We start from the raw sequence: 140,357 nt of genomic DNA on the forward strand, positions 1-140,357 counted from the left end.
TAATGAGCTTATTGTTCCCAACTCCCAGCCGTTCTCACACAAGCAGTTTCAAAGATCAGCTACCTCCGGAAGAAAAAGCTCTTGTTTCCCAGGGTTGTTTCATTGATCTGAAGGATTTTACACTGCTTACTTTCTGAAATATCAGCAGATTTCCTCTTTCTTTGCCACTCATGGAGTGTCCACTTAGTTCATCAGTCACATAAATCCTTCATGTACGTAGTCCTCAGTGCACAACAAATTAGATCATTGGTTTGCAAACAACAGTCTGGGCCTGCAATGACTGATAGACTGCTCTTAATGCATTTACAGAAGCAAAATAAGCAAAGCATATCTGTTGCCAATGGGCTCACATTCACTGTCCCGGATCCACATGTCCATTAAAAAAATGTTTGTTGTACACAAATTTTTAAAGTTTGTAGACAACTGAGGAAAAGGGCTCTTCTTCAGGGATGAGCAGATCTCAGAAGAGAGGGACTGATTTTTCCAGCCAGATGTTGCTTTCATTTAGGCTATGGGTGGCACAATGATTCTTACCTCATGCATTTCAAGGGAATAACAGAGCATATGTCTGTCTGGCAATGGATTCTCATTTATCAGGGGCTATAGCCTCAGAAACATTTCAAACTTCCATGAATTACCTTCACCATCAAGAAAAATTATTTTATTCTCTATCCCTCTTTTTCACTGCTATACTAACCCACCCCTTGGGCCAGCACAAGGTACTTGACTTGAATACAGTACTGAGATGAGTTTAAATGGTAGCAGGGAAAAAAATGTGTAAGCAAATGCATAAGTATATATTGGTGAGTTTTCAACCCAGATAGGTTTCCCCATACTTGTTCATAATGGACAAATGTGCCTAACATTTATGCCAGTGACTTAGTGGGATAGGGATGAGGAAAGGACAGAGCAAATTCTTTCAACTACAGTGCCACTTTATGGCAACCCATACTGTTTATGTAAGCAGTCCTGGCCTGGGAAAGCTGTGAAGAGTTGGATGTGTTAAGTATGGGAGGCTTTGAGGAAGCCTGTGTCTTGTACATCAGCTTCTTGTCTTGGTTTCTTTGCTGCCTGCACCAACTCTTTGATTTCAGTTTCCCAGTTTATATGGAGAGACCAGAGCACAGTTAGCTGGGAGGACATGTGGGTTGAGGTTACTGTTCACTCATGGCTTGGTTTGAAATTTCCTTGGCTTTAGCGACTGTGAACAGTGCAATTCAAGCTAGTGTTATTGCAGCCATTCTTGCTGAGGAATAGTTGAGATTAGCTTGGTCTCTTTTGTGGGTTTCTTTTTAGTTAAACATCAGACTGTGTGTGCCTTTGCGTAGCTATTTGCACACTGTTTCTAAACGCATGTGAGCATAAGTTAGATCAGTTTATCCACAAATATGCATAAAGGTATAGGGATATATAGCTCTGTGCCACCATATGTATGCACATTCGGCCTACATGGGTTCATCTGCCTAGCATGCAGGGGAAACAGATTTTACTCCTAGATTAGAAATTAGTCATTATTAATCACGGGGACATCATGTAATTGCTCTGTGCTTCATGTTCCTATGGTAAGCAGTGTGAGAAGGAGCTGGAGATGTTGGAATCACACCATGCCAAGCAGATGGGAACTTAGAAACCAGGCATGATCCCTTGGGTCAGAATATCCGACATCCTGCTGGGGAACCAGGTCACTGCTCTGCTGGAAGAAAGGAAAGATTTGAACCATGATGGAGCAGAACATACTGAAAGCAAATCTCTACCACCAAGTATGTAATCTCTGACAAACTGATGCCATGCCATGAAGATCATGTCTTGGCAGACATTGTCCAGCCCCAGCTGATTCTTTTGCCTGGGACAGAGGGAGGCAGGGACAACAGCTAAAGTGTACCTGCTTTATTGCAAAAAACATGGTAACATTTCAAAGGTGTTCTTAGTTGGAAAATAATATTTTTTACTTAAAATATTATGATTAGGTCTTATTTAATTTTACCCCACTGATAACAGTTGGTTGTACAATTAATAGACCACATTAATAGGCATGATCAACTGCTAGTGTCTGAGCTTATTTCAAATAGTTTATGCAAAATTTTGAACACATATCCTTCAACTACACAGCCTGTACTCCCAGCAGTCATATATATCTGTAGCACCTTATTGGAAACAACAAACCTTGACTTTTTTTAAAACTGTAAGATCAAAAATTTAGGTGGTTTTTTTTTCTATTTGAATTTGGATCGTTGCCATTAGGTATCCAGTATTTCTGGATTTGAGTTTGTTACAGTGATAGTACATTGCAGCTTTGTGCTGCTAAATGTCATCTCCATCTTTTCAGAACAGGTTGCTGCACTTGAGGAACAGAACTATTTTATGACCTTTAGAAGTGACTAATCCAGAAAAATTTCACCTGTTAGAATCTCTTCACTTACTTTTAATTTCCAAAACTATCTAATTTGGAGCTGAAATTTCCCAGGCTGGAAGCCCTGAGGGGAAAAATAAAAAGAGATTTCAGTCCAGGAAGGGAATGCATTTTTGTAGTTTTAAGAGGCTCAACAGAGTAATACTTTTTTATGCTGCTCTTGTAAAGTGATTTGTTTTGGAACTACTCAGTACATAGTGTTACTAACTTAGATTTCTCTCTAATGAACGATGGTGCTGAATCCTGTCACTGTCATGAGTTTTGCCTCCTCCTCAAGCTTTTTACAGTCTCCAGGAAGGCTAGAGGTGACATGCTGGGAAGACAACCTCATAGTTCAGCAAATTCACGTCAGCAAGTGCTGCAAGGTAAGCATCAGTTTTGGCCGTGGGTGTCCCCTAGATGGTGTCTCCAGATGGTGTCCATCACTACGTGCAGAGATCCTCTTTCCTGCAGAGATGGGAGGAGGTAATCTGGTCCTGAGGCAGTCACAAGGAGATGGGAGCTGGGGAAGGTGACAGATCAGGGAGATTAGACATGAGACCCGTCCCTGCCATGTCAGGGAGCATTCACTGCACCACGAGGTGCCACCTAACTCTTTGATAATCCCAGCACTGCCTTCTCTGACTCAGTTAAGTGGGATAAACAGGATGATACAGCCAATGAAGCATGAGTTCATCTTGTATGAATAAAACACAGGCACAAGTTGCCCCAGGATTGGCTTTAAAAATCAGCATCCTACGGTGGATCCTGTTGTGCCTAGGAGAAGTGGTGCCTGTTTTCTTCTTACTTGGTGCTACTCACCTGTCCTAAAGTGCTGCAGAGGGGAGGGAAGGGAAGGGAAGGGAAGGGAAGGGAAGGGAAGGGAAGGGAAGGGAAGGGAAGGGAAGGGAAGGGAAGGGAAGGGAAGGGAAGGGAAGGGAAGGGAAGGGAAGGGAAGGGAAGGGAAGGGAAGGGAAGGGAAGGGAAGGGAAGGGAAGGGAAGGGAAGGGAAGGGAAGGGAAGGGAAGGGAAGGGAAGGGAAGGGAAGGGAAGGGAAGGGAAGGGAAGGGAAGGGAAGGGAAGGGAAGGGAAGGGAAGGGAAGGGGGCTAGGTAAAATGCCAGGAAAGGGAGCCAATATTCAGCATGGAGACAGAAGGCACTTTGAGGTGCCAACACAGAGCCCCTGGTGAGGGTTTAACTGGGTTTCCCAACCCCAAATCCCATGGGAATCCCTTCAAACCACCCAGCCACCAGACTTGAGGGCTGTCAGCTGGATGAAGAGCTGATCCCTGAAAACATAACTGTGGGCTCGATTTCTCCAACTCCTCCAGAAGTGATTTCTTTGAAAGATGGAGAGATTGGAGATTTAATACTTGTCTAAGCAGCTTTCAGGCTTGTTAAAGTGCTAATCCCATAACCCCCATCACAAGCCTGAAGGTGTGCAAAGACTTCACATGTCACTTCTGGATGACTCAAATCCCCTGGGGGAGCAAGGAAAACAGGAAGACAGAGGAAGGAAAAGGATTTCTTTGCAGATGAGAGAATAGGGGCAAAACAGAGCCAGTTTCCTCCAGAGGCTAGCCTGAGAAAGGCTGAGGATGGACAGAGCAGCTGTGAAGGAGAGAGAGGGAGAGCTAAGTGGGAGGGAGGAGGGTGAGGGAGAAGACAGGGCTTGGTGAAGGGAAGATGGTCCCTGTCATTGGGAAGCAGGAGTGTCTTCTCTGCATCCCCTGCACTCCAGAGCCTAGCATGCAGGAAAGCAGCTTTTGCTCTCCATCCCTCACTAGGTGCTGTGGCAGAAGTCAATGTTCTGCAGGTGAAGGTGTCCTGGAGAAGTCGCCCACCAGAGCTGGATTTAAAAGAGGACTGATTATTTTAGGACCTCTAAGAAAACAGGTGGTTATGTAAGGTTAAATCTCAGCAAGTGTAATCAAATCCCAGTTCTAAGCTGATCACCAGGCAGGGTGTTGGAGGTATTTATTCAAGCACTCCTCCTTGTGTTGTGACTTTCCTCTGAAACAGCCAGAGCTGAAGCTGGGACTAAATTAGGAGAGCTGTGGAATCCTCTCCTCCTCTGCTGACCTTGGGAAATCTCCCTTGCCAGCTGCACCCTGACATTCCTGTGCTAAACACTACTCTCAACAGGGAACTTGCTTTTATACTGGAATTTATGGCTTCTTGTCAGGTTGTGTCCAGCCTCTGACTAGCTCTTAGGTGCCTTATGTACCTTGGTGCTTTGCCTGTAGCTCAGGGCATGCTGCTTGCATGCCTCTCTCTATATAACCTCCCTCTGACCCCATGAGACAGTAACTAGCAGCCTCTCTGTGCCAACGTTTTTCCTTTATTGCACTTGTGCTGCTCACATGTTCTTGCTCTCACAGCCCTGCCTCCGTAAACCCCCACAGCGTTATTATGGTAGATTCTCGTGGAAGAACTGGTGTGAGAATTGCTGTTCCTCCCACTCCTTCTATTTCTCTTGTATTGTAGACTTCAGTGTATAAAGGAGAAAAACAAATGTGGTGTTCAACAAAAGCACCAATGGCTATTTAAATTCTCGGTAAATATTATCCAATGTCATATATTCACGGAAGCTGAACAAGCAATGAATGTGCAGCATTTGCACATGATGAGTGTTCTCCTCTCAGATCTAATAGAAACACACCCAGAAATAACCCATAGGAGTTTAAGTGGGTCTTGATGAAAAGTATATCATGCTAAGGGAAAGCAAGGCAAGAAATCATCATACTGGTCATTTTCACTGTCATCACCTGCACCACTGGAGAGAGTCCTCAGAGGAGGATGCTCCTATGGGACCCCATCACTGCCCTTGACATCTGGCCAGTGGAAAAAATTCCCCTTTTTCTCTCTCTCCTTTTCCTTTATTTTCTTTTTCTTTCTAGAAATAATTTTCAGCATTACAGTCAAAGTATGCCAACAGCTGTCATTGTGCCACAAATAAATCTTCATGTATACAAAACTGTCAGAACATCCTTTGTGCAACATGTGCATGCCCCACATGCAATGATGATTACTAAACAATTCACTTAGTCTATGGTGTGTTTATGATGCCTGACTGGACCAGAAAGCAAGCTGCAATTCCAGGTTCTTGGCACAGAAATATCCTTAGCAGCCTCCCAGTAAGAAGCTTCAATGCACTTTGTAGAGGTGTGTACCTTCAGTGGGAAACAAGAGTGTAGAGGATCTAGATTAAAAAAAAAAGGTTGGAATCTGACAGTGAAAGGCCATTAAAAACAAAAACAAACAAACAAACATTACAACATTAAGCTCTACACTTGTGCAAGATCCTGAGGGGAAAACAGAGGACTTAGCACTAGCAGTGCACCTAAGCAATAAAAGGAGAAAATAAAATTTAAAAAAAAATTGATTCAGATTTTCATCCCCTGGCTTTTCTGCTTCCACAGTTATTTCCACCAGGGATCTGCTATCACATGGCAGCTAGAGCATTTAGCATCGATGTGTCTGGGAGCTGAGCAGCAACCCAAGAGACAAGATAATGGAGCAGGAAGAGCTGCCTCCTCTGCCCATTAGTCAAATGTTCCCAAGGAGAGTGTGAGATGCTCCCCAGAAGCAATCATTTCTTTCTGAAAGCCTCAACTGTTACATGAAAAAAATCATAATAATGGTGGCAAAGAGCTGATCTGAATGAGATTGCACAGCGGTGCTTTTATGTGGTAGGAGGAGGAAAGAAGAATATGTCTGTTGCATGGTGTGAAAGACATGGGAAGGTATGTGCCCCCTCTAAGAAGAAGAAAGAAACATTTTACCAAAATGTTTAGAAGAGCCTTCCTTTCTTGGGCTGCTGGTTGCCAAGGAGAAAGAATCGATCATTCAAAAAAAAAAAAAAAAAAAGATAAAAGGAGCTGTCAGGAAAGAAGACATCTGGAGCTGACTTGTGTACAGTTTCTTCTTCTTAGCCCAGTGACACTGAATCATTTGCTTCACTGTTTTAAACTGAATAAAACTCTGGGACTATCTGATTTCTATTTAAATAAAAACACACTCTTTTTTTTTTTTAGCAAGGCAGTATTACTTCTCTGTTTAGTTCAGTGCATGATCATTTTAGAGAGCGCTAGTGTGTCATTTAATCACTGTTCACAGGTACATGGCATGTAGTTCATACAGAAGGAATCAATTATGAGAAAAGAAAAATCTGAATAAGACCCTTGAGACAATACTGTGGAAACTGTGTGATTCAGGTACATTTTTAAGAGCAACCACAAGCTCTGATTTATAGCAGTCACCTAGATAACCAGATTAACTACCTGGGTTTGATAAAAAAGGGAAAAATGCTAAGTTTTGGTTCAATATATTAATGTTGAGCTTGTTCTGTAAATGTCATTCAGGAGAGAAATAATCTTATAAATTAAAAAGTGGATATTTTAATTGCGGGCAGAGTGAAAGCAAGAAAGAAAAGATGCTTTTTAAAATGATCTAACAAGCTCAGTGCTACTGTGTCATTACCAACAGCCTGGATGCAGACATCAAGCAAAGTTAGTGCCCAGAAAGAATGCTCATTAATGATACTGCTTTCTCATGGGACAGCTTTGCAATGAGCATGGGGATGCTCTTAAACAGTGAATCACAGAGCAGTTAGAAACAACTGAGCTTTTTGTGCTGCATGGCCAAGAACATCAGTCTCCACAGCAGATGCCTGCATGGCTGAGTCTCATCTGCAAGTCTGTGAACTTTCTCACCAGCATCTCTTCTGTATTTACAAATAAGAACGGTAAAAATTTAGTTCTCTCTTTTGAGATCTGATGGTGAAAAGGGTTATCAAAAAAAAGAGAGAGGGGAGAGGATTCCTTTTGGTTTTGCTTTTATTTATGCCAATCAGGGAAAAGTTTCTGTAAGTTACTAAAATCATGCTAACATAGCAGCCTTGTGAGTGTGAGATGCTAAGACTCAGTTATATGTTCCAAGAAAGGCCAGACTTTCTACTCAGAAGAAAACATAACTCTCTGGTAACTAATGAAGTGTAGGACAGACTACATGGTTTTGTATCACCTGCTATAAAAAGCCCCAGAATGTCCTAAAGCATTTGTGCCTGAATGCCTGGGGCCTGTAATGATGTTCTTACATGCACAAGTAGAGCGCCCTTGACTGAATGAGAAAAGCAGGGACTTCATTTTTCTTGAAGAAGCCTTGGCAGTGGCCATTTGGCTTGAGGACTTAGTCATGTTCCCAATGCCTAGTTTGTAGCACAGACAGGGCCATTGCTGATAGTTCAGCAGAACCTTATGACTTGATTTATATTTCCTCAAAGGACCCTTTTCTTCAGGTCGGTCATGGAAATCTCCCTCTAGAGCCCAGGTAGTGGAAAAACAGGCCTCATCCTCTTTCATCTCTGCCCTGTTGCCAGAGAAGCCTCCAGGGCATAAGTGGAAATGAGTATCAAGATCAGGCTCTTCTGCGAGCTGAGCTTAGAGGCACTGAACACAGCTTTTGTATCCAGCAGCAGGCACAGATTCCCAAAGTCAGCACACCCCGTTTATTGCAGGCTGTTATAGACGCTTAATCCTGACACCAAAATAACTGTGCATGATTTCCTGGATGAAAAATGATAAAACTCTCCATGAGCGTGCTTTCTTCTGTGCATTTTTGATGGACTGATTTTCATGTATTCGAACAACCAAATATCTCTGCCAGGCAAAGCCCAATCCCCTGTATCTGTTTCTCTTTTCTACACTAGGACAAATGACATGAGGCATTGCAGGAGGAGGATTACAGCATGTGAGTCTTCTTTTACAGGCAACTTACTACATTGAGTTTCTCACCAAAATTCTGTTGACATGACAACCTCACTGATCTTCTATGAGACCAATTGACAATCCCATTCTAAATCCAGATCCTACCATGGTTCTCTCACCAGGGATTCAGACTCAGTTAGTAGGCCGCTTATCTTTGGGAGTGAAACCAACATTTTACTGCATGGTTGATTCTCTGCTCACTTCCAGTTAGGTGTATCTTTGTGGCAAGTGATAAATCTCTATCAATAAGGCACAAAATCTCCCAAGGATGTGGCACAAGCTTGTAGAGATAATTTTCAAAAGGTATTGTGGCCCACACCAACCACAGCCCTTATCAGCTGCATCCCTGAGTCTGTGTCTCAGCTGGGATTTCCTCCCACAGTCCCATGAGCTCAGTCAGCCTGTGGAAAAATCACTGTCTTGTAAACTTGTGTTTTCTTTGTCATTCAAGTGATCTGCTATTTCTGGCATAACTACTGTTTCCATGGCTACACCAGCTCATAAATAGGGTCAGAAACCTTGGAGATGCTTTTTAAGTGATTCCTTGGAATAGAGTATAATCTGGCCAGAGGTGATGAAGCTCATGAGTTTTCCTTTGAGGCCATGAGGACTGAACTCCTGCTACCACTTGGACACCATGGTTTCTGGTGCAGCTTTGGTCTGGATCGAATCGCAACTGTTGTGGCCAAAAAAGTTGTCAGTGGCTTTCCTGGGACCAGGGGGGGAAAAGCCTGTGCAGGGAGGGACAGGGACTGGGTACTCAGTCCCTGGGCAGGACTTGTCATCCATGTGGTGTGGCAGCCAGGCATGAGCATAAAGCCTCTTGCTCTGAAAAGAAGCTGTGCGCCTACAACTCTGAAAAGCAAATGCCACCCACTTCATGAGGGGAAGGGAGAGAGAGAGGATGGATGGAGAGGGAGGACTGATAATCCTGGGAGATAAGAAAGAACATGAGAAGTGGGGCCCTTTAGGGAGTTTCTGTCATGTGTTGTCAGTGGTAAAAAAATATCTTTGTGTGACACCATGGAAATTTTTTCCCACAGTCCACTTTTGTTAAAGAGAAACGAGACAAGTTTCATTGGGAAAACAGGAAAACAAAGGGAGTATTTTGAAAACAAACGGCCTGAATATATGTAAATTTTTAAGCTTCAGGAAGGAGTAGAGGGCTGTAGAGCTGATTTCCCCAGCAACTTTACCTACATAAGAGGAGGCAGAAGGGGAGGGGGAGCCCCTGGAAACCTGTCTGCAGCAGATGGAGGCATGGGAATGAGCAGCAGGGATGGGAGTGAGTCTGCTGCCAGCAGGCTGCACCTCTTTATATCCACACAAGCAGGTCCCTGCCCACAGTAATCACTTCTGCTGTCAGAAGAGGATGAGTGCAATCAATCTCCACGCATTTGTATACGTGCTCTAGTTACCACAGGGAAGAGAGGATGCCAACACTATGCTGCCCCCGTCCTCTTTCCTGTGCCCAAAAATTACTGCACAAGCCTCTGAAAGCTGTGTGATTGTCTTAAATGTGTGGGAATGTAAGTGTGCTTGCTCCTTCTCTGCTAGATTAAAAGCCCCTCAGCTACATCTGGTATTTACTTCCTGGCTTCTCAGTGCCCACTCAAGGGCTAGGACCTTACTGATTTTTTTAATGTAAGCTAAGAGTCTCACTGAAGGATTTATCTTGTCTAACTTCAGCCATCTGAAAGGTCAGAGGCCTCAGCTATGGGACTCTTGCTCAGCAACAGCACAGTGCTGGACTCGTGTTCACTGCCAGGGTCTGTCACATCAGTGAGAGACTGTCCCTTCTTGGCCACACATGGCTGGCTGGCATGGCTGCTCCAAAATCCCCTCCTCCAACCTCACCCAAAGACAAATCCCATCCATCATAAACAACCCACACTTTGGTGTCCTTCTGCCCCTCTGCTGCTCTCATGCTCCTGTTGCTCTCATTCTCCAGGATTGTTTTCAGTCCTGCCAGCCCTTATCTCGTGTTGTGAGGTGGGAGCTCAACAAGGGTGAGTGCAAGGTGCTTCACCAGAGCCAAGAGCCCCTGAGGTTTGTTAACCTTGTGGTTGTACCTCAAGCCAGACAGTTACAGGCCATGACTGAGTGTCATGGTTCAGCATAGTCTAGGTTTCTATCAGGGACAAGATCGGAGCAAGTTGTGGATAGGCAAATAGGCCTAGGGATGATTTATAAGTAAGTAATGGATATTTTGAACCAAACCACTACACTGAGGCACTGCTGCAGCCGAGGATGAGGATGATCTTCTAGCCCATTTTAGCAGGACTCTAGACCTTCTCTTTTCATCCTGAGACTCCACCAACTCTTTCCACATCTCTGACACTGATCTTCCAGGCAGTTACAACAGGCTATTACAACATATTGGAGATACCAAGCACTTGGTATAAAATAGTATGCATTACCACGCACGGAGTTTTGTTGGGTTGGAGTATGGGTTGAGCTCTACCTCCAAGGGCTCCTCACAGTAGCAATGCTACTGGTACCCAGATGTGACCTAGCTGTTACCTCAGCCCAACACCTGGGCTCTCAGGAGTGACTGGCTGGCCACCCACATGCAACACAAAGGTTCCCCATTCTCCCCCTGCCTTCCCATCTGCTTCACTAGAGCCCTAGCAGCATCTCAGCAGCATTCCCTGTGACTCCCTTGAGTGGACTCAGCTCTGTTGACACTGGTCTAACTGCGTGCATTGCTCTGTAAGATGTGTCTTTTCCCCTGTGGCACCTCTGAGAAGTTTACTGGGAACCCCTCCAGGCATTTGCCAGTGCAGGAGAGGGATAGGGAATCCTCCCTTCCCTGACATGTGCAGACATGTGTGTTCCCAAGAAGCAGCATCACTTGAAGGGCAGGTTATTTCTTTATTTCTCTTTGCTTCTGCAGAGATGTCCTCCCAGAAGCTCCAGAGAAGCCACACCCTTCTTGCAGAAAGGGCCACATCACCCCTCAGAAGTGTGACGAGGCTCTGCTGCTCCTCCAGACCTTACTGGAGCTGTGCCTGCACAGCTCTGGTCTCACAGTGCTCCCCCCACTTCACCCCTGCCGTGTAGATGCCCGCCCACGATTGATGCCCTGATGTCACCTGGTGGCAGGGTATATCTGGAGGACAAAGGACACCTCGAGACTCTTTCTACGCAGGCTGGAGGACGGGAGTTGAATGATTTGCAAGAGGAGCCCTTGGCACTGTAAGTGTTCCCCAGGAGCTCAAAGTAATAGCAAGGGCGGGAAGTGGGATGCAAAAGGAACTGGGTGCAAAACCCAGGGGAGAGAAACATCCAGATAAAACTCCATGGAGGAAAAATTTGGATGTTTGTGCTTGGAGAGCATGAACAGATCCAGTATCTAGGGGAAGGAGTTGTGATTCTTGTGTGGTTGCTCACTGTTTCCTCTAACATTAGGACAGGTGCTGCAGCAGTGGTTTGTCTCAAAGCTCCCTGGCTGTACGAGCTCGGTTTCTCATGCTGGGCATCCCTCAGCTGGGGCTCCCTGGAACCCCCTTGGCTTGTGTCCTCAGCTGGCTGAGCCTGCATGTGAGCAGCCCCGGGGGACTGCCTAGGAGCAGCTGGGACAGGCAGCTGGTGTTTCCTGCCCCAGTGCCCAGCCGCACATGCAGGGCACTTCAATGAGGAGTTTATAATGTGATGCTGTACCTCTGCTGTCACTGAATCCCTTCTTTCAACTGGGGTCTTTCCAGTGATCCCCATTTGGGAATATAGTTCTACTGGAAATGAGTTTCTGTCTTTTAGAGTGCATCCTCTTTCACCTGTTCTTGGTCTTAAAACTGCTGCTAGAATGAAGGATTTGAAATCCTTTGTAAGACACAGGAGCAGAAAGGGCTGAACCTGCATGGACTTTTTCCCACCACTATGATTAGCCACCTCAAGCAATTGAGACTGGAGCTATGAGACTCCTCAAAGGCACTGGATTCAATACTCCCTGACGAAAGCCTGAAAGGATGATGTTAGTGGCTTTCCTGAGGCCAAGATCTGAGCATGCAAGAAACCCATAAAAAGAATGTGAAAAGGATATTTCCCCCTGGTTTCTCTCTACTCACGGAAGAGTATCTGCATGGAGGGCCACGGCTTATGGAGGTTTTGTGTCTGACACCCTGAGGCAGCACAGGACAAATGCACACAGAAGAATCTGTATTTTTAAAAGTTTTGGATGAGGAAGACAAGTCCCTACACCAAAACTGTCTGAAGAAGATCAAGGGAGGTATCTACATTATCTGCCAGGGACATTTTCCACAGAGAGTCAGAGATTAAGGATGGGGCAGATTAAAGAGTCAGCACTTGTCAGTAGTATTCAAGCCCCTTTGAATTTAAATAAAACTAAAAGAAGGATGATTAACCTGGCCAACAACCCAGAGGTGGGATTTCTGACGAAACAGAGATAAGCCCATTAATGAGTATTAGGTATAATTAGCATTCAGATGCAAGCAAAGCTCTTACCTAGAGGATTAAGCCCTTGACAGCAGAAGTGCTGTCAGGGGCAATTAGGTAACACCTCATCAGAGGAGGGGGCAGAGGAAGTGCATGGCAGAGGATCTTATGCCTCAACAATCTTTACATGCGCAGCCATCAGCTCTTGCCCAGGAGCTGCATGCTGGTGCTGGCAGAAGCAAAAGAGCTCTGGCAGACCAGGAAACACTGGGAAGAGGCAGCATAGCACTTGCAAAGATCTAGAGGAGACTCAAACATTTGTCAAGCCACCTGTTTGATCTGGTACCAAGGACTATCCAAGTAACCAAGTACGGTAAGACAGAAGGCTGTGAAATTCCCACGGGAAGAGCTGCTATTGGCATTTTTTCCATATCTGTGATCCTGAGGTGTTTGTCTGGCTGTGTGTAGGGGCAGTTTGTTCCCGAGGTGTGGGAACTGGGGCAGGTTCCGTCCTGTGGGGCAGGGCCCACGCTGGCATGAATGGAGAATTTTTTGACTCTAATGATGGCAATTGAGTCTCACCAGTTCCGTGGTGGGAGGGCAGCTTGATTCCTGCTGCAAGATGGAAGTTGTTACGTGGCATTAAGGTTACTTTCCATCCTCGGTCATTTTTTTTTTGTGAAGCATGGAGATAATAGAGGGAGGTTAGTAAGGAAAAAGTTAGAATTGTCCCTAATGTTAGAAATGTCCGTAACTAAAAGTTTCATTGAGTGCTCTTTGTTCAATTCATGCAGGTGAGAGAGGATGAAGTGTGATTTGGGCAGATCCTTTTTCCTACCAAATCCTGTGTTATTGAATACCTGGTAGATGGATACAACTACAACTACTTCAGATTGGGGCAAAAAGAAACTTCAAGGGCTCAATCTTTCTGTTAGCTATTCCTCTATTGAGTGAAGGTCAGGGACAAAGTGTGGACTCAAGGATCTAAGAAGTTTTGACCCTCAAAGACGTATTGGTGGTTAAGGTGACATGCCAGTACACAGCAGAGGTTATTGAAGCAGGAATTCAGTTGGAGATGGAGCTCAAATGCAGCTGTCAAGTTTTGGATGTCAGTCCTAAGGGATGGAAATCTGTTAGCCGGTTTGTTTTTTCTGTTGTACTTTTGGGAGTAGCCCTTGAGAGGTGTGCCCAGTAATTTAGGTGTCAGATTAACATGGTGCTTAAAAGTGGATGGGTGTCCCTTTTAGTTCAGGAGCGGGGTCTAGCACTGGGACAGACAACACGGTGATGAGAATTGCACCTGAGACAGAGGCATAATAATAGACTTTGGCGCATTAGCAGACGTTACAGAGCAGCTTTCTGATGCGAAGCATTTTGTTGTAGGGCAGTATCATCTGAATTCCTCCCATCCTGAGTAACAGAGAGGCACCAAATTCTGTCTTTGTTTTGGAGGCAAAATGCCTTCATCTCTCAGTTTGGCCCTAAAAATCTGTGAGTCAAAAGATTTCATCTCTCCTCCCAGCAGTGCAGTCCAGGTCATACCTATCACTGCACTTCCATTCTCATTCTGTAAAAGAAGAAGGTGGCAGTGTTTGCCTGTCCTGCCACCATGCTGTGAGGAAAAAGAAAAAGCTGTAAATACTGGGCAACTGTTCAGGCACTGCAGAGATGGCAGCCAAATAAGTAACTTCCACGGTTTGAGCTGATCCCTGTGTTTGTGGGCACAGTGTGTGCTTAGGAAGCGTTGTGTTACACGCGGGGGAATAGCATCTGTGCATACTTCAGCTTCAGACACAACCATCTGCTGCTCCATTTGGGGCTGCTGGAACCTGTCCAGTCTCCTGCTTGGGATATCACAGCTGAGACAGAAGCCTGACCACAAGCGACAGAAGAGCTAGCCTGCCTCTAGGTACTATCATTTGGAACCATCCTACTGCCACCACAGATGGAAAGGTGTCCTGGGTGAAGTATTTCCAGACTGCCACAGATACAGAAATATGGCTTTTAACCTTGCATTGATGTGCAAGTGACACAGGAAGATTGCTTGGATGATCTTTCTCCTTGTATCTCAGGATTTGCTTTCCAGCACTCTGGCTATTTCAGGACAAAGACATGAACTCTCTTTAGACTTAGGAAAAAAAAATCTTTGATGACATTTATAGTTCTGAGATTAAAAATCCGGAGTGTCACGGTGATGTTGGGGATTAAGCCAGAGTACTATGTGACCTAATGAGATTAGTCTTTAGAACCAAATCCTGAAGTTAATTCCATCAGCGATTACATCAGCCTGGATGCACAGGGATGAACACCTGGAGATAGGAGATGTGTAACAGTCATGGGGAAGAACGTGACTTCAAGGAAGAAGGAAAAAAGTTGCATTTATTTTTATCCATAAATGCACTTGTTCAGACCATTCTAGCGTACTAATTAGCACAAAATTTGACGAAGGACTGGAAGCTTCCCTTTGGGCACTGGTGAGAGTTACTGCTGTCCTCTCTGGGAAAGAAGCAAAAGGCTCAGACTGCAGCAGTTCTGCCCTCTAAGACAGAGGTCTCCCAAACAGAAATTGCTCTCTGATAACTATTTAGCCCCTGTGAAATGGAGTTTGGCTCATGTACAGTGTGATGAAAAGGGGTCAGCACATGTAATACAATGCTCAAAAATACCAAAATGGGCACATCCCAGGGAAAGTTACAGGCTTTACTCTTCTAAATCCTGAGAAATTTGCAGAATTAACTTCTAACTAAAAGACAGTCCCCAGTGCTTTGCCTTAGCCTTCTGTATAATCTTTCAACGATCTTGTACTATTTCCTGGAAGTTTGATATTGACAAATGTGGAGCCCTAATTGCAGCTCCACCCAGACAGAGGGCACATCTAGCTCAGCATCCCATGTCCATCAGTGTTCAAAAGGTAATGCTTAGGCACAAGTATGAGAACAGATGATTCCCAAGGATGGGCTATTTCTCTAAGCGATACATGTGTCTTCGTGGCTCCTGCAGCAATCAGGTCCTGAACCAGGAAGCAAAAACCTCAGCAATGCTATTCCAGGGCTAGCTAGAAAAAAAAACCCCAACATTGTAATTAAAGTTCCTATTTTACCTAAATTGTGGGGCAAGCTTCTGCAGCAACCCGTCTCCAAGAGTGCAACTGTGTTTGAGACAAAAGGTGTTAGTCTCCATGACTCTGCAGTCATTGCACCATGGGGTTAAATGTCTTTTTGGCCTTAGTTCGAGTGTCCTTTGTTTGGCATCTTAATTCTAGCATGCCAGATGAAAGGCAGTGCTACCCTGCTTAATTTCTATGCATTGCAATCTTTCTTTATCTTTAATAGCATTATCTTTAATCCTGCCACAATTGTATTTTCCATAATTCTGTCAACTGACTACTGATACCTAGAAAAGATAAGCAGAGTGTTGTGTCAGTCCGTGCTGTTATCTTGCAGACAGAGGGATCTGAGAGAGGCGCGTGCCGGCCGCTCACAGCCCAGCAATGAGTGAGACCCCAGCCGCCACCCTCAACACCGGAGATGCTCCAACTGGTCCCAGCACACCACGCAAGGGGCCTCCCAAGTTCAAGCAGAGACAGACAAGGCAGTTCAAGAGCAAGCCCCCCAAAAAAGGAGTAAGAGGGTAAGGGAATTTTGGAAAGAAAAGGAACCATGCTAGTTGAGTAGCTCCCCACTGCTCCATTGTGCTTCTGTGATACCATCTTCCCTTGGGCAAGGAGCCAGAAGGCTTTCCCCTGCCCCTGGGTCGCAATCAGCTCTCCAACCTGGAGCTGCTTCTCTTCTGCTCCCTACCCACAATTCTCCTTCCTTGGCTGGGCGTTTAGGACACCTCCCCTTTCCTTGCTGCTGCCCCAAACACACTCCTTACCTGCTCTTTTCTCTCCTAGGTTTGGAGATGACATCCCAGGCATGGAGGGGCTGGGCACAGGTAAACTCTGAAGGATGTTGTTGTCATGCCCTGCTTTAGCACTAGTGCAGACAAACTTCATAATGGGAAAGGATTTTGGGGTGGTCTTTGTTTCCCTGGCCTGTCTGCAGCTCTCAGGGTCACCAGAGAAGACTCGTTCTACCTCCCCAAGCTGCCACGTTCATGCTTATGCTTACATTCACTACAAGAAGGAAAGGCCATTTATGTATGCTTCAGCTTCAGACTACTTACATTGGGCTGCAGAAGTGCTTGTTTGTTTTCTGCTAATACTCTGGCTAAGAATTTCAGCAGCATGAGGTTCTCAAAGAAATGCTAAATGCTAAGCTATTAATACCAAAAAATCACAGAAACTAAATCCCAGATGGTTAAGTATTTGTGTTGTCATCAGAATCCTAATTTTAAGCATTTCATGTACCCATCCGGGAATGAGAAACATGCATTGGATGAGCTGTAGCCAGTCAGAACTTTGAAGTATTGATAATGAGAGAGTCACAGATCCTGAATATTGTAGCCCAAATTATTCAGCATCTGATTTAAAACTCCACATGTCTTCAAGGAGATCACAGTTTGGCTACAGGTAATTTATGAGAACAGGAGAAACCATATACCTGGAATTAATTTTTACACCAGTTTACATAGTCACTGAAGAGACTAGGAAATGCTGGCTTGCTTTTTCTCACTGAGAGAAAGTACACTGATATGGTTTGGTCTGACAGGTAGTACCAGATTTGTATGCTCATCTGCCCATTTAACCTTCAAATGGAGTCTCATTCTTGTTAATGGCTCCTGAGTAAATCAGCCTTTCCATTAATAAAAAATAAATCCAAGGAGTGCATTGGCAAGAACCCATTTGTCATTTTCTCTCTTTTGCAGATATCACCGTGATTTGCCCATGGGAAGCTTTCAGCCATCTGGAGCTGCACGAGCTGGCCCAGTTTGGGATCATCTAAGGTGTCAGCATCTCTTCTGGTGTCACCTGGTGACTCCACAAATCCCAGCATGTCTTCACCACCTTTGACACTTATTTTTGGCCCTTGCATCCACTTGCTTACGGGCAGGGTGGTTTTGTAAGAGCTAGTTATGAGAAACTTAACTTTGCAGATTAATTTGGCAAAGAAGTTATTTGGGACCCTGAGCAGGCCTCATGCTCCATGTGATGAAACTACTGAAAAATGTCTTAATGCCTCCCTGCACAATATTTTTTCTTCTCTCACTGTCATAGGTCTTCAATGTTTATGGTGATACAGGGAGGCTGTATTTGAACTTTTTCCCTGATTAGCTGAGATATTGTGTGCATGTATGTCCCCACCTAATTAAATCAGCCCATTCTGTATTCTTCCTCCCTTCCCTCTCTTTCTTCATCTTTCTATATAGAATTTCCATGGGTAGGTCCCCATGTTATTTGGGCCACTAATTATTTGCTCAGAGTACATCTGTAGAAAACAGCATTAGAGTCACCAGTCCAGACATTAGGCTGCTTGCCATAGGAGATCCTTCCCCAGGGGTTCACCATAAGGAAGGTGCTGCTAAGATTTACCTCATCAGCAAATGGGGAAAAGGGCTTGCAAATGCTGTCTCTGCTGTATTGCCCACAGGCTACGAACCATGAGAGTCTGGCTGTTCTCATAATGTTAAATGAAAACCTGTGCGTCTGAGATCAATAGCTAAGTGAATTGATCCCATTATTCATTCCTTTGTGGTTGCAATTCCAAAGAAGCAGCTCTCCAAATGACGCTGCATTTCCTCTCCTTTGATGGGAAGCCCCGTGTGACACTTGCACTGTCCCCATGCCCATACATATTTACATGAGACATTTGCTCCCCAGGACATGCTTGCTGCTGATTAAGACGGGGAATCCTTATGGTCTGTCACCAGACTGTGCCAGAAGTCCCGCCACATTCAGCAGAAAATGGTATTGCAGTAATTGCTCCCTCTTCCCTGTATTTAGCATAGGACAAGTCTCCCTTCATGCTGCCCCTCCTAAGCAAGAAGGCTTTTCTCTCTTTACTCCCTGGCAATTTCAAGCTGTGGAGCTTGTTTGGACAAGCAGGCAAATGGTGTCCCCAGAGAAAAGTAAAAACAGAGCAAGTGGGGAGGCAGGGGAAGGGTAGGATGTGTACATGCAGGCAAGCACAGAGAGAATCCACTTAACCCCATCGATCTGTGTCTCCTGGTCTCTGGCAGCCTGAGTGCTGCCGAGTGCTGAGGCACCCGTAACCACTTAAATGTTCGGGGAAGGCACCGAGATTCCCTACGGCCCTGGCATTAAGGGAGGGCTTTTGGCTTGTTTGCAGGCAAGGAGCAAGTTTATTGTAGCTACATAATATTCATAAGGGGAGCTGGAATTTTTAATCATTGCCTTTAGCTTGAGAAGCCTCATTGCATAAGAACTGCCTCCCCCTATCTTATCTTTCCTATGCTGAACCTGTTCATGGGCACAGGGAGTGATTGTGGAGAGGAGAGCAAATCCTGTCTAAACGATTGATCCCCACGCATAAAGCATTGCTATAAATCCATGGCGGTGCTATAGTTATCTGCTACTGTTATTCCAGAAATAAAAGCTAGCAGTTTCCAGTTAAAATATAGCTTGAGCACCAAAAGCTAAAGGAAATTAATTCCTGTTGGCAGTCCAGAGTACAGCTTCTATTATTCAGCACTCCTGCCATTAGACACAGCAGTAAACCACGGAGTGGTTCAGAACCACAGCACTATCACGGCGCAGAAGCCATGTACCATTTAGCTAATTGCAGCCCTCAGCTACTTCCTCGGGCAGAGGCAGTCTGTCCTTTCCACTTACTTCCAGTTTCTCCTGCCTTTCTCACCTTTTAATGCTTTTCTTCTTTCCCTAAGTGTTCTTTATGTAAATGACGTTTTATTTAGCTTTTACTATAGGGAACTGATTTCATTTTTTTCAAGCTCGTACTAGCCCTCTCCTTCTCTAGTTAAATGTGAATGTTCCTGTGGCAATACTCTCGTGCTCTTGCTCACATTATGCCATCCTGTTACATATGATCCTCTTCCCACCTTCTCAGTCTGTCCCCTTCTCTCTGGGAAAAGATCCACTGGACCCAGTTTTGAATCTTTCAAGCTGGCTGCCTCTATTATCATTGAGTTTTCCCTTTTTAAAGCTTTTTTAATAGGACAAAAACAAGAGAAGAAAATTTTATTTCATCTTTTTGCTCCCTTTTCATCCCAGACCTTGGGTAAACAGTCCACAGACACTGAGATACTTTGTCAGAAAATATTGGGATAAAAGCAAAACTCTCCTTAGTCCAGGGACTGAAGTTTTAGCAAATTAGAAGGTCCTGGTGTAGTTCCATATCTGATTGCCATATCCCCAGTTCCCATCAGAGAACTACTCCATTCTTCTTCCTAGAGGAGTCCAACAGGAATGCACACATAAGCCAGCTCTCGTGCCTGGCTGATGAGCTGTATCAGAAGAGGGATGCTTTGAGACAACACAATTTGTTAGTTATTTTAAAAATAATTTCTGTGCATTAATAGGGATTACATTAGTTCCTTTACTTGTAAGGAATTTTGAGACTTAGAAGAAGAGTCTTAAAACACACTCACAGTTGTTTTGTCTGAGGTTCTGAGTTTTTTCTTATGAGCCGTAATTCCTGAAACTTCCATTTTTCAGTGAGAGATGGCTACGGTGCAAGAAAGCAAATGTGTTAAAGCAGCTTGTTGAAGGACTTCAGTCTATATGCATTGTAATATGTTACTCTCTGTTCTTTTACTACAAAAACATGTCAAAAGGAATAAAAATTAATAGAAATTGTTTAAAAAATCGTAAGAGTGTAGTCTGACTTGCTTACAAAATACAACCAGGGAAAGGCAGATGACTTAGCTTTTCCTTCTGAAATCCTTTCCTGGGGAAAGACCTGAAAGTCACTCATCACCTCTTGCTAGAGAAAAGCAGCTATTTATCTCCAAACAATAGACAATAAAGACCAACTGTGATATCATCTGAGAAGCAGTTTTTCCTGAGTGATGACTGATATATTCTCCCAAAAGTGGTGCACATGGTTTCCTTCAGGCTGAAATCTTTTGGCCAGTTACATCTTCTGGGGCTCTGTGCAAATGAATGTCAGTGTGTTTTCTACGCTATAGCAAAGAATTGCTGAGATGTGAATGCCACTTAGTTCCTTCTCATTGCCATGACTGCAAGACAGAGCTGCAAACACTCATCTCCTCTTGCTTCTTGCTGTGGCTGAACTTTCTAAATGTTCATAGGGGTTTCAAGATGGTCAAGTGCAATTGCGTTCTGGTGCTATGGTGTCAAATCTCAGCCTTAGAAGTGTTTTCTTTTGTGCCATCCTTGGCATTTTTTCTTGCAACTCATCACTGAGCGTCCACTTGAAAGTCTTTTGTCTTTGAATGTTGTCTATCCTGTGAGATACGAACATGAGTTGCCCAGGGCTCCTTTGTGAGGGCTTTTTCAAACCTTTTCTCAACTGCATTTTGAAAGCCATAAAAATATCTTCTCACATGGTTATGCCAATTTAAAGCAGTAACCAACTTTTGAGTCCCATCCTCACTGACCCCAGTTTCTGACTCTAGTGAGAAAGTTAATTAAACCCAAATCTCTTCAAGAAAAGAAGAACGAACCTTAGGAGAAGTGAGAAGCACTTGTCTTGCTTCTCCCCCTTCTGTCCCCCACAGTATCTAAATCACTTCAGGAATCTCAGTTAAAAATAAATAAAAGAAAAAATAATAATAAAAAAATTAAAGCCCCAAACCCTCAGTGTAAGTTGGATGCTTCAGGATATCTGAAGAGCATTAGTACAAAATTACCATGCTCCAACAGTTTTCAAATCAGCACCTCACTCAGTATCAAGCCACTGTCACATTTTCCTATGGTATGGATCGATAAGGTGTAGGCTAAAAAATGACATTATCACTCTGTGTTTTGTGGGGCATTTTTCTATTTTATAAGTGGGTTTTTAGGAGTTAGGTAAATTAAGAGTACTCACCACCTTTAGGTCTTCAATACCTGATTTTTCAGAGTATTTTACAGTTTATCTTGAAGTTTAAAATGCAGCTGTCATTAGCTGTGGTTGCATCTGTAAGTACTCATTAGTGAATCTCATTCTCTCTGAGCCAGATCTCACTCAGACAGTAAGATCCAGGGCCTCAGATTGGAGATCTGAGCAACAGGAAGTCTGTATTTTTGAGAGCATTTATGTAATGCTCCATAGGGTGGGCAGGTTATTCCAGCCAACAGTCTGTTTCAGCATCACCACACCACTGTGATGCAAACCTAGACAGATCTGGAAAAAAAAGAACAGAAGATTATGCGACTAAAATAAAAGATAGTATCACATGCTTACGAATGTGCTCAACTCTGGAATTTCCTCATACCAGGCTGCTTAACTTTGAAACCTTATTCCCAGTCCCCATAGTGCTGTCAGGGCTGCTGAAGCTGGGACCAGTTTAGTACCCTAATGTCAGGCACCTGCCCCTCCAAAGTTTGTTCTGACAGCCCAAGGTAGGGAGCATCTATGGCTTTGAGCTTTTTCCACACCAACTGTGATCCACCTGGAGGGAGTGGGATGGCTGAAGCCTCTGTGCTGGGGGTATATAACAATTGAATTCTGTCAGTTGCAACTTGCAACTTACCTTTAACACGTTCTCTCACGATTTATGTTGTTCCTCTTCTTGAAGTTTAGCATAATTGTGGTGCGAATTTTGGTCGTTTCTGCTCCTGCTGGGTGAAAAGAATACCTTCTTTATCAAGGCTCATTGCCTTCAGGAATTTGCAAACACTTTCTTGCCTCTAGCATTTTTCTGAGGGCCTCTCACATTCCTGAGGCTGTAAATGAAGTGGCCAAGCATAGCAATGACCAGCACATACTCAACATACAGCAGACTGTCCAGATGGCAGAGCAGACAAGGGATATGATAGAAGTAAGTGAACTACACTACGCTATGAAGAGTAGGACTTTCGACAGGGGGGCACTGGGAGTGCTTTTGGTACCCTGAGAGCTTGGTCAGGACAGTGGTCAGCACAGGAAAAGTGCACAGGAAGGAAAGATTCCTTCAAGAAGATGGAGACCACAGAGAAGGAACGTGGTGAAGCCCCAGGAAGCTGCCTGCCAAAGCTGTACACAGGGCTTTGCCCTGTGGTCTGTGCCAGACTGCAGCTGGCCAAGGAGCACTTGCAGGAATTCTGAGCCTGTTAAGATACTGAACAAGAGCATCTACACAAGGTACAAACTATTTACAAAGCACTGAGCAAGCTGAACTTGGTTCCTTACCAGAGACCTTGCTCTCTCTGGGAGACAGCAGCTGCACAACCATCCAGGAAGAAAGAGAGCTTGCAGAAAAACACATCAAAGTGTGGGAGCTCCAAACTACCACCACAATGACCTTGTAATCATGGGTGATAGAGTAGGTAAGCAGGAATAACATCAATGGGAAAATCTGTATCTTGTGCTATTAGGAGACCTCAATAAACCTGTGTTTTACTTCCCCTCACCTCTGGACAGGACACCAAAAGGAGCAACAGATAGAAATCCCAGGATCATTAAAAACACCACCCTTGCAGGCTGCTGGAACACATCTCTTGGAAGTGTGACCTAGGCAGGGTTACAGGGGCTGCAGAGGGGCACAGCAGCCTAGAGGCAGATGGGAGGCAAGGCCAGTTTCTCAGCCATGCAGAAGTTTCTGCCCCACCAGTGACCCGAGGCACAAACTCCCATTGCTTGATCAAAACACCACATTGGTTTCTCTAGGCACAAGGAGAAGGCAAACTCATTTGCTCATCTCACAAGAGCTATCTGGACTCAAGCCAGCTCAAATTTGTATCATCCAGACAGCTGGCATGCTGGCATGGGCATAACAATCTTGCATCTGTCTGCACCAGGGAACTGGCTGCAAGTCTGAAAGTAAGGGAAGAAAAATAACAGAAGGCCAGTGTCGGCGACTGAGGCACAGACCCAGACAGGCAGGGAATCTGAATCGTTTATTCAAAGGAATGAGCTGGTTTTATACAATTTTCTAAGGCACAGCATCTCCTTACATGGCAATTCTCACTACGTGACCTATCCCGTGTTGCCACATCAGCAACACACTGCCTTCTATGGGGTGATCACTCGCTGTTCACTGTCCATCAGCTCCCGGCAGGCTCCTCTCCGTAGGGGTCTGCCCTGTGACACCTCCTCCCCGCAGGGTCCGGTGGGGACAAGCCTCTGTGTGCCACCATGGGCTCCTTTGTGCTGCCATGTGCCTTTGCAGGCAGCTTTTACAGCTCACAACTCAACTTTATTCCATCTCTTCCCACAGGCCAGCCATGTGGAAAACAGCAAGTTGTATTAGATCTGGCTTTAGCAACTGCAGTTTTACCAGGAACATTCTCTGGGATCAAGGTCTTTCCATGCTAGGCACTTCATAAATACATCACTAACAAATCAGTTATAACCCTGTTCTCCAAGAGTGTTGCTCCAGCCTGTGGATACTGAACTTCACTAATAAGGGGGCACTGCAGAGATGCAGCACAGTCAGTCTTGAAAATGTCAGTACATGGCCAGGTCACATGTAGACAGCTGGGGTGAGGAACATGCAGATGGAGGCATCGGGGAAAGTCCTTTCAAACACAAACCTTAAGCTAGATGATCTGGTAAGCACCAGTCTCAGACAAGAGCGAAGGGAAAGCAAGTCAGCAATTACATTGGAATGAAATATGGTCAGCAAATGAAGCAATTTTGAACCAAAGCTGCCTATACTGAAAGAGTACCACAAGGAGCTATATTATGATAAATTCGAGAGGATCTTAACACCACTGCATCCCCATCCAGAAGGCTCCATTCAGTTCTAGGCATTTTGAGGACAGAAGGTGATGAACTGTTCTGAGGACAGAAGCTGATAAACTGTTCTGTATTTTGAACTCATGTAGAAGGGGGATGAAGAGTAAACAAAAATGAAGAAAGGAGGAGTAAGGACTCCGCAGGCAACAGTTGTTCCAGCATGCACAGCTCCCTGAAATAGTCAAATGGAGTTATGATTCCCACCCAGAGGTAGTCGTAGGGTATAGATAACAACGGAGAACAAATATTAGCAAGGATGAAACAAGTAAAAACTATCTGAAAATAACATCAAAATATTAAGTAGCTGTTGTCAAGAAGTCCTGACAAATACCTTCCTTGGGAAAACTGCACTCTTGGCCCCATGGGAACTGGGAAGGCTCTGATACTTAGTACATTGTTGTAGAAAGTAACCAAGAATCCCCTGCAGAGATCATCTGGCACAGAACAGGCATAGTTCCTGCAGGAGTCAGGGCAGTCACCCTGGGCCGTCTCCACTGCTGTGTCTCTCAAGCTACACACTAGTGATATATAGAAAATAAGTTTGCTTTTCATAGGAAATTCATGCATTACAATATCAAAGCTAAATACATAGGAAGCTCTGCTTAGCAGCCATCTGTAAGCTTCTGATAACAAGACACAAAGTAAGATGTTGTGTTCTTAGCTGCTAAAAAATAAATGTGACAAAACCAGCAAAAATCTCAAGCTCAAAACAAAGAGCGTGGAAGCACACAAGATATTTTCATTTCACTCTTCGGTGAGAACTGCTTCTTTGGAAAATACAGTAACATTTTAGTTCCACATCCCACCGATTTCTCACTTTGGAAGGCACAATGTGCACCTTGTTGTGTGTAATGCTATGATATGTAATTTTTTTTTCTTTGCTTCAGTCTGGAACCATTTCCCTGAAAAGTGGCATAAAGCTTTGAAGCTTTATCCCAGCGATGTAAACTTTTTGCATTCATTCACAGTAATGCCTAATCCCATTTTAATCTTAATAAGCTCTTTAGTGCAATAATATCCTATGGCATTAAGGCATACAACTTAATTCCTTGAATTAAAGCCAGGATTCTCTTTGGAGTTTTTGCACTGACTTCCACAAGCTTTGGATCAGGTCAACCTCCAAAAAAACCCAACCTGCTGCAAACCACTGAACTACCTGACAGAAAAGGCTTTATGGTTTTATATTATCTTACAATAGCTTTTCCATGTATATGGAATCTGCATTCATAAGAATTTCAGAGCTTCAAGCAGCATCTAACTGGAATAATTAGCTACCCTGATCCCAAGATGCCGTTGATAAACTTCAGGAAGAAACATTTCCTTACCCTCAATACTCTGGCCCAGGGCTGATACAGTGATCCAACGTGAGAAGCTTGAAGCCTTTGGGTGCCTACTCACAGAAGAACATTATCTCTTGACCTATCTAAATGAGCCAATTATGAACTGGATTCCCAAGTTCCTTCAGACAAAAATGATAGAGATAAATTTAATATGAACTAAATTGCAAACAGGAGGAAGTTGTTGCTTGTTATAATTATTTAGTTATAGAGGAAATTTTAAATCACCTCTTTCAAAGGTCTGAGAAAAGTCATACTCTGGGGACCACCTGGAATTTCTCTCTGAACATCAAATAAATGTCCCAAGTATTCCCAATAGTACAAATCCTCTGGCTTGTTTTCAAACTGTAATTGTGGCCAGGAGCTATGTAACAGTGCAAAACCCATTCTCTGCCCTTCAAGTGTCTTCACTCTGACCTTACTTAAAAATGAGAAACCTGTCTCATAGCCCCTTCAGTCCCTCGAGCTTTGTGACAAGGCACTGAATGTACACAGAGAAGGCAAATCAGTCCTAAGCTCAGACACAAATCCAAATCAAGGGGGTTGCTTTAAAAGTTGCTGCTCACTGACTGGGTTAGAGAAGGTGACTTCTTTGGCTGCTCCAATTGTCAAATAAAATACAGTTCATGGTGACTTAGGCTTGCACATATCATCCCTGCTTGCAGCAAGCTCAGAGCACAAGCACTACTCATTTTTGCAGCTCAGCTGCTGAACAGTACTCAGTAACCCTAAACAGCTTTGTTATATTTCATCAGAGTCCTTAACCCCTCTTTGGTTTACTAAAGAGATGGCCAAAAGGCCATTTGATCAGACCCAGAAATGTCTTCATGGGAACATATTTCTGATAGGAAATGAGTCTTTCTTACATGCAGCAGAAAAGTAAAATCATATCTGGTGGCTGGTTTGGCAGATTCAGATAAGAACCACATTGCTAATTTCTCACAGAGGCAATAATGAAACTCAGAAACAACTTTCCATGTGATCTGTGCCTTGTAGGTCTTCAAACCAAGAGTGTGTGACAGGAAGGTGGATAGATATGCTGAGGGTAACATCTGTGGCTCAGGTATTTCAGACCTCCTGTGCAGGACCACTGGAGAAGTTTTCAAGTCAGGACTGTACAGGACATCATTAGGATGACACCAGCTATGTTTGACAATCTAATACCCATGCTTACCCACTGGTGCACAGGTGGGATCCCATGAGCAAGAACTCATGTGTTTGGATGTGATAATCTGTATATTCATACAAAAGTATTTGGAAGAATGGAGATTGGCATGTATGTTAAACTAATGCCATTGAGCCTGACACAGGCACTGCAAAATTTCTAGCCTATTGGTATCAAACAGGCAAAACAGGTCTTCACTGCTGCCTGCTGTGTGTCTAATTTAAATGAGAAATGTCCAGAAAAGCACAAGAATTAAAAGTCTCTACCAAATCAGAAAAAAAGTCCCTCAGACCCAGTACTTTGTCTCCAGATGTAGCCAGTAATGGTTGCAAAGGACAAGATACAAATTACGTGCATAACAGCACGTCACTAACATATCTAGTAGCTTCCAGTGATTTGCACTCAAGGACATCCTGAGCCAGAGCTGATGTCTTTGTGTACAATAGCACTTGGTAAATTTTTCCTTCATGATGCTTCGAGACACTTTCTGAACCTATAGAGACCTTCACTATCTGTGGTACCCTTAGTAAAGGAGTTCACACAATAAACCCTCATACCTAAAAGAGCAATAAATAGATCCATGACCTTTCTCTCTCTGAATGCATAAAAACCCCCACCTCATTTCACTTGCTGCTACCTGCAAGTTTCCTCAGTGCTTCCCTTGGAAGAGACAAGAATACTATATTGACAAAAGTAACCTATTCCTATTACTTTTGGTGCTCCAAAGCAGAGGATGTTGTGGTCATTCATTTTTTGGCCAGTGGTAATCAGCTGCAAATGCTGGCTTCCAATTTAGAACATTGTTACTTGAAAACTATTAAAACGCCATATTATTTCTTACCTAGAGAGGTCGAGACACCTTCTATATTTAAATACAGTTACAAAATGCAGAGGGAGGGGGTTTTTCTTTTAAGTCAGTGTTACTTAAGAGCAGCATTTAAAAAATTCAGATAGGATATGGTGAAGATAAGTAGAAGTTACTGGAAGTTGGTTAAATAAATCTCCTGTGAACAGATAAAATAATCTTTACAATTACTCTGTTCCAGCAGTAGTTTCAAGATTAAAAAAATACAATTCACAGCCATTCTCTACACACAGGATCAGAACCATAACTGCTGAAAATTGACCTTGTTCCCATAAGTCACTGCATTTACTGCAGCTGGTCACAAGACCAACTTTCTGGGTCCTTGGGAGAAGCTCGGGTGGCCTTGTGTGCACTGTTTCAAGGAACTGTGTTTTCTTCCAGCAAGTAGTCTCTTTCCACATTTTGTGTTTGAGGCATCACCACCCCAAGTGTCAACCTCCAGCTTCTCTAGAGTGTTGGCAGCTGATCCCACCAGTAAAACCCACCTAGGTTCATTGAAACAATGGGGCTGAGGGCTTTACTGTGGAAAGAGACATAAAGTTCTTAGCCTTCATTACATAATTAGTGAGAAGGAACATTTTAGAGAAGACAAGGTAGCAGCTGGTTAAATGTTTTAGCCATCTGTGGGAAACCAGAGGAGGAGATTGCCTCATGCTCACTAATATCTTAACTGAGCATATTACATTTTGTGGGTTATTCAAAACAAAGTTTAGGTGGGGAATTATTGCCTCAGAAAAGCTGGCAGGACACACCTAGGACAGAAACTGGGTGATTAACCCAACAGGTGCTCTGTCCAGCAGGCAGGGTCCAGACTTGGTATAGCAGAAGCAGAGGGAGAACTGCAGATCCCCAAGGGATTCAAACAGAGAGATGCTACTAATTTATTTGTGGCAAATAAGGTTTCATTAGCAAGAGGGTAGCTAGGACACCCCCATTCCCTCAGAGCAAAGTCCAGCTGTAGAAGCAAGGCCATGTCTCAGATTTGCAGTGAGTAGTAGCCTTGCTCTTGTTCCAGTGCTAGAGGCAGCAAGGCTGCAGGTGTGGGAGGGGGCACCCTCTCCAATTCTCACTCCCCATGCCCTGCACTCAGCTGCCTCCTTTAAGCTCCCTTTGGAGGATGGTGGCAGTGGCTGCCAAGGCTGTTCTGCACTCTTGGGGCTCCCGACGTGCTTGTCCTGGTTCTGCCTGCTGTTCCTCCGAGGGTTACTGTGCCTGGCTTCCCCTCTGCACACAGTGCTGGGCACTCAGCTCCTGGCCATGCCAGACTTCAGAAGATGTCAACACAGAGATGTTCTTATCGAGGATGCAGCCTTGTATGGTTAGACAGAAATGTCAGTGGTGTATTGTGAGAACTGGAGCTATAAATACAGAAAATAAGGGTGACTTTGGTATGTTTTCCCATTAAAATTTTTATTGGACTTTTTAGAGCCAGAAATATCAGAAAGCTGCTTTAATGACAATGGTATTCTTCAAGACTCTCTGCAAAAACTGAGCCCTAAAACTTCTGCACTACTAGCTCATGCTTCTCCAGCCTTGAGGCAAAATCATTCTGAGTCAGGTTGTGAGAAGTAAAAAACCTTTTGAGCTTCCCATTTCTGACTCTGAAACACAGGGAAGATCCCCATCCATAGAAACATTTAGAGGCTTTTCCAAAGCTGATGGAAGAGGAATCATAGGATTAGTAGTACCTGACATCTGAATGCAGAGCATAAGGAGTCCAGCTGCCTCCCACAACCCATCCTGTCACGCAGAAGGGGAGCAATACTATAGTACCTGGTGCCAGGAGCAGTACAGAAGGGTCCATGATGCTCATCCACAATGACATCTTTGTATGTCAGGATAAATTCTCCCTACATGGAAGTATTTCCTAGAGTAGGAAAATGAGTAGTAAGCCCCTCCCCAGCTGTTGGGATGGACTTACTTGGAAAAAAGCAGTGTTATAACAGGAGTTTCATCTTTTGGCAGCTGTTCCATAAATAAGAGCTTCCTCTTCCTGGAAGCAAAGACAAGGGGTTTTGTGAAAATATATTGTACCTTTAACATTATCAAGTATTATTCAAGTATTTTCCAAAACTGCAGAAGAAAACAGCTGCTGGGTCCTGGTTTTGACCAGAGGAAGTCATAGTCAGGACTTGGAATTATACAAGCACAGAGATACAAATAGCTTGTTTTTATTTATTTTGTTTTCTGAAATCTATAAAAATAAACATCTTCAAGACTATGAGGCTTTGCCAAAAGTTAAAAATATAACTGAAGAAGAAAGCAGCAGCCACAGACTGTTTCTAACCCAAATTTAACATTAAAAAAACCCAGCCTAGCCACAGCGGAGGAATCAGTGCTTTCCACTGTACAAACTCACTTAGCTCTCACCTCACCTCACCAAGAAAATGTTTGAATGCAAAAAGAAATTAAGAACATAATTCATTATCATACTCTAAATGTCACATAGACCTTTTGTTGTCTATCAGGTGCTTTTTGTCATGCATGCTCCACTGCCTTGACGTGAAAACCACACTTTCTGTCTCAAATAACCTATTAAAGCATTTGTGAGGCATCACCCTGATTTTTCTGCTGAAGGGCATGCTGTGTCCCAGGAACATGCAAGGCACAAGCAAAGAGAATTATTAAATGATTTTCAGTCTGTGGTCTACAGTCTGCAGGGACTTCATGAACTATTTCTAAAGAATCCAGGGAAAACAATCAAGGCAAGCAAGATGCTTGTCACTATGCTTTGATTTCATGGTCAGCCCACTAGAAAAAAATTTTGAAATGTTTAGGGAAAAGATAGAAGAATTCATCCAAGGTTGGAGGCAGGTTAGAAAAGTCCATGAAGACATGTAAAGAGCAGGAACTTGTTTCATACATACTACTTTCTGGGCTGTAAGTGTTTCAACTAGCTGAAACATGAACCTATGGTAATTTTATATAGCTTCTCAGCAGCATTTTGCAGTCCATGCAGAATTCTTGCTGCTGCACCAATTTTCTCAGCAGCATCCATGCCAGATAGCTTAAAGCTAGTGCAGTGGTTTCATCACCTTTCAGTGATACTTTATTTCAGCTGTTGTCATTTCAGTGAGCCAAGAGGCTTTGCTTTTACCTTAAAAGCAGGAACATTGTTGAACTTTTTGGTTTTTGCATTACAGATCTGCTATGCTGATTTACACAGCCAGCCCCAGATCTTCTTGACTCATTAAGCATCACCAGATCTACTTCATGTTGTCCTAATCTGGGTACAGCTATCTTGCAACAGAGAGACTAAAATAACCTCAGCTGCCTTAGTATTTGCCATGTTGTCTGTTATACCACAGCTCTGTTTGGTGCAGAAACAGGCAACAGAGCCTGGTGCAAAGGCTACAAAGTTAATGCCCAGCAAAATAGCTCTGCATTGAGAAACAGCCCATCACCTCAGCACAGTAGCCTGGTCAGCTAATTTTCCTCCAGAGAAAAGGAGTCACCAGTGAAACTGCTGTGCTGTTCTCTAGGTTCAGACTGCTGTCTCAGCACAGCACTGCTCAGGTATTGCAGCTCTAACTGGAGCCAGCCCAGTACATCTGAGCTATGAACTACAGACATGACAGCCATGTGCCAGTCCAGGAATCACTGAAGGGATGCAGAGTATTTTGCACAGACCACATCACCTCTATACAACAAGCTTCCACAAAGAAGTAAACAAGAAAATAACAAAATATTTTTCCATCTCTTGTGCTGTGGAAATGTAAATCCAAGTTCATGGTCTTTAAGATGCTATGCAATCAGGATAGCTGATCTCTAAAAGCTCCTGCTTATTGATGCAGTGCTGTAGGATCAGAGCTTGCCATCAGTAGGCACGTACTGCCTGCTCACCTTCCCTTTTGTAAAACAAAATGTTTCGCTCCCTAAAGCATCTTCCCCATCAGCTTTTCTCACTTCCTCCTCTATTTCTGTGCCATTCTGGAAAGCTGGTCACTGTTCCTCCAGCACTGGTGTCATATTGTTGCTCACAATCAGCCTGCATTCTACAATTTTGGGGTGTAACAGAGCGAAGGAAGACTTCTAGCTGCACTGTATCTTACAGAGGTCTTTCTAAGACATAAGACCCTTCAGAACCTGGTTATCCCAGGGCTTCCATATCCTGGATGGCTGAGTATTGAATCAGAGGCAATCTTTGCTGCAAGTCACAAACTCAGACACTGTACTAATACTGAAACGCATCAGCCCTGCTACCACTGTTCTTCCACCAGGCCCTAATCACCCCAGATGGCAATGCTTTCATTAACTTCTCTGTTCTCTGAGTACAGCCAATCTCTGTGGAGTTTATAGCTAAGGAAAAATTAATTATTATTTCATTTTAAAAAAATCAGAAAAAGTAATTATTAAGTAAACCCCAAGTTTACAAAACAGCCACACAGCCAGCGATGTCAAGAGTGAGGAGGAAGGAGAAGGGATTAGACACATCAGCCCTAGACAGACTGCCACGTCCCTACCTTGTTCTTGTTCATGTATTTAGACTCCAAGGTAATCTCTCTGATTTAGAAAGGTTTTTAGTCAGACCTCTGAAGGCTGGAAGCACCACTGTGGGCTTGCCCTGCATCCTTCCCTAGGGTTCACTGTCGGAAGATAGCCGAAACACAACAAGAGTGTTGTGAAACCTTGGGGCTGGCCCTTATGTTCTAAGCTCTTTCAGAAGCTGAGGAAGGAATTTCTCTTACTTCTGCTGCCCCTGAAGTTAGAAAAAGACAAGTGAAAAATGTCCTGTGAAAAATCAGTGAAACCAGTAGAAAACTGGTAGTGTGGGTAGAAGACCGTGTGGACACAAGCATGGCACGGGCAACAGCAGCAGGGATTAGCCAAAGGGAAGGGGAGGACAGGGCAGGGAGGGAAAATGTGGCAGAGGGAAAAAGGGAGAGAAATTATTATCTGGAGCTCAAGTTCTGCCCTAGATGTGACCATCTCTGTGGACATGGTTATGACAGATTCACAGAACAGTAAAAATCTAGAGGAGCCACTTTGCTGGGTGGGGGGACAGCCCCTGCAGCCCCCAGCCCTCTGATGGGGGTTGGATTGAGCCCCCTTCACACATCATCTTCCTATGCTTGGTTACACAGGCAGCATGGTACAGGTCTCCAAGGACGGGATTCATCTCTCCTGGCTTTAGGTACCTACAGCATGACTGCCAAGGAGGATCTAGTCAACAAAACCGCTGGAGCTGAAAGACGTAGTCATCTAACCAAACAAAGGCATCTGCTTCAGCATGAGATGAGTTGTGCTCTAGTCTCAGCAACACTGATTAACTCTTCACGAACAAGGGAAAAACCCTAAGGTGTCTAGCTCAGACACGGGCATTTGCATGTGATTAGAGGTCAGTGCCATACTCAGAATCCAAAAATAAAGTAGACTGGAATGCAGTGAGGACCAATCCTGACAAAACAATGACAGTGATAGTCACTGTCACCAACACATAGCTGAGGAATGTGGATAAAAATAAAACCTGTGGGAACAAAACAAAATCTGAAAGCACTACAATAACTGTTGGTTAAATAGCACAATATTTACTGGCATTGCCATAACATCCAAAAACCTTTAGCAGGGTTCAAAGCTTTGCTGTGCTAAGCACTGCCCAACCATATAACAAAAAGACACTCCTGATCCCTGGAGATCATGTGCAGGAGCAGTAAGATCCATGTGTGGTCACTGCCCATTTTCTGTGACTCCTTTTTTCCCCAACTATTTCCAAAAGTTTCTCAGCACTGCCCATTTCTCTCAAGGGATTGTGCTGGACTACAGTAACATGATATGGGCAAGCATTTGTGTTAAAACAGGGTTGCCTCAGAAAAAGGCATTTATTGTTGCTTGCAGACTTTCTGGCATTGCAAGGCCAGGTTCGTACCATGACATTTCAGATTTCCTTTCAGGGGATCTCACGTTGTTTCAACATGTCTCAAGAACTTCAGCCTAGACTTTAAAACAGATCGAAGTTACAAAGAAAAATATTAGAATTATTCCCCAAGTATGTGAGGAAACTTTTTTATATATACAAGAACCAGAACATTTGGAGGAAAATAGAAAAGAAACATATTTACAGACCTCCTTTATAGCTCAGTAAACAGAGAAAGGAATTTATACATTACGACAGGCTCAAAGCAACTTGTTGAAGAAAGCAGAAAAATATTTTAAATTTTTTTTTACTTTTTCTGTACAGCAGGCTTGAGTTCAGGTGTGTGTCAAGTACCCAGCTCCACATATCTTCAAGAACTATTATGTTTAGTCTTTAAAATAAAGTCTTTTAAAATATTTTTAATCCACATAGAAGACTTTTAATACACAAGGGTTTCTTTGCACTTGCAAATGAAATCTTCAAAGAAAGCCCAGGAGGCTTATTAAAGTTGGAGCTGGAAAAAAAAAAGAAGAAACCTAAGCACGGACACAAGATCAGTATTGGCTGCTAGGGATGTGACGCTGTGAGACGGCCCGAGAGAATAAAATGTCTGCAAAGAGCAGAAAAGAACAAAGTAGAAATAACTGGATTTAATGGAGCTTGCTTGACATGGAGCTTCTCAAATACCTGTAAAAATTCATAGAGATTTACTAAATCCCTTAAGTAAGTCAGTCGTGTAAGTATCCAGAGAGTATATTATTTTTATTTAGCTAGAAGTATCTGGAATACATATATTCTTAAACAGTTTGCTTTCTGTAAAATGGAGGATGCACCTCTGAGAATTGTGCAATCAAAGCAAAACATGGAAATTAAGTCAGAAATAGGAAAATGTGTCAATGGTTGCATCAGAGAGGAACAAACTGAAACAAACTTTCAGTGCAGCATTTTATCTTTCTGTAAGCTATATTATAGCCAAAGGAAAACAGCAAAGAAAGGAATCAGGTCAATTCAAGACATGATTTATTTTGAACCTTCTCTGTAGCATGTTTAACATTAGCACGTTTCACTGTGCTGCTAAGAATAGTCCTATAGAAACCCAGAGAAATTTAAAGCATGTGTGCATGTTTGCACTGGGCGAAAGGCACCTCACACAAACCAAGTCTTCATTATTGCAACATAAAGTGACATTTAGACTCCTTCTTTGCCTCCAGGGACAGAGTCTTACTGAGTAATGAATAGGTATTTAAATCATTAGCACTGAGGAGAAAAATTTGCACAAAAGATGGACTTCATGGAAGAAAAGGCAGTTCAGACGGTTTGTTATGGCTCTCAGTAAGCAGATGGCCGTGAAAGTTGGCTCAATACAAATACTGATACTGTTTCGCTGGCTTTGACATATTTAAACTGCATGCTGGAAGGTGTTTGAGCATTCACATCTGAGTGCCATGCCCAAATGAAACTGCTCTTATTTGCAGCACAACCAGCATTTGTACATAGAAATGCAACAAGAAATGCAGGGCTCGTCTTCCCTGCAGAGTTAAATTAACTTTGTAATGTTGTAAATTGAATGTTGCTTTTATATTAAGTCCTGCTGACACACAATAACCTCACTCAAGCACGACGTAGGACAGACACAAGATAGAAATAGATTAGTGTTGCCAGCCCTCACGCACCTTCCCCTAAATTCCATGCATGAAAAAAGGATGAAATTCTGCCAGAATTCACAGTGAAATGGTTTACAGAACAATCTCTTGTATCTTTTCTGGTAATTGCAACCCAAAATGATCCTGAGGCAGTTCTCTGCCTCAGCAATCTGTCAGAAGCTCCCTTTCTCTTTTATCTTACAGCAGAAGCAGCAGAAGAAAAAACTTTGGTTTTTTCCCCCCCAAAACTGTGTGTTTGTGCAATTAATAGGGGTTTGCACACTGACAGATCAGTATGATGCAAAAGTTTAATCTTGATCATGTGTGGGCATATGACAGCATTTCTGTCAAATCAGACAGGGCACAGGATGGAGTTTTCACTGTCTTTTCCTATTAACATGAAGTTTATGTCAGCCAGGGGAGAGTGGATGACACCCGATCTCTCACAAAGCCGAGCGGTATGAATTTAACCCCTTTTATTGCTCTGAACAGATCAAAGAGGGCAGAAGGAGTCTATGGCAGGTCAACACTCTGCAGCCTGGGGCTGTGCCATTCTGGATGCCATGAGGACAGCCCAAAAAGGAGGACTGAACGAGCCAGCCAAGGCCTCACAGCAGCACACAATCCCAGATGTCAGCTTACGCCGGCAATTTTAAAATGGATTTGCACTTGGCATCCTTCTTTGAGTCATGTCGCACCAGCCTGTGGTGCTACTCTTCATTGCTTTACCTCACACGAGATTACCTCAGAGCGAAATAATTCAAAACATAGTTCTGAAATAGCTCTGCTTGTACACCGCAAATGTTCCACCCTAAGGCACACAGGAAGCACTTGCCTCCCTGGATCAAGAAGGGAAGCTCAGAGCCATCTCCTGCCCTTCCCTGACAGACTGCTACCATCTCGTGGCCATTCTTGTTCTCTCTGTTGGCAACAGCCAATTCTGTTTCCCCCTGTTCTCTTAGCTGTTCTACTAGAAATGAATGATTCTTAGGGAAAGAAGTAGCAAACCCAAAGCACTTTATGTGTACTGTGACACTGTAAAATGGATAAAATTAAAGAAAAACGTGCCAAAACCATTTTTCATAAAGTTTACACAAGGATCTGAAAATAGCACCTATCACTTCATTTTGCAAAAGCAAATAAAACTCTTATAAGGAAATATAACACAGATCCTTTAAAAACAAATAAATAGCTCATGAAGAACAATATCTTTAGTATCAAACAAAGCTTTAGTGCATTCACCCTAAACTCCTGCCACCCTTGATTTACTCAGAAACAAATTAAGACTTAGAGAGAGAAGCAGTTTGCAACATAAAGCTTAAAGAAAACATTTTAAATCAAGCTGCTACCAACATAAGCATTTCTTCCCAAGAAATAATACAAAAATTCTCACCAGAGGTATCCAAAGTTTCCTGGAGATCCCAGGCTAAAGTTTAGGCTGTGAAGTTTCCCCTGTCAGCAGCAAACTTTAGAGCTCATGTAAGGAATAATGCTGCCCAGTGGACAGGACAGATTTATGATATAGTTTTCATTGGCAGTTCTTCCACTCCAAACTCTGGGAAAAGTCATTCCTGTTTCCTATCTCTGTCATCTCTGCCTCTCTTTTTCACCTCTCTAGAAGAAGGGTAGACTCTTAGCAAAACACTGCACCTTACACATGATTCCAATTGAGATGATGATTTTTTAGTATCATGATGATAGAAATAAAATTGGATAATTGCAATATGAGCATATGACTGAGTTTATTTGGTTTGTGGTTAGATTACAGAAATTAATGTTTTTACAAGGGAAGTAAACCTGATCATTTGACCGGCATTTTGGGAAAAGAAAAAAGTAATTCTGGAAATCACAGGATATTGATCATTTAATATTAATTTTTATCCTGCAAAACATTTTAAGGCTTTTTCAGGATTTTTCCCCACTATTTGCTCATATTACAATGGTTTTCTTGCAGCACACAGTAGTACTATAAATACAGTTATATTAAACACACAATTTTAGTTCATTTTAAGTAGGGGAGCATTATGGTTTGAATATTTTTTCTCAGAGACATAATTTATCTCGAACATTTTAGTAGCATGGCACAGATGTTCCACACCTGCTTGCCTCTCAGGGCCACCTTCACTATGGAGAGAAACACATCCATTGCTTTCCAGTGCTGAAGGTGCAGAGTCTGACCCTAGAGGGGGTTGTATAACCACATGTGGAGTGTGATAATGACAGGGAGGAAACAACTTTTCCACCTGTATGAAGAACCAATGGTCAGTCCCTCGTGTCATCTACAGACTGATGCAACCATAACAAACATTGCTGGCACAGAGGCCATGGCATTCGTCTTGTGGCAGTGAACAGCAGAACCCCCATGACTGTTCAGCCCTGGAGAGACTATTTGTGGAGCTCGTAGGTGTTCTGTTACACCCATGGTCCAGAGCACACAGGAACACGTTGAGCACTCTAAAGGGCAGGTCTGAGTTACCCCTCTACTGCTCAGTAGAGAACACGCTTACCACCTACAGTCCCTTCTGTAGCCACATATCCCCTTCGTGACTTGCTTTGGCCAAGGTCCAGTGGGCTGGACTGTCATGCCTGCCTGCAGTTCAGAGAAATCCTGGCCATGTATATTCACACATAACCAACTTGGACTCCCGTGTTAGCCAAGGAACTCACCATTGGTGACTCTATAACCAGTGGAGGAAAAGCAGCTCTTCCAGAGAGCAAACCCAAGCAGATACAAAATTCGGTGTTTTGGATGGTTCTTCATGAGTATATATCTTCATGGACAACAGAGGAAGCTGGAAGAGTCCAGCCAGTTTGCTTAGATCGCTGTGACCTCCAACACCACAGGTATTCCTTAACTCCCACACAAATTGACCTTTCTGTTGGGCCTTCATGGTATAACCCACCAGATTTTCCTGCTCATGCCTCCTCAAACAGCTGAAAAGCATCCTGTCTCAGTTATACAGGGGCATGAGCACTATCCAGGCATGGGATAATGATGGAGTACATGATTATGGACATTAGGCTTAATTCTTCTGCAGGCCATAAAATAAACCAAAAGAGGTAGCTCTTCTCTCTGAGAATAAACAAAATCAAGCTATCTTACTATCAACTTTCAATTTTATTTTAGTATTTAAATGTAATTGGTTTAGGCTGAAGACCCCCCCCAGCTAATTTGTGGCACAAGACAGTCGGCACTGTTCTTACATATTAAGACCCTTTCAATTATTCCCTTACATTTTCCCGGTAGAACCTCAGGGTGGAAGAAAAGACAAGGGAAAATACATTAATTATCACATTACTGTGAAGCTCTGAACAAAATCGGAGGTTCGTCTACTCATACTTAATGGTTCTTGACCTAGCTGAGTATTTATCTCAGTCTCACCTTGCAGCTCACCCTTAACCACCAGTTACTGAGCCATCCATCCCTTAGAGTTAGGTATCCACTACAGTTTAAAAATGGGTTCATCAGTTTTGTGTTTACTTCCTTTACTTCTCATATATGATGTCATCTACACTTGAAACCAGATCCTTCAGATGAAGATCTTTTGTTTATTACGGGTTTTTGTCTGTTGTGAAGAGAATTAAATCTAGAAATCAGGCCTAAAGCAATGAGAATTTTTTTTCTAGTAAAAAATAAGTGCTACTGCTGCTGCTATCTGATTCAGACCCAAAGCAAATACAAATTTGCATGAAAACAAACTTCTATCTTTTGGCCTGATATAAACAGATAGTAGGAAGGATGGGGAATGCTTTGAAAGCGGATCCTTTCATATCGATGATCCTATGACAAGTAATTAACTCTGAGCAATGTTGCAGTCAGTGCACAGTACCAGCAGTCCCAATCATCCAATTAATAGATTTTTTCCAAAGCCTTTTCTCTGCCTATCATTCAAGTGGCTTTTCCCAGCTTTGAAGAATTCCTGGCTGACAAGCAAGTAACCCCCCACCAACTTCAGATGTCTCTTTGTTACCCCTAAAACATGGTTTGTCCAGCTGTAGGCCTGCATTCCTACACAGAACACCTCCTTGCTGCTGTCTGTATAAGCCTGTGTTTGTACCACACAAAGGCAAACAAAATAAACTAAGTTAGCCACACATGTCAATTAGAGAAATTGCTATCACAGCTAAACTAAGTGAAACAAAGCTGCAGGCAGATAAAGTTCAGACTTTAGTCCTGAGGTCTTACAGATTCAGTACAAATCTCATGTCCTGTTGTTAGCAATGTCAACACTGTATTTCAGGGATATAGGGTTAAACATAAATGTCAGCTAATAAATAACTGCTTTTATGCAGTCTGTACAGAAGTCCTAGTGCAAGCCTATTCTGAGATAGTGACAACTAAGGCAGTTTGTGTGTTTTATATATACAACAAATTGCAATTCAGAAATAATAAAAAAATTTGAAATGCATAGAGGTGGGACTGAGACATCTGTGCTCTTATTCTGCTACCTTTTCCAGAGTGGATGCCCCCTACCCCTGAATCATTGTACACTACAACAGGTTTGGAGACAATGCTGCCATAGCAAACTCCTGAAAAAGGAGTTTTTATTTAGAACTGATTTATCTAGGAGATGGTGGGAACAGCCTAAGAAATCTTGCTGTCAGATGTAGATACATGAAGTACTTGCTGTGATCTCCTTTACAAATATCATTCAAAGCCTGATGAATCAATATGATTTTCTATGTTATTTTAAAGAGCACTTGGAAATAAATTATTTTCCTGTGGGCGGGGAAGGAAATTAATTACACAGTTACATATCTGCCTCATCATCTTTAAGTTCTGTTTGTACTGTTACTTATCTCAGAAGCCCAGATCAGCTCAAGCCATTGTTCTCAGTGAAAAACAATATGAACCAGCTTAAAATTAGTTTGTTGAGAACATACGAACAAAGAAAGATAAGAGCCAAAAAAGTAAGTGAAAAATGAGAGATGTGTAACTGCAATATCAACACTGAAGTCAGTGTTGGAAGAATATTTTGTTTAATAAACAGAACCTGCTCAGACTGGATCAGTTCTTGAATACAGGCTTCTCTGTCTGGCAAGGATTCATTGGACAGAGCTGAAGGAAGTTAGTTGCCTTATTCTATTGTTGCTGGTTGAGTATCAGAGTTATTCATTCTTTCCTGTGTTTGCTAAGTTGATCCAGTTGCCTTGGATGAACTTGGAACTTCTGGCAGTTGTTGATTTTGGTCCTGGGATACTTTTACATGGATAAGAAAGGATTATAATAGTTTTGCAATCCTAGGATAACTACTTGTGGCCACAAAATGTTCAGAAGAACAAAACTGAAAGGGATCTGGTACCTTTCTTGAGGCCAACACAGTTAGTCAAGGTTTTCAATAGACAGAAAAACACTGGCACTCTTTGAGGTAAGTTTATTCAGAAATTAGCTACTTCTGCAGTATGGGCATATTACCTCTCACAAGTAGGTTGCTACACTTGCTACCCAGGAAAACTGGTAACTGCTGTGCAGGAAGGAACCTCTGTCCTTTGCAACTGGACGCACTAATTTATTGCAAGGGATAAGATGTGGAGGAACACTCTGAATCCCAGCTCCCTGCCTTTTTGTAAACAAGGACAGGGATTTCTCTTACAGTCTTTTAGTTGCTGTTCTTTAAAAATTCAATTTTCCATATTTTTTATTACTGACTTGAACTTCATGCACAGGCAACTGGAAGTGATTCTTATTTCAGCCTGTACAGCTCTTCAGCAAAGGGGGTGTTGTAGTATTCTGGTTCTCAGGCTTCATTAATGAAACTTTCCAACCAAGGAGAAGAAAACTGATGCCTTTAAGTGTGGCCAGTTGACCCTCCTGCTCCTGAGGAATGACAGGCATGAAGTTAGCAATTCCTGAGATAGCAAGCGTCAAGCTGCAGTAGAACATGAGTCCTTGCTTAGCACTAAATGTGTTCTCTAGGTGGTAATCATGTACAAAAACTCAAGACATTTCTTAAGCACCTCCTTTTAAAGCATAGTGTGGAGAATGCTTTTAGAAGCTCTAGTTATTACCAGAAGTTCTAATCAAGATACCAGTTGCATTACTGACATGTTTGGTGAGATTAGGCATCTTTTCCCAGCAGTTGCTTAGACTTTGATTTATAACAGTGTGAATCAGATTTGCACCTGATTCACTGTAGGGTGCTTTTTCATGGCAGTGCACATTATTTGACACTACCCCATACTACAGTGCTAACCAGCACCACACTGCCTGCTCTCTGCCTGCTAATGCTGTGTTTGAGTACTGGCTGACCCCACACCGACCTCCACACAAGCAGACACACAATGGTACTACTTCCAAGCAAGCCATAAGCAGGCAGGGATGCTGTAGTGCTTCATTACTGTCAACTTTGCCAAGTAAACAGCCTGTACAAACGTGGCTTGTGGCCACTATTGTACTCAGAAACCAGTGCTAAGGAACAGCATGAGAAATGGCTGGTAGAGGACTGGAAATTAATCAAGTACTACCAAAACAGTGTGGGGCAAGACAGACATCATTATTTCTCACTCACTTGGGTGTTCCAGTTCCTTGACCAAGACACCTGCTACTTTGTCCACTACTATTATTACACCTGCAAGAACCTGCAGGAGTACATGATGACCACCTCTAAAGGTCCAGTGCTGTCCAAATTCTGCAAGATTCACATCTCATGCTGTTCACTGTGAAACACGATGTATATTTTAACTATCACCATCACTACCCCCCTCCAAAAGTGGCAAGGGCACTGAGCAGAAGGCTGCAATACTGATAGTGAGGGTGCATCCAGGAGAAACTAACAATTCCTGGATAATGAAGGGCTTTATAGATTTTATTCTTGGTGACTCAGGCAAAGCTCAGCTCCTGAGAGACAATATTGTCTTGAAAGTGGTACCAATGTTGAATCCAGATGGTGTGATTGTGGGAAATCACCACTGCTGTTTAACAGGCCAGGAGCTGTACTTCAGATACAGATCTATCATGATGAAATGTTCCCCTTCTATCTGGTATACCCAAAACATGGTGAAAAGGTAATCTCATTTTCTTTCCCTTTAGAATACCCTATTCTCCTTTCCACTATATCTTTGTTAGTTTGATGACTCTATGTCCCTTATTATTTTGGTATTGCTTACATCTTTGCACTGCACCCAAGTCTTTCTGACTGCTTTGTTTAGGTTAAGTTTCTTTTCAGAGTGGTTTATTTTGTTCTTCAGTATTGTGCAGGTTTTCTTTAATATATTTTTTCCTTTCTGGTAATATCTTCAAAATAGAAGAATTTTCTTTAAAACATTTTCAGCACATTTCTCCCCATGTCCTCTGCAAAAATCTACTTATCAAACTCCCTATTTCTTTCATTTTCTTCTTTTCTGGCATACAACCACTTTCCAGAATGAAGTTAGGTTCAGAATAGATCCCAGATGTCCTTTAAACAGCAAAGATTGCCAAGTTTTGCTTGGCAATCTTTGTATGTTTGTATGTTTTGCTACAAATGGCTTTGATTTCTTATGCAGACTTCCACTCACAAAGGCACTGATACACTGGATATAAAATTAAATCTTCTGGTATTAAACTAAACCTTCAACTGGTAAACCAAATCCCCCCAGTTTTACTTCTATAACAAATTAACAACAACAACAAAAAAGACTCTTGTGCAGAAAGTCAGTGTCAGAATTAGTATATTTAATGTTTTTCATCTTGTTACAGCCTGTTTTAAATAATGTTTGTGTTCTTTCAAATGAATGTTTTAGCCTGTAGATCCCTAACTTACAGGAGACTGATGCTTCAGGCTGCAGACAAAACACCCATTTCAACATGAAGGACTTGGAGTCCATAGGACAGTATTTTCCCAATGTATTCTTGGACTACAGTGTAAACAACAAGCAGGTAAAGGAAGTTTCCCCTAGGCCTTTTCTCCTGCCTCATTAGTCCAGCTCTGAAAAACATAACAGTCTATAGGTTTATAGCAATAATAAAGTTGATAATGCCTTTCTTTAAGCAATACACTAAATTTGTGGTGTTTCTTATTATTATCTATGCCTGAAGGAACATAAGAAGGTAGTGAAACAGCAAGCCAGGGTGAATTCCAAGGTCCTGAATTCTGATGTGTTAAACTGGAATTCCAGGTCACTTAGAACTATTCAGATATGCCACAATTTATTTTTTGTTCTCTGTATCTCATAAAGAATGCCACAGTAAATGTTAGAAATGTTACTAAAATTAGACTTTTAAGAGTCACACTACTTAATTTAACAATTTTTAAAAGATTGCACACAAATTTTTTAGTCAAACCTTAACAGGCAGTTCATTGGAAGAAGCAAAGCTCTGTATCTACTCCAAGTGGCCTTCCTGAGGAGAGAAAAACTGTGTTGATACAGAGTTTGGTCTATTGCATCATTTAAATCAATATGCTTTTTTTTTGCAGCCTTATATTTTGCAGATCAATCTAGACACAATATAAGGTGTATTATTTGGTTTTGTGTAAACCTTATTTCATTAACCATGGAAGGCACTATTCTGATTCCTTTTAGCCAAAGTGGTTAAGTTCAGGATCTGCATGCTGACCAAACAATACACCTATTAAACAAGATCAGCTCCTCCTGTACAGACTGTGGATGACTTGGAAATCAGATGTGCAGGTGATTTAAGAGAGGTGGGCATTGTGTGTTATGAAGAGCTGTGCCCCTAATGTGGTCATTTATTAGGGAATAAATCTTTTGTACATTTTTGGGAGGGGAAACATTAATGGGTTGGATCTATCTCATTAAATTTAAGCTGTCCAGAGCACAGAAATCAAGATCTGAGCTTCACAACTGGTACTGAAATGCAAAGAAGCAAAAAGACACATGTATAAATTTAGATTAGATATAAGGAAAAAATTCTTCACTATGAGGGTGAAGACTCACCAGAACAGGCTGGCCAGAGGAGCTGTTGATGCTTTGTCCCTGGAAATGTTCAAGGCAGGTTGGATGGGACTTCGAGCAACCTGGCCTAGTGGAAGATGTCCCTGCCCATGGCAGGGGGGTTGGAACCAGATGATCTTTAATATCTCTTCCAACCCTGACCACTCTATGATTCTGTGACGGTTCTATGACCTTGATGCATCATCAGAGGATTAGGTCAAATGAGAAGTGCAGACCAGTAGTATTCATTTTCCCTGTAGCTTAACCCCGATCATCTGAAGGCAGTTTTTGTTCCAAAGAAGGTGGCTTTCCACCTGTCAGCTTCTGCAGTACAGCTGAGCAAGCAGTCATAGGGTCGGGATGGGGAGGGCACAGTATCATGCCCATGTACTTTGGTGTCAGTCATACTTTGCAACACACAGTTCAGACTGTTCAGGAGTTGTGTTCTCCTCTCACACACGCTGAAAAGTCATCACACTGGCACTAAGGGCCCATTGTCTATATCTAAGCTCATAGACAAATGCAGCCTCAGATTTAAAAGAGTGATTTCACAGGAGGACAGTGGGACATTTTATTTTCCTGTAACCTTTATTTATTTGTTTTGCTGAGGGAAAAAAAAAGGTTGAAGCATGTTTTTCTCCTTGTTTACTTGGTGTTTGTTTTTTTGCCTGTGATTGACATACTGTTACTCAAGAGGTTTCCCATAAATACGGAAAGCAAGCTCTTGTGAGTGAATGACTTTTGGAGAGCTTGGGGATGAAATTTAGACAACAATAATAGTTCCTGTAAAATGTTGCTTCCTGTTTGTGACATAAATACAGTAAATAAACAACAGAAAAAGGGAAAACTTCGTAAAGGAGGAGATGTTCAGGACTGAACACCATTTTGGCCACCAAAGAGCCAGATCCTGTAAGGCTGTGCTTGCCAAGACCTATAAACACCAGTATACATGGCAAAACTATTAGTCAGGTCGAGCTTCACTAGGTCCTGTTCCGTAATTTTTGTGCTAAAATATAGGCAAAGACATCTTTCATGCAATGAAATTGTAGGGATTGCACTCATACATCTTTCATGTACTGAATTAAAGTTCTTTTTCTGGGTGTGTACTAGAAGCAAAACATGTCACGGTGATTCTGTTACTATGTAAAGCAAGTAACAACACTTTATCAAATGGATCACAATTCCTTCAAGAAGCTTCTTAATTCTCTTCCTCTCATGATGATGTGCATTTTCCCATGTGGATCTACTTCAGTGACTAATTCAGTTTATTAGATCAAAAGACTTAACAAAATTTCTGTTGTTGATCTTGATCAAAGTTGTTAAAGGCATTTGAAAAAAGGTGAATAGCAAGGAATATCACAACTGCAGTAGAATTCTTGTCAGAAATTCATGCTGGAGCTGTACGTAGCCCTCACAGGCACTTTGCTGATGTTCGGCCCAGAAAATTATATGGCCCCAAGACATAGAATAGGAGCACTGTTACTGCTGCCTAGAGAAAGCAAACTGGTTTTGGGAAAAATGTTACATTGATGTTTCGATGGGTAATATTATTTTTATGTACATAAACTTTATAATGCTGATTGCTTTATCAATGCTTTCATTGGTTCAATAGGTAGACCAGCATTTCTCAAGCTTTTTGCATTTTATGCCAATTTTTCTTTTCAGAAGCCCAAACATACGAAAAACAGAGCAGTGGCAGTTAATACTGCTGAGAAAGCACAGCTGTCCAGGTTCCCAGACTAAAAATAAACAAGCCATTGTGAGTAGGAAGTAAGGTCCCTTGTCAGTACAATACGTTTGTATCCAGGTTCATAAATACTTACTGAAAAGAACAGCATAAGGAATTCACTCTTGAGCAGCTTTCTTACATGTACTCCTTCTGGCACTGTGATTATTATGTTTATTTGCAATTGTTGGTTTGGTTTGTTGGGGCTTTTTAAACTTGTAACTGCAATATTCCCCTATGAATCAAAATGGTTACAAACTGTTTTCTCTGCAGAAAAAAAAAAACCTAAAATATCAGGAGAATATTTTCACAGCATTGCTAAGAACAGAAGTTATAAAAGCAGAAATACCCATATTTTTCATCCCAGGAGGAATATGCTGTGGCTATTTGGGTTTTTTCTGACCAGACACTGATATATGACAATTCAATTTAACCACTGTAACTTCACATAAACAATTTTGTCACCAAAAGAAAAATACCAGCCTTTACATGATCACTGTTTTCCCATTAGTTATTGAACTCTTACCAAGATTCCCGTGTGCCAGCCTGGTGTACACTCCCTGAACAGCCCCAAAAGTGGCTGACTGATAATGCTTTTTGTCAACCAGTCTTTTGGAACTTGTAGTAACAATTCATTCCCGCTTCTGTTCTTTTTTAGAAACTCAAGGCACTACTCTGTTTCACAGGCTCCGGGTGCTGATAATTACCCTAAGATATTTCAGGTACCTGAGCCAGTGAAAAAAGGCAAACATTACAGGTTTGTTTAATCCTTTAAACACCAATAGGCCATTTTTTTTAATAATCTCAAACCTCAGTAAAGAGTATGTTCCACAAAGATAAGTATGGAGTTCTTTGGCTGGGATTTCACTCAGTCTCAGCATTTGGAAGAGCTCATTTTTCTGTAATTTAAACCGTCTTCATCACATTACTACACTATGATTTACTGATTGACAACAATCTCACTGAAGAAAAAATAAACCCAAGGCAAATTCCAGAGAGGTGAAAAAATATTTTCCCCTATTGGCAGTAGGGTACATGCATTTGTAATAACGTGCTCATTAGGTTAAATATTATTAATGAAATTCAGTATCAACTGTATAAGGCATCTCTTTGCTTAGAATAAAAGGAGCTTCAAAATGTTGTAAATCTTCTTTGTGCCCAAGGGACACACCACCCCATACACTGTCAGACCTGGTTCATCTCACCTGTTGACCACGGACCTCACCCAGTGGTTCTGTGAGGGGAGGTATTTGCAGTGCGGCACTAAAGCCAGCTGCAGCTAAGCTGGCCCGTGTCCAGCTGGTGAGACACATCTGCTGGGTCAGGTCACGCTGAGAGAGAGCCCAGGGGCCTGGCCTGCAGCACTGATTTGGACACTTGAGGAGATGCGGTCAGTGCGGGGGCTGTGCCTGTCACATCAGCCAAGGCACTGGAGATCCAGGTCTTGAGAAAAAGCATGGAAGGGAGATGAAGTTAAAAGGGTGTGTGTCCCCTTCTCCCAGCCTCTGGGCACAGATCATTACAGCTGTAATAGTCTTCTGTGGGATAGGAGGTCCAGTTGAGTTCAAGTACAGTTTAAGTATGGTACAGTTGAGTATATTGCAGTGTTATGATGGGTAAGAGCTTGCCTGCCAGAGCAGATTAATAAAGAATGTCTTTTTAAATGTTTTAAATGTTTTTGCAGTCTTGGCAGCTTCCCAGCTGCAGATATTCATTCCTAGATATCGTGTACTTTTATAAATAAAGTATGTAATTTGTGCTATTATGTAAAAACTGGAATATAATCAGACCCTATAGAGACCGAGTTTCAAAATCGCTTCACCAGCCTGGCTGAGAGAAAAATTTCACAACATTAAAAGTATTTCTTTCACAATAAGTGAGGATTCCACCTAGGTGGGGTTGGATCTTATCACCGGGACACTTGCACCGTGACGACTTGATCACCACACTCTGATATCTACATCGCATCTGATAAGGAATCGGACATTCCGGGAACTAAGAATAACTATTCCAGGAACCAGAGATGGCCCATCCATCAGCAGAAATAGCCCACTCATCACCCAGGATGGACAATTCATCAGACCCAGGAAAGGCTTTGTGCAGCCCAACTCCGGGACAAGAAAACTTCATGAATATGAGAAGAATAGAATTAATTCGGACTCTACCCAAAAACTGTATAAGAAGAGACCAGCCAAAGCAGCAGCCGTGAACTTGGGAGGTCTGGTGCGATAGAGATCAGATCTATGCGTGTTCACCCAGCTCCGACCCCGGGCTCGGAGCTGCTTTTCTCGATTGTGGCTTTCTGTGTGATCGATCTTTCGGCCGCGGAATAAAATATATTTTTTTATTAAATTTAATTTGGCTGAATTTCTTTAACTCATGTACCGTACCCAAGGCTGCTAGTAGGACAAACAGTTCCAGATCTGCCCAGGACGACTAAAGGAAGGAGAGTTTTGCCCCTTACATCACTCAAGGTTTCAGCGATTTCCTGGAGCGGCAGCCACCTTGCACTGTGCCTGCATAAACATGTTGGCTGCGGGCGAGGGAAGCTTGGGCGACGCTGTGTCTGGGAAGCAGAGGGAGGGGATCAGCGTCCCAAGTGCAAGAAGGGTCATGTCGTCAGCAACCTCTGGCAGTGCTGCGGTACCGGTGTCGGTGCTGGGACGGTCAGTCACCTCTAAAGAAGTGTCCAAACAAAACAAAACAAATTCATCTAAGCCCTCATGGACACCCAAGCTACTCGAATAGCACAAAAGTCATGGATGAGCTTAGCCCGGTCACTTACTCGTGCTGCTTTGCACAGCAGGGAGAAGGAACGCAAACTTGACCCCGGCTCAGATTGTGCAGCTGGCTTGTTTTCTTGCTCGTATTCAGCTGACTATCGGGAAAGAGCGCTGCCCTCAGAACCGAAAGAGAAAGCAGATAACGATCCACACGTGACATAACAGGGGCTGTGGTGCCTGCGCAGGAGCGGCAGGAGCCAGAAACCCGCTCGGCACCTAGAACGGCACCACGGCCCTCTCCAGCGTGTTTCAGCTCCACACCCACGCAAATGGGCAGCCTGTAAGTATCCTCCACTGAGATCCCACCCCCCCCCCCCCTTTTTAATGTCACTGGCATTGGGGAGAACTGCCAGAAGAAAGGGTGTTGCAGGGTGCAGATGTCTTGGAGGGTCCTTCTCCCGCTGTAAAACGCTTCGCGGGCAGTTCCCGCACAGTCTGCTCCATTTGCTGCTGGTTGATTTCCGTTTACCGGCAATCCTTCACTTGTCAGTGGTCTTTCTTCACCCATGGTTTCTCTGCAGCTAAGCCTGCCTGAGGGGGAAAGATGATCGGGATAGCTGGGGTGGGGAGATAGGGAGGTGGTGAAGGGACAGGACAGATGTCTTGAAGGAAAAGTGTCACGTGCAAAGCTCGACACTTTCCCATCACTCTTGCACAGCATTTCTCCCCGCAGCAGCCAGTGAGAGGGGATGCGGGAAAGTCAAGCTGTCTGGGGGGCTCTTCGGTGCATTCCCTCGTCCCTTTGCACTCAGCCCCACTGCAGCGGCATCCAATGGCTCCATAGAAATTCTCATCCCTGCACAGAGGCCAGGCACTGTATCAGAGCTGTGTTCCTTCCTGTCTCCTCTGCCCAGGCACTCTGCCAGCAGCTTGCTGGAGGAAGGCATAGCCCCAGCCTGGGAAGGCTGCCCACCTGCCTATGAGCAGTAGAGGAAAGGGCTGTGCAGTCCCAAAAGCACAGAAGGTGCCTGGAGCCTTATTTCCCACACAAAGACCTCAGGGAGCTCCTGAGCCATTCACATGGGGCCTCTCTCTGCCGGGGAGGCTGAGACACAGAGCTCTCCTATGGTGAAACCCAGTGTTTCCAGCAATGCCAGTCCAGGAACAAGGAGGCTGAATCCAGGCTGGGGCTCGCTGTGCTGTGTTCAGGTTCTCACACCTTTGAGGAAGAGCCACAGAGATTCCCATCCAAAGGCATAGACACCTCCTTAGAGGCAGTGAGGCTGCAGCTGTCTGGGAAAAACCCAAGCTGTACACTGGGTGAGAGTTCTTTCCTGTTTGTCCCTTGCTTCTCAGACAGGCTGCTGCCAATCCTGCCTCAGTGATGAGCTGCAGAGCTCACAAATGTCATATCTGTGGCTGCACTGTGCCAGGTGTCAGCCTTCACTGTCTCCAGGCCAGTCATGTGTTCTCTATCCAGCTGGCACGGGACCATCCCAGGCATGTTTCTGGTCCTATCAGTCACACCTAAGGACAGGGATTTACCTACTGGGTTGGGCTGGGCTGGGGAGGCAGCAGGAGGCTGAAGGGCAAAGATGCCAGCAATGTGGCAGTGAACAGAAGGACATCACTGGGAAAATATGTCCTTACACACTTGAGCCACAAAACAGAGGAGAGGGTAGAGATACTATGGGCTTTCTCCAGGTCCTCATATATGCAGAGATCACACAGCAGCACAGGGTCTCTGAGGGGGTTGTCCTCCACCCCTGCCATATATTTCCATATATTGCCATATATTTTATTTAGGAATTTAATTCTCCGTCCCCCCTCTAGTTAACATGTGCAACTAGGGCAATTTTTAATTGCTTTTATATTTCATGGATGCCAAGGGAGTGAGAGTGAGATGACTGAACAAAAAGCCATGTTTCTAGAAGCCTGCCTTCCTTAGGAAACCAGTCCAAAGATACAGCAGCAAGGGTTTGTGGGTGGGCAGGGCCAGGAGTCGGCTGGGCTGTAGTGGTGTTCTAGGTTACAATGTAAGATGTGCCCACAAGCATGTATTCTATCACCATCTTCATGAGCTGTTAAAACCAGGTGGAGCAGTGCTCCCTGCCTCCTCCCTCAACACTGTGTCCTGTTAATGGCCCATCAGCGCCTTAGCTCATGACTCATTCCATTGTGAGATGCTCCGCCCAGAGGGAGGAACCAAGCATCTCATCCTGGATATAAACTGGGATTTTTGAAGACTAGAGGCAGCCTTTCCCACTGGATTTCCAGAGGACAAGAGCTACATACCTACCACTGGACTGTCTGAGGAAGACCAGATCTTTCTACACAGGATCACTGCTTCAATAGAACCACATCTATTCACTTCAGGAGGTCTGCAGCCACCACCTTATCGGACTGCTACCACTACCCTGAGTAACAGGGTCAGGTCGTATCTGACTGTCAGTTTAGATGAGTTTTTTCCCTGCCTTGTTATATATATATATTAGTAAAGAACTGTTATTCCTATTTCCCATATCTTTGCCTGAAAGCCCCTTGATTTCAAAATTATAATAATTTGGAGGGAAAGGGGGCTGCATCTTCCATTCCAAGGGAGGCTCCTGCCTTCCTTAGCAGACACCTGTCTTTCAAACCAAGACAAGTGGTCACACCTCTGAGGTCTAACAGAAATCCCTGGAGACCTGGGATTTCAGCCAGCCAAGAGCTCCCTCCAAGTGCAGCTTGTTCTTCCTCTTGAGGACTGCAAGGCCTGACAGCAGGGAGAACAGTGAGTGGCGTAAGCCCTTGAGGAACAGGGAGAAGGTGAGCAGCAATGCCTGGGTGCACAAGACCATGTGTAAAACAAACTAAGGAGCAGTACCAGCAGCAAGACAAACCATGGTGAAATTGCACGTGCTGGAGGTCTCATTCTGCAGCATTCTCTGTACCCAAGCATAGGTATTTTCCTGGTTGCTTGTGTCTTCATTGCAGATTTAGAACAATGGGCGTCCACCATGTGAACTTCCAGTCTTTCCAGAAGCCTGTTGTGAAGAAGCCCTCCAAGGGAGACTACAAGAAGTGAGGGAAAAGTGGCCAGGGAAGCGCTCAGGTTGGTGTCTGATGCTGTGACACCCCCCCCCCCCCCCTCCACCTTCCATGGTATGCATGTGTGCTGCTCCTGCGAGAAGTTTGGGACTGAGAAGCTTCATCTTTGTGCTCATTAAACGGAGGTACTCCACTTCCAAGTTTCCAGGGAGAGGAGTGGGAGGGGGACGCTGAGAGGTCTCTAGTCACCAGTACTGCCGCCAGATGCTGAGTACAGATTGAGTGGAGTCTCTCCTGGCACTCTAAAAACTCAGAGGCTGTACCAAATTCACAATCAGCTTTGGGTGATGGTCTAGGAGGACATCCAGGGTATCACAGATTCACAGAATATTCTGAGTTGGAAGGGACACAGAGTCTAATTCTTAAGGAAATGGGCCACACAGGATTAAAGGATGATATATCACTGGGCAATAGGCAGTGGAAGGGGACAGCAGGGCCAATGTGAACTTCTTGAAGGAAAGTGATAAATGATTCTCAACAGATAATGCTTGTCAAAGGGAAAAAAAAGTTATTTGCAAAGTCTCAAGCCTGAGGCTGAGCTTGAAGCCAAGGTCTGTGAGTCATGTGTTTATGCCTCTCTGCACACCTGGGTGGACAGTGCTTCAGTGCCATGTGGCTCTGCAGCCAGTGATACCCTTTCCTGATGCCACTTCCCTGTTTTTCAGCGTGAAGCAGAAGCCTGCAAGACAGCACTGAGGACAGTACACATTCCTGGGAGAGCAGCAGAGCTGGGTTTGTCAACCAGTCTGAGACAGGAGCAAGGCGGATGGCAATCACAGGTGTGCCTCAGTAGCACCCATGTCCCTGGGCCTCAGAGGAAGGTGAGTGGCTGCAGGTGGATCCAGGGTACCTCTCTGACCTGGGCACCTGCCTGTAGGGCACTGGTCCCCAAGCAACCAAGACAGAGGAGCACCATGTCTGCCAGCCTCAGTGGGTAGCAGAGGTATTCAGTCCTGCTGTGCTCAGGGACCTACAAGCATGCAAGGACCTCAGGCGCTTGTGGAGTTCAGATGCTGGAAATGGGTGGTATCAATGGCACTGGGTTTCCCAGACCTATAGGACAAGGGCAGGGAGGCAAGGGGAGCCCTGCAGTTCAGATCCTGTCACGTCTGCATTTTACTCAGTAGTCCAAAGATCACAAGGGATGTCTTTAACTGAAAGCAAGCATTTTCCCAGAATAGCTCTTAACCCCCACTTCTTTTACTCAATAGTCCAAAGATCAACAAGGGATGTCCTTGTCTGATAAAAACTGAAAGAAAGGCGTTATCTCTGAATAGCTCTTAACCTACTTGTTACCCAACAGCAGTTCTGCTCTCCTCCCAGCACTGCAGTTTGCTGACAAATGCCTCTTTTCCAGTGAGAACATGGTGCAAAGGGCATGTGTGGGGCTGAGTCATACTCCCCTCTCAGTACTGGTCCAAACATGGGACATCATTAAACCACCTTTGCTGTGACCAAAAATGCACCAAATGTACCCCCCTTGGCCCAGTAACATATGTGCAGCAGAGTCCTAGGTGGGACAGGGACACTCCTGTTCTATTTGCAAGGGGAATCCCTAAACTCCAGCCATAAGGCTCAGAGTCCAACTTGGGAAGAGTGCCATAACAGGCAACAACTGAGGGGTCCCCCCTTCACGTTTTGCAACAGGCATCCCCACAGCAGCTTTTACCTTGGTAGCAAGAAAACTTGTGGGCACCATGATGGCTCTGCTGCAACCAAGGAGTACTGAGAACCTGTTCTACGTGCTGACTTTACTGGAGACTGTTGGGACCTTGGCCTTGATGTCCTACGCACTGCTGTGGGAATTTGGAAACCTGGTAAACCTCCCAGACAAATGCATTGGCTTTTACAACTTCTGCCTGTGGAATGACACAGCTGGGGAGCTGCTGTGCCTGGGGAACGAGCAGCTACAGGAGATGGGCATCAATCTACTACAAATGGCATTAGCCAGGGTTTGTGTGTATAGCTGCCTGGTCTTCATCATCTTCCACCTCCTTTATGTTTTACTTGTGAATTGCACAGGGCAGAGAGAGGGATGGAAGATGATCCTCATCATAGCCTTCATCAAGATTATAATCTTGTCTGGAGGCCTGGCTATGTTTCTTTTACAAACCTCGCAGTGGATTCATCTCTCTGATTTCACTGGTGGCTTCCTGGCACTGTTTGGGACTTTGGCTCTGCTACTGCTCCAGATTCTCACTGCCACTTTGTACCTCAGGTGGGCCAAGCTCAGGTAGCCCTTTAACTAAGGAGGCCCTGCTCACTAAGATTTGACAGTGAAGAAGATACAAGAGCTATCGTTACCATGATTTAATATAGTAATCCTAATACAGCTTTACTCCCTAGCAATAATTTGATCCCTAGTCCAAAGGCTCATGTCAAACCATGCTCTGGCACATTGCTGTGTGCAGCACTCCTGCATCGAGCTAGTTGTTGCTAGACACCAACAGCCACAGTATAAGCACGGAAGCTTCCCAGGTACGACAGCATGTGACACCCCTCAATTTGGGGCACAGCATCGAAGTGACAGCATTTCTGGCCCTGACCCAAAGAGCAGTGAAGGTAGCAGAACCAGCATACAGTGGACACAGCCTTCTGCCCACACCTAGTCTAAGTACAGGTAAGCAGAGAAGCAAACAAGCTTTCTTTCTTGGAGTTGCCCAGAAAATCTACTCCTTCTCCACCTCCTGGACTAACCAGAAATGCCTTCAAGGTAATTGTGACTTGAGGAGCTGTGGCTTCACACTGCCATCACAGCAGTGGCACCCTGTCTTGGGGTGACCTTATGATGTGTATCCCATATTGCTGCCTATGCCCAGAAATTAATTCCTGTGCCTTTCTATGCCTCTAAACTGAGCCTGAGAGGGGGAAGGAAAAAACTGAGCAAAACTTTTTCAAAGCAGTTTGCAGCTTGTTCAAGGTCACACACAGACAGCAATTGGTTTTCCCCACTGCGGCAGGGGAGGGAGGAAGCACCCAGCTTGCTGGGCCCAGAACGGTTTTTTTGGCCAGTGGTTCAGCTGCTTTGTTCTCCGGAGAGAGACTGAGAGTTGAATTTTTCCTTCTCTGGAATTTCGGATTTTCTCCCTTTTCTACTGGACTGCTTGATTGCTTTAACATCAGAACACATCAGGAGGACTTTCCACCGGGCACAGAGGGCCTGGCCCTGGGCCAAGCCCCAGCTCTGAGGATACCAAAGGGAGGACTTGAACGCTTTCCCAGGTTTTTCCTTCACAGCAAAAGATTTTACCATTTAACATTATTTTCCTTTGCCGTGTGTTTGTTAAATAAACAGTTTTATCTTCACTTTCCTTCGAGGAAAATTTATTTTTTCCCGAACCTGGTGGGGGAGGGGTGGTTGTGCCTTCTCTCAGAGGATATATTTCTAAATTTGGCCAAACTGGTACACACCCTCAGAGCTGCACTTGCACTTTACCTGCTGGAATAATATCTAGAGTGACTCTGACTTAGCTTATTAGGGTGATGTGCCCCACATGCACCCCAGCAGCAGCAGAGCACATGGAGGGGGACAGCCTAACAACTTAAGGAACACAGCCCTAATTGAGGGTTTCCTTGAGAAAGCAGAGGATTTTGGTGCAGAGCTCCAGGTTTGTTCCCACTAATATTATGGGGCTGAGCCCAGCACTCCAACAACCTTTGACACTCCAGGAGCAATGATTCTGTGTAAGGACAGCTTGCCACAAAGCCAGCTCAGCACATGCCACGCAAGGGCATGCTCAGGGCCAGGGCTGCTGGGGTGCAGTGCCCCAGCTGGACCATTGTACCCAGAGCACTGCATGGGATCTCCATGACACGACAGCACACAGCAGTGCTCCCTGCATTTCTGTAACCTCGCACAAAGAAATGCCTGCTTTGCCTCCATCCCCTTTAGGGTGAAAGTAAGTTGCTAGTATCTCATAATATGTGGTTAAATCTAATTAACTAACAAAATGTTTTTAAGACCTTTTGCCCCACCACATAAGAGGATCTGTAGATTATGTTTAACTAGTAACTAACAAATGTTCAGGAAAATGTAACCAAGTAGGTAATTTCTTTGTAAGTAGACAGGATATAAATCGCTTAAAATAAATAAGCAGCCAATCAACAACCAACCTTCGAAGCTGTGAAGTAAGCCATCTAGAACGATAAGGAAATAACACCAGAAAGAACCGGTTTTGTAGTTTGAAAACAAGATAACAGACTGCACATGCACCAATTAAGAAAGTGCAATTGAAGGACAAGTGACGAAGACTACCAAACGACCACCAAAAGGATTGTAATAACCCCTAAACGACACTAGATGGCAGAAAAGGCTTAAATAGTTGACTCCGGTTTTTATAATCACTTTTCAAAATAGGCATTTTGTTACTGAGATTTGTTTGTGTAATGAATATGTAACAGCCTTGTAAATATAAACTGCATTAATTCACCCAGTGGTTGGGAGCACTTACGTAAATAAAGAATGCCTGCTTAACAGGGATATCCTTTGCTGTTGAGTGAATTTTTTTCAAGGGACATGAGGGTCTGTTTTCTGTTGGGGAGGATGAAAGTTTGGTAAGAAAGTTTCACAGGTATGTAGGCTTGGCAGAAAGATCTCTGAATGTAGAAACTGGGGATGAGGTAGAAATGGAAGCAAGTTTTGATATAGAGTAAAAGATGTTTTGCTGAAACAGTGATCGATGAGTAACTGAGAAGGCAAAGGTTGGAGATGAGCTGGAAGGAGATTTTTAGGAATAGGACAAAAGTATGTGACTACAAACAAAGACATGTTTTTCACCAAGTAAATAAGTCTCAAGAAGAGCATAAGTAAATAGAAAACATGTCTTTACCAAAAAGAGAGATATCGCAGGCAAACAAGAAATGTTGATGTAGCAAGAAGAAGAAAGGCCTAAGAATTTTCCACTGTAAGCTTAAATTGTAACTTACTTACTCTTGTGATTGGATAATAATGACTATAATATGGTGATGGTAGTAGCTATGATAGGCTATAGGCAAATGTAAAGGTATTGTGTATGGTGCTTATTGGTTGTTACGTGTTAAGATATTCTGCAAAGAAAAGTACATAATGCTTTGTAACTTGAACAGAAAGCGGCTTCAGGTATGCCTACAGCTGGAGCTGGCAGCTGTAGGGCTGGCTCTGGATACCCACTCCCTGAAATGCTGTAACTTCACCTATGCAATAAACAGCTTTCAAGAGAGCTGCCTGAAGTGCAGACAGCCTTCTTGAACCTTTCTCCTATAGTTTTCCCTCTTGCTTCAGCCTTGGTGGGGATGAGGCTGGTGATGCTGGTTTGACTGATTCTTCATTTCAATACAGGCTCTCACACCTGGCCTCATGCAGTTTGTTCATCTCCCTTTTGGACTGGGAAGAGGATACTGAGCCATCTTCATCCCTTCCTAGACCCCCATGCATGCTGCCATGGGACCAGCTCCCTCAGGGCAGTCCTGGCCCCTGCCAGTCTTCCTCAGCCGTGGGAGGACTGCTAGAGTCTGGTGGCAAAGTCAGCACCAGGTCCAATGGAGACAGCCTGCCAGGCCCCACTGCAGCTGTGACAGAGGGACCACAAGGACAAGGGAGCTCCCAAGGCTGAACCATGACGATGTAGCTCTGCCAGCAAAGGTACTCCAGGTCAGCACGTCCCTGCTCCCCTCCAGTCCCAACACTGACTCACCAAAGGGACACTCACAGAAACCCGAATGTCCTCTTTAATCTGTCTATGCTCTGTGAAACAGAAACGAACACATCTGAATCTGGAGCCAAATCCCAGCACAGAGTGGGAGAAGTGAGTACCTCCTTTCTTTCCCCCTCTGGCCTTCATGGGTATCCTACCAGCTAAACAGGGCCAACACAGTAGATGGATGCACAGCCCCCTCCAGGCCTTCCTCCCACCATTTTCCGGGCCGTGGGAAGAGACACCCTCCCCATTGTGCCCTCTGCTCCTGGGGAGTCAGAGAGGAGATGTTAGCTGAAAAATATCTCCCTGACGTATTTCAGGACATCGTCCTCAGAGTCCTCTTCGCCTGTCCTCTCAGTGTCAGCACCAGGACCAGGAGGGGATGGAAGTGCCAGACTGTGGTCACTGCCTCCATCTGTGTTGGCCGTGCTTCCAGGAGCCTCGTCTGGTGTTGCCGGGAGCTCCTGGTCCTTTTCACTCCTGGACCGGGCCTTCTCTTCACCTTCTTTGCTCTGCAGATTCTGACCAGAGGGAAAACAACAAGCCCCAGCCGTGCGTGACTTCACCCCGGGACCACTCCAAGGAGTAGGAGAGCAGCCCAACATTCCCGTGAGCCTCCCCTCCACAGGCCCCAGGTCGCGGTTCGGCCCTGCAGAGCCGCTGGGAAAGAGAGGAGGGGACCGGGAAAGCCATGCGGCACCCAACAGCATCCCCCGAACCCCTCATAGAGAGAGGCCGCCAGGCAAGCGCGAGCAGCAGCGCTCCCCGCCCGTCCTCCGCCCCGCTGCCCGGCCGTGCTCGGGTACGGCCAGGGCCGCGTCCCCAGCCCCGGAGGTCCCGGCTCACCTCGGCCAGGACGGCCAGGGCCACCTCCACCAGCTCCGCCTCGTTCATGCAGTACAGCGCCGCCGGCCTGGGCAGCGCACAGGGGACGCTCAGCGCGGGCAGCGCCCGGGCTCTCCCGCCCGCCCGCCGCCCCAGCCGCTCCCCCGCCCCAGCGGCGCTACCTGCGCCCCGCCGCCGCCAGGCCCCGGGGGACGGCGCCGCCGCCGCCCGCTCGTCCCCTGCCGCCCCCATCCAGGCCGGGAGCTGCCGCCGCCGTGCGCCCGCCGCCATTCCCGAGCGGGGCGGTGCCGCCGGGGCGCCTTCCCCCCGTCACGCCGCGCCTGCTTCCCCGCCCAGCCGGAGAGCAGGGGAGCTGGAAAAGCAGCCCCAAGCCGCCCTCAAACTCACGTCACGACAGAGCCCCGCGTCTGATCAGGCGGGGTGGGAGGCGACGAAAGCAGGCAGGCAGCCAGTGAGGCTGCGCATCCCTCGATGTTCCGTCAAGGAGCATCATAGCTCTGAGCCAGCTGCGGAGCAGACGGCACGTTTGGAACGAGACGTGCCAGTCGCCGGGCCCCGGGCAGTCTGGCGGGCCGGGCCGCCCCCGAGCGCTCCGTTACGGCCCCGCTGTGAGGCCCCGAGCGCGCCCGCAGCCTGAGGCCCCTCCTGCAGGGCAGCCGCGGCGGGCCCGGCGGCACCGCTCTGCCGGAGCGGCGGGGGCTCGTGCCGGGAAGAGCGGAGAGAGGGGAGCCCGGACAAAGCACGGAGTAAAAGCTCCTCTAGGAATACAGCATTGTTGAGCATTGTTCTAGCAAAACATGTTCATTTCTTCCCTCCCGGCTTCTCGCACAGTATCCATGTTGTGCTAATGCATAATTTTGCATAGCAGCCTTGGTCAGGAGCATGTTTTATGTACTTTCTTTCCCTGGTCGGGGGTTTTTGTTTTGCTTTTAGTCCTACTTATGAAGCAAACCTGAAAGTGGTCTCTCTCCAGAATCTCAACTGACCCTCTGTGAGGGCTGGAAGATAACATCTGGAAGAAAGTAACATCCCTGGTACAAGGCTGGATTGAATGGGGCTTTGGGCAACCTGGTCTAGTGGAAGGGTGTCCGTGCCCACAGCACAGAGTTGGAACTAGAAGACCTTTAAGGTCCCTTCCAACCCAGACCATTCTATAATTTTGTAATTCTAAATTCTAAAACACCTGTGCAATGTAGTCAACCCTGCAGGGCTTGGAATACAGCTGCAATCGTTTTTGGCCTTTTGAGAGGCCAGCAAAGGCTGCCACCTGAGAGCTCTCTAAACTCTCAGACTAACCATGGGAATTCCTGAAGCCAGTTCGAAGTCAGCACTGGATTTGAGGAGACATTACCTCAGAGCGGCATGAAGAGCAGCTGCAGCATTAGCATCACATCCCACTGAGGTGGAAACCCTGTACTTAGATGTCAGTCTGCCAGGGGACCTGTTAATCTTGGAGGTCCTTGAACTGGAAGGTGGGGTATCAGATGAGACTGTAGTCAGCAGGAGCAAGATACTGCATGGACAATAGATACCTGCAGCATGAATATGCTTGTAGTGAGGATTTCAGTATCCAGCAGTGTTGCCCTTGAACAGCTGTCTATGAGTATGGCTACCCATATGGCTCATGAATGGCTGTTCAGTTTCAGCAGAGTGTATGCTCTGCCAAGGAACAACAGTACCATAAACTCCCAGAACAGGCCAGGGACATAAGCAGCAGAAAGCTCCATGGCAATGTGCAAGCAGATGAAATGTATCTGCTTACTCCATTCAAAGACTATGCAATACCTGAGCACAGCACTTGCCCTGATGTTGGGGGGCTTAGGGGGAGACAGCTCCAGTGACAGAGCTCTATATAGGGCCAGACTGGTTCTGGCCTCCCTCCTCCTAGCCACCATCAGGTAGCTGCTAGGCATTATGTAGCTTCTGAACTCCAACGCAAACATTTCAAAGTTGGACTCAGGATTTCTGCTCTAGTTAGTAGCAGAGACCTATGGCAAGGTAACACAATACATCCAAACAGAGTTATTTTTGTTCCTGGATGTCTGGTTCACCCTGGTGTGGTGCTGGAAGCACTCATGAAAGCACAAGGGCCTTTTTTGCGTGCAGGAGACTTGGCACATCACTGCCCTAGCCACCCTCCATGTTTTGCAGCAACTGCTCGACAAAGCATAGAGCTCAAGTGCAAGGGAATATTTTTTTATGGAAAAAAAGAAACCAAATAAAAACAAACTAACAAAATCATAACAACAAATGTTATACCCAAAGAATACCCTGGTTTCTCACCAGCCTTTCCAGTTTGAGTCATCTTATTGTCATGCACTGTGCTGCCTCATGCTTGCTTTCTCCAGCCTCACCTGCAAAACCCTGACGTGACCCCAGCCTTCTACCCATGTGCTACTCAAGACTCCCTAACAGAGGGAAGTCCAGCTGCCTCAATGGATTAGTGGAGACTTATTTTTCAGTGCTGCCACTGATCCAGTCCCATACTGGCATTCTGTTGCACAGCAGTTTGGCAAATGTAGTTATCAAGAGGCAAAAGCTACAATGAGAAGAGGGACTTTGCTTTGCCTTCTCTCCCATGCAGTTTGTTCCTGTGAGTTAACACTGGTTTTGTCAAGTCTATTGCTCTTTCCCCTTTCAGTACTGTCCAGGTTAAGACTTTTGAGCCAGTAAGGTTGTTAATTTAATTTTTCCATCCATAGAAGCAGTGAGGCAGGTCCCGCAGTCCATGGCTGTGCTCCAATCCACTGTGACAACAGGAGCTCGGTGTCCTCCCAGGGAAAGGCAGCTCTCCAGAACCTTTTCCTCACCATTTAACTAAAAAGAAGGAAAGCATAAGATTTTAAGGAGGTAAGTTTCTGCAGTGGGAGCAGTGCACCTGACAAGACAAGCCAAAGTCTGATAGAGACTCCAAATCTCTAACAGCATGCATAAGTAAGCAGAAAATCAGAGAGATATTGAGATGTGTGTAGCACACACATGAAAGGAAGTTTCCAGTCTCACTAGAGAAGCAGGCGTTCTCAAGCAGCTCAACTTTCGACATCAGCTGAACTGCAGTAATTGAACAAAGCAGGCTAAGAGCACACACTGATGAGAAGCACATAAGCCTGAGATATAGCTCATGTTAGTTCAGGTGCTCTGAGTGCCCCAGATGCAAAGTACAAATTTCATCTAATCTGCTTTGGAAGAGCATGAGCATGTGATCAGTAACACTTGCTACTGAAGCACCAAAATTTGGGCACCCAGAACCATTCAGCCTTACCCTTCATTTAATTTCAGTACACAATAAGGGAAGAGAATCAGGCTGGGTCTAACATAGAATCAGCAGGCACAGAAGGCAGATTGAAGATGAGCACCAGTTAACAATCACACATTTTGCATTGAATTGGCATACATCCATATATTTAAAAAGTAATTAAAACTTTGTCCTAGGCACTTGGGACACAAAAAACTAAGCTTTAAGAGGGAGCACACATACTCCAGCTACCTACAGAGGACCCAAACACTTGCTGTACACCACACACTGCTAAAGTGCACACTGTGTGAAACTGAGCAGCAACTTTCACAGAGCAAAGATGAGTAGGTGCTGCTTAAGAACTTCCAGTGGCTGATGTTGCACTCTCATAATTAACAAAAGCTTGTATGGATACTTAAGAGTACTCTCCACCACTTCTGAGACTTACCTTGAATATTACTCCCCCAGTAGAAGAGCATGTCAACATGTAATTGCCCTCAGAGTCAAAAGCAAAAAGCCGTCCTCGTGGGAACTGGACTTGCTTGTAGCCACTGTACCCAGACAGAATAAAAGGACCTGTAGCTTCCCTGGGAAGGTCATACTCAGACACCTTCAAGCCAATTTTGTGGATATTCCACTGAATAAACTGGAATGAGAAAAAGAGATGACAGAAGCCCATAATGAAATTAACTGGGATGCAAGTAGAGTCACCTTTTTTTTGCTTTTAAGCCAAGTAGGTATTCCTCACAAACAGAACAGGGTATTCTGACATCTGTATCTAAGTGGCTGTATTAATAAAACACAGACTGCAAAGGCTGTAGGAGTGCCTAGTATCCAGGCAAAGATATGCCCTGCCTTCCACAAGCACTACTGCCTATGTGTCCTTCCACATTGCATGCAGTATTCTGGTGAGAACTTGCTTAACTCCTCAACCAAGGTCCCTCCCTGAGCCACACCTCTACTGCTGAAGGCTATGTAACTGCAGAAACTGAATTGTTTATTATAAACAACAGGGAGCTGCGGACAAGGAGATATATGCAAAGTGGTCAACGATCTGCTTCCCTGTGAATCCCAGATCTTAAATGTGGTGATCTCAGGGGCAGAGAAAGGTCATCCTTACATGGACTATCTAGGAAGGGGATGTCACCAACAGCAGGATTTGCACACAAGGTCCGAGACAGCTCCAACTATTAATACACTTTTCAGCCACTCTCTCTGCAGATAGCATGGAGCAGGGTGGTAATGCACACCTAGGATTACAGTTAGCAGCCCACAGATCATCCAGGATCTGAGCGTATTTTTATGCTTGTCCCCACTATATGGAGAAGATTCCAGAAGTGATCTCCCTGCCAGCTGACCAGTAGGAAGTCACTCATAGCCTACCTTGCCATCCTCGCCTATGCTGTAGACTGTGTTCTCATCATAGCTGAACTCGACGGAGTAGACTTCCCCATCATGTGCCTTCCAGCTCATGGCGCACTCATGCTGCTGCATATCTGAGGGGAGAACAGTACTGAACACTCCTTGTACTCACACAGAGCTGAGGTGAAGAGAGGGAGGCCTTTTATGTTCCCAAGCTCTCTGTGACAGCCCTCCAAACCAGCCTGGGGGAACCCAATCCAGTTCCCAGCCCCCTGTGCCTATACTCCCACACATGGCTCTCACTTTGGCCACAAAAATCATCATATCTACTCAGCTTTACAGGGCTGCTCACACACTCACTGTCAACTGCAAACATTTTGCATCCAAGCACCACTGGCACTCCTCCCTTAGTAATCCTGCCCATCCTCCCAGCTGCTGACAGCTCTGTCGTCCCAAAGACCTGCAACTGCAGCCTCGACCTGTGCCAGAAGCAGATTCCCCATTCAAAGGTAAGAGGCATGAACTGCCTTTATTGCAAGCACAGGCTGAAGAGGACAAAAACCTGAGAAAGAGAAATTGCTCACAGAAGCAGGACTGATGTGAAGCCCTTGCATTTAAATGTGAGGTCTCACATTAATTCCTTTCCACACAACTCAGCCTCTAGTGGTACTGCTACCTGACACAGCCCAAGACCACACAGCTTAAGGGCAAATTAACTCTCCTCTTCAGCAGGAGAGAAACAACAAATCCAGCAGTACTACCAGGGTCTCCAGCCAATATCCTCCAGAAAAAGTCTATGTCAATTCAGTCCTGAGAGCTCCTGTGGAGGAGAGACAATAGCTTCCACCTTGGTCTTCAAGCACATCCCACAGCTGCCTCCCTGCTGGCAGAAGGGTACTAGGGGCAGCCAGCTGAGGACTAGGGGCCACCTCACTACTCAGTTTCACAGAATCATGTAAGTTAGAAAAGACCTCCAAGATAATCAAGCCCAACTGTTACTTTAGCACTGCCAAGTGCACCACTAAACTATACCCCTAAGTGCCACATCTACAACATCTTTTAAATACTTCCAACGTATTTGTGACTCCAGCACTTTCCTGCCTGCTCCAGTGCTTGACAATCCCTTTGGTGATGGAAGTTTTCCTAATATCCAATCTAAACCTCCCCTGATGCAGCTTGAGGCTGTTTCCTCTTGTCTGATCCCTTGTTACTTGGGGGAAGGGACTGACACCCACCTGGCTACAACCTCCTTTCAGGTAGTTGTAGAAAGCAGTAAGGTGTCCCCTCTGTCTCATTTTCTCCAAGCTAAAGAACCCCAGCTCCTGCAGCTGTTCCTCATGTGCTCCAGACCCTTTACCAGCTTTGGTTTTGCTCTTTGGACACGCTCCAGCCCCACAATGTCTTCCTTGTAGTGAGGGGTCCAAAACTGAACATGCTGTTTGAGGTACAACCTCAGCAGTGCCAAGTGCAGGGGGACAATCACTTCCCTTGTCCTGCTGGCCATGCTATTTGTGATACAAGCCCGGATGCCAGTCTTGGCCACCTGGCCTCACAGCTGGCTATCAACCAATACCCCCAGGTCCTTTCCCACCATACCAAAGAGACGAACAATCCCATCTGCAGCCCCGGTGACCAGCAGGTTGCCATTGTGGTTGAAGGCTGTGCAGTTAATAGCAATGGGCTCAGGCTCCAGGGAGAACTGCAGCTGAAAAGGAAAATTTGCATTAATGCTGAGAAATGGAGCTGGGGGGGCTGAAGAGCTGAACTCCAGGGGAAGGAAGAAAGAAAAGACAGTGTTTAGTAACAAGAACTCTGGTTTGGAGCCCTATACCTCTAATAACTACAGACTTCAAGGTCTGGCAGCGGCACTTTAGTGTGACACTAAACCAGCAATTCATCTCAGCCAAGCCATAGCTTTCTTAGCCATGGCCTCAAGGTTGCAAAACCAGCTTCTGGCAGGCATTAGATTGAGTATGTTGCTTTCTCCTACATGTCAGGGACAGCACTTCACTTAAAAACAAGGAAGGCAGGGGAAACAGCAGCAACAAAACCCCTTCAGTATAGCTCAACTGGAGAAAGCCTGAGCAAAGCATCAGTCAATCCACTTAGGATATTTCCAGTCACAAACTGTGCAACCAGGATAGAAACAAGGCCATGGACTATTCTGAAGAATCCCTCATAAAAACCCCAACGCACCAATAAAACAAAAAAACTTCACCCAATCCAGCAGCTACTTACATTATTTATTTTTATCCTGAATGTGACAGAGGGGAAAGGAAGAAGGAGGAAAAAGAAGGGTGTTGAAAAGAAAGTCCGCAAAATTTAGAAAGAGGGCTCCCACACATTGAAACAGAAGACACTCATTCTCAGCAAGCAGACTGAGAAAGGAAAAGAAACCCAGCAAGTACCTGCTGCTTCATCGTCTTAGTGTCCCACAGTAGCAGCTTCCCAGGAACTTGGTTCACACTTTTGCCCCCAGAGTTGATTACTGAGAAGTCAATGTGGGAGACGGGGCTCTGGGCTGCTGCAGAGCAGACAAAGGAGGCACCACTTGGGCTGCAGGCAAGCGAGAGGATCCTGAAACACAGGCACATGGTCTGAATCACCTCTCTCCTGCAGCTGCCTCAAGCAAAACACTCACCTACGAGCTCTCCCATTAAGACCCCGAAAGACAGGGTGCACTGTAAAGGAGGGCAGGATTCATGTGCTTAGACATATTTTGAGTGTCTCCCATTTAACTGAGCAGTTTTACGCTGCTCAGGCAGGGACTGCCCTCTAGATGAAGGCTGGATTGTCCTGCAGTTGCAGAAAAGCAGCAGGAACATTGAGATGTTCACTGTTAAAACCAACACAATTTATTTATATTTATATATAAAATCAGTATTCCAGAGTTACCTGGGCATGTCTTCATCAATGCTGATTTCACAGAGATTCTTCTTTGCTTCTGTGTCATAAAGACGAACTGTCCCAACCCCACTGCCAAGCAATAGCTTGAAACCAGCAAGGAGATGGAAAGAGTGTGAGTGAACAGTACAATGATGCTGTCCAACAACCACCAAGACTTAATAATTTTTTTCTATCTATCCTTTCAGACTAAATATTACTCCATTATGGTACATCCTGTCTTCCTGTGCAATCATACTGAGTAGGACTACCCCAGAGCCACAGAAGTCAGAGCTAAAACCCTCCCTTCCAGTGAGAAAAAGATCTAATAGGCACCAAGGCGGCATAAACGCCACTTCCTAGATCACAGCTCAACATTATAGGATGCAAAACATGGATGGAATCTCAATATCTAGGGGCCAAGGACAGAGAGGCTTAAGATTGTTAACTGTCTGCTAAAGAGAAAATCAAGTGGAAGCCAACTCCTTTCACCCACGGGAGGATGAAATCATCCAGAAGAGCTCACAAATGCTTTATTAGTGGTGTTACAATTTCAATTAAAATTTAAATCATAGAGAGATGCATTATAAAAGAAAAATCGAGCAAGACAGATCTTTGTCACTTCAGTGCCTAGTTTGCTGATCAATCCCACATGTATTTCAGAATGAAGAATCTTTCTATTAGCAAGAAGGAAATAAATTCCACAAAGCAGAAGAAACATCATCACAACAAACAAAGCACAACAACTGCATCAACAGCTTGCTTTCTAAAAGCAAAAGAAGAGATGAGCTGTAGCACCAGCTCTTCACAGGTGGCATTTTGGGGTTAGCAAGCCACACATTGTCAGTGCCAAAATGCGAAAAATGCTGCCTCATTTGCAGGCCAGCCTTCTCATACAGCCCTGTATCTGCCAAGGGAGGGCATGAAACACTAGCAACAGTTCTGGGACTCAGAAGAATGCATATAATTTAAGGGTCCTCTCTAGCAACAGAACTAGAGTAAAAGGGATATAGGAAACATTTAAACTGCCATGTTATTTAAACAAGCTCCAAGCTCCTTATGCACACACAAACCCTCAGCTCTTAAGACACCAGTCTAAAACTGGCCATGGAGCTTTTTTCACACCTGCACAAGTAAAATGCCACCCCCACAACCCTGTTTCCCCCTCTCTGCTGCTGGCTCAGGGTATGAGTAAAGCTCCACAGCTCTCTGCTGCAGGCCTCCCACAGGCTGTTGTACTTAGTTGCCTCTGCCTGTCTTTACAAGTTGCTGCGTGATCTGTGTGAAGTCAGGCACTTCTCTCAAAGGAACAACTTCTATCCTGCAGCTGTACCCACACTGCAGCTTGGGAATTTCTGTTTCAGGGCAAGTGGTGGTGAACTCCTTGCTCAATAAAAAGCATACACTCCCCACTCTAGTTTTTCTTAGACCCTAGAGGCTTTGGTTCCCTGTGTCCCACTAAAAGTGGAAACTAACCGCTGCCCCAATCTTATCCACAGTGCAGCTGTCTAGAAGTGAACATGCAACACGTAGCAACACAGCCCCAAATCATCTGCTGTGCTTCCACATGCAGACTACTCACCAGCCGATCACGCTTGGTGGCCCATTCCAGGGACAGCAATGGAGATTTGGAAATGGATGAAGCTTTAGTTTGCATTATGGGGTTAAAAGACCAGACTTTGATGACCCCATCCACGTCCAAGCTGGCCACCCTCCGTCCAGAACAATCAACCCTGTGTGTAGAATGAAACTGTTGGGATATTTTTCTGCCTCAAATTCTTAGATGCAATCCGCTAATCCTTCCTTTCCTGGCCACACACGAGTTCCTTCTGCAGGAATCAGAACTTCTTTGCACCACTTCCTGTTCACTTCACAGTAACTGGCACAATGAAGGGCACTAAGCTCCAGACATAAAGCATAATGCCCTTAAGCAATACCATCCTGCTTTCCAAGGGAGTTTCTTCCTGGCTAGCATTGCCCAGTCACAAAAATCTCTGTCCATTCTCACTGCACAAGCTACATGCTATTTTCAGTCACACCAGCTTGACTGCCCTACAACTGAGAGCACGTGTCCAACGTGCTGGACAGAACAGAGACTGGAAGAAAGAGGCCAGACACAGCTGATCCTCCTGCAGAGGCTTCTACAAGAGAGCCCTCTTCTGCCAGTGCATTACCTGCAGTACATGATGGATGAATGGTGCTCCCCATACTCCTCCTGGCTCAGGACGATGAAAGGCTGTTCCTGCCGAACCCCCACAGCTTCTGCACTGCTGCCAGGAACTTTGGCTGAAGTCTCTGTTTGCTCAGCATGCAGATCTGAGCATGGTTCTGCCTCAGCTATGCTAGTATCTGTTTTCTTCTCAGCACTCTGGCCCTGAAAGAAGAAATCCTGTGTGAAATACAATGAAGCAGCTCCATATCAAGCTCCTCAGCTATCCCAGCCTGCTGGGAGAAAAAAAAAAAAAAGAAGCTGCAACAAAACAGAAGCATTGTCAGCCCAACACTCCTTCTGCCAGGGACCTTTCTGAGCACAAGGACCATGTGTTGCACAATTGCACTATTTAATATGACCTGCTTAGTTGTTGAGTCCCTTATATCCCCCTCCATGTGCCCAGCTATATACTTTCCTGTAAGAATTAAAGGAACCACAACATTTCTAGCATACTTCAGCCAGAGGTATATCAGAGGTCCATTTAGATGGGCCATTAGAGCACAGATTCACAAGTAAATCAAAATATTTCAAGGAATTCTTGTCTTCGGCAATGTAAGCTAAGTCTGTATACTATGCAGTTCAGCAAACCTGCACAAAAACTTGTTGGATCTCAAACCCCAGTGGATGGATTATCCTCATCTGCCAGAGATTTTAGACTGTGCACACTGGAGCCACCACTGCAGCCAACTGACTGATGACAACAGTAGAGCTGACACATGAGTCCAAAAGCTTAAAACCCAATCTGACAGGGCAGACAGAACAAATGGAGTTTTAGGAGGTGAAAGTATCTGGATGAGACAAGATCTGCATGGCAGAAATATCTGGAAGCAGCTTAGTCTTCTCTTGCCACCAGAAGCTGAACAAGAAGCAGATACAGCACATAAGGAGGTAAATCACCTGCTAGCATTCTTTTGATAAGAAAACTAAGTGTCCCTAAATGGCATTGGTATTGACGGATTTGAATTCCTGTTCTGTAACACATGCTTGCCTAATTTACAGTAGCTTCACATTGTGACCAATGGATCAAGCATTGAATAATCAAATCATCTGAAATCACAGAGCTGGAAAAGATTGGGAAATAAATCCAAGAATTATTCTGCTAGTTAGTGTGGGGAGGTAATAACCAGTGAATGACACTCACGTGAAAGAAACAGTGCCACCTTTCAGTTTCCTTTTTGCTCACATGCTTTGAGTACAAGAGAAAGTTAAAGAGTATCAAGCTTCCCCAACAGCACAAGAACCAATCTTTACACAGCTCAAAAATCACTGCCTTAACCTGGAACATCATAGAAAAAGGAAAGTCAAAGGAAACTTACTGGGAAATTGGGCTTTGCAATTTTCTAGCCAGTGCTGAAAGTGTTTTAAATGAACCATGAAGAAAAAAGTTCTCTCAAGGTCTTGAATGCTGAGTGATGGAGTAACTTCTCTTTAAAACAGCACTCCCACACACAGAACAGCCACACATTGGCCAATGGGCAACAGTCCCTCAGCACTGTCTCTCCACAAGGCAGAATGTCTCATACAGACAAAATAACAATAACAATGGCTGAGATGCTGCCTGTGCTCTGTATTTTTTTTGACAACATGGCTGCTAAAAGCCAGACAACACACAGGTAAACAGAAGTAGTCTGCTGACCTTCAGCAGTTAAAATCCAGGACACAGTTTTATTGTTTCATTAGATTTTAGAGCAGGGCACACCCCCAGGCAAAACTGCAACAATAAAGTGCAAAAAACTCCAATAAGAAAATGTTGCTAAGAAAGCAACTTCCACTCCTATCCAGGAAAAATTTCCATTAGTTTTCATCATCCCACACAGAGCCTGCATAAATCAGCCTAAGAACCTACAGGAACAGAACTCACTTTGGTTGAATGAGTGAGCCAAGTTCATTACCACGGAGGAATGGAGATTTTAACAAGATATTGGAACACAACCATTAGAAGTGAATGAAACCTTAATGAAGCCTCAGGACCAGGTTGTTGAAAAACATGGAGACAAAAGACAACTCTTCTTCCATTTGAAATGCCAGTACTGATTACCTTCCAGGGACACAGAAAAAAACCAAATGTAGAAGGAGTTGATTAACTACAGACATTAACCTTTGATACAGTTACTTCTGCCTAGCAATTCCAAAGCTTAAAGGAAACACTGGCCCTTGTTTCACCACTTAGTTTTACAGAAATACCAGCCTTCTGCTTCCAAGCCTTGCAGTGCTGACCAGTACCTGGAAGGTCCCTTTCGACAACAGTTCCTTCCTTTCTTTCCCATGCTCTTGCAAGCGCTTCTGCCGCTGCTGCAGGGAACTGGACTCGCCTGCCACTAAACCACTGAAGGGGATCTTTCCATCCTTACAGCTCACTGTTCCTTCTTTTCCTTTGGCACTCTGGAAGGCAGAGAAGTGATTGGGCAAAGTTATGCTTGTACCAGGCTGCAGAACAAAGAGCAAAAGCAGCAGCAAAGCAATGAAGCACCTGCAAAGGCTCCACAAGCTCTTAGAAGACAGCCGCTGTTCTTGTGCTGCATTCAGGCCCAGCATACGTTTGCAAGGCAGGAAAGGACATTTAATTTTTCAGGTGCAAGCAAAACCTTGGAGCAGTGCCATGCTGCAAGTTAACTCCTTGGAGACTGAGCAACTTTCAGTTGAGAATTACCTGGTGATTTGTTGGTTCTTTCTTCCCTAGCAGCATATTGCCAGTCTGCGTTGGAGAAGCCCCACTTGAATGGGTTGGTCTGGAAGGGCCCTTTTTACTTTGGGAGAGAAAAGAGGACAGAAAGCCTCCCCGGGACTGAAGAGAATGTGCTGTACTCCTCTGATTGCAGGTCATATCACTAGTGAAAAAAACAAAACACCACCAAAGAGAGTATGAAAGTGTAGCGAGGTAACTTGATCAAAGACCACCCAGTTAAGTAAAGTGGCAGCTGTTTGAACCACTGGACAACAGATGTTCATTTCCAAGCCAATGCACCACTATGCATTTAAAAACTATTTGAAAATATCTTGTTAGTGCCTGGAGCAGGTCATTATAGTTACTGTAACCAAAAGCTCACTTTCTCAGAGATGCCACTGAGACAGTGAGATCAAACTGTTGCTGAATCCACTGTAAACTCTAAAGCCACCTAAAACTCTTTCCACTCCATCTGGTTTGTTTAGAAAGACCCTAAGGGAAAGGCAGGGGAATTCAGATTTCTGTAGAACTTACTCAGATGGGATTCCCAATTCAAAACATAAAACAGACCTACTTTGAGAGACATTCAGCATCCAGTGTTTCACTGGACACTCTTTGATAATCAGCAAGTTATGTTCAACAGTTTTACAGCACAGGCCCTCAATATTTCAAAATCCAGACCCAAAGAAAATAAGAGAGTTACAGCCCATTTCCATGATTATAAACACCTCCCTTCTCAATCCACAATGCCAAAACCAGCAGCTGCTTCCCAGAATATAACCGTCTGACTTCACTCTGCTACAGCTTCCTCTGAGAGCAGAGTGGCAGCAAGAGGAAGAGGAATACAATATGCTTCACTGTCTCTATCCACTCTTCAAGGATGGAACTGTTCTACCAAACCTGGGCTTTGAGTTAAGCACAGACATGAAAATAAGCAAACAGAACTGGCCCTCAGACTAAGAGACAAGTTGCACACAGAAGAAATACCACTTCTTAGGCAAGTTTTTCTAATTCAAATGGACAAAAACAAATACAGGAATAAATTATCCCATCCCTCATGTCACACTCATCCATACATGCAGACAGCATCAGGGCTTTCCACATAGTTTAAAAAAATGTATCACAAACTAAACTCTGTAGCCTGTCCTGTGCAAAGACTGCAGAGCCATTACCAAGATAAGTTCAATAGACACTTAAGTCTATTGAATCAGACAGCTTTAAGGTTAAAACATTTTGTGTGCAGTACCTGCTACAACTTCTATCTGTCACCAGCAACAGGATAATTTAATCAATCCTGCTCCTGTCCCAATACAAGTGAAAGAAGCACATGAGAAACTTGAGCCACAGCATTATTTGTAACTTGTAGTTGAGCTACATATGCTTTCAGATCCTTTTAAAAGAAAGAAAAGAAAAGCCTCAGTAACACAGTGAATCCAAACACACAGACTTGCTTTGCCTGACACTGGGGTAAAAAAATAGCAATCAAAGAAGCTGTATCACTGTGTATGCTGCCTAATTTCCAGGGATAGGCATACAAGAGATGTAGTCATAAAATGCACTTTTAACTGCAGCAAGTTCATGAGGAATTCTGTGCATAACTGAGCCTCACAGAAGAGAAGCTCCTTTTCCCTTGACTTTGCAAAAGCAAGAAAACATCCCTGTGTAACAAAAATCCCTTTGGGTCATACAGTAACAGTATCTACAAAACAACATAGGGCACTCACCTATGGCACTGTAGGCACTCAGTAAATTGGAATCAAGAGACAATCCACTTCATTTGGACAATACTGCAGGGTACTGTACTGCTAACATGCTAGATGCCCAGAACACCTTGGTGCAATGCTGAGAGCAGAGCAGAATCACTTCCATGTGTGTTTGGGCTCTCACTGGTTTGCAAGAACTTCCCAAATGATGGGAGAGACGCCTGTCATGAATTCTATTAAACCTACTTAGGTCACCATAATTTCTGCCAGGATGTCTTTCTGCATTGACTCCCAGGGCAGGGGACAAGGAAATGACCCTCCAGGAACCTCCTTGACCTAACAAAAGCAGCAAAGCCTGTCCCCAGCTCTTCTCCTGCAGGCACTTACAGTTCAGAGTCCCCTAGTCGATCCATGTTGGCCACATATGCAGGCAACTTGTGATGCGTAACTGTTTGTTCCACCTCCAGTTCCTCTTTCTTCATGCGGGAGGATTCAGCCTGCAGAGCAAACAGCTACAACACGAGAAAAGAGCCAAGTGAACACAGGGTCACTGAGATTCACCTCCTTCCCACTCACTGAAGTTGTTTATTCCTTTTATTTCAACAGCCCTGGAAGGGTGGGGAAGGGAAAAAAGTTGCTCTGACCGGCTGAGCACCACATCAGTCAATTAGTCAAAACAATCGGTACTTTACGCACATGAAACTGGAGCCACTTAAAACCCTTCACTCCTCTCCTCGGGCTGTAGCTGTGGGGACATTAGTGGTGCTGAGAAACAAGAGCTGGGCAGGGTAGAGCTTACCAATCCCTCTCTGTGAAGGCAGTTTGAGGCTAGGGCAATGCAGGCACGGAGCCTAGAAGGTAATCTTCTTCCCACAGCCAAGGGTTTGGTGAACTGGCAGGGTGCACCAAGGTCACCCTGAAATCCAGGTCCATACCCTGTGCAACTCCTTCCCAAGCACGACAATGAGATTTATCTTCACATTATGGAGAAAGAAAACCGTCTCTTTTTCTCCTCAGCAGAGAGGAACCTCAGGATGCAGCTTTCTGGAACAGATGTGGTTTATGCCTGTGACTCTTATTCACACAAAGAGTTCCTCAGGCTTTTCTGCTTCTGTACATTTGTTTTTCAGACATAATTCTTTTTCTTTTTATCTTGTATTTAAGGAAAGAAAATACAGGAAGAAAAATGGGCTTTAGAAATCTAGCTTGCTATTTATGTATTTGCATTGTTCCAGCAGCATAAAACAGAATCAGTACTTAATTTCCGCTAGCATAAAATTCAGTATTTATTCACATCTTTTTTTAAAACCTATATTCTATAGGTAGCTGATTCCTCCTCTGACCCGAGGAGTTCTCTAAAAGGGAAAGCCTAGTTTTAGCTCTGTCAATTTGCCAGAAAACTCTTATCCAGACTGCAAATGATATCAACCAACATGCAGAACACCAACCATAGCTTTAATTTGACTAAAAGTAAAGAATACAAAATGGGAGGAAATAAAAGAGCTACATTTCAAAAATTTCTATTTCTTATCCTGCTGTCCCTATTCACTGACCATTTTTGCAGAACCCTCCTGTCAATGTCTGGCTGAACTAGCTCCATACAATACAGTGACAAACCTCAGGTTTTTTCCCCCAAAACTGCCTCCTTTTTGAAATCAATGATTCTATTTTACTTCAATTTTTAGGATAGTGTTGAACAGCTATTAAAACAGTAAAAGCAGAAAGCACAACATACAACAATGTTTTGTAACACAGGAGGCAAAGCACAAACTTTACTGAAGTATTTATACAGAAACAGCTTTTATTTGGTATGTCTGAGGAAGTGAAATTAAAGTTCCGCTTACATGAATAAGCCTTCCTACTTGTATGTGAGCATCCACATGTGATCTATAGTTTAGAAAGTTCTTAAACTGCAGATTTTATAAATCTAATAGGAAGTTATACTCAGAAATGACTGACCCATGTTACACCCTCTCCTAAGTATCTGCTGATGATACTGTCAAACACAAGACATGGAGCTTGGCAATATTTTGTCTGAACCAGTCGACCTTCTTATGGTTTACTATAAGATCTAGAATTGGGAAACAGACATTCACATTTCCATTAGTTGGTCTAAATTGCTTTGAGTGCACATCAAACATGGTGAAGTAGTCATTTCAGAAGTAACAGTTCCTGTCTCTTTGCCAGAACTTACTGCCCGTTTCTATAGCTTCTACTGCTCTATCAGCTAAAATCTGGAAGTGACGAAATACTATTCACAAAATCAGCCATACACCCCTTCCAACCCAACCCAACCCATTCTATAATTCTATGACATACACCCTTAACCTACCACTAGTTTCACCTTTTTTTGGCTTTGCAGTGTAACAGAAAAGGAGTTTGTATAGTATTCAGTCACCTGTCAGACAGCACAGGGAGGGGGGACAATCACCTCCAGCAGAGGGACGGGAATACCCTAAACACACATTTCACAATATGATCACAACCTTAAGCTTGCTGGAGACGATTGAAAGATAAATCAAAAGAAAACAGCACACTTAAAGAATCTGCCTTTGAATAACTGCACCAAACTGAACAGTTACAATATTCTTGAACTGATGAAACCAATTTTACAAAACTCACAGCGTCAGTCAGCAGCTAAAAAGTGATCTCAGTTCTGACCTTATGCCGCAACGATTCATTTTCTTCTTGTATGAGACTGCTCCTGAGACATTCAGCTTCAAAGTTCAGTATGACTGGAACTGGTAAGCAATGTTAAAGAAAATCGAGGCAATAACTTGTGTGCACCTGGCTTAATTCTAAAAGCCAGCACTCCATACCAGCTGTTTACCTGTAAAAACAAAGCTGCCCAGTCCATACAATCAGCAAAAAGTATGTGCATGACCAGAAGATTAGCAACATCTTAATTCCTTAAGTCAACTTTTTACTTTGCTGTTGCACAAACTATTTCATGTGGACTTTGCAAGGATTTTTATATTATTTCTTTTTAGAGTCAGAAGTGGAGGACAAGACAGGTTCTGTTACTGCTTTTCTGTACACTGAAGAAACAGTTCAAGATGAGCTGTTTTCCAGCTGCAGCATAAGCCTGCCCATCAACAAACGACTAAGACAGAACTCTGTAGTGTGGAGCAAAACACTTATTTCTGCCAACAATCAACTGCTCTATTATAATGAGCTGTCACTAGGCAATGTTGTGAACACAATGTACCCAAAGAAGGATCTAAGAGAAGATGCCAGTACAGTCATGGACTATGGCCCAAGGTTGTATGCCTGTTTGTACTATGTCAAGCAAAGAGTAAAAGCACTTCAGAACAAGATGTGCACAAGATTTCTAGTCACTAGCATCGGGATGATTCAGCATCAGCAATGACCACGACTGTTTGTGCCCAGGGAATACAGCATACCATCAGATAATTGAGCAGTAACTATTCCAACATCCTCTGGTAAACACCAGCTTTCTATTAAGTCTTGGCTATAAAAAATCACCTGAAAACAGGAAGTTCTGTAGTACTATATTCTTGGCATGACTGTTAACAGTATAACACCAGGGCAAGGGAGATTTAACTATTAGTTGCAAAAAAGGATATGCATGCACTGAAATAAGACGCTCAGGAAGTTGTGCAGGGACACGATGAACGTATCTGCCCACTGGCGTGAGAAATAGGTGGCAAAGGTGGGGTTGGAATCTGGAGCAGGGAGGAAGGGCAGGACAAACCAATCCTTCCACTCTGCCTGGTTCTGGAGCTCGGAGGCCAGCTTGAGGAAAAACTCTTGCGCCTTGTCATTGCGGCCATTCTGAAACACAGCAAGAACAGGGCTCACACTTCCGTTAGTGCCACCAGGTTAGGTCTAGGAACATTTGCTTTTTGTTATGAACACAGTAACAACTACTTTCACCATCTGACACAACAAGTGGTTAGTTAAACATTCATCAGGAAACAAAAGAATCCCAAATACACTAGGAAAAGCTCACAAATGCGCTTAATCCAACCTTCTTTCTAGTCACCACAATCCTGTTTAAAGGCTGAGACCAATTGAACCAAACACACTGATTTCCAGTTAAACCAGTGCAATGAGACATGAGCATTCTTATACAGGACCAAAGTATAATTCAAATTACTCAAGTCTACAGCAGATGCAGCCTGAAAAGGTTTCCATCTGACACATTATTCAGACAGGACTGTCACACCTCAGGGTAAGCACATGGCAAAACAAAACATGAAAAAACACACTTTTAGAAAGATGCATTAGATTTTGACTCCTCCACCAACACCCATCATTAAAGATCTTCCATCAGGGAATGGAATCAAGAAGGAAGAATCAAGGGGAGAACATACTCCACTGACTTTCCAAGGTTTGAACAGAAAAATCTCTGTTCCATTTTAAGCTCATTCTTTTCTATTCAAAGCAAGCAAAAAGACATCCATTTTCTCTCCCATATTTCCTTGTTCCAGTTTGAACCTTGTCTTCTCTGCCAGTATCCAAGTTAACTGAGCAGGACTGAGCTAGCAGTACAGCTGTCCTTTCTGAGGGGAATCTGTCTTTACGGGAGTGTGACTATCCTGCTCCCAGAAAACCATGTTTCCCTCTTGCCTGAATTTCCCTATCCTGCACACAAGCTTGTCATGTGAGTCCGCATCAAACTCCTTACTACACTCCTGACCATGACATATGAATTGCTTGTTCCTTATCCAGCAGGCCTGTCAGAGGCTCACACAGGTAGTTTATTGCTTTGGTATCAGAAGCCAGGGTCTTGATAAAATAGAAGCCTAACAATCAAATACTACCTGAATAGCATGGACAAGGTAATATCGGAATAAGCTGGTTTTGAGCTTGTTCACTGTTGGCCGATAGACGTCTTCCAAACGGCTGAAAAGGCGTCGGTCCAGATAACTCCAGTAATCCCGCAGGGCAGCCAGATCGTAGCCCTGAACAAACTGCTGCAGCTGGTCCACTATCTTATCCACCTAAAGAGGGCAAACCAGGGAAGACTTCAGTCACGTGAGGGCTCTTGAGACACAAGATTTTCTGTAACTTAGTGCTGAGAAGCTTTAACTGCAGGAGTAGTACAATACAATCCTTATGCATTAGCTATTTCCTAATCCCAGAAACACTCTGCATTTTGTATTAGCATTCTTCCACTCCACAGCACTTTTCAAATTAAGGGAAAAAGAATATGATAGAACATAGCCAAACAGATTTTGACAGAAATTGACATTTTGCTGAACCCAGTTGATGGGTGTTTTTGCAAATAAGCACAGCTTTCCGCCTCTTTTAAAAGTCAGTTGATAATAAAAGTAATAATGTGATTAAATGTTGAAAACTCAAGTGCAGCACCTGAAAAAAAAGGCGTTATTTTTAGACTAAAAGAAAATACCCCTGTATTTAGCCAACAGAAAGAGGAAGTCAGTTCTGCTTTAATGCAATCTTTGAATTACCTTGATTTTTAATAACATCATCTACTAACAAGGCAGGCATAAAACTTTGCAACAGGATTTTTTTTATCATTATGTCTCTCTGGAAATCATTTCTGCAACATGAATAAGGCAGAATGGTGGTGTGGGAATAGATTTTCTTGTTCAGTGGTTTCTGATGGCCAAGACAGGCATCAAAAAAAGAAAAAACTGCATCCTCTATAAAATTAAACTAAGGTTGTTTTGTATGTGGTTTGTTCTCCCCTCAACAGTTAGTATCTTAGGACATACCCAACTTTTATCTCTGTGGCTTCCTGCAGATATAGAAAACTGAAGTTTGTGACCCCAGCAGACCCTTCTTGGACAATAATTCCTATTAAGTCAGCTGTTTGCCAACTGCTAAACATTAGCAAAGTGCTAGTGTTTTAAAAAATAAAAGCAACATGCTTTATTAATGATAAAAGTAGTGCTTGTATTACTGGTCAAAGAAAACTCTGACTGTTCAAAGCACTACATTCGGTACCCAAAACTGTTGCTACAGGAACATGAAGCTCACACAAAGGCCTGAAACTGTATTTTTGAGACTGGCAAATTCTCTGTCAATTTCCACACGTTAGTCCAGGTAGCTGGTACTCAAGACATACAAACTAAAGAGCAGAGCTATAAATCCGCTGGATAAAAATCTCATGACCGAGAAAAGATGCAGGCAAAGAAATGTCTTCCTGTGGCTGCCCTCTCACTACGCGGTCTCCTCCGTTCTTCGCGACTCGAAGCCGAGAATCCGCTGGTGGGTTACAGGTCGGACGCAGGGTCCACAGCCGGCCAGGCTGACCAGCGGCTGCTGCGAACGGCAGCCCCTGGCTCGGAAGGCAGGCGAGGGGACGGAGCTCCCTGTCCTGCGCTGATGCCGCTCCGGAGCCGAGCGGGAGGAGAGCCTTCAACCGGCTAAAGCCCGCCGCCAGAAACGCCGGCAGGGCGGGCCGGGCGGCTCCGGGATGCGGGGGTCCCGCCTGTGCAGCCGGCCGGGCCCCGGCGCCCAGCCCAGCCCAGCCCAGCCCAGCGGGCCCGGGGCGGCCGCTCCCCCGGGGAAGCGCGGGGGCTCCGAGAGCTCCCCCCACCGCCGGGCTCGCTGCCCTCGCCCAGCCCCTGGAGCGCGGAGAGGCGCCCGCGGCCCGCCCGGGGAGCGCGTCCTCCCCGGGGGGCACCCGCGCCCAGCACCCGCCCGGAACGGGGACGCAGCTGCCGCTCACCCGGAAACCCTTCTCCCGGTCCGCCTTGATCTCGGCGTCCAGCTGCTTGAGGGCGGCGGTGAAGCCGCGGAAGAGCAGATACTCCCGCACCAGCTCGTCCGTGCGCTCCGTTGCCGCCGCCATGGGGGCCCCGCGGCGCCGCCGGCTCCGTCCGCCCACGGGCGGGGCGGGGCGGGGCGTGGCGGGGAGGGGATGGCGCGGCCCAGCGCCGGGAGGACTTCAGCTCCCAGCGTGCCTTGCCCGCCCCCCGCCCCACCGCGCTGGCCTGACCAGCCCGCGTTTTTCCCGCCTTCTGATTGGCCAGCGCCGGGCGCCGGCTGCGTGCCGATTGGCCCTCCGCCACGTGCGGCTCGTGTTGCTTGGCGCGGGCGGCGGGGGCGCGGCGGCGGCCGGGGCGGGGTCCGGGCGGCGCGGACGGATTGACAGACAGACCGAGCGAGCGATCCCAGAGGCTCCCGGCGCGGCCCCTCACGGCCTTCCCCCGGCCGGCCTGTCCCTCCCGACCTCAGGAGGAGCAGCAGGGGCGGGCACTCTTACCTCTAGGCTGTGCTTGCGGTCGGTAGCGACGGAGTGGGCGTTAATCCAGTGAAAGGCCGGGAAGGGCTTTCCAGGCGGGCGCCTCAGGCTGTGTCAGGCCGGCGGGGCAGCTGCAGCAGGCCCGGCTGGGCCTGGATCTGGCCCTCTCGTGCAAGTGTATGTCTGGTATCGTTGCCCACATCAGTGTCACAGTTTATTGGGATAAAAAAAAAAAAATCAGTGTTGTAAAGAAGCCTGTCCTTTAGCAACATCGGTGGGAGCAGAGGAGTCTCAGTGCTTTGTGAAGCCGAGCCCTGGATATTCCGTGGAAATGAAACATCAAATCATTGTAGGGAAGGGTGCAGGAGATAGGAGGCTGGCTTCAGCTGGGTTGCTGTTAATTGTTAGTGGTGAATTAGGTTTCAGTAAGTACTTAACAGGCAGGTATCTCTCAGGGAAAGAGAATATTTCAAACTCCATGATTTTCTACAGAAAGATAAACTCTTGTCAGTCAGCCAGTTTTTTTCTTTTTGTCTGTCCACTATATGGGCTGTAAGATTTCTTTCTCTTCACTTATGTATTTATTCAGTATAAATAAATGTTGCCTTGCAGCTTTCACCAGACACAGCTGGAGACTAGTCTAAGGAAGACACATGCCAAAGTGAGTCTCAATCCCCTGACACGCCTGCAAGAGGTAGAACACTGCATGGCAAAGCAGCACTTGCCACAGGCACACCACTGGGTTCCTCTGGCAAGACTCTTCAGCAGCTTGCGGGGAAGAGTTTTATCCCAGTCAGACAACTGTGCCTCAAAGGTGCGGAACAGTGACTATTTCTCTATGCATCGCTGTAATACCTGAATATGTTCCAATTTAACCAGCTTTAGGTTCAATCTCTGAGGAGGATCACAGTGTCTTTATGGGTGCCAGTATGTGTGTAATTTCACTCTATGCACCTTTCCCTTTGAAGCTGCCAACTCAGCGTAAGGGAGTTGTCCAGTCTGTAGTTTCTGGGTCATGGGTTTGTCATGTGCCTTATCTGTACTTTCCTTATGGGCTTTTTGCAGCACTTTTATAGCATTGCATTTTCTGTTATAGTATTTTGGAAACAAACCAAGGGATCCCATGAGGAAGCTGATGTCACAGCATTTTGTTCTGAAATCAGAACAGTGAGTTTAGGGACAGAAGGAGCTAGAGGGAAAGGAGTAATTCAATCAGCTTTAGGAGGTGCACTTTGTCTTCAAGACACTGGAAAAATAAGTTCAGGAAAAAAAGAAGCACCAGTACTGTTTCTTGGTCTCTACTAAAGGAAGAAACTATTTAAGCAAAATTGTTTATAAAGATGAAATTTACTTAAAATGCTACTGAAAAGCCTGAAATTGCCATGCTTGAGGCAGAGGAGTAAACATCAGGAGGATTTTCTCAATTCTTCCACTGATTTGTTTAGTTACATTGGTTACCTTCAGTTTTCCAGTTTGTAAAATAGAGGGGGTAATGATTGTTTAGGACAGGAATTGTCCCCTGAATATGCTAAATACCACTACATGTAGCTTGTGCCTGCTGAGTCCCTTAGCTCTCGTGCAGGTTGAGGTAAGAGTTCAGTTTGCCATGTTCTAGCAAGATACAAGTTAACCTGAAGTCAGCATGATCTCAGAAGCCAAGACTAAACAACTACTTCCTTTGCCTGGTCTAAGGGGACTGTGTTCACATGCCAGTTCTTGAAATTGCTTTTTCATAGTGTCATGTGCCCCTTGCGTGACTCTAGGGGGCGAAGGAAGTTTAATATTGTAAAAAGCCTAAATACAGAAGGTTGCTTGTAATCCTAGCACTTGGTGCCTGGCTAAAATATCCAGCATGAAAGCTCTGCAGTGTAGACATGGATGGTCTCACCATGCACATAAGTCTTGAAATATTTTGGAGATATGTATGTTTAAATGCTTTAGCTGTATGTTTTCAGTTGTGGTTGGTATAGATGATGAAGGAATGATGTGCAGCACTGAAGCTAATCCTGTTAATCCAGACTTTTGCTAGGAGAAGCCTTTGCCATGTTCTACCCTGCTGTAATCCGGGTTAGAGCAATGCAGGACATGGCAAAGGCTTCTCCTAGCAAAAGTCTCATGGGAAATCATTAGTAAAATCTTATGCCTTAAGTTGGTAGGCATCCAACAAGACTTCACAGCATGGTATTTCTGGACATGCTCCAAGAAGAGAACGATCCAAACAAGACCATTTGCTGATGAAAAAAGATCAGAGTTAAGTAGCAAATGTCTGTGTGACTGGGTGTTTGTGTATGTATTGCATAATGTATACCCAAATATTTATATTCTATATTGAAGTTACTCTCCTATTAATTCTTTCCCCTTTTCATATGTATAAGGGTAGCTAGTGAAACAACACAGTTGTTTTCACAGAGACATGGAAATTACTGAAGGTAAACATGAAGGAAAAATGCAGAAAGCAACGAAGGCATGTTAAAACATGAATCTAGTTAGAGCAGAGAACAATCAGTTCTGTTTTCTTCTTATGTTTAGTATCAAGTTTTGCGTAAGGCTAAGACATCTATCCAGAAGCTGGAGCAAACCTTGTGTTCTTTGCTGAAGATGAAAGGTAACTGTATGCAAGTATTTGCTTGGACAAAGAGCCCGGACTTGGTTTTTATGTATTTGTTAAATAGAGACAGCTGTACACAGCTGAGCCCATTAAAGCGTTGCAGCCAACTGTGGCTTTAGTTGTAGCAAAAAGCAAGGGATGGTGAAAAGTCTGCCAACCCACTAAGCACTGTGTCTCAGAAATGCCCCTCTGAGTCTTTCCTGCCCCTTCCCCAGTCTAGGTGAAGGAAGGAAACAAGCAATTCCTGCTGTCCATGGCAGAAGGCTGTTTGAGCTGAGTCCCCTTGGCAGCTTCACCCTGGCAGGTGCGGGGCTTGGCATGGGTGCCCAGGCTGGATCCTTAGGCTCCCACTCGGAGCCTGCAGGAGCTGTGTGCTCCTCTGGCCACAGCCGTATGGCACAGTGTGAGTCACAGCTGTCACCAGCACCCAGCCCTGTGAGAGCTTGCACTGCCCAACAGCACACTGGGGTGTTAGCTAGAAGGATTTCCTAGGGTAGGAAATGGAAGCCTCTGGTAAAGAGTGTACTCTGATATAAATGGTTAAGAGAGATGCTACAGTTTTGTTTTCTTTCAGCTTGGCACGCCCTGCTCTGTTACAGCCTGTGACACCTCGGTCACACTGGTCGGCAGGTACCGTCGGCACGGGTGGCAGCTCCTGCTGCGGGGCTTCACGCCCCCAACAACGTGCCTTCTGTGTAGTGCTGCTGGCCACTGCCTCCGCTGGCAGCAGGCAGAACTAGGGGCTGACAGGATAGAGGCTTTGGACATATTTTTTTGTCCCTTCAAGTGTCCAAATTCCTGTCAGCTAGAAAAAAAATGGCTATTCATGTGACTTGCACCTCCAGTAATTTGCATCTATTAGAAGTCTCAGTGCTTAAAATGAACAACCTCATCTGAACCCACATCCTTGGATAACCCATAAAAGTGAGTCACAGGTAGAAAGAATAGTTTGACAGCAAAACTGAAGGGATAACAAGCAGTGAGGCTTGCTGAGGGGAGTTTGAGGCAAGCTTCCCCTTGTATATACTTGCATATATGCAAAATTCATACTGCTTGTGAATCACAGGTTGGATGTCAGGGTTTTTTACTTGCAATTTATTCATTATAAGGTAATCAAAAAATACTGCATTGACTAGTGCATGCCCAGACTTTGATTTGCTGGTTGTTTTCACCATCAGTTCTGTCAAATCAATTTTAGAAAGAAGGCATTGATTCTAAGTTCCTCAGTGTTCATAAACTCCCAGTAGTGCTAGTTACATTGTAGAAGAGACAAATGTTCCTTCTTTCACATCATTTTTGCCTAATGACAAGCTCCGGCTTGTGAGGAACCAGTTGTTGGCAGTATTCTGCTTGGTTGGGGCTGAGGGTGAGAGAGAAGCCAAAAGTGCCATTGATGTGACAGTAACCTTTCTGCTGACAACAGCGAGCTGCAGTCTGGAGGATGGGAGCCCATCCAGCTTGGAGGAAGTCAGGGAGGAGTATGTCAGGAGGCAGTTCGGCAGTTCCAGGTAAGGGCTTATGCCAGTCAATAAACGATGATAATACTTTGCACTTGCTTCCATCCCAGCATCTCTGAACTTCTTTGTCATTGCTACTGTATTTCCAAGCAGAGGTTTTTCATCATGAGGAGAGGATAAAGAGGTTTCACCTGGACTGCTGTAATCCCATTGAGTGCACAAACATTCTAAGCATGTTGTTGGTCTCGTTTCCAGTCAGTGCTTGTATTTTCTTTCCCTTCTATGTAGCTGATCTCTGGCAAGGATTTCTCATTGCCTGCAGAGCAAAAGAAGGAGAAAAAAGCTGGCTTGGGAAGAATGGCTCTGGGCTTTGGAGTGACCATGACAAGGGCCTTATTAATCCAGTTAAGAAGTTGTTCATGTGTATTTTTTCCCTTGTGTTCTTTCCAGCACTACATCAGCCTCAGAAGATGTGAGTGAAAGTGACTCTGCCATCTGGTATTTGCTTCAAGAATGTGAAAAACAAACACCAGAAGAATATGGGAAGCCAGAATTGATCCAGTTTTCAGACACTTTATCCCCAGATCTAGTGGAATTTGAACGGTAGGTGCACCCCACATAGCCTCAGGTTTTTAACTTGTTTGCATAATCACTGCATCCAGGCACTGCTGTCCATGCAGTCCTGCTGGAGCCTGCACCTGCCTTGCAGAAGCCTTGTGCCAGCAACTTTGGCCCTACTGGTGATGAAGCTGATCACTTCCTAAGCCCCCACAGCTTGCAGATGAATGAGCTCTCAGTGTTGTAGCAGTCCCCAGCTCTTCAGGCCTTGGTAGATCCCTGAGGATTTTTCACCCCTTAAGAAAAAGAAGAAAATTTCTTTCAAGTGTGTCAGTCTCTGTGTTGCCATGCTTTACCACTGTATCCCTGCAATGGGGCTAGATTTTAGGAGGGTAAGAATTGCTGCACCAGATGAACTTGTCAGGTGTCTAACTGTATGTGTTCCAGGGAGGTGCAGGAACCAGAGTTAGGCACATTCTTTTCCCCACAGTGATGCTCATCCTTCCTCTAATGGCATTGTTATGAGGAGCTGCCCCTTCCAGAAACAGACCCTTAGCTCATGGCAGCTTGGGATCAGAGTAGGGTAAGGCTGGATTCAACCAAGGAAGAGCTTGTAGTCCTCAGCCTCTGGGTTGCAGAATAGAGGTTGTCTGGAAGATACCAGAAGGCATTCTGCAACAATGCAAACATGTCTGCAACACTGGGGAGGAGGGGAACCTAAACACTTGCACGTGTGTTACACTTAGAGCTAGTGGGTGTGAGTCTGTAAACCCTTTAAGCTCCTAAATGCCTGATGCAGGACCTAACAGTCAAAGACCACCATTCTCATGTCAGTTGTCCATGTATTTTAGTTAGAAGTCATAATGGTAAAATTACTGGGGTTTTTTCAGTTACTGATACCTTAAAACTGAGTACATTATATTCCCATGTTCTTCCCCTTCCTGTCAGACAACACTAGGAGGTAATTAGAGGTTCTATCCTGCATTTCCAACAGGATAAACGACTGTTTGATTGTAAAGATATGAGAAATAGATGCATGTGTAATCTATTTTGTACCATCAAGCAGTCCATTTCACCCTAACCATTCCAGAATTAAGAACACGCAGGAGAATCTAGAGCTGCAGCTGGCATCCTCCTCCATGGCATCACCGCTGTAGCCAAAAACTTCTGCAGTTCCTTCTTCTCTTTTGCTTTGAACTGCTGTGTATTTCTAAAAACGCCTTGGATCATCGGGTTTTTCCTCAAAAATAGAGTGCAGCTGGACCAGCAGATGGCACCAGCTTCCCACTCCTGCTCCTGCTTTTGCTCCCGTTAGAATTGGAGGTGGCTGTAGTTAAGGTATCGTTTAGAAGACCTTGAAATGTGCTGAACCAAGATTTTCAGGATTAGAAAAATCTGCTTCATCAAAGAGTGCACGACGGAGCCATAAACACCTGACTTCCACGTTCTTTACTGACGAGGCAGACCAGGGCCTGTACTGTGTAGACTCTGGCACTTACCCCATAGTCCTAGGGCCAATTGCATTTGGTTTTAGCTAATTCTTGTCAAAAAATTACCTTTTATAACAGGCATAAAACGAAAGGGACTCTTCAGCAAAGAAAGCAACAGCCTTTTGATGATCATTTAATCACATGATTTGGGAAGCATCAGAAATGCTTTGAGCTTCTACTGACTGGGTTTTTTTCCCATGTCCAGCAGCAGGAGCTACATTGGTAGGACTTCAGAGTACTCTGCCCAGTGCAAAATGTGGTTGCCTCCTTCCATCTGGGAAGGAAATATTTGAGTCGTGCTTCAAGCTTAATTTCTTTAGCAGAGCAGTCTAATGGTGATTCATGTTCTTCTTGAGAAATTCCAGGTCCTTTGTTTGGAGCTGGACATACAGAAACCTTAGTGAGTGCAGTACCTTACATGAGAACACTTATTCCCCTTCTGGTATTTTGTCTCCAGCAGTGGTGGAAAATACTCCTGAGTGTGGAAACTGGGGTTTAAACAGGTTTATGCCTGCCTACAAAATTATATTTTATATATATATTGGTATATATAGGTATATATATATATATTTTTTAATATATATATATTTTATATTTATATTTTATATAAATATTGGTTTGCTGGAACAAATATTTACAAATAGAAAAGAATGAACTCTTTTGAGTTGCTTTCTCATGCAATATTGTTCAGTTAATCAGGAAATGTGCTCATCTGGGACATCTTCCAAGGAATCATTTTGAGCCCAAACATAGTACCAATGACTGCTGTTTATAGAACTCTTGCTTTGTACTCCTTTGATCTTTTTATTTTCATCTGAGACTCTCTAAGCATTTAATTAATGTAAAATAACCTTCAGTGCTGCTTTCTGAAGTAGACATTATTATCCTTGATTCACTGTGCCACACAGTGCTAGCAGAAGAAGCAGGTTTGTTCTGAGATTTAGCCACTGGGTTGAAATTATGAGCCCTATGTTCCACCACCAGTTTCACTACAGACTGCATAGAAGTCAGTCCTAGGGATGTGTTTCCTTAGATGTAAAATGGAGGAAATTGAGCATCCGTGCTTAAGTCAGAGCATCCAGACCTAGGGTAGTGTCCTTCTGTCTGCATGTATAGCACCTTGTGCATCAGGATATGACCTCAGCCAGGGCTTTAAAGCGTAGTGCGATGCCAGTAGATGTATAAAAAGGGACTTACAGTGCAAAAGGCTCAGGATACAGAGGCAAGTAACTGAAAAATTATTAAATTCCAGTATGAGGTTTGCCTGTGCGACCAGTACAACCTGCAGTGCCTGGAGCTTCTGTTGTGAGGCAGTCCTGCTGAGGCTGAGGCTGAAGCTGGAGCCTGATTTCAGGTGAAATCTTCAGCAGTGTTGGGCATCACTCAGTAATTGTATGAAGTCTTGGAGGCAGAGTCAATGAAGTAGTTACGGATCAGAGCCACTCCCCAGTGTCCCGCTGATTTTCAGTAGATGGCTGCCTTATAGCCTGCTCTTAAGAGATGCTCCCTTTCCTTTCCTTTCCTTCCAGATACCTGTATTTTTATAAGCACACAGTGGACCTGCTGATAGAGCATGGAATTGTTTGCACTGGAGAGGTGCCTCTTCCTGAGGTCTCCACAGCTATTTCCCATCTCTGGCAAGAGCTTTCTGAAGAGAGCAGGGACAGCATCTTGCAGTACTGTAGCCAGAGAGATTTCTTCATGGATCCCAAGGCTGTTTGCCCAGAGCCTGCTTGCACTGAAGGTAGTGTGAGGGACAGCGGAGGTAACAGTGAGGAAGCCAGTGGTTCCTCAGTCTCCACGCCAGAGGAAGTAAGTGCTCAGCAACATTCATCGTCTGCCTCTGAAACTCCAAGCCTTCAGAAGCCAATTGGCTCTGCAGCTTTTAATTGCAAACATAGGGTAGTTGTAACTAAGCTTTCCCAAGACCACATGAATGTATACATGGAGACAATAAGCAGTCTTGGAGTAAATGTCTGCAGCAAAATTTATCTTGGTAAGATAGCTAGCAAGATAAGATAGTAAGATAGGAGAAGATACCTAGCAAGCTGCAGTAGTGCAGTGTAGTAATCCTGCTGGTCTCCACTGACTTGGGGAGTTTCTGTGCCAAGTAACAGTTAAATTTGCTCGTACCTTGCTCCTGGGACAGGAAGCAAGAACAAGAATTATACAGTTACTGTGCTCTGCAAACTCTCCAAAGAGCACAGATGATCTCAATCCAGAAGGGATACCTAGTTTGCCAAGCCTGCTGTGTTTTGGGTTGGGTGGGGGTTTTTCATCAAAGCACTTGGTAGCAAAGAGAAAGTATTTTTAGACCAGTCCCAGTGGTACAGGGCCAATGACTGCCTGTACCATGCACTTCTGCAGAGCAGAAGTCAGTGACTGAATAGACCAGGGCATTTATTAATAAGAGATTGATTAAAGAACAGCCAACTCTATAAATGGTTCCTGGAGCACTGATTGCTGAAGGAACTAGCTGCTCAAAGAGGTATGTGTAATTTCATTAGCTGCAAGAAAGGGACAGATGTTTACCTTTAGCATATAAGTAAATTGCATTGACAAGTTCTTTTTGGGTCATAGGACACAGCTCATACTGCTCATCACCTTAGGAAATGTCATGGGAATGTTCCACGTATGGTACTTTTCTGGCACAGAAAGTGTGTGAACTGCATTATGGCAGAGTGAACTAATGAGTTTAGTGGTCTGGCACAAGGAGCATCCAAACTCCTTTGTAAACTGGAATTTGGAGAAACTGGCTGGTACAGCTGAGACCTCCAGTCAACCATAAGCAGCAGTCCACAGTCAAGTCTCTAAAGCACCGACACAATTTGTGGGTTTTACTGATTTTCTGGGAAATGTAATGTGAAGCCTAATTCCTAGAGGTTGAAACACAGGCTTAAGGGGGTGGACTGACCTTGTGTTCCCAGCCATGAAATACAGTTATTCCACATTATTCCTGTCTCCACAAAACCTCTTGGTTTACTCTAGCTGCAAACATACCTGTTAAATGTAAAGAAAGAGTATCATCATGCTTTTAAAGACTTCATTATTAAAAGTTATGCTGTGGGTAAAACTTTTAGGTGGCTGGATATGCTGACATCTGAAGTGATTTCTCTGCTAGGTGATGTTTGAAGATGCGTTTGATGTTGCTGCTGGTTTCCTCGACAGAAACAAGACTCAGGGCATGTCCAGCCAGAGGTAAATTACAAACTGCCCCCTTTTGGCAGACACAGTACGTTAATAGCTCACTTCAGTACTCCACGGCAAGTACTCTGTGGAGTAAGACAATAGTCCAGCTCTCTTTTTTAATAAATGGTCAGAGTAGCAGCCTCCAGCAACTGTGCTCACAATAATACTTCCTTTTCAGGTGTAAAAGTGAAATTACTAATGGTCATTTACAGCAGAATCAGTAAGAATCACTTATTAAGAGCAGCCCATCACTTCAGGATAACTGGGGTCCTTCTGATTTTCTTGGCTACTCTGCACAGCTTTCTGTCTTTTCAATTTACAATACTCATAATATTTTCCTTTTCTTTCTGTCACTTACCAGGCCTGCGAGGACCAAGAGGCATTCCATGGATGAATCAGCTAATCATAAACTGTACTCTCATTTAATGAGACAGAAATGATAATTTGTCAACATTTTCTCCCTTGTCTTTTTCAAGTACTCTAATTCAGTCACGTGGAGGCGATCAGGGTAAAGTGTGGTTAACCTGAACAGTAATACCAAAGAAACACAGGACCTGTTAAATAACACCTCTTTCCTCTTCAGTTCAGATGAGTTACCTGGAAGAGAACATGTCAAATACAAAGCTGGCACTGCCTTTGATTTTTCCCAGTAGACCAAAGAACAAAAAGGGTTGTTTTCCTCAAGAGGAAAATCACATTATGATTTCTGTTTCATGTATTCTTTCTACTTAGTCTTTGTTAGGATTGTTTCTCTTTGCAAGTAGTGTTTTTAATCTGTGGGGTTCTAATCCCACTTTCTACTTACTTTTCAACATTTAGAGTAATCTTTAATGTGATTCTCTTTCTTTTGCCACCATTCCAGGTTGCACTTTCAGAAGAGAATGAATTAAAATAAGGTTGTTTTGGCTGTTGATCAGAATATACTTGAATGGATGAAAAAGCTTAACAAATATTTATTTATTAAATAGTATTTATGAGGTCATAATTTCCATTTGCTTTTAAAATAAGATTAAGTATTTCTTAATACTGCAGAGTATTACAATAATCTTTACAGTCTGTTTTAGGTCCCAAATCAGTTTAGTATTTCAGCATTTATTGTTTTCTCTTCCTTGCCTATTGTTCTGCACCTTGTAATTCTGGACAGAGGTGTGATGGCAGAACTTTGTAAAATCCCAGGAAAAATGCAGAGGTGAGGTCCAGAATGAAAAGCTTATTTTTGTGCCACAGGTACCTGAGAACAAACCTGCCAGTTACAGCTAACATGTCATTACATGAACACAGGTTACTGCACTCACTCAAAAACTTTACAGAAGAAGTCAAAGCTGTTCCTCTGAACAACCCTACCAAATACACTCCCAAATAACCATTGCAGCTGTCTGTTTTAATGGATATTTACTTTTCCCCAAAACAGTGTTACTGTAGCTGTCATGTATCAGTGGATCTCCTTGTTGTGACACCAGTTGCTTGTATTTCTGTTCTCTGTTCTTATACATCTGCCTTGCACTTGGCAAACAGTATCTCATCAATACATCCATCACTACTCCTCCCGGTCTTGCTTGGCTGTTTTCTTTATTATCAGAACCATCTCGAAAACAATTTGAATTTTTTATAAATTTATAAGTAAAATATGGAGGAGAGAAAGTAAGGAGAAGGGAACAGGAAATTAAATACAGTATCTGATTCCATTTTCAGTTCAGCATTTGCAAGCTGCACTTCTGAAAATCCAGAGGATCACCAGAGACTCTATCAGCAGGTCACTGACTTCCTAAAACACCTCTTCTTTGCTAATACACAGTTTTGCCAGGTAAGCCTTGCCAAAGGATTCCTTAAAGAAGGAGCAGTGTATTTCAGGAGCAATGTCAGAAAGGGATTTTTGTATTCAATGCTTCTGATCATATTGTCCAGAATGATTACAAATAAGAACTTGGGGTTCATAATTTCAGATGTGTCATTCCAAAATGCCAGTAGGATTGCCTTTGTAAGAGGCAAACTGAGTGAATACTGCTTTGAATATTATTCAAAATGGCAAATGACGTAAGGAATTTAAAAATTTTTTTATTATTATCCTTTGCATGAAAGTTCCTTGTGGAAAAGCTTGAGTGATCTCCTCTGAGCAGGTAAAGCTCACTTTCCAGTTCTCCATCAACCCCCAGCTGCTTCATTCTGAGCTCAGTAGAACCACCTTCTGCTTGTCTGGGTGCCAGGTTCCCTGCCCTGAGCCCTCCACTGGCAGGCCCTAGAAGCAGGATACTCGTGTTCTTGAAAGAGCTGATGAAAAGGTCCTGAGCTTCCTCTTAACCTCAGCCTACTGTTGCAAGTTTGCTGAGCCAGAAGTCTTTGTGCTTGCACTGTTTGTCCTCCCCTTCTTATCTCCCTGCCAAGGAGGTGGCTCAGAGCTTGCCTGTGGGTGAAGAACAGAAAGGGAGATACCCCTCGGGCAGAGGTTTGGTTCAGTCAGTGGTACCTCCACAGCAGCCACTGGTTTGCTGGTTTTCTATTGCCTAGCTCCTAGCTCCCACCTGTCTCTAGTACTTGAACAGATGCTCCTTTGAAGGAAAATAGGTTTGTGGTGAGGGGTAGTTGTGACAGAAAACAAAGCAGAAACTAGTGTTGCACCACTGTCTGAATCTATCACACAGAAACTGCTGCATGCCATTTGGCTCTCCCATCTTGGAGATAGTAGCACTAAAGGAGGTGCAGAGAATGGCAGCAAGCACAGGAAAAGGCATTAAATAGAAACTGTTAAGAGTAGGACTTTTCTAAAAAAAGACTGAGGGGTACTGCAAGACCATGTTATTCCTACATGGTGTGGATTTGGTACACAGAATGATTACTCATTGTGTCTAACACCAGAAGAACTAGAAAGCACTAAATAAAATGAAAAAACAACATATTAAAGATATTTTCATGTACAAATTACCATATTTAAACTCCAGGGTCATAAATCCATGGGCAATTACTAAATCTGAAGGTCCAGATTCATTTTCCAGTACAGGAGGACCTCACAGCACAGTTTGCTATAATGTAGGAGCATTTATTGCAAAACTGAGCACACTGTGTGCCCAATTCTTGCACTTTTTTCTAAACTTCACCTGCTGACTGTTGTCAGAGACCAGGCACTGATCTACACAGCCCTTTGGTCTGTGAATAGCTATGTTCTATGTAAGAGCGGAGCTCTTCTTGTGTTTATGTAAATGACCATGAACTGAACAGGCCTAGAAAAGAAAGAAAATCTTTAGGCAAGATATAGCATTTTCTGGTTTTAAATTTCTTTTGTGAGTGTCAGGCCTGGCATGGTCTCATCTTGTCCTTCTGCTTGGGGCTGCCTCGTTATATGCAAGCCCAAGTCCATCTCCCAGCTCCCAGATGAGGTGGTATGGGAAGAGGTAGTGTCTCTCTCAAGCTTTAAAGAGGCACATTTAAAACAAGACTAGGAGAATGGCAGTGATGGGAAGAAAAGCAGCAAAAGAACCCAAAGTACTGCAAATTGGAAGTTGAGTGTAGTGTGTGGATCCAAAAGGAAATAAAAAGCTGCACACATTTGTTTTACACAGGAACTTTTAGTTGTCTGTGATAAGACAATAAAAAGGGAGTTTGAGCAGAAATCACCCAGGCTAGATAATGTGAAGGTCACAATCTGTTTTGATTTAGAGTGCAGTACTGCACATCTAGACAGTGCTGCCAAGAGGCAAAAAAAAAAGCCAAAAGAAAATATGACTGACAAGATATTTTTTGTTTTGAGAGCAGAAATTCGGATCCATCTCAAAGCAAACAGATTGAGACAGTTATGAAAGTGGTTGCAGAGCAGGGATAGAAGATGTTCCAGCTAGCTTGAAACACACCAACTCAGGCAGCAGCAGAGAGATCAGTATAGGCTACTCACCTTACCCCAGAAATTGGGCTGCTCAGAGCATCAGAGACTCCTGGACTTGACAGGGAAAGGAACCCGTCCTGCTTACCTTATGGGTATGACTGAACCTCTGCAGACCATTCCCCTTCCCTTGACATGGTACCTGTGCTGGTGCTATGCTAGCACAGGAGTTTGGGAAGTGCTGGGATAATTATCCCAAGGATAAAGCAGTGTCCCAGGACACTGTGCACACACCTTGTAGAAGATACAGAGGTGGGTAGCAAGTACAGTAAGTACCAAGGTAAGTCGTGTGATGTGCACCTGACTGAAATACAAAAGGCAGCCCATGGTCTCCTTTCCTTTCATCTGCAGAGCTGATGAGGTGATGGATTTCATTGCTGGCCATTCGTGCCAGTGCCATGTTCTGTCATTTCTGGTTAACTGTCCAGGTACAAACTGCAACTACTGCTGTTGGATTGTGGATGGTCCCTGTTTCATAGTCACAGAGCTACTGAGCACAGCTCCTCTTGAGCCGCTGCCCTGGCTCTCAAGGCTGCCAATGGCATGCCCCTCACTGGAATAAAAAGCTTCAGGAAAAACTCATGCAAGAGGAAGGGAGAAATGATTTGGACAAGGAAAGGGAGAGCTCTTAAAAAGGCAGTGACCCCAAAATGAGAACAGGAGCATGCTTCTATGGTACCTGATAAAGAAATATTTCTGAGCATGAGATTAGTTAAGCAATCTTGTAATTTTTCAAGAGCTGTTGTCTTAAGGTCACATCATAAGAGAAGCTTAGCAGCAAAGGCAGTAAAGGATTCATTTAGACTGAGATCCAAAGTTTTTACCTCAATGAAACTCAATGAGGTTTTTTCCCTAAATACTGCTGAGCACCTTTGTGTCTTCAAAGGCACACTTTCTTTTGAAATTATGGATTTTAGATGAGTCACTTAACAAGCAAGTGGTATTTAGTGCTCCTTAAGCTATACATTTTTAAACAGCACCTATTTTTAAAAGCAGTATTTCACTGAAGAGTCTTGCATCAATGCGGAAGGTGGACTAGATGGACTGCAGGCACGAACACTTTCACCTTCTAGACTTGGATTTCTCAAGAGCCACTTGCTCTCTGTAAACTGGTGAAAGAGAAGACCGTTTCCTTCTGTTGCTAAAAGTGGAACAAAGCCTGAAGTTGGTAGAAGTTAAGGCCTCAAGGAAGCTCTCATACCTTCATAGCCTGTTTTGTGACATCCTTGCTACCACAGTCAGTTACAGCTGTCTAAATGATGTAAATAGACACAGGGTGGAGCCATGTGGTTTTAGAAAGAAACTGGCAGAAAATTTGAGCCATTCTTCATCAGGCACCTCAGGCACTTACCAAATGCTGGTGGTTGATTCAGAGAGGAGGGAGGGCTCATGGTGCATTTGCTGGCACATCAGCTCTTGACCAACTCACTGCGTATTTGAAATTCAATGAACTCCTCTGTTTTTTAATCCTGCTTGACTTTGGGGGGGCTTTCAGGAAGAAGATCTTCACTATGATCATGAGACCGTGATGCTGCGGTGCACTGAGACCTTCGATGATGAAGATTTCTAAACCGTATCTCCACTAATGTTTTGCCAAGCACTGCCAGGTACCCCGGGCACATGAGGAAGCTTCACCTCTTTCAGTGAGCTACCTCTCTAAGCAGAGTGTGGAGACACTGTGTTGAACTGGTTTGTTACCATTGACTTCTCCTTCCCTCATTAGTACTTCTTGATATATCGGTTGAGTAATTTATACTTTTTAAAGGTTTCAAAGGTCTTAGATATTTATTAATAAATGTTTTTACCCATTGCTATTTAATGTTTAACCTCACTTCACAGAGAAACTGGGGCATGTACAGTTAAGTGACCTTGCCTAGCATAAACTGTGGGAAGAGCAGCCGGGAGGCCAGATCAGTGGCAGTCTGCACACTCCCATAGGATGCAGGTCTCAAACTGCAACCTGCAAAAATCACCTCCTGGCAGTGATTACTTTTCTGGTGCAATTTTTCATCTTGGGCTGACAAGGAAAGAGAGATTTCCTCACAGAGAGTGGGATGAGGCTCTTTGATCTCTTTATGAGGACAGCAGCAGTGAGCACCCACTCCCCAGTCACCCAGAAAAGTGCAGGCACAATAATACACTTTGGATTATTTACTTTTGTGAAGTGTGTAAAGCCAAGTGATCAGCCCTGTGCTCTTCTTCCACATCTAATTCTTGGATGAGTAGTGATGCTCAGATAGTGTCTTGGAATTGAATTAAAAGTGCTGTGAAATTGAATAAAGTCCTTCACATCTCTGAGTTATCATTAAAGGCTCTCTGCAGACTTGAACAAACTGTGTTCTGATAGTGGATATGTTGAGGTCATGCTACCAGCCATCACAAACAGAAAGGATGGAAGTTTTATTTTAAAACCTAAACTAAAGCTGGCATGCCTAGGTATCCATCTTCAGCAGCCAGCTTTCAGACTGAATCCAAGAGGCCTGGACTGTGGCCCAGCATTGTCTTGGTGCATAAAAGCATGATACATTCAGGCAAAACACGTGGAGCTGAGTACCAAAGTACAAGGGAAAAATAAACACTACAGAGCCCTTTCTGTGGGTGAGGCTGTGGTAGCACTCCCAGATGAATGTTTGCCAGGCTGCTGTGTTTGAAAGTGGGGGTGCAGGGGTCTTGTTTGGGTTTAAGAGCTCTTCAGAGTTCTCCAGGGTGCAGCCTTGCCATTCCCTGGCCTTTCCAGTGTGCGTCATTTATACATGCTGGCATTGGTTTGAGGTAATGACATTAAGGAGAAGATGAAGAACACATTACTTTGGTTCTGCCTCTTGTATGATCATAGTTCACAAGAGTGCAGGCCTGCAAGGACCATGGGAACAGGGTTTCCTCTCCTGCACAGCCAACTTTACACAGACAATGGTTGTTCTGCACTGGTGTGTGTGACGCCTGCTCTGCCTTGGCAGGGAAGCAGCTTTAATTCCTGAGCATGTGACTGTTAGGTGTGCACAGGTCCCACACTGAGCAGCACTCAGTGGTCATTCTGATGAAAACATTTCATGAAAAAATCTGGAAATATGTAGGCTAGCAGGCTACTGGGGCAGTGCAGTGGAAACGGGTTGGAGGCAGAAAGGCAGCAGGGATGGAGCAGTGGGAAACATGGACACATCCATGCACATGGACAGTGCAGCCATGATAGGGGTTTGGGCAGACCTAGCTGAACAGGACTCAGTACGTGACAGCTGTGCTGCAGGGTAGCAGCCTCTAACTTTACAACACAGTGAGCCTAACAAAAGGCAATCCTACTGCTCAGGTCACATCTTCTTGTGACAAAGGTATGAAAATGAGCCTCTGATTAGCTGCTCTAGTGCCAGTGCACCTAGGTACAAGCAAATCCCCATCACCATGTCCCACCAGAACAGCAGGAACATCTGGACGTGCCAATTAGCTGTCTGCCTCTGTGAAGCCACAAGCAGAGTGACCCCACACCTGGCTGACTTCAGTGAGTCTTGCTGCACTCAGGACTCAGTAGCGTGAAAGGGAAATACAGCTGACAGGTAGTTAGTTGGCTGTGCTCCAAGCAATCTGGAACAGCCCTCAAATGTTCAGTTTTAGCCTTGAGGATCCTCTGATTTTCATCTTCTCATTAAGTAGCAAGTAAACAGAAACTGTGTTGCTGCAGAGCAAAGCCAAAGCTGTTTCCAAATCTCAAGTGGCCACATGCAGCTGGGAGAAGTGGTGGCCCTGCAGACTAAACCCTGCCTACATAATTTTAAAATTTGGAATTGTCCCCCTGAGGCAAATAAAAGGGTATTTAATAAATAGATAACGAACATCAAAGGGGGAATTTTAAAGGGCATTTAGGAACCTGAGATGGACATAGGGATGTAAACAACTTCAGAAAATCTGCCTTCTAAGCCTTAGCAACAGCAGACACAGCTGCCCCAGACCAGCATGCCACCCCCCACAGCTGTCTGTGCCTCCAGAGCCATGGGATGTGTTGGGCAAGAAGCTTCCTCTGGGAGCTGGGACCCCTCATGCCAGGATCTGTAAAGTCATGCCCAGCTCCACTCTAGGGGCCTTGCAAGCCAAATACGAGATGGTGACACACAGGTGCTGGGAGTGCAAGATGACAGCAAAACAGATGAGCAACGTTCTCCAGCCTTGGGGTGGGGAACAAAAAGCCAGTTCTAGATGATTTTTGTAGTAAACCTGTGCCAATGTTTTGGGGGTTTTTTTAACAGAGCTAAAGCAAATGTAAACCTCTGGCACTTGCCAGCATCCTAACGTGTCTTATGAGGAGAAGGGAAAGGATATGGCTGCAGCATCCACGGAGCTATTGGTGTGACTTGTGAGAGAAGCCTGGGAGCATAGGCTGGCTCTAAATGGATTTGGAGACAGTCAAGGTTGGGGATGATGAAGATACCAGAGCTGAGATGCCTGGGACTGGTCCTATCTAAAATCTGTGATGGTAGAGTCAGGGTCAGATATACTTCAAGTACAAATCATTTTCTTTTCTCTCAAAGACATAACGCCACAATCATCAATAGAGGCATTCCAATCTGCCCATAACACCAAACTATTTATACCATAATGTTTCTTCCTTTAAGATTCAAACACTCACACAATTGATCTATTCAGGCTTCATTCCCACACAAAGCAAAAAACCCCAGTATATCCCTTACCAATAAACAAGCCACCTACTGCTACAGCTGTGGTATGGGACCAAGGAACAGGGCTGCAATATGTCTGTCATAGAAACCCACCAGTTTTGTTCTACCTTGAGACAAGACAGCAAAAGGGCCATCATATCTTGGCCTTCAGCTGTCCAATGGAGGGTACAGAAAAGTAGGGTCAGATTCTTCTCAGAGAAGAACAGTGAAAGGACAAGAGGCAACAGACAAGAGGTGAAGCATTAGGAATTCCAGTTAGACACAAGGAAAACCACTTTACACCATGGGGGTGGGCAGACCTGGAAGAGGCTGCCCAAAAAGGCCATGGCTCTCCATCCATAGCTCAATGGGACACAGTCCTCTGCAACCTGGCCTAACAGGACCATCTCTGACCAGGGCCTGGCCCAGATAACCTCCAGAGGTCCCTTCCAACCTGAGAAATACCATTACAGTGTACATTTTATTTATTATACTTACAAAAAAGGAAGTATAAATCTCAATGAAGGAAACACAAGCTTATGCTACAGCAACAATGTTATTACACACCACCAGAAACCAGGACCACGTGTGATCACACTGCATGTGGCCATACAGATTGAGGCTGTTTCTGCTAATAGGGAATAGGAGCAATAATCTGCACACCTGTTTTCCAGAGAAGTGCTTGTCACCCCACCAGACCAAACAGGTACAGCAAGGGTACACAGGACATAGCAGTAGCATAGGGATGTGCAAGATTGTGAGCAGAAATGTTTTCTCCTTTATATTTGATGAGGATTCCTTCATCTTTGTAGGGTTGGCTGCCCTACAGGAAACTGGCTTGCCTGAGACTCCTCCCAGCACTCCAGGTGGGATACATTTCAGTGAAGCTGGGTTTTTCTGTTAGGTCAAGAACCTAAGTAAGGTCTCCAGAGCCCTTTGTGGTCTAAGGCAGAAGAGACAGGTTCAGAAGAAAATCCATCCCATTAACTTGAAATGCCTCTCTTACAATAACATTCATTTGGCTGACTAAATTATGGGAATATGGAATGAGATGAATCATGACCTAGAGGTGCCTGATCCTTCCCCTTGGCTAGGATGAGGTATAAAACATGAGGTGAGAGGTGAGTGTTGCTTTAAGGTGCTGGGGATTAACCCCGGCCCAAGGGATGCCTGAGAGTGGCACAGGGCCCACATCAGGGATGCCTTCTCCATTGGCTCTTTAGGGTGCCCAAGGGTCAGTGCAAGGAAGGAAACAGAACATCTTTCCTAGGAATTTCTTGGGCTTTGGTGTCCCCCGAAGAGGGATTAGGTTCTTCCTAGAAGTGGGCAGGCAGGAAGAGAGAAGAAGAATTGACTTCCTCAAGGTCACCAGTGGTGCAGTGGGCAGAGCTGGGAAGAGGAAGACATTATCCTTCTCCTGTTCCCCCCTCTAACAGCTGCCAGCTCATGCTCAGATGATGGGGGCTGCAGACACAGTTTCAGACCTCTGTTTCTGAGATGAGTTCACTTGCAGGCCAGATGCTTATATCCTTGTATCAGCACCAATCTCAGAGTTTCTTTCTAAGCTTGCTTTAACACTGTTTTTCTGTCCAACAGCCTTCAGTTCATCCATTCTCTTGTCAGAAGAAAGTCTTTTGGGGCAAGCAGGGAGATAGCGAAACCAAGAGACGTTGCAGTATTTGGTGCCTATGCCGAAGGGAAGATCATAGACCTTGGAAACAAGCTGAGAGCTCTCCATCCCTCCCTCGTGGCTTTGCTTCCACGCCAGGAGCCCCCGCTCCTCCTGTGTTCCTGCAACAGCAAAAGGGAGATTGTTGTGTTTAGAACAGTAGGTGTTCAAGCACAGGGCTGCTTTGTGTGCCTCACACCCACTGCTCAAATCCCAGCAGACCCAGCACAAAATACAAATCCCTTCTACTTAAACCCTTCTAGCTCCAAAGGTCTTTACAAATAGTCACTAATGAGCTTCCAGACAATACCCCTTTTCCTGCAACAGCTTCCAGATAAGCAGTCTTCTCCACTGCTTTCCATGGGAATCATAGATACCAAGACAAGTTTTCACCCGCCACGGGGGATCCAAGAACTGTTCAAAGGGGAGGTTCATACAGTGCTGGGAAAGCAAGGCTGGATGTTAACTGCCCAGACACTTCAGAGTGCATTTAGCTAGCAATTACTAGTCAGTCACAGGTATTTACCCTAGCCTAAGGAATTCCTAAGTGCCTGTAACTGCTGTGGCAGCAAAGTCCCTCTTAGGAAAGGGAGTGAGCACACCTGTAAATTCTGCCCAGAGGAACTGAAGATTGAGGGCTACAGGAAAATTAATGAGCCAAAGGGAGATTGGCTTTCCGAGAAGCCTCAGACAGTAACAGAATCTGGTTAACAGAGTGTCCTTCCTTCCTGCTCTTTTCCTGTAGCAGAAGGGAGGGTTCCCTCTCCTATTCTTGTGCCCTCCCTCCCCATGCTCAATGAAAATCCAAGGCTCTTTGCTGCCTGTGGGGGCCAGCTGCAGGTGGCCTGTCTTTGGTCACCAGCCTTTCCTACTGGTTTCCACTGCTGTGGCTTTAGTTCAGCCTCAGTTTTAGCAGCTCCCCTAAGGAGGCACATGTTGGCTCCTTCCACTTCAGAGGGCTTTCCTCTCTCTTTTTAACTAGCAACATTGTTCTAGGCTGGCATTTTCCCTGAAAGACGTATTTGCCAAATAAACCTTTTCCTCAGCCTGGAATGTTCCTGACAAATTATTCAATTTTTAATAAGCTGCTGTTTTCCAGCCAGAGACCATTTCAGTGATGTCTCCTGTTCCTCACCCCTCTCTGGGAGGAGTGCAGTCACACGGTGTTTCATGGTTGCTAGCACAACTCCTATCCACAGAACAGGAGTCATGAAGACAAAAAATGCCAGGGAACAAACCCTAGGACAGGCATAAACTAGCAGCCCGTTTCAGCAAATCCTACCTGGAATGGTGTTATCCAGGATAAAGCCCAGAAGTCCACCTACAAACATGCCAGTGGTGAGAAGCACCAGGATCACTTGGTCAAGCTGGATGATTCCTAGCAGAAAAATAAAGCTTTAGATAGTGGTGCAGGGAGACACAAGCTTTATCAGCAACATTCCCAGTGCCAAGAGGCTGCAAGCTGCGTGCTTGCTTGGACTAGACTTACAAATCCCAAAGCAGAGCATAAGATTTGGCAGTGGAAGGGAAAATTATCTCGCAGCCAATTTCAGACCTACAGTTTTATTCTGCAGGATTATTCACAGACCCACAGTGGGCAGGAGATGACTCATAAATACATTAAGAGCCTGTTAACAGTGCAGACCACAGCACTGTCTGAGAAAAAGCCACCTTCTGCTCCAAACACATGCTGCACCTCCACAACATAACACCTAACAGTTCCCTACAGGAGCACGAGCTTCAGTTCCCGAAGAAATATGGGTATATTTAGCATGGGATTGCACCACAAGCTCATCAGGTGTGATGTTTCCCCATGAGGGCTAAGGGCCATGAGCAAAGCCCAGTGGCACTGAGCATCTGATAGACCATCTATAGAGCTCTTTAATCAGCCCACCCAGCTCACCACATAGACTTTAAGAGAGGACACTCTGGCCTTTGTGATGAAGACATTAATCATACAAGACACAGTGAAGGGGCAGATGTTGGAGAACTGGAAATTTCAATAAAGTGAACTTGATGGAATTTAGTAGAGGAGTATGCTCTTGTGTTTTACAAGTCCGGCATTTTATTGTGTAGGAGCACATAAGAAAGCCTCATTCATCAAGAACCTTGACCAAGATTCAGCCCTGGAGTATTCTCTTGCCCCACCCCAGGAATGTGTCCCAGGGAAGTGCTCTGCAATCCTTAGCCCAAGAAGAATCTGCTGAGGTGCAGTCACTGACCAAAAGCAGATTTCTGCATCAGAGCTCTGCATCAAAGCAAAAGACAAAAACAGCCCTCACAGAAAGAAACAGGCAAAGCACAGGTTTCAGTGTTTTATCAGGAAAAACTGTTTTAAAAGACTTCTCTGGATCAGCCTTTCCTTAAGTTTTATACTACAGAAAATGCTTCTGATGTCACTTCTTACCTGTTTCCAGCAGTGCGCTATTTTTGCTTGCCCAGTTGGGAATTGTGAGGCCAGCAAATACAGAAAATCCAAAGATAAAGATGTTTCTTGAGGAGTTCATATCTGTGTACTGCACAGAGAAATTTCATACATTACCATGCATAAAATTGTGGATTACTGTTGTGTTCATGTGACATGGTGGGATGCAAACACTGCAATCAGGAGTGGACCCAGCCCTGGTGCTGCTGGGGCATTTGTGATCCTGCAGTCCCCAGTGCCAGCCAGCCCTGCCCTAACCAGGGAGCCCTCTGCAATTTAGCCCCTCTGGGTACAGCCCCTTATCTTTACCTGAGGAATTGCCAACATAAATATTGTGGTTACAGCTGGCACAGTCTGGTAAGAATCTGACTTGAAACTGTGGGTCCTGTGTGCAGTTTTGGGCACCACAATATAAGATACAAAGCTATTAGAGAGTGTCCAAAGGAGGGCCACAAGGACAGTGAAGGGCCTTGAGGGGAAGCCGTATGAAGTCACTTGGCCTGGAGGAAACTGAGGAGAGACGTCACTGCAGTCTGCAGCCTCCTCATGAGGGGAAGAGGAGGGGCAAGTACTGATCTCTTCACTCTCATGACCTGTGACAGCAAACAGCATGAAGCTGAGTCAGGGGAGGCTTAGGTTGGATATAAGGAAAAAACTTTTCACCCAGAGGGTGGTTTGGCACTGGAACAGGCTCCCCAGGGAAGTGGTCACAGCACCAGCCTGACAGAGTTCAAGAAGTGTTTGAACAATGTTCCCAGGCACAGGGTGTGACTCTTGGGGTGTCCTGCTTAGGCCCAGGAGTTGGACTCAGCATATTCTCTGTTTCAATGAAATTAAGTCCCCTTCAGCACAGATGAAAATGTGCTCACACAGCTGTTACCTGTAAATTGGAAATCCCCACTGCCGTGATAACTCCGAACATCACAAGGAACATGCCTCCAATCACAGGGATAGGAATGCTGGCAAGTATTGCCCCAATTTTCCCAAAGACGCCGCTCAGGAGCATGGCACAGGCACCAGCAATGATCACCATTCGACTCCCTACCTGGGGCAAGAGGAAGAGGAGGCAGTCACGCACCAACCGGCAGAGAAAGGTGAGGGGTGGCAGGCTCCAGCGCCAACCTGTCAGGCAGGGGTTGCAGCTCTGGCCCTAGCACTCCATGGCATGTTCAGGAACAGGTTTGGATGCAGCTGCTGGTAGGCTGGGATGCTGACACTGAATAGGAAGCATCAGTATTTGTGCACCATAAATATTTACAATGAAAGGCACTCTGAGAGCACCATACCTATTTACTCAGTGTTATCCTCTCTCTTACTGTTGACAGGACTTCAGCAGTTTGCTATTAAACTGAAATTAAAAAGTTAAATTAAGAGCACAGTAATCCCCACTTGTTCTTGCTTGTTCTTGCTCTAGCCTAGAAATATCTTGGCATATATACAAGCCTGGCACTGCAACCCCCCAGTCAATTCACTAGACAATTCTTCCACCAGCATTTAGATTGTCATATAAAAGTGGCCTTCAATGAGGTATCCCACAATGATCCCTCCATTCTTTGGAGACCAAGATTTTGGAGACCTGAGCTGGCTGGCTGATCCATCCTTATGTCTGGGATCTGATAGATTCTTTCTATGGTCAAGAAATAAGAAGTGAGGAAGTCTCTTGGTCTATCTGAACTGGAAAACTATCTCATCACCCATCTATCTTCAGTAAAACCATTTTTTTCCTCATTTTTCCCCTAGGAAGAGTCAGGCTGGCCTTTTCTTGGTTGAGCACTACAACAAAGATGGGATGAAGCACCAAGCCATGCCCTTCATTCATATCCATTACCTATATGTAACTGTTTCCTATAGGATTAGGAAAGAAAAAGAGTATCTGCCAAACAAAGGGTTGAAAGAGACGTTTATATGGAAAGTGAAAAGAAAAGCAGCAATATTTGTTAAACTTCCAATTCAAGATACACCTTGCCCACACCAAAACTTGGACTGCCTAAACAATCATGCTAAACTTGCAGCATTTGTGTCGGGGAAACTCTGTAATCCTCTGCAAACATTTTATAATTCAATTAAATATTTTAATCCCTCCTTTTAAATATCTGAAGAATGTCTAATTACGGGACAAGCTTCCTGTGAATGCTTTCAACAAAAACATTCTCAGTTAACTAGTAGTGCCTCTTTTAAAGTATTTCTTAAGCACGTCCCTTTAAGATATTTTAAGTCTTTCTTGATTGTGAAAGATAAATTAAGATTTGGTGTGGAGTTTCAAAAGCATGCATTGCCTTCAGGTGGGCTTTTTATATTCTCTGGCTTAAAACCTTGGGACACTATTACCATCTAAGTGTTAATTAATAAAAGCCAACAGATCTATTTGTTCCAGGATTAGAACAAAGATTCAGATTCTCAATTTGCTAAAATGTTGAATTACCATGTATATGGAGTTGGCTTTAAAGGAAAAAGACCTAATCCAGTGATAGCACTGAGACCATCTTCTGCTAAAGCCACTAGTTTAGAGCTTGTTTCAACTATGTCAGGAAAACAATAAAATCAGTTCTCTTTCTTAAGGTTGAAGAATCTGCAGGGTTCTCCACAATATGTGGCGATTCTGAGGCCTTTATCTCTCTAAAATCCTCCTTTTCTTGGAAAGGAGTGCTCAGTACTGGCATACTGGGTCTGATCAAGCAGTTTAAAAATTGGTGCCTGATGCCATGTAAGATGTTGCATCTTGGCAGCTTCAAGCAGCTTCTCCTTGACTTATCTGTCAGCCCCTGTATGTATCTGAGATCTCCAAAGACTCCTCAGGTGGTGCTGGACATCTCTGTTTAAGAAGAGGAAACAAGTCCCTTGTGTTTCCATTTGTTATGGAAAAACATGTTTCCCACATAAAAAAAGAAATTAAATCTGCCTTGTGCTCTCAGCACCCCCATATGTCCCAACCAGAGTGTTCACACTGATTTAAATTGACTGAGATGACACTCATTTTCAGGTCATTTAAGTGTGGACAGAGTGAGCAGAAGTGGGATCCAAGGGAAATATCTGTCCTGAATTGGGAAGGATGGCATGTCCACCTGGAGGACTTAGCGTACGTTGTGAGAATACATGTCCTATAATCTGGTAATTATGAATCTGGGCAGCATCCCATACATACAGTGCAGCACACATCAGGAAAGACTTGGCTCAGGTAAATGGTTCGTATGCACAGACTTCCTAGCGACAAGGTACAAGTGGTGACAGGCTAAACTGGACTCCATGCAGACATCCAGACAGCCCTTGGTGCTTGAGGCAGCCACCTCAGCCAAACACTAACACTGCAATGTGAGAAAAATGGTTATTGTGAGTGAGGTTTATAAAATCCAGTGAAATAAGCAATATTATAGAGTGGAAGCTGTAAGTTAAATTCTACATTTATTTACTGACTCGCAGCTCTTCTGGCATGACATTGCTTATTTGGCAATGATTTGAAAATGTTGTCCAGTTAGCAGCTAGATGTCTATCAGCCTATCCTCTGGCTGCAAAGCTTAGTGAAAATCTATGATCTGATTTTCACGCTTATCTCTGGAAATTTCTTTCCCTTATAAGAGCAATTAATATACTCGAGGAACTCACAAAACTTTATAGAGACATAAAAAACCAAACCTTTGCTATCCTGTTTTATAACCCCAAAGAAATAGTCTACCTTTCACATGATTGACATTCTTGGGTTATAAAAGTTGTGGAATTTGAAGCCCTATTAAATATTCTCCCTTTCACTTTCCCTCCCCTCCCCTCTCCTCTCCTGTCCAGGTTAGCTCAGATGTAGCATGCTCTCTTCAGCCTCACCTAGGCCAGGTGCTACGAGTGAGAGCACTAATTCCCTATGCAGACCAGATGCAGAGAAAGGGAAGCATTGCCCACCTCTGTTAAGTCATTCTTAGTGCTGTTGAGCTGGCCACCAGTGTGCCAGGGCACAATTTTCCAGCGTGCCTTTCGGGAGATGGGCTAAGACCACTCTCAGGTCCAGCACACACTCATGTGCACCACTGTCCTGTACACACACCACCACAGCCACCTGTTGCAGCGAGGCTCACCTTGGTGATGCCCAGGGCCCCCACGTTCTCGCTGTAGGATGTGGTGCCGCTGCCCGTGCCCCAGGCCCCAGCCAGGAGGCAGCCGATGCCCTCCACCCCGATCCCGCGGCTGATGGCGTGCTTCGGCGGCGGCGGGGCCCCGCACAGGCGGGCACAGGCGTAGTAATCTCCCACGGACTCCAGCATGGAGGAAATCACCCCGGCTAAGATGCCAAAGATCCCGGCCAGGCTCACCGTTGGCGTTCCCCACTGGCCTGCAAGTAAAGAGCTCGGCTCAGGTGGGTGGGGCACATTTGCCCTGAATCTGCCGCGGGGGAGAAGAACAGCAGGAATGGCCGTGGGTGTTTGCCTGATTTCTGACATTTCATCTCCCCCTGGTAATCATAAGTGGAGGTGCAAGCGCAGGAGCAGGCAGGATGGGGAAGGGGAGGCAGCGGTACCTGGGTAAGGCAGCCGAAACCAGGGAGCCTGAGACAGAACGTCCCCACGGGTGTCCGTCCGGGCCTGGTGGCCGTAGGCAGTGGGGGCCGCAGGGAGGACGCTGGTCACTGTCAGCGCGTAGCAGAGCAGCCAGCTCAGGGAGAGCCCCAGCAGCACCTGCCCATCACAAGCACCAGTGGGGTCTGGTTAGAGTAAGGCTGCGTCTTTGGCACGGCTGGAGTGGACAAGGTGTCTCCCTGCCCGACCCTTTTCCCTGCACACGGAATGCAGGCAAAGACGCAGCAGGGGCTTCTGGTGGCCCTCCCTTCTTCTCTCCCTCCCTCCCTCCCTCCCAATGATCAAGGCCATGGGGAACCTTTTCCCCTCTGCCCCTTGCCACCCAGGCTCGGCTGGGAAGTGCTAACTCATCTGGACACGAGTGGAAAGAGCCCAGGCAGCCCGCGGTGGGGGAGGCCAGTCCCCCCATCACAGTCCCCCGGTATCCAGGAACCCCAACCTACCGGGAAGATCTGGAAGAGGTAGATTGGAGAGAAGTGGAACTTCTTGCCTCTCTGGTAAGATGGCAGTGGCACAGCGACATTTTTCAGGTACTGAGAGAACAGAACTATGAAAAAAATAGTCCTAGAAAGAGGGAAAATGAGACCATAAATGAAGTGGGTGCCTAGCTGCTGTCCCCACATTAAGTGAAGACCTGCTACCCAAGAGCCCAGGACTCCAGAGGACCCATAAAAACAGGCTCTCAGCAGCAGAGGGTGGCTCCCCACTTCACCAAGCCAGAGGTGGAACAAGCTTTCCATCATAATCTACTGATAGCTCCTGCACATTTGCAATTATCTCTTTTCTCCTTATTATTTCAAGACTGACACCCCAGGTAGTGCATCAATGAGTATGACACAGTTGCAGAAAGGTTAAAAATGATTCCTAAGTAAAAGAAAGACCTGACAGACATGCAAGGTTCAGGTCCTGCCTGTGTAATTCAGATACACTAGAAATACAGGATTTATTGTTTCCTGATTTTAGGTTTACCTATGCTGCTTTTCAAGGGGCAAAAAGATCCTGTGACACAGAGTAAAAGAAAAGGATTTGGTTTGGCTGTGCAAATCCCTGTTTCAAAAGAAAAAAACGTCGTGGGACTGTGGGGCTGTACATGGTGCCCACAGAGCCCTCCCAGCCAGCCGAGAATGGGAGAGCACGGCCCTGTGTCTGCAAGGGCTGCATGATGGAGGGGCCCTCCAAGGCAAGGTACTCCCATGTGCCCCCAGCAGCACCTGGGGCTCGTGCTGGTGGAAGTAACTGCAGGTGCAGCTCCTCTCCCATCCCTTGTGTAGGACACATCTGTGAACAGCAGCACATCTGGGTGCACTCACAGCCTGCCCCCCATGCCTTTTACCCAGAAAGACCAACCAGATGAAGCTGGAGGCTACCACATATGGAGAGAGGTCAGGGACTGGGCATCCCATTTCAGTTGCTGAGCTGGTAGAAGACCATGGACATTTCCTGTGTTAGCCAGGCCTCTGAAGGGCTCCTCATTATTTTATAACAAATCTAAATTTTGTACATTGAGTGAATTAATCTGGATAGGATTTGGTGAGAAATCAATTGTACCAGCTGAAGTGCACTGACAGTGTTTTCCACATGTGAAAAGCTGACGAACTGTAGGTGCAATATTCAGGGACAGGCAGAATTCCAACAGTGCAAAGAAAATGCTGTCCTCGGTTCTCTGCAAAGACACTCCACAACATACAGCCAGAGGTTATCTATCCATCAGAATTCAAAGCACTGGATAACTGGAGGCAGAAAGTCTGAGGAGGAACTGGTTCCCATTCATGGTTTCTAATGCTACAGAGCCCAGGCAGACTGTGTGAGCACACATTTTGTGCATTTGCATGAACAAAGGTGCTCAGCAGCCTTACAACTCACTGCAGAACCCTCATCTGTCTCAGGGAGGTGTCACTGCTTATTATCCAGGTTGCCTGACACAATCTAGTAGCAACCTCTATTTTCAGTTGCTTATAGTTCTACCTAACTTTACCCATTCAGGATGAAAATTTCCATGGGAAACATCTGCCTCAGGCCAAATATTTTTGGAAAAATATATATCAAACCTATTTCAAAGAGTGATGTTCAGGAAATAGACATAGCATATAGCCTGCATGGAAAAGGTCATTTTGCCTTGAGCAGTAACAAGATATCCTTATGACCTGGAACAGAAATCTGAGATTTAGTAGAACTTGTTCTTCGAGGCAAAGGATATTGACATTTCTCACAAAAATCTGCTCAGGTATGCTCAGTCTGCAACAATGACTCCAGGTCCCAAGCAGTCAGCAGAAACAAAAGCTTTCGCATTTGCAGACCATAAAGATTCTGAGCCTTCTGAGTACGTCCAGGCCTTGCCCAGTGATTAACTGTATGTGCACCATCACCAGCGAGTAAGTCACCACACACTAGAGGAGTTTCTTGTGGCAACAATGGGGACCTTCCATCACAAGAACTCTAGGATGTGGTGGGGCTGAACACAGGCCTGAGACCACATGGCTCCTGTTTTCCTCTTTCTCCATCCCTGCTCTCCCTCTTTCACTAATGACATCCACAGAGTATGGAGAAGGCAGCAAAAGAGGACACATCTGGGATGGCTCAGGGCACAATGATCAGGCTGGAGCTAAGGTGTCTGAGTCAGGAAAGAAAGGATTGGGATTATCACGGGTAGAAGATGGGACACAAAGGAACAGGACAGAAAAGGTGACTTGGGCTGAGAGTAGGGACACAGGCTGAAGGACTGGGACCCCATTAATGGAGTGGCACAGTTGGGCGAAGAGTCAAGTGTGAGTCTGAGCTAGGAGCTAGTGGCTGGAGAAGAGCAGCAGAGAAAGGAGATAGTCCAGGCAAGGACATACAATTTGAAGAGGAAAATTCACACTGGTTAAGCAAAGGGGTTAGGACAAATCACCAGAGCTGGAGAACGAGACAACAAGCCAGGGATATGATGGGAGAAACACTGGTGAAAAGACAGCTAGGTTTTGAGCAGGGCTTGGAATTGTATGGGGTGCTGGTAGATGAGACCAGATAGGTGAGGAACTGGGGGTGGAAAAGAGGGGTGGCTTTTGGGGTCTGGGAGGGCAGGTGCAGGGAGGAGAAGGGACCAGGAGAGAAGTGTACTGGAGCATGTCCTCCCAACAGCGTGCTGTCTTTCAAGGGCTACAATCGAGCCTGTGTCTCGAGTCCTCAAAATCAGCTCTGAAAGCACCAGCAAATAATGGGAGCCCACAGAGAAGTTAACAACTTACTCCTGTTGCATGCTATCCATTGCTGAAGTCTAAATTAGGGAGCTGAAGGTGCCAAGTCTGCAAGGCAACCACACAGTGGCATTTCTCCTTTTTTAACTCATTTCTGAAATACCAAGGAAATTCTGCTGCAGTCTACACTCGTGCACAAGGGCAGGCACACAAATGTCCCTGCAAGAGCACTCACTGCTGCAAAGCTACATGTGCAAATAGACCTTTCCAGAGCCCCCCCAGGCCCTCTCTGGAGAGAGCAATTCCTCCTATTCATGTGAAGTCTATATATAAAGCATCAGCTATTTCAACATAGAATACCTAACTCTGAGTGCTCAACTTTGTCATTTTAGGATGTCTTTTCAACTTAAATAACGGGTGTGTAAGACCGTGTGTGTAGACAACTGTGACAGAGACTGCACACATGTGGGAAAGGCTTGTATCTCTACTGACCTATGAACTTTGGATTTTCACAAAAATCAGGGGTTTTAACTCATTTTTGGGTTTTGCTGTGTTGCTGAGGGCTTTAGCCTTCTGGGGGTTGGAGGAGAATGACTATGCCACGTGGCTGCCTTGCACAAGCCTGTCACATGTCAGTGCTCAACAAATAAACCTTGAACCCAGGGGAATTCCGCTACAGATGGCGACACTTGGTTTCATATTAGAGGCAGGTGATTTGTGTACTCTCAGCTTTCCCACAGATATGTGAGACTTACATGAATGCTACACCCCAGTGCTGCCCAGCCATATCCCCAGCTGACTCAAACAGAGGTAGTGCAACCAAGGTGATGGTGGGGGCAATCGTCAGGGGGCCGATGAACCTCATCAGAAATCCAATCAGGCCAGAAAATCCAACGAAGATTTGAAAGCAGGAAGCTACAATGATAGTTCCTTGCACCTAGGAAAATGGAGGATAAAAACAGAGGTTGGAAGGAGCTCCAGCTGTTGAGCCTTTTCTTCATGTTAGTGCAAATCTAGCATGAGAGCCAGGCTCAGTCTCCAGTGACAGACTGGCATAGAGGCCTCCTGCTGACAACAGTAAAACCTGGCTGAGAATTACATGTGGGAAGGACCACCAAAGCAGCAGCACAGCAACTCCCCCTTTGGCTGATGGATTTAGTCCTCACCAGGGCTGATTTTGTTCCAGAGATCACCTCCTCCCCATCCTCTTGGGCCACCCAAGCATGCACCACCTACCCTGCACTCTCCTGCCTCCTCGTCCAAGGCAGGGAAAAAGCTCTTGCCCAAAAACAGGAGCAGGGCCATGGTCTCTACTGATCTCCCTTTTGGGAAGGGCTTGGGTCTCTTCAGCACACTGGTGGGGCAAGTGACTCATTACAGCCTCTTTATTTTCCAGAGTATCAGTTTCGATCCGGGAACACATTTATCACCCTGAACTTCCCAGTGTTTTACAATCACTGACAAGGAGCCAGCAATTACATTCTGAAATGTCAGCTTCAGGCAGGGGTGAGGCTGCTCTCTGCCTTCTCAGATTTGGTGATAAGCCCAGGTTGCGACATCTGTGGTGCTGAGCACCTTCCTTTCCCCAGCTCCAAAAGGAAGAGAAACACAGGGGCTGGGTGAATGAAAGGAGATGTCAGCCATGCCCTTGTGATAAATTTATGTGTATCAATAGAGAGCAACCTGTGCTGCACAGCAAAATCCTTTGTGAGCTTTCAACACTTTCCAAGTGGTTTGGAAAGCACACCAACAAATGGATCAACAGAGGCAAATTTAGTCACTTGCTCTGATAAAGGCAATCAATGTAGAATAAGGCATTCCTCCTCCCTTCTGATTACCTAAGAATGCCCTTTTCCTTAATATTTACAGTAGGTTTTGCCTTGCTTTTTTTTTTTAACTAGGTTTCCTGTGCTCAGACAGGGTTCTTTCCTTGAAAATATTTTCCCTCCCTTGCTTCTTCAAGGCTAACTATGCTTCACACAGAAGGAATCTGACTGGACCAGTGGAGACTGCAGGGACCATAAATCACACGAGGAAGTCTGCATGTCCCCTGTTCAGCAGCTTTTTTGATAGAGATTAGATGCTTAGGAAGCTGCAACAGCATGAGGGCCAAGGTTCATTGGGGATAGAAGTTTCTCCAGCTGTGGTGGTCATGACATGGTCAGGCACTTTACTGAAAGCAAACAGCCCTGATACAGAGCAGGTGCCACTGAAAAGGTAATATACCTCTCGCATCCGTGTCTGCCAGACTTGGACGAATTCTGGTGAAGAGGCATTGACCAGGGTGGCATTCTGTGTCCAGGCAGGACACTTCCAAGTGGGAAGAGACAGCATTGCCAAGGTGGGGGCCAGGAATGTGAAAGTCCCTCCTTGAATAATAGGCAGCCTAGAAGGAGAGCAGAGGGAAAAAATGACAAGTGAGAATGATAGAAACTCAGCTCCATGTGGGTGAGAGAAAGGAAAGCTAAATAAATTTAAAAATCAGTCTGTCCGTGGCCTCTGACATTATCTTTTGAAATGTTGTGGCAGGTCACCATCACTGACCATGGGTAGGAATTACTGCCCATTGCATGCAAGAGCAGTGACATGGGGGAAGAGCTGAGGTTCAAATACCAGCAAAGGAGGGGCACATCGGTGCTACAGTCCAACCCTGCTACCCTTTGTTAAGGAAAAAGCAGTCCTCCTAATGGCCAATGAGACCACAGACCTGCACAGAGTAGAAAAACAAAAGGAAAAATCTGGAGGAGGGAAAACCACCAAGGAATAAAGATGGTGAGACACTGAAGAAAAGCTCAGCATCACTCTTGCCAATATCCAGTTGCTTCCTCTGTCCCCTTTGGCTGTTTCGGTTTTCTTCACAATCTGCTCATGAACACAAGGACATGCACTAACTACTTTCCATGTCACAATGATCCTGTCTGAGGGTGATAGAAAATGTGACTTGGCTTTTAGTACACCGGGTTTTAATGCCAATTCCTCTTCTGCATTTCCACTGAAACTAGAAAGAAAACCTGCATGGAGGGGTCTGTGGGCACTGACTGGGTGAGACCATGGCTCTCCCCCCACACCACATGTCTCTTGGCTTAGAGTATCTTTCCCTCTGGGAATCCCTCAGGCTGGCAAGGAGCTTGCATCTGCAGAGGAGCTCAGCACCAGCTTCATGCAGAGATTTATACAGCAAAGCAATGCTCCTTTGAGCTATACCAGCCTCTTCTCTTTCCATGCTCAAAGAAATGAAGACAGAGACCTAAAAAGCCTGACTGGCTCCTCAAAGCCCCACACAATTTTGCCCCCATTGCAGAGCAAGTTTTTTTAACCATTCCTCTAGTGTGCTTGAAAAATCCTAAGCTGCCTGAGGGCTGGCACAGCAGTCCTGAAACAGCCAAGGGAAACCTCCAAGGTGCCTGTGTTTCCTCCGTATAGGAAGCACCCCTAGGAGGAACCCCAAAGCAACCTCTCCTTGTGCCAGGAGCTCTCATGGCACCTGCTCAGACAAGCCATGGGACAGCAATTTGCAATTCATGTGAGTGATTTTGCACAGCTTTCCCTGAAACAGAGACATTTCTACAGTTCTTGAAAACAAGAGATGGCGCAGCTGTAACAGCACCATGTCTCTGTCACCTAAAGCATATATTTTTATCAGTCATGCACAACTGAAGCACTGTCAAAGCTTTGAAATAATTTTTCTGGGCAAGGCACAAGAAACAAACAAAAAAAAACCAGAGAAGGCTCAGGGTCATGACTTAGAATCTAACAATAGATTTATAGTTCCTGCAGTGTTGGTCCTTAAGCTATTTCACAGCCAGTGTTGGCATGGGTGGGCTCAGTGTTGACATGGGTAGGCTCAGAGGACAATGGGGTGCCAAAGTGATGCTTATGGGGCACACTGAACTCTTTTCTATGGGGTTTGCAAGAGGGAAAGCTGTAGAATTAGGGAAGGCAATATTATGTTTTGATAATCAATACATGATGTCCAAGCATTTACTAAGCAAGGCTCACCACAACAGCAAGTGACCTGTGTCTCCCCTCAGAAGCCTCTGATAGTGTCTCTGGTGACTGTCTGGGACCCCCTGCTGCTTTTTCATGCTGTGTAACATGACTGAGCTGCAGGCTGCAGTGGGTCAGCTTCTCCCTTGGCTATTGCATTATGAATATCCTCATGCCTTATAGCTGGGGTCAGCAACAAGGCAATTGTACCCTCAGCACGGCAGAAGCCATTCAAGTTTATCCCATGGGAACAACTCCTTACCATTTAATTTGATCTATAGTACCTCAATTAGCTATTCAGCCATGGGAGAGAGAGGCTCCCTGCTCCTCTTTCATCCTCAGCTACCAATAGACCAGGGGACATCACAGCTCTCAGGAATTCACCGAGGCGTTTGGAGGGTGCCTGGGAGAACACAGAATTCCTGATTTGCACCAGCAGCAATGGTCATGCACCCCAGCCTTAATTTAGCTGAAGAACCAGTTTCTCTGTTTTTTGTGGTCAGAGTGCCCCTCCTTCCTCCACTAATCCTGTAACAATGTAGGAGGGGAGCACCCTCCAGGAAGTTTGTCTACAGACACTTCTTAAGACAGAGATAGAAAAGTTTCAGTAGTGAATTAAGCAGGAGGGGTAAAAACATTTTGTGGAGCTGACAGTTGACCAGTGACTTGATGGCAGAAGTTTTAACCAGAGTCCTTCAGATTCAGAAGCCAAAGAATGTGTAATTTTTGTCTTTAAAGCAACAAACACAGGTTCCCACCATACTGGAGTTAAAAACAGCCTGTGGAAGGAGAGAGGAAGCCCAGAGTTATGACAAGGGGAACAGAAGAAATTTTTCAAGGTCAGCAAAGATACAGGGTCTTTCTGGAAAGAGGGAATACTTACAATCATCTCTCTCATTAAATGCTTCATTTTCTGGGTACTGAATAGCAACTCCATGCTCATCTCACTGCTGGCTGCCCATCAGCAAAGGATTTACCTTTTATGCCACAAATCCCTGAGCATGGGAAGTAGCACCACCTAACAGGATGTGCTGCTGAGCTGGTCCCTAAGTGGTGGCAGGTGGACTTCAATTTCTCCTAATTATCCCCTCCCCTAGAGTTTCCTGTAGAATCTGTGCTCTCCTGACCCTGGGTCCAAATTCAGAAGGCTCCTGCCTTATCTGGAGGATTGCTGGAGTAAGGAGCAAGCAGGTACTTTTTACTGCATGTTGCAATGCTCTATTATTTTGAGGACAGATTCCTTAAAGGCCAGACAAAAGGTATATGAAGTATCAGGAGATGCAAAATTCAGAACAGCAAGGTAGCCCTGTAAAGCTCTCAGCAGTTTCATGGTGCTTTGGCACGGGCCCTGATTGCCCAAGGGTAACAAACAACTCTCACTGATAAACTTTACAACAAGGTGATGGCCTAGCACACAGTAATTGGTCACATTCCCAGTTCTTGCATTTGGCCTACCTGACTCCAAAGAGGACTTGCAGCAGGGTGCAAATTCCTGAGACAAAGAAGATGGTGCTGATCAGGTGGCTCTGGGTCAGTAGATCATGCTGGAGGCAAAGCCCTTCGGACAGGATCAGCGGGACGGCTACAAGACCTCCCATGGCTGTCAAGAAGTGCTAGGAGCCACAGAGAAAGACTGGGTGAAGAAGGACACAGAACTGGCTCTATATTATTACCATGTTGTTGAGAGAACTCACAGATTTGTGCTTGGGCAATACCAGTATTACCCGTTCTCTCTCTTTTTTTTTTTGGCAGCTTTAGTGCTCCGTTAGGGGCTGTTCCAAAGCACCTACAAGAATTGCAATGCACCCGCTGAAATGTCTCCTCCTTTACATGCCCAAAGACTTGTTGTAGTGCTCTGGCCACTGTCAGACACAACCAGTTTATCCCCAGCACCTGCAGACAAAGCTGTTGGACATAGTTTTCCAGGAAGCTGGGGACATCCCAAGGTACAGGGAGAGAGCAATCAGGCAAAGTGAATGAAAGTATTTCAGTCTGTCTTATTTGCACCACAAAGGATGACGTAAAAAGCTGGGAATTTGGAGCTACATGTTCTTTGCCATCAGTAGCTTTTCTCACAGTGCAGTTATGGATAACCATAAAAATTGAGTGCCAAAGAATGGAAGAATTTGGCCTTGTATTTATTAGAAGAGTCACAGACATATTTCTATAATGACCTGTAGTTAATGACTAAATCTGAAAATAATTTTTCACACTTCTTTTTGTTTTAATTATTAACCTTTTTTGGTCACTCTCACTTTGGAGCACAGGACTGCAGTGGTGGAACTGGTGGCACTCAGAAACTCACTGTATTCATTAGAAGTATGTTTTATTAAAATTATGATGCAGATGTGTTGGGTTGATGCACTCTGGATTTCCCTTTAAGGAAACAAAGTACAAAATTCTACCACCCTCCAAGCACAGTCCATCATTATCTTAATGACTCTGAGGTCTCTTTTTCCCCCCAGCCTCCCTACCTGGGCATGGCATTAGTGGCACTGGGTCATTTAACACACCTGGCCACAGACCAGCCAAAACAGTGTGTGCCTTTTTGCTGAGGTTTTGTTGCCATGGGAAGGCTGAAGTTCAGAAGCGTTTGGCTACCTTCAGCCAAGGTACCCAACATGTTTGTATTAACTATATGACACCCGGCCCCAGGACTCTGCCTGACCATTTACACTTCAAAGGGTGCAGTGTAGCTGTGGGCACAATGATAACACTCAGTGCTCAGGATGTGGACCAAAGGACTTGAGCTCACTGAGATCCACCCTCACAGCTCCAGTCAAGACCAGTGAAGGTACAGCACTCCCAAATTCAGGTTTCACCCCAATTAACTGGCTGAACAGCCATGTACCTTTCACCTACTCCCAGCCTCCACCTTCTTCCCCATCTCACCTGAATGCCCAGCAGGATGCACAGATACCAGGGAGGTACATCTATGACAGTGTAGCCAAGCTTGATCCCACTGGGGCCAGTGCCCCCACCTTCCTCTGGGCCCCAGGCAGCACAAGCTGATGAGGAACAGCAGTGGCTCCCATCTTCATCCTGGACAACAGGAGAAACACTTTGTTAGCCACAGCCCGGCCCTGCAGACGCCCAGCAGCTGCCTCTCTTGCAGCCACACTCCACATCTGGCAGGAACACCTCCTGTGTAGCTTTCAACAATGCCACAATATTAAAAAAAAATATTATGGAGGGGAAATTAAAATAGAGGCACAAAACACATATGGAAAATTTTTGTATGCACTAGTATGTCTAGGCCTCAAGAAACAGTAGAGGGTGTCTCAATCTCAAAGGGACATCTGGACAAAGTGCATTAGTATCATTAAAATCTACCTAAGGATGAAGAAACTGCAACCAGAAGCAAGAAAGAGTGTGCAGTGGGTTCATCAGTGAAAGCTGCACTGTCCTCTGGTCTCTCTCCCTCCCAGCAGTTCCACCCAAAGAGCATTTTTGATGAAATACGCTAAAACACCTGGCTGCCACTAATTACTGAGTAGAAACACATTTTATATTTCACTTCCTTGGTCTTCTCTTTCCAATCTCCTTATGCTCACCCTTACCAGTGTTCCACCTTGATAAAGACACCTGCCTTTTGTCTTATTAGAAAACCCTGCTCCTACAGAGGAACTGAGTGAAACACAGAGACACCAGTAGATGGGAAATCCAAGCATCCATGCCAAAGGAGCTGACTGAAATTGCTACCCAGGAAGGCTCGGTCTCCTCCCAGGCAGCCAGAAGCCCCAGGGCTTCCCAGGGAGCTGTATGCCTTGCAGAGTTTACTTACATAAAGGTGCACTTTGCCAAGGAAAGCAAAGTAGGGCTTTGCTTCATTTGCAACAGCTTTTAAGTTAAGTAAATGCTCCTGGTTGTTCACTCCTCCTTCCAGCCCGCCCTGACCCCTGTGCGCACACACACTCACACGAGTGGGGTGGAGAGAGGCTGCCTGGGAAACTGCAACACTTAGAGCCAGATGCAAAAGCTAATTAAGATCCCAAAGCATTTGTTTCATCAACCCATCTCCAACCAGCAAGTCCTCAGCATGCTGGCAGCAGAGGGCTTTTCTGGGCTGACATGCCCTGCTCTGTCACGCAGGGACAGAAACCTGCTGTCTGGAGAAGCTCAACCAGTTTGCCTGCACCAAACTTCTTTTTGGTTTTTTATCCAAGTCCTGTGGGAACATGAAGACACCAAAATGCCCAACACAGCAAAGTGTCTGCAGAAACACTCCTGGCCTACCTACTGATGGAGGCAAACAGGTAGTGCTGTGGTCAGGGAACGGGGATATAAAATTAATGTTGCGTTCTGTTTTAAATTTTGCAGGTGTGGCAGATTAACACCAAATTCATTTGCCTGACACCTCCAGGTTTCCATTCTCTTGGCTGAGCCTCCAAAGTCCCATTTTAGATCACGCTGCTGAAAACAGGTCGTGTAATCCCTAAGACTCCAGACCCTAATATTGTTATTGATCTGAACTGTCGTGTGAGGGGTGGGAAACTCAGGTTGTAAGGGTATAATTGCTCATGAATTTCTTTGTTCAAGCTCCCTCCCCAGAGGCATGCAGCTCAAGCTGTTTCTACTGCAGTACCACTCAAATAAACTACCTTAATCAACTCAAAGCCCGAGACTCTGCTGCTATGGGATACCTAGGGTGGAGAAGCCTCTTTAACAACAAAATGTATTTATCCAGCCTAGGCAAACCGGGAGCATTGCAAATACTTCAAAATAGATAGGTGACAGCAGAGTTAATTCAAACGGGACTCGAGCATGAACTTCAAGAGCAAAAGGTGTTCCTTAATAACTCCCTGTGCAGACATTTTCATTTCAGAACAAGAGAGCCTGAGCCATGGATTAACAAATGTACAGCAAGGTACTTAAGACTGCCCATGCATGGGGTTATTTGGGGACAACTCCTGAGTAACACCACAGGTAGACAAATGCTAAGCTAGGCAGACAGCAGTAAGCTCTTTTCTTTTCATTGCAATTTTCCCCATATTAACCAGGAGGCATATTCCAGCCAGGCAGAGCCTGTGCCAGTAACAGCCCCGCATGATCATCACATGAGGGCCTGACCCTACCCAGGAGCTGGAGGGGAGCAAGCAGGGCTCAGCAGGAAAAGAATGGAGTGGAGATAACAGGATGAGACAGGGACTCAAACCAAAATGCAGGAGGTATCATCTTAAAATCAGAAAACATTATTTTGCTGTGAGAGTGACCAAACACTACACAGGTTGCTTAGAGCGGTTGTGGATTCTCCATCCTTAGAGATATTAAAAACTGTCTACACACAGTCCTAGGCAGCTGGCTCTGGGCAACCCTGCTTGAGCAGGGGGTTTGGAGAAGGTGACCTCCAGAGTTGCATTCCAACCTCAGCCAGCCTGTGATGCTGAGATGCTGTCAGGAGGACAAAGCAGGAGAAGTCTGGAGCAGGGAAGGGAAACCACTATTGGGGGTTCTCAGCCCAGCTGCTCCCATGAATTCAGGGGACCAGTACATCTTCCATGTGCCTCAGGCTCCAGACACAGCACGAGAGCCCTCAATTGCATCTTAAGTAAGTGCATCAGGAAGGCAGTCAGGAACTGAACTGCTTCAACCACAGGTAAAAGACCTTTGTCTTCTACCTTCTTTAGGATGATTCAGACCATAAGAATTCACAAGTCTGATATGTGTTATGGAAGAACAAATTGAAATTGAGAGCCTGTTAAAAATAAGGAAAGAAAACTCTGACTGGCTCTGAGCACTTCCCTAAGGCTCTGCTCACAGCTGGCACAACACCTTCACTGCACATAGCAAACTCACCAAGGGCTACCCAAGAAATGTGTAATTTGTACACTAGGAGGTTAAATGCTTCCTCCAAGGTAGCACAGACAGGTGGTCTGTACCAAGGTAGTGAGATGGTTGCAGGACCCCACTCCTTCACACCTGCTGACAGGAAATAAGCAAAGTTTTTAGTTTCTAATGGAGGTGACCCCTGCTGTGGGATAGGAAGGGGCTTCCACACCCCAGGACCTTGCTCCATGGCTGTTATAGCTAGCAGCATTCTCAGTGCACCCCACATCCCTGCACTGGTACATCATTTACAGCTTTTACTACACTGCTATAATTCTCCAGGGTGCCCTCCACAGCTGACACCCAAATCCCTTCTTCACCCACCTTTCTGACAATTCACCTCACTGGAAATAGGTCCAGAAGACAAAGAAACACGGTATTTACTACGCTAAATTTCTATTATAATTTTTCTAATTAATACATAAAATGCTTTACCCGGGAACACAGCCAGAAGCTCACTTGCTTTTCAGTACAGATACACTTGCACTGCCATTCATCTACATTATCATTTTAGAAATAATGGAGAGTAAAGAAGTTAAAAGAGTGCCAGAGAGTAGAAAGTATGCTGGGTCTGCAGCAGCAGCAGAGGCTGTAGTGAGGAAATCATTCCTGTCAATAAGACTCTTGTCAGTAAGAGCCAAGACAGAAGTTAAGCACACACCAGAATTATTGCAGCAGCCCGAGCCCCCGGCTTTCCCTTTCTTCTCCTTTCACAGGGCTTGCACCTGTTTATGCAAGAATTCCCCTTCAGAGAGCAGACTCACCACAAAGCTGGGGTTATCTAGCCCGTTGAGATCTTTGTCTGAGGAGGGGGTCATGTCTTCCACTTGCCTTCACCGACTGCCTTGAAAAAGAACCAGTCAGAAGAGGAAAGCCTCCCAAATTCCCACTCCGTCCAGTCAAAACCACTCTAAAAGAAATAGGGTGAGAAGATGCAGAAGCTGGATTTCAGGAGCCAAACAGCGCTCAGTCCTAGCTATTCATGTGAGCTGTATCGCAGAAGCATTTCCTTTTCTTTGGCTCAGATAAGCGACTCCTTTTCTCCAGCTTATTAGAGGACCGGCATTCAAATCAAACTGGAAAGCAGCCCTTCCCTGGAATGAGTTAATCAGTGCCTCACGACAGAAGAAACTTCATCCATAGGTTAGGATGCTGGAGGATATCAGAGGCATCCTGCACAGCCTTGGAAATTGTTGCTTCATTACCGTTTCAAGAGCAACTTGCATTTTTTTGTGTGGGTCGGGCCTGTTTAAAGATCTTTGTCATCACCTTTGGGAAATTCAATTATTAGATAGTTTCACTTCCTTCATATGTAAACAACTGTGTATTTTGGCTTAGGTACAAACACTGTCATCTTGTGGGGTACTCCTATTACAGCCTGAAAAGAATGAAGCTTTTCTGTGAATTTATTTATGGCAGCAATCAACGATCACGTGTTGAGATATATTAGTTGTTTAGCTTAAATAAGTTTTAAATAGAATGAGTCATAGTTGTAATACTGTGTGATTTAGAATGCTGTTTGCTTAGCTTTACTTGCTTAGCATGAGTAGCTAGATTTACAGAAGCCTTGGCCCACAAGCTGTGGACTTCCACTGACATATGCTTTTGGCTGAAAAACAGTTAATTTTCCTAGTAACCGGTACAGTGCTGTGTTTTGTCTTTAGTATGAGAAAAATATTGATAATACCCTGATGCTTTAGTTGTAATATTTATCCTGAGTCTAACACTTTTTTAGTTCCCCATGTTCTGCCAGAGAACAGGTGCACAAGAAATGCAAAACAGAAGATAAAGATGCTACAACCATCAACTCAATAAAATTAGGCAATGGCCTGCCTGCAAGGAGACAGAGAAGGAATCCAATAAGATATTAGAAGACACAGACCAAAAATCATCATTGGACTAAAAAAGTGCATTAAGAGCATATGAAGGGCAGGTATGCAATCTTAAGCATATAATTGCTTGGGGATTTCTTTGTTCATGGTCCCTCTCTGAAGGAATTCAGCTCAAGCTGACCTGTTGCTGTACCATTCTGTTAAATTCTTTATTTTTATAAATTCTGATGCCTGAGACTCTGTTGTGGGAAACCTATGGTTGAACCTGAATGAGGAGGAAGTGCACCTGAGAGCACGTGTGTGTGTGTGTGTGTGTGTGTGTGTGTTTGTGTGTGTGTGTGTGTGTAAAGGGACACCCATTGGCTCATGGAGCTTCTCACTGTGAAATGACTTTGGTCTCAGCTGTTTTAGTCTTGGGTGAGGGGTGGGTGTGCGTGTATGACTCCTGGAATGCTCAGGCAGCGGCTAGTCCTTTCACACAAGTCATCAGAACATGACACCAGACAGATACAGAAAACATAAGACTGAAAAAAGATTACTTCAGGTCATCTGATTATCCCCATGCAGCTAAGGATCCTAGCTCACGACCATCAGATGGCCCAAAGCATAGTTACCCTTTTCTTAACAATTAGCAAATGGTATTAATGCTCCATCAAACCATTCCGGACACCCCACCCCTCCCCTACTTAGATTAAATTCTGTTTAATTTAATGGCTTCCTAAGACAATGAGCTTCCCAGACCAGTTGCAAAAAACTCCTTCGGAGAGGGGCATGTCATCACCCACACTTAGTGACCAGCCATTGGCAACATCTGGTTTCCACAAAGGATGCAGTGGAACTGAAATAAATCCCAGCCCCTACTTCTTCTACAGAGCTTTGGTATTCTCAGATCTTCTCTTGAGACCAGGACTGCATTACAGATAGGACAACATCGCCCTAAACACTGAGTGAAGTTACGACCTGCTGGACAGATAAATTCAAAGACATCAAAATCATTGAACCATAGGATGGTTTGCATTAGAAGAGACCTGGAAGATCATAGAATCATAGACTCATAGAATGAGTTGGGTTGGAAGGGACCTTAAAGGTCATCTAGTTCTAGACACGGCACAGTATTCCTCCGGGGCTAGTCTATCTTCCCAGTAAATTTTTATGCAACCTCCCATTAAAGAAAGTCTCCTACCTCCTAATTTCAGCCCAGCATCTGTTCAATGACTCCTCAGTCCTGCCATAACCTTGTTTTCAGATGAGACCCAGGTATTCAGTAACCAGGGCTTCTTAAACAAGTTGTATAAACTGGTGTAACATCCCAAAGGCATGGGTGCATAACAACACCTGTGTCATCTAGACTAGCATGTGAAACTGCCCACACAAATAGAATTAAGTGAACAGGATGAGAAGAACAATATAGTAACAACAACAACAATCCTTTTTCTCAAGAAAAGCTCAGCAGAAAACCAGTTTGCCCTCCCGGGAAATCCTGCAGTGCAAAAAATGCACTTCTTAGAGTACTGAGTTTGTAGATTTTAATGAAAAACACAAGAAGTAAGTCCTACATAGCCAAAAGCCTGAACATTAGAGTAGGCCTGTTAGGAATGAAAAGTTTAACAATACCAGCCTCTGGCCAACAGGTTAATAATCTGGAATCTAGATGAAGGTTATGAAATAGTACAGTGTACATATCAAAGTAGAAATTTATATGGTCCATGTGAAATGCCCCAGCCTGCAATATCCTGCCTTCTGAAATAAGCAAGAAAAGTAGGAAGTCTCTGTGTACATGCAAATGTTTGTATACATAACGTATATATGCACATTTAGGTGCATATTTAAGTATATATAACAGGATTAGCAATAAATTACTAAATTGTGAGGTTTTTCAGAACAAGGAGTTATTCAATTACCAAAAACGCATGTTTGAACAGCAATGTTGTTAACTAATGATTATTGACGACAGCCTACTCATTGTACAAATGACTTTTAAGTATAAATGGGCAGGTATACCCTTTTCAAGTTATTCATAATGTTTTAGGAAAGATAACAAAAAAATATAATACAGAGTGCCTTTAGACTTGTGTGCCTGGCATATCTCTTGCTATCAGTCAAATGATCTGGCCAGCTGCTCGTGACAGTAAAAGCTGGCTCAGTTTATGCCTCTCAGGGGCATAAACACATGGAGACTTATCTGTTAAAAGCAGCTAATCAAGGAAAAGCTTAGGAACATGGGAGACAAAGTGCAAATACTCAGGCTTGATCCCAAGTCTCCTGTCTCCACAAGGAGTGCCTGGACCATATGTATCCCACCTCTCCTGACAGGGCCATTTTTCTCTCTTATGCTACATTCCTCCCTCTAAGTCTTCCTCCAGGGCATGTTCCATAATGAATCAACCTGTAATGTCACCCTGAGATGCAAACCTAAACTGTCCCTGGTTGTGCCTCCACAGTCAAGGAGTCTCCCTCACTCCTTAGATTGCCTAACTGCAGTTGGGGTGACACCAGCGTGGCAACTTCCAAGGCCCTACTGGTGGATACAGATGTGGCAAGTACCTGCCTCACACCATCCTTAAAAGATCTGTGTGGTGATAAATCTGAGCATGCTGGCAGATTTATCCACTACCAGCGGCTACAGGCAGGTTTGGTGCCTGAAAATCCTCCCTCTGACTTTAAGCAACTGCAATGCAGGCACTGATACAGGAGCTCCCTTTGCCTTCAGTGGGTACCCCTAAAACTTCCAGTGCACCTTGAAATTGGAGTCCCAAGTGGGATAGATTCACAGATTCACAGAATATTCTGAGTTAGAAGGGACCCACAAGCAGCATCAAGTCTAACTTTTAAGTAAATGGCCCATATGGGGATTGAACCCACAACCTTGATGTTATTAGCACCGTATTCTTTCCCAAATTATGAACCAACCAGGAGTGACTGGCACAGATGAAGATGTCTAAAGCTGAAGGAGAGGCTTCCCTCCATGCAGGGCTGTGCACATGTAACCCGGGGAGGTGCAGATTTACTGAGTTGTGCCAAGGCCCTTGCTGAGAGGGCAGGTTCATCCACAGTGCTCTCACAGACCTGTGGCACTGAATTCCAGCTACTGGAGTTGAATAAAGGTGTGTCTAAAGGGAACTCAGGGCTATGAAATAAAAGCAGTGCAGTATAGAAGAGGCATGTCTTAGAGACTTTGTGAAAAAAAAACCCCAACAAAACACCAAATACTGCAATCATCTTTCTGGAGAACAGTTTGTTCTTCCACTGCTCTAGCCCTGGCTGGTTTGCACAAAGGATGGACTAGCAAGAGAGCTAAGCAAGTGACTTGCAATTACTAATTTAGTTACAAAACACCTCTATGTCCTTCTGTCTGCAAAACCTTCTGCAAGGAAAGAGGATACCCATGGTCACTGACTTGAAATTAGTACCTGTGTGTTCATTGAATCTTAGAGTAGTTTCAGCTGGAAGGGACCTTAAGGGTCACCTAGTTCCAAGCCCCCTGCCATGGACAGGGGCACCTTTCACTAGACCAGGTTGCTTCAAACCCCTTGAACATTTCCTGGGATGGAGCATTCGCAATTTCTCTGGGCATCCACAACTTCTCTGTAGTTCAGAGTTCAGTAGTGGGAGTGTGTGAGAGGGGCACTTCTTCAGAGGAGAGATTTAAAAGGTTCAAAGGGGCACAAGAGAAGGTAGGGGGAAATGCCACTGTGCCTCAGGAAAGCTTTACCCCTCAGTGTGGCCCTATCAGCCAGCAGGGAGATATGAGTGCAAACACAAGAGATACTTGAATTAGCTCTGAAAACCATCAGCTGAGCTTTGCCTTACAGGCTGCTGTGATGGAGAAGCTGCCCCTGAAGGAGATCACCCACAGGGAATATACCGGAAAGGTGGACAACCCCAGCCAAGACCGTGGAGCTAGGACAGCTGCAGCCTCATGGCCATGACAGCTTCCCCACTAGCTCCTCCTTCCTCTTAGCCTTCCTCACAAGGAAAGGGCTTGCTGACCTGACGCATGGACAGGCTCCTCTCCTGAGCCCAGGGTCACTCCCTGCAGGATCAGCCTGGTGCCCTGCTCTAGTGCCCAGCTCTCCTGCTTGATGCAGATGTCTGCCTCTGGAAAGCAGGAACTGGGAACAGCACTGAAATCCCACTCCAGCAGGATACTGATTTTGTAATAATAAGCCCCTTTATCTCCCTCAGTCCCAGGACTAGCTCTTAAGAGCATTAGCAAAGGGTTAATCCATGTCATCTACTCAGCATTTTGAGCACAAGCGTGGTTATCGTGTCACGGGGGTTTTGCTGAGCCTGTTCATTCCCTGGCACACACGTGACAAAGCTTACTGCTGCCGGCCCCTGCTGAAGGCCATGCTTTTGGCATGTGCTCAGTCCCCAGCTATTTAGCAGGGACACACCCAGCAGCAGGGAGGGACACTGCCTTAGGCTCTTCCCACTGTCCTCCAGCCATCGGCAGCAGAGGGACCAGCTCCTAAGCCCCAGCAGGAGAAGGTACACGGATTCCAGGCTCAGGCTCAACAGAGGGACCACTTCAGGGTCGGTCCTGTCCAACTGGACACGTGTGTTCCCAAAGCCCAGGGGGCTGCATGCGCTCCAGCTCCTGGCTGCCAGGAGATGACAGGGTTTGCACCCAGGGCATGCCCCAAGGCAGGCTCCTCCACCGTCAGTGTTACACTGTCACACAGCCCAGTCTGCCTCAAAGCTGTTACCTTCATCGCAGAAGCAAAAACCACATTTGCACATTGCAAAATCCCTGCAGTCAGATGAAAAAAAAGAAAAAAATAAAAAACCAAAACCCCCCAAGAAACCACTAGTATTCACTGAGCCAAGGAGGAACATACCTCCTTGGTCTGCTCTCCAGGGGGAGCCAAGGAAAGGTCACTGTTTAAGAAGGATTAACCAGAAAAGTGAAGAAATTAAAGTAGTTTCTGAGCCAGATCATTATGAGTCATGGGAGGTTGAAACAGGTTTATTTTGAAATCAAGTAAATCCCTTGGAGAGAAGTGCAGAAGTACCAGCCCAACCAAAACCAAACAAAGGACTGTCTGAGAGATGGGTGGACAAACAGGCCAGGATTAAGGCATTCCCACGTGCCAAGTTCCATGGAGGTGACAAGAAACCTCTCTGCAAGTGCAAGGAGGCCAGAGTACTGCTGAACTACCTCAAGTGGGAGCAAGGGCAGGTCCCAGTGCTGGGGAGGAAGGCAAGCGAGGTCCGGCCACTGCCTGGCCCCACAACTCCCTTCCACTCTGCAGACACCCTCATCTGCATGCCTGTGTTGGGATGGGATGTGACAAGAGCTTGATCCTGTCTGACATTTTTATTTCTCCTCTATGCACTACAGTAAAGCACACTAAGACCACTCTTGGGCTTTAGAAATAGAAGCTGCTCACACATCCAAAGTAACATTTCCCCCCCTCAGAACCCACCGGGGCAGCCACAGGCAGCCAAGTACACGGGCTACAGCTAAAGGCCACAGATATAAAAAGAGAAATGAACAAAAACTGACCTATCTCCCTGCACAACTGTATTTGTGCCAACGTTACTAGTGAATAACAGCCTTTAATCCTCATTCCTGCAGTAAGTTCTAGGCTGGCCCAGGACAGGCAAGGATGCAGTACAGGAGGGGCAAAGGACACCCGCAGGGGAGCTCCAGGGGATGCAAGGAAGGGGATGCCACAGCAGGGGATACTCCAAAAGTCACCCCAAAGTCCTGCTGGTCACACAGCTGATGTACTGGCTTCTGGGGAGAGCCTTGGCACAAAGGCATTGCCTGCTCCAAAACATCTTGCTCTCAAGCGCTCCGGCAACGTGCAGCGTCTTTTCTCTTCATGGGTGTACACAAGTGACCAGGCAAGTAGGGGCAGGTAAGAGCAACCTACATTCCAGGAGGCAAGAGCTGGTTGCTACTACAGCCCCTCCAGCTTTAAAACATCATAAAATATCAGAGTCTGAAATTACAGCAGAGAGATGCCAAGCAGAGAAAAGGAAAAGGAAAAGCAGATCTCTCTGCAGTTCCCATAGTGGCAAAGCTGGCAGAATTGCTGCTATGATAACCTTTTGATTCCCATGGCTCATATCCCACTCCACTGCTGTTGACAGAAAACTAGCCCTACGTTCTGGCATGAAGGAAGAGACGAGCACAGGAGAGTCTGCAGCTCAAAAGTCTCAGCAGTGAGCTCGAGCATGGATTTTGGCAGGTAGAGGAGGACGAGAAGGAGGAGGGTTCCTGATGTGCAGCTCCAGCACCTGGAAAGAGGTTAAGAGCCAGTCCCTGCAAGAGGGGGCTGTAAAGAATGGATCCTATGGGTTTGCTGTTTCTCACTCCCTTTCCCACACCCGTTTTCTTTCTCCGCGGGGCTCTGGAGCCGAGTGGCCAGAGCACGGCTGGCAGTGCTAGGAGCAGGGACACAGGGCTTGTGCCGACGCGGAGGGAAGAGCGGCTGCTAGCTTTGCTGCTCAGGGCTTAATGCACTAAGAGCCCAGCTGACTCCTGCTCAGACGCAAAGGGAAACGGCAGGCACTCGGGGCGGCCAGGCGCCCAATGGTGCTGTGTTTCCCCAAACCATGACGGGACAAAGGTTCGGGAAATGCATCATCCTTTGCCTGCTGCCCTGGAGCTGCCTGAGCTTTGCCTGGAGTGATGCTGCTGGGCCCGGGACCGCCTCACTCGGTGCAGGACACATCAGAAAGGGGCTGCCCAGAGACGTTGCCAACGGGACCGATGTGCACAGCAACATCTCAGGTACTTAAATGAGCGATCTCCCGCCTCTCCCTCTGCGGGCTGCCTGGGGCCCCACGGTGCAGGCACAGAGGGGGAAGGGCGCAGGGACGTGGTGATGAAGGGCACAGCGGCACTCCCAAGGCATGCGTAGGGGCCACAGAAGCTTCTATGATATGGGAGAGATGTGTCACATCAGAAGCAGTCAGAAGGCACAGGGAGGAAACTCAACAGTTGATGTTTTCCTTTGAAGGTAAAGTCCTCCTTCGTGTTAACATCTATGCATATGATGATGGACCAGCTGTCTGCTCAGGGTATGGGTGCACTGAACACACTGCTATCCCTAGAGGCTGAGCTGGGACCCTTGGGAAGAAATGGAGATTTTTTTTTTTTAAAGCATAAATAATCTCCAAATGCTGAGGGTGATTATTTTTCTTTAATCCACTTTCCAGGGCAAAGCACACACCATTCCCCAGCAAGTGGTACACAGCTTCAGGGCTGCTGTGGGGTGACCACCCACCCAGGGCTGGCAGCAGCTCAGAGAGCCCATGTCATACTCCAAATCACGGTGATTGTCCGGGAAGGTCCTGGCAACCAGTGTTGCACAATGTAACCATAGAAGAGATCCAGTCCAGGCATTCAGCAGCCTCCCTGGCACCGCTGAATTAACTCATAGACCTCTGCACCACCCATTAACAGCACTGCTGAAATTAGACATAGTCTGATCTTACTCAACCTGACGTGTCTCTTATCAGCCCCACTGGAGTAGAAGCCTTCACCACCTCAGTAAAAGCAGAGGGAAACCTCTTTCTCACATTAGCTTTACTATTCCACTTGGAATTCCCCACAGAAGTTCCCCCTAAGCTAGATAAAGCACATTTCTGCCTGCAGGTTTTAAGCTTGATTAAATTAGAGTTGATCAGAGCATTTTCCTTTCATCTAGGATATTGATAGCCACGATACCTATAACCAAATTTTCTTGGCCTTACGGTAGAATACCCAGGGGGGGTTTTGGCAAGCACCCAGTCAGACTGGCATTCTTTTTGAAGCCCACCTCACTTTTGGCTCTCCCTAGGTATTAGTGCAATGCAGAAGAGATGGTCTAAGCAAAATAACTAAGTAGGTCTGAATAGCTGTGGGTTACAAACTAGTTAAAAAATTAAAGGCTGGGATGAAAAAAGCAGCTCTCTCTAGCAGAGAGTAATATTTCTTTGAGTTCCAACCAACAATATTCTCCCAGAATATTGTCTTATGAAAAAACATTCTCTTCTTTTCTTTCCTAAAAATTGCTCTCTGCATACTCTCCCCAACCTCTACCTTTCCAGTCTCACTTCTGCTGTTCAGTAGCTGCTCACACTGGAGAGTCTGCAACTGAAAAACTTATTTTTCAAATACAGCTGCTAGAGTTTCTAATGTATTTCCTATGGACAATACAAAAAAAGCCACACACAAAAACCAACCAATTAAAAAATCCCAGAGACTTGCAGGTCCCGCAGGAGTGACACAGGGCCTGGCAGCGTTTTCGAAAGCATCACTAGGGGAGGGGTCTTTGTCACCACCTACGCTTAACGTGTCCCCTTCTCCCCCAGTGCCATGCACAGCTCTCCCCCCGCCACGCTATGGATACTACTACGTGGAAGGAGGCTCAGGCGTCTCCTTGGGCTCGGTGCTCGTGTACTGGTGCCAGGAGGGATACCAGCTGGTGGGCAGCGAGAGGCTCGCCTGCCTCCGCCAGGAGAGTACTTCGTCCTGGAGCCACCCCCCACCCCAGTGCCAGGGTAAGGAGCCCTCGGGCGGGAGCCGGCCCCTGTGCCCAGCCCCAGGGGCTCAGCGGGGCGCGGGGGCAGCGCCATGCACTCGCTAACTCGGGTGGGGACGTGCAGCCACCGGCCCTCACACGGGGGCTTCCTCACTCTGACCAAGCCAGCGAGGGCAGAAGGACGTGGGGTGACCCCGCCACCCCGAACAGGGAAGCGAAGGTCCAGCTTGACCCAGTCAGTTGTGGTCAGCACCGGTGAAATGCCTGCTCCAGCAGGGTCACTGCAACAGCATTTCAGGAGCTGCAGGAGGCAGGGGGTGCCAGAGGGTGAATTCACCTGGGATCAGCTCAGCAGATAACCAGACCTTCCCTCACTGCCAGTAACTGCTGCTCAAGGCATCAGGCTGGGTCAAAACCTGGTACCGGCTGAGACCCGACTCCTGGTGCCAGGCACAGGGAGTCCAGGGCACTGCCAGAAGCTCTCACAACAGGAGGAACACTGAACTTCACAATAACCCGGGACGTGCTGAGCATGTGCCAGCTGCAAGTGGCCCTCCTTAGTACTTTTTAATTTTTTTCTCTTTTCAGCTGTTTTCTTTGTCCCTTTTAAATGCCTTTTTTATATTTTCCAACTTTTTTCCTTTCTAACTTTTTATGCTTTTAAACTTTTTTCCCTTTTTCCTTTTAAACTTTTCTCCCATTTTTAGTTTTATTACATTTTAATTTTTTTCTATTTTTCCTGTTTAACCTTTTTTCATTTTTTCGGGCTTAATTTCTACTACCCTTACGCTTTATGCAAGCCACATCAAATGCTTGATATTTTCAGCCCCGTGTTATTATTTTATATGAATTATCTGAAGAAAATATGACGTGTTAATATGTTTTTTTTTCCATTAACTTTCTGGTGTATTGAGCCGGCATGGCATCACCCACGTTCACCATTAGCTTTTTTAAGGGTTATTAATAAATACTCTCTGTAACATCACTTTGGGGTTACCTGCAAGGGGGACGGCGGCCGGGGGTAAGGGGGGGTCCGCTTCCCCGGCCCTGCTGACCGCCCCCGCCCCTGCCCGCAGCCGCCCCGCAGCCCTCGGACACCGGGTCCCGCGTGGCGGTGGCCGCCTCGCTGCTGAGCGGAGCCGTCATCCTGGCACTGTCCGTCTCCTTCGCCGTGTGCTGCTGGCGGGACAGGGCGAGGAAGAGCCGCGCGGGGTGAGTATGGAGGTGGTGTGGGAGCGGTGGGGTGGGTTTCGCAGGAGTGAGGAGCAGCTGCGGGAGCTGAAGGAGTGTCGCTGCTGCCATCTGCTGAGACACGCGGGTTGCGACCACTCGGGACACTTGGGACCCACCCGTGCTCTTTCACAACCCTCCTGCTCACACATCTGGAACGACCAAGCATAAGAAAAATTAAACCACTGCTCCAAAGCCAAGGTATGTTTGACTTTGGAAGGGGTTTTTGGCAGTGGGGATGCTGCTGCTGATTGCAGAGGGGGTGCTCCTGTTACATGCCTGAGGAATGGGATGCCATCCAGAGGGACCTGGACAAGCTCAAGAAGTGAGACCATGGAAACCTCGTGAAGTTTAACAAGACCAAGTGCAAGGTGCTGCACCGGGGTCCGGGCTGCCCCAGATATCAACACAGGCCGAGGGATGGAGGGATCAAGAGCAGCCCTGCTGAGAAGGACTTGGGGGTTCTGGTGGGTGAGGGGCTGGACATGACCCAGCAATGTGCACTCCCAGCCCAGAAAGCCAATTGTATCCTGGGCTGCATCCAAAGCAGCTGGACAGCAGGGTGAGGGAGGGCATTCTGCCCTTCTGCTCTGCTGAGACCCCACCTGCAGTGCTGCATCCAGCTCTGCGGTCCCCACAGTAAGAAGGATGCAGACCTGTTTGAGTAAGGCTCAGAGGAGGCCACCAAGATGATCAGAGGGTTGGAGCACTTCTATGAGAAAGGCTGCAAGCTGGCATTCCAGCTGCAGAGAAGGTGGCTCCAGGAAGATCTTACAGCAGCCTTCCAGTACTTGATGGGACCCTACAAGAAAGATGGGTACAAGCTTTTTAACAGGGCCCATTATGATAGGACAAAGGGCAATTATTTTAAAGTGAAGGAGAGTTGACTAAGATTGAATATAAGGAAGATGGTTTGTATAATGAGGGTGGTAAAACACTGGAACAGGTTGCCCAGAGAAGCTGCAGATGTCCCATCCCTGAATTCAAGGTCAGATTGGATGGAACTCTGAGCAACCTCATCTAGTTGAAGGTGTCCCTGCTCATTGCAGTGGGGACACACAACCTTTAAAGGTCACTTCCAGCCCAAATTATTCTACAATTCTGTTAGCTTGGTGATTTACACAAAGCTCCCCATTATCAGAGGAAGAAGGTAACTGACAATACATGGAAGATGGTTGATAGGAATATCCCTTTTTGGAGGCTAAGTTCAGTGCAACTGCCTGCACACAGCCCAGGGTGGGGGAGGGAAAGAAGGAGCTTTCTCCTCTGGAAAGAACTGGGAGAAAAGTCATGGTGGGGAGCAGGACTGGACAAGCAGAGGTGCCAAGACCTCACTCACAGAGCATCATCTCTGCAGCAGCACTGCCCAGTTTTCTTGGCCTACACTACAGTCCAGCAGGACCTCTTTTGTATCCCGGGCAAGGGATTAAGTAACACTTAGGGACCGTGCAGCCTAGGAATGCACCTTTAATCAAGAGCCTAACTCATTATCAGAAGTGCACAAGGACAAGGAGGAAAAAAAAACCAAACCCTTCCAGCAAGAGAGAGCATCTCATCTTTCAGCAGGCATCAGTCATACCTCTCCCCACGGGCCTGCTCTTCCCTAAGTGACGCAACCCTTTTGTGCAGGGCTGAAACGACATCAGGCCTTTCCTCTGGGAGCAGAGGAAGGGAGTAAAAATCACTGGGTGACATCCTAAGCTGCCTTAGGATACAAACATGCCAGATCCTTCCAGGGGTGTGAGTAAATAAAAGCCAGACCACAGAGCACAAGGAAAGCATCTGCATGGGCATCTTTCTCTCACCACCCTGCAGGCAGCAGCACCGAAGGAAAGGCAGAGGACGGAAGCGTGACCCCTCCACCCCCGAGGGGGGCAGGAATGCTTTCGGGAGACTCAAACACTACCACCGGCGCGATTACCACCTCTCGGCCCTCTCCAGCTCTGTGTTCCCAGGGGCATTCGCAGGCTGCAATAACCTGGCTTTCCAAAGGTACCGCTCAGCACCTCTCCCTGCCGCTGCCCCCCCAAGCTCCTCACACAAGGGCAAGAGCTGCTCCCAGACTACCCGGAGGCAGGAGTAGCCAGCTGTAAAAAAGCTCGCATCTCCTGGGCAGTCAAACCCCTGCTTCACCCTCTTACGTGCTCCCCATCTAGCACCTAGCAGCAGTGGAAGCCTTGCACCTGCTCTTTTTCAAGGGGGAGGGAAGCCAGAGGCCCAGGGCTCCCCTTGGCCCTGCCTCAGCATCGCCGGGGTGGGCTGCAGCCCCCTTACCATGGCCTCTCCTGCTTGCCTTTCCCAGCAGCCCTGACCAGCAGCCGAAGCTGCCCTTGGGAAGATGGCGCCCGGGGGCTGAGGCCGTGCCCCGGCCGCTGCCGCCCGGCCCGGGCCCCGCCAGCGGCCTGCCCCGCAGCGGCCTGCCCCGCAGCGCCCTGCCCCGCAGCGCCCTGCCGCCGGCCCGCCCGCACAGGCACCTGCTGCCCCGCTACTGCAGCGGCGTGGAGGAACACAAGGGCTTCAGCGAGTGCGGGAAGCCGCTTTGAGAATTTGAACTGCCATTCAGCTTTTCTTCCTTTTTATTTTTCTTTTAACGCTATCAACTCCTTGACCTCAGGAAGAAAGGATTTCAGAAGAGCCAATTACTGTACCTGGGTTTTCAAATGGAGAACAAATGACATTTCATGCTGAAAGACTTTTTTTATATAATCCTTTTATTTCCCTCCCCTGTCCAGCAGTGCACATTTCAAACAGGAGTTTCTGAGTTATAAGCTTCTTAATTGATTATTTTTGCATAAAGCCAAGTCTGAGTAACCCCATTTTAACCTAAAGTTTGTTTGTAGACTTTCCAGTTTTGAACATCAGTCTGATTTTCTGTTTAGGGCTCTTTTAAAGGCTGAAAGTGAAAACAGTTACCAGGAACAAAGAATGAGATTAGATACCTGGAAGCATTTACAATTAATTGCACTTGAATATAGACGGAGACTTAAAGGTTTTTTTTGTTGGCGTTCAGAACTCACCATATCTTCCAACTTCTATACAGACAATCTTAGACATGAAAGATGCATTGACAAGAGTGCAAAGCTAGCCAGTCAAGGGGAAAACATGAATTTATCTTTAATACAAAGAACCTAGCACATCTGAAAGCAAACAAACAAAACAACAGCCCTCTAAAAAAAAATATATATATATATCAACCAACCAACCAACCAACTCCAAAAAAAAAAAAACAAACCAAAAAAAACCCCCAAAACTAAAACCAACCCAAAACCCAACAAACCTTTTGGGGTTTTTTCATTCCTTCTCTCCAGCATTAGAAATTCAAATCATGTGTATCAGGACTCATAGCAAGACTTAAAGAGCTAATCTAAGTGTCATCAGTTGCGTTCAGAAAGCAGTGACCCCATATTTCTGTCCAGCATTTCCTGGGTGGAAGGCCAGGGGCACGTTCCAGGCAGCATATGCAGAGCCTGGCCAGACAGCTTCAGGACACGTCGCCCCTTTGCACCCCAGGACAGACCTATGCCTCTGCAGCGTGCCCGAGGCACTCTGGGCACACGGGACTTGTTGAGTAATGTGGCATCACATCTACACAGGGATGCTGTTGCTATCTCGGGAGGCACTGTGGTGTCAGTCAGAGGAGGTGCTGGCAGCCCCAAGAACTGTTGCATGCATGGGGCTGGGAATAAGAATGGGCACCCCCAGCACGTCCTGTTTGCTCAAGGATCTAAACAATCAATACTCAGCAATCCTGCTACAAAGGCTGGGAGTCTCAGTCAGTTTCATTTCTGTTAACATTTGCATCACATTTCAAGGAAAGAAGCCTTAAAAAGATGCAGGGTAGCACCTCCTTGTGATAAGACAAGGTTTGATAGTAGATGTTGATACCACTGCCACTTTTCCCTGGAGTGAGGGCTAGGGACAATATTTCTAATATTCTAATAATAATAAAGGAATCTATCCCAATTTCACCTCCTATGTCATTTTTTTTCACATGACTTATGGAAAAGCTGTGGAAAGTCTGCTTTGGGGGCTGGCTTTAAAGGGGGAGAAAGCAGGTGGTAAAACTTTTACAGATCCCTGGAAAATGATGATGCAGACAGCGGCCATTAACCAGCAACTGCACAAGAAGGAAGAAAAAATCTTTCATTCTCTTAAGGCAACTGATGCCTTAGAAAGGACAGGAAAAACAAGACCTGCTCTGAGCTTCCCTTCAGCTCACATCCTAACCTTACCTTCTCCTCCCTCTTTTTCCAGCCAAGTCTAATGCACAGGGAGGGGAATAATCCTGCTTCAAGGTAAGCTGCTCTTCAGTCCCCTCCTAGCTGCTCACAAGACTGCCCAGACTTCTCATGGAAAAGCCGTGAATTTGGACACAGTGCTGTAGGTGTTCTGGGCTCTCATGAGTACATTGGTGTCATACCCATGGACTATGCTTCTACTTCTGCTGCACTGAAATAGGGTTCATGGCTGGGAATTCAGCCCAGGATCTGCCCTAGCAACAGTGCTCCCCAATTTCTTGTTCAGGAGGAGTTGTTTTGTTAAGAGACAAAATCAGGAAAAAATCCAGAAGAAACATTGAATAGGATGGGAATGAGACTTTTCCTATCCATTTCTTTCTCTGTTCCTCTCCCTTGTTATGTTTTAATGAATCCAAAAACCCTCACTACAATTTTCTCTCTCTCCAAAGAGATTTTTGTTCAAAAAATACATTTGGGACTCAGTTTGTTGTTCCTTGGATCTGAGTGAGGCTTTAAAACTGAAAGTGTGATTTTTTTGCTACATGGTATTAGAGATTGACACCTGCTTTCACTACAAACCGAAACGATGCACATTTTAGATACAAAAATCTTTTGCCAAACATGTCCAGAAAGGTGCTGATTTTGAGTGTCATGACAAAAAGTTACCATTTTCAATAAAAAACTGACAGTAGTTTTTCACACAGAGAAAACTGCCAACTTGAAATAAGCATTTTATACAACTGATATTTAAAAAATTATTTACTTGACAAAATTGAGAAGTTTCCTTGGACTAACATTTTCCTGACTTTTTTTTTTCTGCATGTATGCAAGGCTCAGCTTCCTAACAAAACTATTTGATCCCAAAACATTGTCTTAGCCAAATTTCTCCAGCAAGGAAGAGCACACAGCCAGGTCTTCCTCAAAAGTCATCTCAAGTAGCAGGACAACCAACAGAAGAAAGAAAGGTTAAGGGCAGGAAGATCAGCTCTACTACAAGTTTCCCTATCGACCTCTTAGTCTTTGCCTCAATTCCTTGGACCAGCACAGCAAAGAGCTGAGTTAAAGTGTGAAGAGCCACCCTCAGCTTCAACTCAGGAAGGCACCATCAGTGAGGCAACAAGAAGCACAGTTTGCATTTATTTACCAAAGGAGGAGGGAGAAGGAAGGCAACTATATATAAGCTTTAAGTAATTTGTAAACTGAAAGAAGCAAACCTCTTAGGCTATAATCCCATGCATTCTTACCATGTTACTCAGAGGTTCCTGTTGGAGCCACCATCCACTTAATGATATATATATATCACCTTTTTTATTTTTGATTTAAATTATATACATGCAATATCCTACAGAGAGGTAGACCTTGGAACAGAAGGAAACCATCTGAAGAGGGATGGAGATAGCTGCACAGCCAGCTCACTGCCCATTCTGTCCCAGGCAAACCTCACAAGCAGTAGCTTTCTGCTGAGTGTCTCAACAAAGCAACCTCAGTTGGTTCTTTTTTTAAACAGGATTTTAAGCTTCAGACTTCACACTGTAAACCTTAGCCTGCATGATTATTTTAAAAGAGCTGAACAAGTTTTGGTCACAACTTTAAATTCTCCAGTGAAGGTCGGTGTACCAGCCTCCTGTGACTGTTAGCACTGGCAGAAGAGGTCTCAGACCCTCTGGAGATCTGGCCAAGATTAATGCTGGGACTTGTAACATCGAAATGCTAAAGTCATGAAACTCTAAAAAAGATACTCATTGTGAGCTTGAAAAGAATGGCCACCTTCCAGCAGTACAGGCTTTCTAGAGTAACATTTTAAGTGCTGGTAAGAAGAGGAGAGAGTTGAGCAAGTCCCATTCTCTCTCCATGCACCTCAAACAGACACATGACTTGTCAATTTTTTAAGTCTGAGGACTGGGAAAAAGAAACAGCAATCCAGCAAGATTTCACAGGAGACACCAACAGTAACTATGTGATGCCTGTATCCCACTGAAAGACTCATCTGTGTTGCAGGAGATGGAACCTCCTGACTATAATATGTCAGGCAGATCACTCTCCCATGGATTTTAGATTAAAAAGGACTTTTCTGTATTGTTTTCCTCTCCAGTGACACCACCTCTTTTCAAATGACTTCCACACCTAAGTCACTGCATCAGACCACCCTAGACCACTGCTTTTCATCAGTAAAGCCAGTAACAAATCGGTAGCTGCCAGGTCATCCAACTCCCCTCAAACCTCCACAATGCAGCAATTTGGAGTCCTGCATCCCCATAAATCACTCTAGCTCCCTGAATTTATATGGCAACAACTTTGTACAGTGATTTCCATCTCAAGAGCCTTCATTTTGCCACAAAAACGTTACAGAAGTATGTCTAGGGCAAAAAAGGCAAAGCCCAGAAAGAAGGGAAGATGAAGATCTCGCTCACCTACAGTACTCTTGCATGTAGATCACAGCATGCTGAGGCTATGCCTTTTCTTACACTGCAACCCAAAGCTATGATGATACTTCACTTTTTTACTCTTTAGAAGCTTTGTTTATGGTCACCACAACTCAAGAGCTCCTTCCTATTGTTGCCTGGATTCAAAAGACGACAACTTTCCAAACAATATTAAGAGTGGTAAGATAGAAAGCAATTCTTTAATGAAAGCTTTCAAGTGCACAGATATGGCTATATGCACACCCGTGATAAAGGATTTCTACAATTTTTATAAGGTTAATTAATTAGTATATCTAGCAGGCACATCCAGCAGATCAATTGCTCCAGTAACCCACCCTTAGGTCAGCCCCTTGGAGTTGGTCCAGGGGCTTCTTTGCCCTATTTTTTGTTACATCTCTTAAGTTCTGGTGGAAAACAAGATGTCCTTGTCAGAAATTCTCTTTTTAAGAATAAGACTAAACAGAATTTCAAGAATGTGTTAGAAAGGTTTCGCTTATTATTCTAAAACGTGAGAAAGAGCAGGAAAAGTACTAGAAACCATACAATTATGTGAACATACATTACAAGGGACAGAGAGTTCTCAGTAAGACGGGTCCCTAGTACCACAGGAGCCACTTTGTGTTGGGGTGGCCAAGGGGGCTTCTCCCAGGACGCATTGTTCTGTCGTGTTAATCTGTCCAAGTTTGGATTCCCCGGTTGGCTGTTGGCCTCTACCCCTCGCCACTCCCCCAGAGCTCCCCATTGGTCCCTGTTCCCTAGTCCTGCCTTTTCCCCGCCCCCGGATAAAACTGGGAGCTGGGCTCATGTTTGTGTTTGCTTCTGCACCCTTTGACAGTGCAGCAGCAATAAATGCTCCTGCTGCACAAATGCCCTTCTCGGCTTTTTGCTACCGACTGTAATACTGAGCCCACCCGTGCGTCTGTGGGGGCACGCGGGACCCCACGGAGCCGGGCAGGGACGGTATTAAATGGTGCCTGACATGGGGCACCTCTTATTACTTAGTCCCCTATGGCTCTGTGGCTTATGAGCGAGCACACAGACACAGGATGGCTTCAGTAATATTAAGCCGACGGCAAGGAGCTGAGAAGGGTCCTTGCTTAGAGTTCCACGGAAAGCAGTTTATTGCTGCAACTTGTGAAGGGTTCTAAAGGCAAATGACCCTGAACACCTGACAGCTCGAGCTTAAGTACAGGGCTGTGGCTAACACAGGAGCCAACCGGGGAATCAGAACTGGGGTACATAACCACAACCGAACAAGGCATCCTGGGAGAGGCTTCTTTCCCTCACCATAACTACTAAGTCTTTGGCACCAGAGATTGTCTTACCAAGAAATCTCTCTCTCTCGTACCACAGGTCAATTGGCCACCACACAACTATATCTTAAAAATCTGCAAAGCTACAAATACATTAAAAAGCTAAGAATCGTTAGGCATGAGTATCAGTGGAACATCCCAAAGAAGGAAAAAAGATGCTGAGATTTGGGCAAAGAGGAAGGAGCACAAGCTCTTACAGCTCCTGCATCAGCATTCAGCTCGAACAGATGACCATACACCACTGAAGTGGAAAGCACTTCCACAGCTGACCATGCAGCCATGTGCTGCTGGAGATGTAAAGCAACAACCACTCAAAGCACAGATTCATGCCAAACACCGCTTTACAGTACATATTCTGGCCACACTGAAAACTTGTGTCACCAAGAGCTGGATTGGAGGAGAGTTCATCCCCCTCAAGAAGTTACAAGTACCTACAAGCCCTTGAAGTAGGGCCAGTGACAACTCCAATCCCCCAACCCTTCAAGCACTGTGCCTGCCACTTCTCAGTTTCTTGACACACCTCAGTTCTGAGCAGTGAGTTTTTATTCCAGCACAACAGTTTTCCCCAGAGGGAATCAGTCCTAGGCAATACAACACCTGTCATGCAATGGATTTATGTGTGCTAGAGACCAACACCAGTCCCAAGCTCCTTTGCAACTAAGGAAACTTCCACACATTCTGAGGAGAGGGATGAACAAGAAGCACCCAGGCTTCACAAACTTTTCAAGTGTATTCTAAATTCCCTTTCAAGTATAAAAACGGCAATTGATGCATGACCCTTTCCCTCCCACCAGAAGAAAAAAAGCCAAAAATCTCCAAAGCAGCATGACCAGCTCTACCAAACTATAACAAACCGAAACTAAAACAGAGCAAACAAAACCACAAAGCCAAACCCATCCCCCATTTTCCCTAAAATCCAACACCTCTGATGTTTATGATTAAATGAGCACTTCAGGGAAAAAAAAAACCCCAAAAATTTAATGGATAACAGAGTCTATGATGAAGCAAAACAAAAGTTCAGAGGTCAGGAAGTCCCTGAACAGGGACAGCGAAGGTCCGGCTTGACCCAGTCAGTTGTGGTCAGCACCGGTGAAATGCCTGCTCCAGCAGGGTCACTGCAACAGCATTTCAGGAGCTGCAGGAGGCAGGGGGTGCCAGAGGGTGAATTCACCTGGGATCAGCTCAGCAGATAACCAGACCTTCCCTCACTGCCAGTAACTGCTGCTCAAGGCATCAGGCTGGGTCAAAACCTGGTACCGGCTGAGACCCGACTCCTGGTGCCAGGCACAGGGAGTCCAGGGCACTGCCAGAAGCTCTCACAACAGGAGGAACACTGAACTTCACAATAACCCGGGACGTGCTGAGCATGTGCCAGCTGCAAGTGGCTTTAATTCTTTTTTTTTCCCAACATTTAAACTTTTTCCCCTGTTTAGCTTTTTTTTTTTCTTTCTTTCTTCCTTCTACATTTTTTCTATTTTAAGTGTGAACAAAACAGCTCTGTCAAGACACTGCATTTACAATGGCACATACCTGCTGACACTCGATTTCCAAGTAGGAAATGAAAGTTGTTAAAGGAAAAAGAATGCATACAATGGCTCTTCACCTCAGCCAGAAGGTATAATTTTATTTCTTACTGTAATCTAGAAAAACATCATTCTCTTGTTAGATATTAAAAAGATGGGGGGGGGGGGGGAAGCCACAGGGCAGGAACCCTCACACTATCAATCCAGCATTGCTCACCCTCAAATTACTACACCTGAATTGTAAATTTGTTGAAAATGCCACACAGCTTCTCGTACCAACATTTTCATGGCTAACAATTCCCTTCCTTCCCTCAACACACACCCAAACACTTTTTGGAAGAGGAGTCTGGCCCATCTTCTATCTTCACCAGACATCATCTGCCAAATGTGTTGCTAATCCTTGGTCACCAGCCTTTCAGTCAAGCACTGTTCTTTGCTTAATGCATGAAAGAGCTGCAAGCGTCCGTACAATGTAAGAACAACAGACCATGCACTGAGACGATCACATCATGTTCTCTTTTCAAT

General features: G+C 45.2%; 6 protein-coding genes across 10 annotated transcripts; 3 read left to right on the top strand and 3 right to left on the bottom strand.

Annotated features, from left to right (window-relative positions):
- Positions 1-12,827: 12,827 nt before the first annotated feature.
- Positions 12,828-17,439, top strand: PDE6H (phosphodiesterase 6H; the record flags this gene model as incomplete). Its single annotated transcript, XM_082281057.1, has 4 exons — positions 12,828-12,926; positions 15,997-16,183; positions 16,449-16,489; positions 17,363-17,439. Exons 2-4 carry the CDS (start codon positions 16,044-16,046, stop codon positions 17,437-17,439), a joined length of 258 nt encoding a protein of 85 aa, XP_082137183.1. The 5' UTR covers positions 12,828-12,926; positions 15,997-16,043.
- A 31,216-nt stretch (positions 17,440-48,655) lies between these two features.
- Positions 48,656-56,054, top strand: TMEM140 (transmembrane protein 140). Of its 5 annotated transcripts, none has more exons than XM_082280336.1 (4): positions 48,656-48,824; positions 51,461-51,578; positions 52,240-52,395; positions 53,222-56,054. In XM_082280336.1, exon 4 carries the CDS (start codon positions 53,272-53,274, stop codon positions 53,809-53,811), a length of 540 nt encoding a protein of 179 aa, XP_082136462.1. In that variant the 5' UTR covers positions 48,656-48,824; positions 51,461-51,578; positions 52,240-52,395; positions 53,222-53,271; the 3' UTR covers positions 53,812-56,054. The 5 variants fall into 5 exon arrangements, with proteins under 5 accessions (XP_082136462.1, XP_082136464.1, XP_082136461.1 ...); XM_082280335.1 differs by lacking the exon at positions 48,656-48,824 and adding an exon at positions 50,512-51,292; XM_082280337.1 differs by lacking the exon at positions 48,656-48,824 and adding an exon at positions 50,512-50,863.
- A 1,208-nt stretch (positions 56,055-57,262) lies between these two features.
- On the bottom strand, positions 57,263-60,008 carry CYREN (cell cycle regulator of NHEJ; the record flags this gene model as incomplete). Its single annotated transcript, XM_082280350.1, has 4 exons — positions 57,263-57,770; positions 58,096-58,162; positions 58,257-58,415; positions 59,881-60,008. 4 exons carry the CDS (start codon positions 60,006-60,008, stop codon positions 57,537-57,539), a joined length of 588 nt encoding a protein of 195 aa, XP_082136476.1. The 3' UTR covers positions 57,263-57,536.
- Positions 60,009-60,282: 274 nt separating this feature from the next.
- WDR91 (WD repeat domain 91) lies at positions 60,283-78,968 on the bottom strand. Its single transcript, XM_082279850.1, has 15 exons — positions 78,820-78,968; positions 76,943-77,122; positions 75,743-75,950; positions 74,817-74,899; positions 72,543-72,667; positions 70,438-70,615; positions 70,011-70,169; positions 67,750-67,949; positions 67,158-67,308; positions 65,588-65,682; positions 65,101-65,269; positions 64,289-64,397; positions 62,714-62,826; positions 61,779-61,976; positions 60,283-60,912 (listed from the first exon to the last, which is right to left on the bottom strand). The coding sequence occupies exons 1-15, from the start codon at positions 78,940-78,942 to the stop codon at positions 60,748-60,750; spliced, it is 2,256 nt and encodes a 751-aa protein (XP_082135976.1). The 5' UTR covers positions 78,943-78,968; the 3' UTR covers positions 60,283-60,747.
- A 1,073-nt stretch (positions 78,969-80,041) lies between these two features.
- Positions 80,042-94,078, top strand: STRA8 (stimulated by retinoic acid 8; the record flags this gene model as incomplete). The annotated part of the gene is made up of 8 exons (XM_082280351.1): positions 80,042-80,149; positions 81,865-81,940; positions 83,367-83,451; positions 83,851-84,003; positions 86,978-87,260; positions 88,570-88,646; positions 90,330-90,441; positions 94,004-94,078. The coding sequence occupies 8 exons, from the start codon at positions 80,042-80,044 to the stop codon at positions 94,076-94,078; spliced, it is 969 nt and encodes a 322-aa protein (XP_082136477.1).
- Positions 94,079-98,673: 4,595 nt separating this feature from the next.
- On the bottom strand, positions 98,674-119,611 carry LOC309571887 (solute carrier family 23 member 1-like; the record flags this gene model as incomplete). Its single annotated transcript, XM_082279770.1, has 12 exons — positions 98,674-98,942; positions 100,103-100,198; positions 101,228-101,336; positions 102,126-102,290; positions 105,307-105,560; positions 105,747-105,903; positions 106,248-106,368; positions 109,736-109,917; positions 111,207-111,366; positions 114,423-114,580; positions 115,860-116,009; positions 119,558-119,611. 12 exons carry the CDS (start codon positions 119,609-119,611, stop codon positions 98,674-98,676), a joined length of 1,875 nt encoding a protein of 624 aa, XP_082135896.1.
- Positions 119,612-140,357: the final 20,746 nt, after the last annotated feature.

The sequence above is a fragment of the Coloeus monedula genome (assembly GCF_965178545.1).
Source record: "Coloeus monedula genome assembly, chromosome: 4".
In the NCBI taxonomy this organism is placed as follows: Eukaryota; Metazoa; Chordata; class Aves; order Passeriformes; family Corvidae; genus Coloeus; species Coloeus monedula.

Bases quoted from the DNA above. Each gene is read 5' to 3' on its own strand.
- WDR91 (XM_082279850.1), bottom strand. From the start codon at position 78,942: ATGGCGGCGGCAACGGAGCGCACGGACGAGCTGGTGCGGGAGTATCTG. The intron at 75,951-76,942 runs GTAGTATTTGAT...GCTGTGTTTCAG, and splicing joins ACCTTGTCCATGCTATTCAG to AATGGCCGCAATGACAAGGC. The intron at 60,913-61,778 runs GTAAGTCTCAGA...CCTTCTTTTTAG, and splicing joins CTGGGGGAGTAATATTCAAG to TTAAATGGTGAGGAAAAGGT.
- TMEM140 (XM_082280336.1), top strand. From the start codon at position 53,272: ATGATGGCTCTGCTGCAACCAAGGAGTACTGAGAACCTGTTCTACGTG.